Raw genomic sequence first — 144,179 nt, 5'->3', positions numbered from 1 at the left:
CCGTAGACTAAGTGTGGGTTGTGTATGGGTATTGGGAATGTTAACAAGTTGTGTTGTGATTAAATCACTTATTCCACTTTGAACGCCGGTCGCGCTCCCCGAGTTTACGATGTGACACATTGGCGGGTTGACAAGATCAGGAGTCATCACCTGATGTTGTTACAGGTATATTATCAGTCTCCTCATATGATGTATATGCATTGATTGATTCAGGTTCTACCTTATCATACGCCACTCCGTTGGTTGCTAGTAAGTTTGGGATAGAACCTGAGTTGATTGAACATTTTGAGGTATCTACACATGTTGGGATCCAGTGACAGCTAGACGGGTATATAGAGATTATATAGTAGTAGTGCATAGTTGTTCAATAGCAGCAGACCTGATTGAGTTAGATATGGTAGAATTTGATGTTATGATGGGTATGGATTGGTTGGCTTCTTGTTATGCTAACGTTGATTATAGATCAAAGATGGTTCTTTTCCAGTTTCAAGGGGAGCCAGTTCTGGAGTGGAAAGGTAATATTGCATCGCCGAGAGGTAGGTTTATTTCCTATCTCAAGGCAAGGAAGATGATAAGAAAGGGCTATATTTATCACTTAGTTCGGGTACAGGATATGAAAGCAGAATCACCGACCCATCAGTCTATCCCGGTGTTTAATGAGTTCCTGATGTTTTTCCCGATAAGCTTTCGGGCCTTCCACCAGAGGGGAAGATTGAGTTTGCTATTGACATATTACCAGATACTCAGCCGATATCTATTCCTCCTTATAGAATGTCACCTGCAGAGCTGAGAGAGTTAAAAGAACAACTGAGGGATTTGCTTGATAAAGGCTTTATCAGACCCAGTACATCATAGTGGGGAGCACCTATGTTATTTGTGCGAAAGAAAGATGGTTCCTTGCAGATGTGTATTGATTACAGGCAGTTGAATAAGGCGACAATCAAGAATAAGTACCCGCTCCCGAGAATTGATGATTTATTTTATCAGTTGCAGGGTGCCAGGTGTTTCTCGAAGATAGACTTGAGGTATGGGTACCATCAGGTAAGGGTTAAAGAGAAATATATTCTGAAGACAACATTCAGGACCAGACATGGGTACTTTGAGTTTCGTGTTATGTCGTTCGGTTTGACCAATGCCCCGGCAATATTCATGGACTTGATGAACTGTGTGTTCAAAACCTTTCTAGATCTGTTTGTGATTGTATTTATAGATGATATTTTGGTTTATTCCCGTTCAGAGGCTGAGCATGCAGATCATTTGCGTATTGTGCTCAGAGTTCTATAAGAAAGGAAGTTGTACACAAAATTCTCTAAATGTGAATTCTGGTTGAATTTTGTAGCTTTCCTAGGGCATATTATTTCAGGTGAGGGTATCCGGGTTGATACATAGAAGATTGAGGCAGTGAAGACTTGGCCTAGACCTACGACACTGATGGAGGTTCATAGCTTCTTAGGTTTGGCAAGTTATTACAGGAGATTTGTAGAGGGACTTTCTTCTCTTTCAGCACCATTGACAAAGTTGACTCAGAAGGCAACTAAGTTTCAGTGGACTGATCAAGTGCAATTTCTAGGCATTGAATGACAGATTGACTTTAGCACCGGTTCTGACACTCCCAGAGGGGACTGATGGTTATGCTATCTATTGTGATGCTTCGAGCATTGGATTGGGTTGTGTATTGATGTAGCATGGTAAGGTTGTCGCTTATGCTTCTAGAAAACTAAGAATGCATTAGAAGAATTACCCGACCCACAATTTAGAGTTAGCCGCGGTGATTCATGCACTAAAGATGTGGAGGCACTATTTGTATGGCATTCATGTTGATAGCTATACAGATCATAAGAGCCTTCAGTATATCTTTAAGCAAAAGAAATTGAATTTACGTCAGAGGCGATAGTTGGAGCTACTGAAAGACTATGATGTTGATATTTTATGCCATCCAGGGAAGGGGATTATAGTAGCTGACGCCCTCAGTCGTAGATCTATGGGTAGCCTATCCTATTTACAGCCAGAGAAGAGTGAGATAGCCCATGAGATTCATCAACTAGCTAGTCTTGGAGTCATCAATTCAGAGTCTTCTTCTTCTTCTTCAGACTCATCCCTCAACCGGTGGAGCGAATCCGATGGAAGTTCTTGGGCGCTGGTAGTTTCTTTGGATTTGCGTACCAGTCGCCTCCTCGGTTTCTTCTTTTCAGGCCTCGAGGAACTCGGAGCTTTTCTCCTTTTCTTCTTTTTATCCTGCTTCGGAGTAGGTGATTGGGGGATGATGATTTCATCTCCGAATGGGGGCCTCATTGCAACATCCTTCCCAAGGCCTACAACTAAAAAGAGATGAGTAAGCTGGGAAAGAAACCCAAGTGATGTCAGTTCTAGGAAAGAATCTTACCGTGAGAACGGGCCTCCCACCGGCCCATTGAAAGTTCACGCCACCCGCGCTAGGAATAGGGCTTCTGTGATACAATGCCCTTGACCCACTCCTTGAGTCAGGGAACTGCATCCGGCATCCGAGCAACAACTGTACCATGAAACATTGATTAGATGAGAGTAAAGGGAAAAGCAATAAACAAAATCTTAAAAGTGAGGTTATACTTATATTTCATGTTCCATTTCTCGGGAAATAGAATTTCCTCGGCCGGGATTAGATCTGAGGTCTTCACTCGAACGAACCAGCCCAACCAACCTCGGTCTCGGTCTTCGTCTATGCTTGAGAATGGGGCCTTAGTGGCCCGACGGGCAAGCTTTATCAATACCCCTCGGTAGAGTCAGGGACTGTACAGACGCATGAGATGGTCGATGGTGAAGGGGCACTTTTTGATTTTGCTTACAAAGAAGCGGAGGAGAATCACTATCCTCGAAAAAGAGGGATGGATTTAACTGAGGGTCACCTCGTACCTCTTACAAAAGGCAATAATGACCGGGTCTAGAGGGCCCACCGTGAAGGGATAAGTGTAAACACTTAGAAAAACCTCCACGTGTGTAGTGATTGACTCCTCGGGCGTAGGCACAACCACGTGTTTACCAGCCCAATTACAATCTTCCTTGACTTTGGGGAGGAGATTGTCAGTGATGGAGCATATATATCTCGAGACCAGCGAGCATCAACCTAGTATGGAAGAGGTTTTTTCAACTTTGAAGTCAGCACCGGTTGGGTACCCCGTATGAACAAACATAGTTAAGGGGCGCTCCGATGTCTTTTCCTCGACAACAGTAGACGGAACATTTTCTTCTTCAGACGGTCTCGAGGAAGAGGGAATTTCCTTTTAAGGAACAGATTTTGAAGTATTTGCCATTGCTTCTGAATAAGGGTGAAAAGATGGTACTGATGAAAAAGAGGGCATAATTGGCGGATAGTTTATGAAAGTTTTCAGAAAACTAGAAGGGAAGAAGTTTTAAACTTAAGCCAGAAAACCAAAGGATGAAGGTAATGAAATTTTCTTAAAAACACAAGAGCAAAGTTTGAATGTAAAGGTTCTAATAGATGGAAAGATGAAGTATTTATAGTTTGCAAATGACGGTTCAATACCCGTAATGGCCGACCAACAACTGACACACATTTAATGCCTTGGAGACTGGACCGACGGGACGTTTCAGTTACCTTTTGTCGCTTACGTCATGATTTATCGAAGCAAGGTTCAGAAGTTCATATCGTTTCTCATCGTCTTCTCTCCGAAAAATGAGGGGACTATCTATATATGGTCGAAATCGGGATCGTCTATTGTATGACAAGTCGGGACTGAAATGTGACAGGTTGAGGCTCGACCCCGGATTATATCGAACCAAGGCACGAAGTTAAATCATCAAGCTCATGACTCCAGGATCGAACAAGATCGAGGAAACTTTATCTAGCCAAATAACAGAAGGCCAAAATATCCACAATCGGTTGGATATAACGGCGGAAATCTCGACACGTATCAAGGAGAGGCCGATTAATTAGCAAATTATGAGATTCTTTACCATTTATAGAATTGTATCGAGAGTAGGACTCTCCTACTATATAAAGGGGGGTCTGATCATTTGTATGAGACATCAAGAAACGCATCCTAAGCAATACACTGTTATTTCTAGTTCTTATTATCTTGTCATTCTATTTCGATACCGATTGAGGCACTTCTTGACTCGAGGGTGACCAACTTTCAAGGCTAAGGTTATTCAATTTGTGTGGTTTGCATTTATTTTCTTATTATTAATTTCAATATTAATCTGTTATTTAAATTTGTATCAAGTTATATCACGTATCCTTAAAACCGCGTATAAATTCAATTGTTATCCGATTTTAGGGAAAACAAAAGTCTAAATGAATACATATAGACAAAAGCACAAGTAAAAAAAATAGCACATCGTGAAACATAATTTTTGCATTCTAATAACTTGAGTAAATGAACACTAAAAATAGTTTAAAATTGTAGGGAATCTTCTTGCACAATTTTTGAGACTTTGGAGGGCATTTGACGTAATTTATGAATTAGTCAAGGACTCAATGATGTGGAATATAAATCTTTTCTAATGGACCCAATCAGTGTATGGAAGAATCCTAGTTTTTGCCTACTTTCTGTTAGAGGAAGAAAGAATATGGGACTTAATTTAGGGAGTTTTTGGTCGCGGGAGATGGGTTAAGTAGCTATGTCGGGCAGATTATTCATAAGATAGGGTGAGTCTTTTTATCCAATGAAAACATACCATGTGGATTTTTAAGGCTTTAATGGAGGATTTAACGGATAAGGGGTAAAAATAAACCTAATGTACCGTGATTGTAACGACCCAACTGGTCGTTTTGAGCATTTGAACTTCTCTCGGTGGTTTGAGGGCATGAGTAGCTCCGTATGATTTATTAGGACTTTTGTGTATCGTCGGTTTTGATTTTTCGGGTGATTCAAAATTAGTTTGGAAGAATAAATTTCATGTTTGAAGCTTTAAGTTGGAAGAGTTGACCAAGTTTGACGCTTGAGTATTTGACCCCGGATTGGAGTTTTAATCGTATCTGAGTTTTAATGATTTTGTTAGGTTCGGATGGTGATTTTGGACTTGGGAGTATACCCGGATTTGCATTCGGATGTTTCTAGAAGGTTTCGGCACTAATTGGCGAAAGTTGACAATTTGATGGTTTGAAATGTTCATAAGTTTGACTGGAAGTTGACTTTGATTGATATCAGGGTCGGATTATGGTTTCGGGAATTGGAATAGCTTCGTTATGTCATTTGGGACTTGTGTACAAAATTTGAGGTCATTTCGAGTTGATTTGATATGGTTCGGCACGAGTTTTGGAAGTTGAAAGATTGATAGTTCATTAAGTTCGATTTGAGGTGCGATTTGTGGTTTTGATGTTGTTATGTGTCATTTGAGGCCTCGAGTAAGTCCGTGTTATGTTATGGGACTTATTGGTATGTTCGGACGAGGTCCTGAGGGGCCCGGGCATGTTTCGGATCATTTTTGGGCTAAGTAGATTTGGCTAGAGGTTCTGGAGTGTCCGCATCTGCGAAGGGCTGGTCGCAGATGCGAGCCTGCCAATGCGGCACATTGGTTGCAGAGGTGAAGTAGGCTTGTGTGGGGCTGTTGCACAGAAGCGGGATTTTTGGGCTCATCTGCGGGATCGCAAATGCGGTGACTTGGAGCGCAAGATGAAGTTGAGCGTAGAAGCGGAATGTGTCCTCGCACTTGCGACATCGCAGAAGCGGAATTTTTCCGCAGGTAAGAGAGGTTGGATTCCACTGACTTTCTGCAAAAGCGGAGGAAGTGTCGCAAAAGCGACGTGCAGAAGTGGCTAATATTTCGCAGATGCGAAAGCCTGGGCAGAAGCTATATATCGAGGGCTTGGTTATATATTTCACATTTTGAGATTTAGAGCTCGGTTGTGGGCGATTTTGGCGAGAATTTTCACCGCATGGATTGGGGTAAGTGTTTTATACTCGATATTGATTATATTTCATGAATCCATCTTCGCGTTTGGCATTTGATTGATGATTTTGAAAGAGAAATTGGGGGATTTTGTCTAAATTTTCGTAAAGTAAATTTTTGAGTTTTGAACATCGATTCGGAGTCGGATTTGAGTGAAACTAGTATGATTGGACTCGTAATTGAATAGGTTGTCGGATTCTATGAGTTTTGTCAGGTTTCGAGGTGCAAGCCTGGGTTTGACCTTTTGGTTGACTTTGGGCTTTTGATTAAAGATTCGACCTTTATCATTTGGCATTGTTTCCTTAGGCATTATTTGATGTATTTGAGTTGCTTTTGGCTAGTTTTGAGTTGTTCGGAGGTTCATATGCGTAGGATGGCGTTTCTAGAGTATGATTTGGCTTGCTCGGTATTGGATTCGGCTTGTTCAAGGTAAGTAACACTTCTAAACTTGGTGCTAAGGGTATGAATCCCTGAATATACATGTTATGTGTTAGAGTTGAGGTGACACACATGCTAGGTGATGGGCGTGTGGGCGTGCACCATATGAATTATGACTCAGTTGATTCTGTGGTATTGTGTAGTTACCTAATCTTATTTCTATCACAAGGAACTCGTAGTGACCATGCTGAGTCCTGAAAGCTGTCTTCGGGATATTTGGCTCACGAATCGTCAACTGATGATAGCCTGAACGTAATTCATCTTCAGGACGGAATTTCTAGAGTATTGTTTGGCTTGCTCAGTATTGGATTCGACTTGTTCAAGTTAAGTAACACTTCTAAACTTGGTGTTTAGGGTATGAATCCCTGAATATACGTGTTATTTGTTAAAGTTTAGGTGACTCACATGCTAGGTGATGGGCGTGTGGGCGTGCACCGTGTGAATTATGACTCGATTGATTCTGTTGAGTGATTGGGAGGTGCTGAGTGATTGAGTGTGCTGAGTGAGGTTGACTACTCCGAGAGAATGAGCACATGAGTTTATCGTTGTGGTGCATTACATCTGACAAGCATACTTGGCATGTAGGCATAGAGAAGCATTTCCTCATGTTGTACGGTATTGTGACATTCATGACTTTACATGCACCTTGACATGTAGGCATAGAGATGTACTTTCCTCATGCTATCTGATAAAGAAACATCTTATCTGTTGTTGAAAGTTTTTTTTTGGGAAAAATCACAGTTTTTTTAGATACTCATATTTTGATGATTTTGGTGAAAGATTTGGATTTTACTATTATACCTGAAAAGCATGCCTATTTTCCGTAACTATGAACGAGTTGAGCATCATCTCTTTGAGTATTACTTGTACTCTTTTCGTTATATTGTTACGATTTGTTCTTGGTTGTTGGTGTTGGACTCTCACCATTGTTCAAGCTCGTCATTGCTTTCAACCTAAGGTTAGGTTTGTTACTTATTGAGTACATGGGGTCGGTTATACTCATACTACACTTCTGCACCTTGTGTGTAGATTTTGGGGATGATGTTGCTGTGTATGGCGGGAGCTGGCATTGAAGATGAACCTGCATTCCGGTTGTAGCTGCTTCTTATTCATGGTAGCTTTAGATTTATAAAAAAATCTGTTTATGTACATTTCGAACAGATGATTTATTTATTTCATACTAGCTTTGTAAACTCTAAATTTTAGAAGCTCATGATTTGTACTACCAGTCCTTGGAGATTCTTTGTATAAAGGTTAAGTTATATTATCATTATTTTTCTCAGTAGATCTCCTTTGAGTTGGATTATTGTTACATTGGCTTACCTAGCGGGTTGGGTTAGGTGCCATCACGACTAGTTGGATTTTGGGTCGTGACAAGTTAGTATCAGGGCTCTAGGTTCATAGGTTCTACAAGTTATGAGCAACTGTCTAGTAGAATCTTGTGGATCGGTATAATGACGTCCATACCTATCTTCAAGAGGCTACATGGCATTTAGGATAAACTTCCCATCTTTCTTTCTTTATCGTGTGGCATTGATTTAGCTTGAAGCATATCCCTTTGAAATTCCTTCTACTCACTCATATGTTATGTGAGCGTGTGGTATTAGCGATGCATCGACGGCTTGCGATTCCATGGATGAGGTGCGAGATGCGTCTTTTGTGTTTTGGTGATGGGCTAGTCTGGAGGACTTGAGACCAGGTTTAGACCACAGCTTAGGCTCGGTAGTTTCAGTTGTGTAAGCATGTGTTTTTGGACTTATATGTTCGGTAGCGTCCCTATGAGTTGAATTTATGGCTTGGTGCGTGGTTGGATGGCTATATGATGAGTGTGATGTGATTACAGGATGTGTTCAGATGGATTAGATGTGACGAGAAGGTGTCACAACCCAAACTCCCTCCGTATAATGTCGTGACGGCACCTAGTCTCTACGACTAGGTAAGCCTAACAAATTGTGGAAAATACAAAACGAAAATAAAACTTGGCAACTAACAGCAGTGGATAACTGAGTAACTAGTAACAATGTCGTTCGGCATGTACAATAACCAATACTCTATAAATACACAATCTTCACAAAACCCGGAACATCATAAGTCACAAGCTACAGAAGGAAAGTAGTATCTCTATACACCAGAGTCTAACAAAAGAAGTATGGAAGGTAAATGACATAGGAGAGAATAGAGGGGGACTCCAAGGTCTGCGGACGCGGCAGATGCACCTTGAAGCCTCCATACAACAGCAAGCACTCTCATCTAATAGCGGGGCTGATAAGAAGTACCTCGATCTGCACACAAAAACATATGCAGAAGAGTAGCATGAGTACACCACAACGGTACCCAGTAAGTGCCAAGCCTAACCTCGGTCGAGTAGTGACGAGGTCAGGTCAGGCCCACTGTTAAATAATAAATAAGGCAGGAGAATATGCAGTATAATAAGAGACTGGAATTTAACAAAAGGAAACACAGCAAGGCAACAGTACAACACACAGGGGTAAACAGCAGGGGATCTCCCGAGATACCGTCTCGTAGTCCCAAAATAAATATGCAGGTAGAACTCCCGAGATACCGCCTCGTAGTCTCAAAAGTAAATATACAGGGAGAACTCCCGCTGAACCGTCTCGTAGTCTCAAAAGTAAATGTGCAAGGAGAACTCCCGAGGAACCGCCTCATAGTCTCAAAAGTAAATGCGCAGGGAGAACTCCCGAGGAACCGCCTCGTAGTCTCAAAAGTAAATGTGCAAGGAGAACTCCCGAGGAACCACCTTGTAGTCTCAAAGGTAAATGTGCAGGGAGAACTCCCGAGGAACTGCCTCGTAGTCTCAAAAGTAAACACACAGCTCAAACCGATAAATATAACAGTTAACAACAAGATTTCTACAGTTATACTGATAAAGAATAAGGAAAAGCAGGGAATCAACTAGGCATCCTTCACAGAGTTCAAATGAGCAGTTAAAGCACGTAGACATGCGATATTAGACTAAACAAGATAACTACACATATTGGAATAGCTCAAATAAGAATGAACACAGACTAATGTTCATTTAAACGGTATAACTCAAATTAAAGGGAAAAAACAGATTGCTACTCAGTAAAATAAATCAGGTTTTACAACAAATAGCCCGTGTACGTACTCGTCACCTCATGTACACGGAGCTCACATATCACAATAGTACCAAATCCTAGGGGGATTTCCCCCACACAAGGTTAGGCAAGCCACTTACCTCGAATCAAGCTCAATCAATTGGTAATAATGCCTTTTCCATGAATATCCGACTCTGAATGGCCCAAATCTAGCCAAAATCAATTACATGCCATAAATACAACTATAAGAAATTAATCTAATTAATTAAATCAAAGCAAAAGTAAGAAATTAGAAAATCGTCCCAAAATGTCTCTGCGGGCTCACGTCTCGAAATCCGGTAAAAGTCACAAATTATGAACACTCATTCCCTCATGAGTTCACTCGTACCAAAACTATCCAAATCCGACGTCAAAATCTCAATCAACACCCAAAATTTTAGTTGAAGAACTTCTTCCCATTTTTCCCAAAATTTCAACCCAAATCCGAAATTAAATGATGGAATCAACCATAGATTAGTGGAATATAACCATAAACGAGTTAAGAATCGTTACCTAAAAGATTTCTCTAAAAATCCCTCAAATAATTGCCCCATCCGAGCTCTCAAAGTCCCAAAATTGGAAATGAGACCAAACCCTCAAAATTTCCTCTTTTCTGCCCAGTGATCTCGCACCTGCGGACCACCAGTCGCACTTGCGACGCTGCACTTGTGGAATTTCCATCGCAGGTGCAGAAATGGCTCAAGGTGACTGGGACCGCTTCTGCGATCAGGTGGTCGCACCTGCGTGTGCGCAACTGCGGACAGTGGTCCGCTTCTGCGGTCTCCTCTTCCAGCTCACTCTCCGCATCTTCGGAACTTCAAGCGCATCTGCGGGCTCGCAGATGCGGGAATTCCCTCGCACTTGCGACCCCTGTCCATCTCCTCAATCCCGCTTCTGCACTTGGCCTCTAGCATGTGCGTGTCCGCACCTACGGCCACCCTACCGCAGGTGCGATTACAACAGAAGCTTGAAAGCTTCAGCAATTACACAAGTCTAAACTTCGATCCGTTAAGCATCTGAAATTCACCCGAGGCCCCCGGGACCTCAACCAAACATACCAACAAGTCCTAAAATACCATACGAACTTAGTCGAGCCCTCAAATCACATCAAACAACGCTAAAAACACGAATTACACCTCGATTCAAGCCAATGAACTTCAAAGTTTCAAACTTCCACAACTGATGCCGAAACCTATCAAACTACGTCCGATTGACCTTAATCTTTGCACACAAGTCATATTCGACATTGCGGACCTACTCCAACTTCTGGATTTGGAATCCGACTCCGATATCAAAAAGTCCACTACCGGTCAAACTTCCTAAAAATTCAACTTTCACCATTTCAAGCCTAATTTAGCTACAGACCTCCAATTCACATTCCGGACATGCCCCTAAGTCCAAAATCACCCAACGGAGCTAACAAAACCGACAAAACTCCATTCTAGAGTCGTCTTCACACAGTTCTAACTACGGTCAAAATCCTAAGACTTAAGCTTCCGCTTTAGGGACTAAGTATCCCAATTCACTCCGAAACTACAACAACAACATCCCGGCAAGTCACATGAGCAGAAAAAGTACGGGGAAAGCAGTAAACAGGGGATCGGGGCTAATTCACTCAAAACGACCGGCCGGGTCGTTACATCCTCTCCCTCTTAAAACAATCGTTTGTCCTCGAACGAGTATAGAGACATACCTGGAGTGGTGAAAAGATAAGGATAGCGGCTGCGCATATCATGCTCGGTCTCCCAAGTCGCCTCCTCGACCGGCTGACCCCTCCACTGAACCTTCACGGAAGCAATCTTCTTCTACCTCAACTTTTGAACCTGCCTGTCCAAAATAGCCACCGGCTCCTCAACATAAGATAAATCCTTGTCCAACTAGACTGAGCTGAAATCCAACACATGGGACGGATCGTCGTGATACTTCCGGAGCATCGTGATATGGAATACTGGATGAACTCCTACTAGACTGGGAGGCAAGGCAAGCTCATAAGCAATCTCCTCAACACGCCGCAACACCTCGAATGGGCCAATAAACCTTGGGCTCAGCTTGCCCTTCTTTTTGAACCTCATAACACCCTTCATAGGTGACACCCAGAGCAGGAACCGCACTCCCACCATGAATGCAACATCGTGAACCTTTCGATCCGCATAACTCTTCTGTTTGGACTGGACTGTACGAAGTCGATCCTGAATCAATTTAACTTTCATCAAGGCATCCTGAACCAAGTCTGTACCCAATAGCCTAGCCTCACTCGGCTCAAACCAGCCCACTAGATACCGGCACCGCTTCCCATATAAGGCCTCATACGGTGCCATCTGAATGCTCGACTGATAACTATTATTGTAAGCAAACTGGGCAAGTGGCAAGAACTAGTCCCAAGCAACCCCAAAATCTATCACACAAGCACGGAGCATATTCTCCAGTATCTGAATAGTGCGCTCGGACTGTTCATCCGTCTGAGGGTGAAATGATATGCTAACTCAACCCGAGTACCCAACTCCTATTGTACAGCCCTCCAGAACCGTGATATAAACTGTGTACCCCGGTCAGAGATGATAGATACCGGTATGCCATGAAGCCTAACAATCTCACGGATATAAATTCGAGCCAACTGCTCGGAAGAATAGGTGGTCATCACAGGAATTAAATGAGCTGACTTGGTCAGCCTATCCACAATCACCCAAACTGCATCAAACCTCTGCTGAGTCCGTGGGAGTCCAACAATGAAATCCATAGTGATTCGCTCTCATTTCCACTCCGAAATCTCTAACTTCTGAAGCAACCCACCTGATCACTGATGCTCATACTTCACCTGCTGGCAATTTAGACACCGAGCTACATACTCAACTATGTCCTTCTTCATTCTCTTCCACCAGTAATGCTATCTCAAGTCCTGATAAATCTTCGCGGCACCGGATGAATAGAGTACCGCAAACTGTGAGCCTCCTGGAGAATCAACTCACGCAACCCATCTACATTGGGCACACATAGCCTGTCCTGCATCCTCAATGCACCATCATCCCCAATGGTGACCTCCTTAGCGCCACCGTGCTGGACCGTGTCCTTAAGGACAAGCAGATGGGGGTCATCATACTGACGCTCCCTGATACCATCATAAAGAGAAGACCGAGAGACCACACAAGCCAATACTCGACTCGGCTCAGAAATATCCAATCTCACAAACTGGCTGGCTAAGGACTGAACATCCAATGCCAATGGCCTCTCTGCTGCTGGTAGATATGCTAAACTTCCCAAACTCTCTACCCGGCGACTCAAAGCATCAGCCACCACATTGGCCCTCCCCGGATGGTACAAATGGTGATATCATAATCCTTAAGCAGCTCCAACCATCTCCGCTAACGCAAGTTAAAATCCATATGTTTGAAAAGATGCTGCAAACTCCGGTGATCGGTGTAGATCTCACAAGGGACACCGTACAAATAGTGCCGCCAAATCTTCAAGGCATGAACAATAGCTGCTAGCTCAAGGTCGTGGACAAGATAGTTCTTTTCATGCACCTTCAGTTGTCTGGACGCGTAGGCAATCACCCTACCGTCCTGCATCAACACCACGACGAGACCAATCCGTAACGCATCACAGTATACTGTATAAGACCCCAAACCTGAAGGCAATATAAATATCGGGGCTGTAGTCAAAGCTATCTTGAGCTTCTGAAAGCTCTCCTCACACTCATCTGTCCACCTGAACGGAGCACCCATCTGGGTCAGCCTGGTCATAGGTGTTGCTCATGATCCTCCCGAGTACGGGAGTACACCAAAATGTCATCAATAAACACAATGACGAAATAGTCAATATACGGTCAGAACACATTGTGCATCAAGTACATAAAAGTTGTTGGGGCATTGATCATCCCAAAAGACATCACAAGAAAACCATATCGAGTCCTGAAATCAGTCTTCGGGATATCTGGCTCTCGAATATTCAACTGATGATAGCCTGAACGTAAGTCAATCTTGGAAAACACTCTGTCACCCTGTAACTGATCAAACAAGTCATCAATACGAGGCAATGGATACTTGTTCTTCATTGTAACTTTGTTCAGCTGGCGATAATCAATGCACATACATATAGAACCATCCTTTTTCTTCACAAATAAGATAGGAGCACCCTAAGGTGACACACTGGGCCGAATGAAGACCTTATCAAGCAACTCCTATAACTTCTCCTTCAACTCCTTCAACTCAGGAGGAGCATACGATACGGAAGAATAGAGATGGGCTGAGTGCCCGGCAACAAATCAATGCCAAAATCAATATCTCTATCGGGCGGCATGCCCATAAGATCAGCTGGAAACATATCTGGAAAGTCCCTCACTACTGGAACTGACTCAACTATAGGGGTATCAATACTGACATCTCTCACATAAGCTAGATACGCGTCACACCCCTTCTCAACCATTCGTTGAGCTTTAAGAAATAAAATAGCTCTGCTGGGAGTATACTCTAAGGTACCTCTCCACTCTAATCGTGGTAATCCTGGCATAGCCAATGTCATGGTTTTAGCTTAACAATCAAGAATAGCATAATGGGGTGACAACTAGTCCATGGCTAAGATAACATAAAAGTCTACCATATTGAGCAATAATAAATCGGCTCTGTTCTCGAAACCACTAAGAGCAATCAAACACGACCGATACACGCGGTCCACAACAAGAGAATCTCCCACAGGAGTAGACACATAAATAGGGGAACTCAAAGAATCCCAAGATACGCCCAAATACGGGGCAAAATAAGAGGACACATAGGAATATATAGAGCCTGGGTCAAATAATACCGACGCATCTATATGATAGACCAGAACAATACCTGTAATGACAAAGTTGGAAGAAACTGCCTTTTTACGAGCCGAAAGAGCATAATATCTGGCATGGCCTCCCCCTCTAGGGCGACCTCGACCTCCCCGACCTTCACCTCGAGCTGGCTGAGCAGGTGGGGTGGTAGCTGGTGCTGGAATCATAGCTTGAGGACCCGGTGGAGCACGCGGTATCTGAGAAGTCTGTGGAGGTGCACCCCTCCTAAATCTGGGTAATCCCTCACCATATGGTGGGTGTCGCCACACTCAAAACAAGCCCTCGGTGAGCGTGGCTGATTTGACTGGCTCGGGCCAGGTCTGCTGGACTGACCGCTAAAAGCACCCCGTGCAGGAGGTGCACTAGATACTGGTGGTGCAAAATAAGGCTCCTGGGGCCTAGAAGGGACCGGAATACCACTGGCGGCTGGAAAAGCTGAATTAACAGGGCGACTCCTATAGCCCCTACCATGGCGAACTGCAGCTGGGGCACGAGTACCATTATAAGTGCCACACTCTTGAGACCTCTTGGCCTCCCTCTCCTCTCTCTCCCGAGCAAGCATATCTTTCAATATCCTAGCAATACTCATAACCTACTGGTAAGAAATATCCATCTCCAACTCCCGGGCCAAGCTAATCCTGATACTAGGGTGGAGTCCCTCAATAAACCGACGAACCCTCTCTCGAACTGTGGCAACCAAGGCCGGTGCATGTCGGTCCAAATCACTGAAGCAAACTGCATACTCTGACACAGTCATAGCACCCTGGCGCAACTGCTCAAACTCCGTGCGCCATGCGTCCCTGAGGCTCTGAGGGACATACTCACTCAAAAACATATCTGAGAATTGAGTCCATGTAAGTGAAGCTACCTTAGCCGGACTACCCAGCTCATAAGCATGCCACCACTGATAGGCTACTCCTCTAAGCTGGAATGTAGTAAAAGAAACCCCACTCGACTCTACTACACCCATAGTACGGAGAATACGGTGACACTCCTCCAGAAAACCCTCGGCATCCTCAGACGCCAATCCACTGAAGGTAGAAGGGTGGTACTTCTTATACCTCTCAAGTCTGAGATGCTCCGTCTCAAAAGCGGTTGTCCTAGTCTCGTGCTAAACCAGAGCTACCGGATGCATCGATATAATCTCTGAAAACTGATCGGCCTGAACCCATTGCTCTGGAGTATTGGAGATAGGAGTATGTGCTCCTCCCCCGGCCTGAGATGTGGCAGGAGTAAGTGGAATCAATCCAGCCTGAGCTAAGGTGCTGAACTTGCTCAGAAACTGGGGTAGAATCTCCTTGAGGGCTGGTGCAGCAACAGGTATCTCAGGTGTCTACCCTCCAGTTTGAGCTACTGGGGGCTCCTCTGTAGCATCTCGTACGGGTGCTCTGTTTGCACCGTGTGGACATCCTCGGCCTCTACCCCGGCCCCGGCCTCTCGCAGCTCTATCAGGGGGCGCGGGTGCCTGGTCATCAGATCCGCTTGTACGTGTCCTCACCATATGTGAGAGAATAGAATATAGAAGTTTAGAATTATGAAGTCAATAATTTTTCGCACGATAAGGAATCAAGGAGTGTAATTTTTCCTAATAGTTCCATAGCCTCCCGAAGATAAGTACAGATGTCTCCGTACCGATCCGCGAGACTCTAATAAACCGGCTTGTGACTCACGACACCTATGAACTTAGAGTTCTGATACCAACTTGTCGCAACCCAAACTCCCTCCGTATAATGTCGTGATGGCACCTAGTCTCTACGACTAGGTAAGCCTAACAAATTGCGGAAAATACAAAACAAAAATAAAACTTGGCAACTAACAGCAGTGGATAACTGAGTAACTAGTAACAATGTCGCTCGGCATGTACAATAACCAATACTCTATAAATACACAATCTTCACAAAACCCAAAACATCATAAGTCACAAGCTACAGAAGGAAAGTAGTATCTCTATACACCAGAGTCTAACAAAAGAAGTACGAAAGGTAAATGACTTAGGAGAGAATAGAGGGGGACTCCGAGGTCTGCGGACGCGGCATATGTACCTTGAAGTCTTCGTACAACATCAAGCACTCTCAGCTAATAGCGGGGCTGATAAGAAGTACCTGGATCTGCACACAAAAACATGTTCAGAAGAGTAGCATGAGTACACCACAATGGTACCCAGTAAGTGCCAAGTCTAACCTCGGTCGAGTAGTGACGAGGTCAGGTCAGGCCCACTGGTAAATAATATATAAGGTAGGAGAATATACAGTATAATAACGGTAATAATGCCTTTTTCACGAATATCCGACTTCGAATGGCCCAAATCTAGCCAAAATCAATTACATGCCATCAATATAACTATAATAAATTAATCTAATTAATGAAATCAAAGCTAAAGCAAGAATTAGAAAATCGCCCCAAAATATCTCTTCGGGCCCACGTCTCGGAATCGGGTAAAAGTCACAAAATATGATACTCATTCCCTCATGAGTTCACTCGTACCAAAATTATCCAAATCCGATGTCAAAATCTCAATCAAAACCCAATATTTTAGTTGAAGAACTTCTTCTCATTTTTTCCAAAATTTCAACCCAAATCCGAAATTAAATGATGAAATCAACAATAGATTAGTGGAATATAACCATAAATAAGTTAAGAATCGTTTCCTAAAAGCTTTCTCTGAAAATCCCTCAAATAATCGCCCAATCCGAGCTCTCAAAGTCCCAAAATTGGAAATGAGACCAAACCCTCGAAATTTTCTCTTTTCTGCCCAGCGATCTCGCACCTGCGGACCACCAGTCGCACCTGCGATGCCGCACCTGTGGAATTTCCATCGCAGGTGCGGAAATGGCTCAAGGTGACTGGGACCGCTTCTGCGATCAGGTGGTCGCACCTGCGGACAGTGGTCCACTTCTGCGGTCTCCCCTTCCAGCTCACTCTCCGCATCTGTGGAACTTCAAGCGCATCTGTGGGCTCGCAAATGCGGGATTTTCCTCGCACCTGCGACCCCTGGCCATCTCCTCAATCCTGCTTCTGCGATTGGCCTCTCGCACGTGCGTATACGCACCTGCAGCCACCCCACCGCAGGTGCGATAACACCAGAAGCTTGAAAGTTTCAGCAATTACACAACTCCAAATTTCGATCTGTTAAGCATCCGAAACTCTCCCGAGGACCCCGGGACCTCAACCAAACATACGAACAAGTCCTAAAACACCATACGAACCTAGTCGAACCTTTGAATCACATCAAAGAGCGCTAAAAACATGAATTACACCTCGATTCAAGCCTAATAAACTTCAAAGTTTCAAACTTCCACAACCGATGCTGAAACCTATCAAACCACGTCCGATTGACCTTAAAATTTGCACACAAGTCATATTCGACATTACGGACCTACTCCAACTTCTGGAATTGGAATCCTACCCCAATATCAAAAAGTCCACTACCGGTCAAACTTCCCAAAAATTCAACTTTCGCCATTTCAAGCCTAATTTAGCTACAGACCTCCAATTCACATTCCGGACACGCCCCTAAGTCCAAAATCACCCAACGGAGCTAACAGAACCGACAAAACTCCATTCCGGAGTTATCTTCACACAATTCCAACTACGGTCAAAATTCTAAGACTTAAACTTCTATTTTAGGGATTAAGTGTCCCAATTCACTCTGAAACCACAACAACAACCTTCCGGCAAGTCACATAAGCAGAAAGGGTACGGGGAAGGCAGTAAAAAGGGGATCGGGACTAATACACTCAAAATGACCGGCCGGGTCATTACAGAAGGGTTGCTTGGGATTTAAAAAGGACTATTGGATGCTCGATTTCTATGGATGTTTTATACAGTCTGGAGTTATGAGGGTTTTGAGGGATTCTTTCATATCATTTATTTGTGGAACGAAGTAGATTCGCATGTCTTATGGATGAGTTCAGACTCAGGAACATTAACTGATTGCGTAGTAATGGTGGCTGTGAAAGGGTCTAGAGAGATATCAGTTTGAGGCTAAGCAGATGGGTTATCACCTGCGGGGTAATCTACGGATGTGTGATCCTTATGATTGTGTGGAGAGTTTCTTTCTACCGGTGGGTTGTATGTGTTATGATTTGAGTATGGAATGGTTGCGAAAGTTGACTTGACTATCATGAAGATGAATGCGAGCTTCGCAAATGATTTGAGGTATTTTATTATTTGTGTTGCATGAGCTTATGAAGGATTTTGTTGGATTTCAGTGCGGGATTATGGCAATAATAGAGTATGGATATTGTGTGTTACCGGATGTTTTGTTCTGTGGCTTTTGAGACAAGTGAGGGAGTCTACTATCGGTGACTTGACTGCATGGTTATGTGTTATATTGGTTTCGGTCTGAGGCATACTTGTGAATCAGTTATTACTTGCAGAAGTTGAGATCGAGGATGACTCGAGTGAGGAGATTTATGTATATGGGATATATTACACTTTATGGGTATATGGAAATCACGGGATGATTTGAGTCTGTTATTTGTGGTAGATGTAGTGTTCATGGAGTAGGGATTCACTCGGTTGGTTAGAGGTGTAGATTACTTCTTTGGGTGTCGGTTTGCTAATGGAGCTCAGGTCGTTTATCTCGGTGGGGCGGCGCATTTGAGATTAGACAGGGTGGAGGGCCCGCGAGAAGGTTCTAATGGGTTCAAGATTCATATGTGGCATTTGATAATTTTTCGGATTTGTATATTGCTAAGATCTGACATTTGCATTGGGTGGTGTTGGAACTTGTGGTACTTTTGTATCATTATGGATTCTACATTTCTGTATTAGGAAGGTAAAGGAAACAATTTTAGATTCACATAAGGTTTCTTCATAGTAGGCATCTCGGATGCGGTATTTTGAGTGTTTAAATGGGAATACGGTAGCTTATGGGCTTTAGCACGACGTGGTTTCATACTAGGGTCTCATGTGGTTAGCTTTGGTTGAGGATCGTCGTATTATGGTGAGGAGAAGTGTCAACTTGAAGGTAATTCAAAAGAAACTCAGAGAAAATAAGACAACTTGGTAGTAGGTTGGATCAGTATGGTAATGGCATGCTCGGTTCTTTTGGTTCTTATGATGAGGTGAGGTTTTACGGGTGTTTTGTGGCAATACTCTTGGGTTTGGCAACCTGAGTGTCTTGGTTGATGTGAGAGGGATTCAATTCTAATGGCTTGGTTATATGCAAATGGTTTCGAAGTGTTCTCAATGATTTCTGACACAACTTGAGATGGGTATTATCTATATGTATGAGGGGTATGTGGTGTGTTGCAATTTTCTCCTGGATGGGATCAAGTGTAAGGTTTCTGACTGATCAGGTATGTAATCTGCTTGTGACTCAGAGTTGATAATGGGATTCTCGTGCTTTTCATATGATGGCATGATAGATGCAGTGCGTCCTATAGGATTGAGAATTGCATGTACAAGGTGACGGTTCAGTTTTGGAGGGAAGGTCATGAATTTTGAAAAGCATGGACGGCTTCAGATGTTTAGATGAATGTTATTACTACTTGGTATTGCATGAAGGGTGTGCATTTCAAAAGGCGCACTGTGTTCTGACTTCAGATGCTTCATTGGTATTGTGGCACTCGCCTGGTTGAGTGACAGCTGATGTTCACATTTTTCTATGTGCCACGAAAGAATTATGGAAGTATTCCTCGTAGTATGATCGTGTATGAGATATGTGTTAGATGTTCAGGTGGTGGAGTTGGGATCAGCTATAGTGATTCGTGTATTCTATAGATGTGGAGACTGTGAGTTCTCAGAAGCAGATTGTTTCGTGGTTATGGATTGTGAAAATGTGGCCAAAGTTAGCAAGATGGTAGTATGTGTTAGGTTTAGGTTAGTGTTGACTTTTGGGGGGTTATTTATCCATTTGGGGATGACCGAAGTTGATTTGGGGGCCCATTGGTAGGCCCGAAAAGGATGTGTATTCCACACCGTGTCGGATTTGTTGCCTCAAAACTGTTAGTGTTGATGGGTGTAGCATTCGCTTAGAGTTGAGCTTGTTCGTGTTCTGTTATATTCTATGTATTACTCTTCTATGCTACAATGAGCTGTGATTTATTGTTTATATGCACACATGATGCGGTTATATTTGGGCCTTGTAACGGAATTCAAGCGAGATGGTGATTAGGGTGTGTAATGGTCGATTGCACCTTGGTTATGGTTTTATCGGGTTGTGGTATATTGTGTTATTTTCTTCTCCATGGTAATGGTCATGCACTTCATGTACTTGATGTCTAATTGCGTGTGGTTGTTGATTTTAAGCATTGTGGCTTGGGGTATTTCATATGGACTAGTGTTTGGATTGGTCACGTATTGCAGCGGGGTTATGTTGGGATATGTTCCTTTGTGTTAGATTCGTGTGTCTTGGTCCTACTATGTGTGATGGGTTCATATCATTGTGTTGTGGTGGTACTTGTTGAGTCTGCGGGACGATTATCTCATTTGAGTCATTTTCCATGTTTGAGTACACTTGAGTTATTGTTTGTTGGTGCACAGATTGCACGGTTTGTGGATTTAGGTTGTATTGGTGTGTCATGTCAATAGAATAATTGTGTTTGATGAGATGAGTTCATTGGACCTAGAAAGGATACGATCGGATTTGATTACGGTATGTTTGAAAGAATAATATCGAAAGTCGGCTTAGGATTTGGCTTTGGTTCTGATCGGGCGAGAGAGAGAGAGAGAGAGTTCCATGACTTGTTGATCTGATGAGTGGTTACGAGTTTCTGCATGTTTCATTCACTGTTGGTAGTGTACGAAGGGTTGGGACAAGGTTTTAGTTGATATGAGGTTTGTTACTGGTGTCGGGCTTGTTTTTGCGAAGCTATTGTGGTCAGAAGTTATTGTTGTGGGTATGCGAATTATGTGGTATATCATGTGATTACATCTTAGGTTATGGTTATGACTTAATACACCTTGTTCAGACTTATACAGTGTGTAGACGCGAGATTCGGGTCTTGTAAGGAACCCCGTATGTTGGAAATTGGGTACCAAGGTTTATGGGCTAAGGTTGAACTAAGGATCTTCAGTTATGTTGTGTTGTCAAGATTATATGGATTGGGGTGACGTGGGATCACCCCCGGGTACGGGCATGGTAAGGTTACGCGGCGATTTGATGGCTTGGGAACGACTCTGGGCACTTTCGAGTACAAACGTATGTTTAAGTGGGAGAGAATGTAACAACTCGAACGGTCGTTTTGAGCATTTGCACTTCTCTCGGTGATTTGAGGGCATGAGTAGCTCCGTATGGTGTATTAGGACTTGTGTGTATCGTCGGTTTTGGTTTTTTGGGTGATTCGGAATTAGTTTGGAAGAATAAATTTCATGTTTGAAGCTTTAAGTTGGAAGAATTAACCAAGTTTGACTCTTGAATATTTGACCCCATATCGGAGTTTTAATGATTCTGTTAGGTCCGGATGGTGATTTTGGACTTGAGCGTATGCCGCGATTTGCATTCAGGTGTTTCTAGAAGGTTTCGGCACTAATTGGCTAAAGTTGGCAATTTGAAGGTTTGGAATGTTTATAAGTTTAATCGGAAGTTGACTTTGATTATATCAAGTTCGATTTGTGGTTCCGAGAATTGGAATAACTTTGTTATGTCATTTGGGACTTGTGTACAAAATTTGAGGTCATTTCGAGTTGATTTGATATGGTTTGGCACGAGTTTTGGAAGTTGAAAGATCGATAGTTCATTAAGTTTGATTTGAGGTGCAATTTGTGGTTTTGATGTTGTTATGTGTGATTTGAGGCCTCGAGTAAGTCCGTGTTATGTTATGGGACTTATTCGTATGTTCGGACGGGGTCCTGAGGGACCCGGGCATGTTTCGGATCATTTTTGGGCTAAGTTGATCTGGAGGTTCTGGTGTGTCCGCATCTGCGAAGGGCTGGTCGCATATGCAAGCGTGCAAATGCGGCACATTGGTCGCAGAGGCGAAGTTGGCTGGTATGGGTCTGTTACGCAGAAGCGGGATTTTTGGACGCATCTGCGGGATTGCAGATGCAGTGACTTGGAGCGCAGGAGCGAAGTTGAGCGCAGAAGAGGAACGTGTCCTCGCACCTGCGACGTCGCAGAAGCAGAATTTCTTCGCAGGTGCGAGAGGTCGGATTCCACTGACTTTAGAAGTGGAGGAAGTGTCGCAAAAGCGACGCCGCAGAAGCGGCTAATATTTTGGAGATGCGGAAAGCCTGGGCAGAAGCTATATATCGAGGGCTAGGTTATATATTTTACATTTTGAGATTTAGAGCTCGGTTTTTGGGCAATTTTGGCGAGGATTTTCACCACATGAATTGGGGTAAGTGTTTTATACTCGGTATTGATTATATTTCATGAATCCATCTTCGATTTTGGCATTTGATTGATGATTTTGAAAGAGAAATTGGGGGATTTTGTCTAAACTTTCGTAAAGTGACTTTTTGAGTTTTGAACATCGATACGGAGTCGGATTTGAGTGAAACTAGTATGGTTGGACTCGTAATTGAATGGGTTGTCAGTTTGTGAGTTTTGTCGGGTTCCGAGGTACGGGCCCGGATTTGACTTTTTGGTTGACTTTGGGCTTTTGACTAAAGATTCGACCTTTATCATTTGGCATTGTTTCCTTAGGCATTATTTGATGTATTTGAGTTGCTTTTGGCTAGTTTTGAGTTGTTCGGAGGTTCATACGCGTAGGATGGCGTTTCTAGAGTATTGTTTGGCTTGCTCGGTATTGGATTCGGCTTGTTCAAGGTAAGTAATACTTCTAAACTTGGTGTTGAGGGTATAAATCCCTTAATATACGTGTTATGTGTTAGAGTTGAGGTGACACACATGCTAGGTGACGGGCGTGTGGGCGTGCACCGTATGAATTTTGACTCGGTTGATTCTGTGGTACTGTGTAGTTACCTAATCTTATTTCTATCCATGAAATTCCTACGTACTAGAGTAATTGAGTTGTGATCCATGTTAGAAATCATGTTTATGCTATATACTTATTCCGTTGGGACCTACTGAGGTCATTTTTGCTCTTGAGTTATTTGCTTAAATTAAAATTACATACTCAGTCATATTCATTCATTTGCATATCATATCTCAGTCTCTGTTATCATTATTGTCACATCATGTTATTATTGTTTGGGCTGATTAGCATGAGATTTGTGAGCCCGAGAGACTGGAGAGATTGATGACTGAGTTGTGGCCGAGGGTCTGATTGTGAGTGATATTGATGGGATCGGACTATGCGTCGCAACAAGTTTTGTTGATTTATGATGGGATCGGGCTACACGCCGCAGCAGATTTTATTGATTCATGATGGGATCAGATTGCACACCGCAGCAGGTATTATTGATTCATGATGGGATCGGGCTGCGCGCCGCAGTAGGTTTTATTAGTGCTTGGGCAAGATCCGCCTCTCCGAAATCTGACATACTAGCAGTGAGCGCAGGTACCGTTGAGTGTTGATTGCGAGTATCGAGTGATGGAGAGTGTTGAGTGGTTGGGAGGTGCTGACTGATTGAGCGTGTTGAGTGAGGTTGACTACTCTAAGATCATAAGCACATGATTTTATCACTGTGGTGCATTATATTTGACATGCATACTTGGCATGTAGGTATAGAGATGTATTTCCTCATGTTGTACGGTATTGTGACATTCATGACTTCACATGCACCTTGACATGTAGGCATAGAGATGTAATTTCCTCAAGCTACCATGAACAAGAGGCAGCTACAACCGGAACGCGGGTTCATTTTCAATGCCAGCTTCCGCCATACACATCAATATCAGCCCCAAAATCTACACACAAGGTGCAAAAGTAGTATGAGTACAACCGACCCCATGTACTCAATAAGCAACAAACTTAACCCTAGGTTGAAAGTAGTGACGAGCTTGGACAAGGGTCGGAGTCCAACACCAATAGCCAACAACAATTCATAACAACATAATAATATGATAAAAGAAGTAACTCAGAGATATAATGCTCAGCTCGTTCATAGTTCCAAAAAATAGGCATGCTTTTCAAGTATATTAATGAAAACCTAAATCTTTTACCGAAATCACCAAAATATGAGTAAATTTGTAAAACTGTGATTTTTCCCAAAACTTTCAACAGGTAAATGTTTCATTTTCAAATGACATGAGGAAAAATACATCTCTATGCCTACATGCGTGTATGTGAAGTCATGAATGATGCAATACCGTACAGCATAAAGAAAATGCATCTCTATGCATGTATGTCAAGTGTGCATGTCAAATGCAATGCAACTCAGTGGTAAAACCATATGCATACTCTCAGAGTATCAATTCACTCAGTCATCCGAGTCACTCAGTCCTCACAGTCACTCATTCCTCACAGTCGCTCATTCCTCACAGTCACTCATTCCTCATAGTCACTCAGCACTTGCTCTCGGCACTCGCTCTCGCACTCGCACTCAGTACAGTACAAGGCAGATCCATCCCAGGGCAGATCCAGCCCAAAATCAATAGTAAATGCACTCACTGTGGGTGTGCAGACTCCGGAGGGGCAGATCCAGTCCAAGCGCTATAATAAGCCAATCATGGCATGAATCAATAATACTTGTTACGGCGTGCAGCCCAGTCCCATCATGAATCAATAATACATATTGCGGCGTGCAGCCCGATCCCATCAATATCCTCACAATCAGGCCCTGGGCCTCACTCAGTCATCAATCTCTCAAGTCTCTCGGGCTCACAATGTCATGAAAATCAACCCAAAAAGATAATGTGATGTATCAATAAATGGTAACAAAGACTGAGATATGATTTGCAAATGAATGCGTATGATTGAGTATGTAATTGCAATGTAAGCAAATAACTCAACAACAGAAATGACCTCAATGGGTCCCAACATGATAAGCATATAGCCTAGACATGGTTTCTAATATGGATCACAGACCAATTACTCTAGCACGTAGAGATTTCATAGATACAAATAAGATTAGGTAACTACACAGTACCACAGAAATAACTGAGTCACAATTCACACGGTGCACGCCCACATGCTCGCCACCTAGCACGTGCGTCATCTAAATACAAAACCCATATCACGTATATTCAGGGGTTTATACCCTTAGCACCAAGTTTAGAAGTGTTATTTACCTCGAACAAGACAAATCCAATACCGATCAAGCCAAGCGATGCTCCAAAAATTCCACCTCGCACGTACCAACCTCCGAACGGCTCGAAACTAGCCAAAAGTAACTCAAATACATCAAATAATGCCGAAGGAAACAAACCCGATCGTTAAAGGTCGAATCTTTAATCAAAATCCCAAAATCACCCAAAAGTCAAACTAGGGCCCGCACCTCGGAACCCGGCAAAACATACAAAATACGATAACCCATTCGATTACGAGTCCAACCATACTAGTTTCACTCAAATCCAACTCTGAATTGATGTTCAAAACTCAAAAATTCACTCTATGAAACTTTAGACAATAACCCCCACCCCCCCCCCAAATTCTCTCTTGAAGTCCTCAATCAAATGCCAAAAACGAAGATAGATTCGTGAAATAAAATCAAAATTGAGTTAAGAATGCTTACCCCAATTCATGTGGTGAAATTCCTCTCCAAAGTTGCCCAAAATTGAGCTCCGAGCCTCAAACATGTTATAAGAAAACGACCAAGTCTCGAAATATAGTTCTGCCCAGGCTTCATCACATATACGATCATATCGTTGCATCTGCGACCCCCGCTTCTACGGTATAAATTTTTCTTCTGCGAAGAATCTATGAACCCAACAGCCATCGCTTCTGCGATCTACTTCCCGTTTTTGTGGTCGCGCTTCTGCACATATAGAACCGCATCTGCGGTCGCGCAGATGACCCATGCACCCGCACCTACGACCTTCACGCCCAGCTGCTCCTTTTCGCTTCTGCGAAGATAACCCCGCATCTGCGAAGGCGCTTCTGTGACCAATATTCCGCAGATGCGGCTACACCAGACCCAGCAGCCTCAGCCAATTGCAACATGTGACAAAATGATCTGAACCTCGTACGAAACGCATCCGGGCCACTCGTGACCCCGCCCGAATATACCAACAAGTTCTATAACATAGCGCGAACCTACTCAAGGCCTCAAAATCACACCTAACAACATCGAAACGACGAATCGCACCTCAATTCAAACTTTAATGAACTTTAAACTTTCAACTTCCAAAACTCGCGCCGAAACATATCAAATCAACCTGGAATGAACTCAAATTTTGCACACAAGTCCCAAATGACATAACGAAGCTATTCCAATTTCCGGAACCACAATCCGAACCCGATATCAAAGTCAACTCTCGATCAAACTTATAAAGTTTTCAAACCTTCAAATTTTCAACTTTCGCCAAATAGGGCCGAAACCTTCTAGAAATATCCAAATGCGAATCCGGGCATACGCCCGAGTCCAAAATCACCATCCGGACCTAACGGAACCATCACAACTTCGAATCGAGGTCAAATACTAAAAAGTCAAACTTGGTCAATTCTTCCAACTTTAAAGCATCAATCATGAAATTTATTCTTCCAAATCAATTCCGAATAACCTGAAAACCAAAACCGATGATTCACACAAGTTATAATACATCATACGATATTGCTCAAGACTTCAAATAGCTAAACGGAATGCATATGCTCAAAACGACCGACTGCTACCGTCACGGCTCTTCCCGATGATGGCAAGGTAATTAAATTTTCACCAACTGCTTCTCATAGAGGATAATTGTAATTTATAAACTTGTACTAAATTACTTCAGATTCTAGCCATGGATATCAACCAAGATATATGAGATTGGCATTCCAGTAATTGAAAATGTTGGAATAGCTCACAAAATTGAATTCAAAGAAGGCCCTGAACCTCCTGTTCTTGACCAAATAATTGAAGATGTGACTACCTAAACTTCAGATGTGGTGGTGCAAAAGTGGTGGAGAGGTGGTGTTTCCGGCTGGAGAAAAGGATGAAGGGTGGAAGGGTTCTGGTGGAAAATATTGCAGTGGAATTTCAATTGGATTACTTACATTTAGGGACATTACTAGATATGGATGGCCCGTGCGGATACGGGCCCAACAGTGCAGCTAAAATATTTCAATTCATGCGAATTGAGATCAAATTAAACCACTAGTAATTTAAGCATGGCTATAAAAAGCAAAAAGAAACAGAACCTACTTGGTTTAGTGACATCAAAATAAGCACTAAGGTTGAAAAACATACTTGGTCAGGTCAGTGCATGCTAAACTCTCAGAGACTTTAATGCCAAGTCATTTTCCATCAGTAACATATTGTACAAGTGATTTGATATTAATATGTAATGTTATTTTTCATCTGTAACATATTGTACAAGTGAAATTACGTAATCACGAACATTTCAAAATATAGAGAGCCTCGCACGAATTTGATGCCGATTTAATTACTTTAGCTTCATGTCTAGCTCTTTTAATAAGGAAATTTTATCTATTTATGATATTTTTTCTTGCTCTCATAAATATTAAATACCATATTTCTTTCACATTTTGGTATTAAAAGATAGGGGAGGTTGCTACAGCCTTTTCACGTAGCAGAAACTTCTCATAAACTCATTTAACCGTGATATTTTCATATACCTTTTAAATATTTTGGCTTTTTAATTATTATAACTTATAGTATTTTTTTATGTAGTTTCAAAATATATATATTTTTCTTTAAAAACTTAAGAAATTTAAAACCCAATTCATGGTCATATTTAAGAAGTTTGGGACTCGATTCCAAATTTCATCACATAAATTAGGACGGAGGGGTGGAGGGAGTACTTCAAACCAGCAATCCAACCCCTGAATTCTAGTGCTTACAAAAGATATAAATCATAATGGGATGTCAATTTTGTATTTCTCCTATAACGTATATGTAGAAACTATCATTTCACCCAGCAATGTGTTTCAAGAACTTCTGGTCAAATAATGGTATAATGCAATAATGTATTTTGCTCAATGAGCCTTATTTATCAACAAAATCCAGTACGGACTAATTCCAGCAAAGCTAATATTCCCTCTATCAACCCTCTATTCCACAAAATAAGAAGTTTGTATATTTTAAGAGAAAGTGCATATATAATGGATATCCTCCAAACTAGAAGAAATAGCTAATATTGTTTCCAGTACCTTTGTATGTCAGTTGATTATGCTTTTCTTTTTCTTGTAAATGAATTTCTTTTTCTTTTCATTAGAATCTAAATATCTTAGTTTTCTAAAAACTGAATCTATAAAATGCACTACTCGTCGAGAAAAACATATAGTAAAGAACATCATCTTCTCAACTCCTATATGCGACTTACAGAATGAGTTTTCAATCATACATTGCAGTGATATCAATCACATGAGATGTTGCAAGAGTTACCAATTACCTCGGTTCAATAGCATCAACCACTGGCAGCAAAGAACATGAAAGTATGTACATTAATTCATTCAAAAGCATCAATCACTAACATTATCTACAGAGATAATGAGAAAACCAAGTATACCACAAACATAGCATGCCCTAACTAATAAACATTAACATGAAATAAAAGAGACTTGAAGCCTCTTAGAGCATATACTGAGAGAGTCGTTGTTGCTTCTTCGATTGAGATTTAGGTACTCAATCCATAGTGTGTAAGTATGTAGGTAATTATGTTCCAAAAACTTGTAAATTTGTTAAATTATTTATAAATTAATACTTTGTTGTTGACGAAAGTTAAATAAATAGTACCAATATTTTAATAGCTAGAGATATATTGGAAGCAAATGGAAGAATAATTTCTTTAACGTGACCGACAAACAACACATAACACATACTATATTATTTACTAATTTTATAAAAGTAAATAATGTATTTTTCGCTTAATGGATGATGAATATGTATGTTGCGGACTACCTATGGAATCAGAAAAGATAAAAGTTATTCAGTTGTTTCAGTCATCTCATCAAACGCCTTGACTGCATCAAAATTCTTCTATGTTTCATTACCACATTTGAACAACGTAACAATCACATTCACACAAAACAAATATGAAGAAAAGACATGAAAAAATCATAAATGCATGGATCAAATGTCAAATATCATATCCACTGAATGGGGACCAAAAATACATAACACAAACAAATTCATAAGCAGAATAAAGATTCCAAGATCAATAATCATGGAGAAAATAGAATCACAGTTTTACTGCTAATTTCATCCTTGAAGAACCCATTTACTCCCAAAACAATCTTACCCAACCAAAACCAGAACAGTAATATATCAAAAATATACATCTATGTATCTATTTTCAAATCAAATGAGATACAAATATTGGAAGCATGTACAAAATAGAGCAAAAAACAAAAACTAATACCTACCAAAGTCCCATTACCTAGCAGAGACAGTCCACCAATCCAAGAAAAAACCAAGCAACAAATATGTCACAGAGAAGTTGGAATCAATATAGAGAAATTGGAATAAGAAATCAGAAGCGAAAGCATAAAAAATTAGGAGGAAATTTTGGAAGAGAATCCGTGTCACCAAAAGGGAGCGACAAATATTAGGAGGAAAAATTGGAAGAGGCTACATGTCATCAGAAGAGAGCAAACAACTCACAAGGGTAAGCAAAATGACAAAACTGCCCTCACTTTTGATTTAAATAACGTGAAGCAGGCCGTCGAAACTTGAGCTCTTCTAATATATAGAAAACTAGTGAGTATAGCGCGGTTATATTTCTCATTCTTTGTTATTTTTTCGTCCAAAATTTTTTCCCTTTTCAGTGAACTTTTTACTATTAAATATATTATAATTATTACACTTAATATTATTTCTGTTATAACTCCAAAATATACGTTACTCATTATTTTTGCAATTACTAAATGTTTGCCATCCTCTTTGGTACCTATCATATTATAATCTTTAAGATCATGATCTTTATTTTAGTAAAAAAAATATAGAAATTTCAGTAACCAAGAGGGAGGAACTGACGGCTACTCCATCTACATAGAAGGACTGGCAGTGAGCACGTTTCCTTGAAGACACATAAAAACAAAGAAAAGAGTTGTAGAAATTGTAAAATAAAATTTGTCATCTCGATGTCAAAATTTGTGTTGGTTTTTGTTTTTACACTTTTTTTTGTTTTTGACTTTCTTGTTCTTTTTTTGTTTTGTTTTTCTTTTTCCCTTTCATCTCTCCTCCTTTAATTTTAATATTAAAGGGAATCAATAAAAAGAGCTTACAATAGCATATATTCCATGAGGATCATTCCAAAAAAAAAAAAATTATATATATATCATTCCCAAATATATATATATATATATATATATATTCAGATTATAGAACATAAGTTATTGTCTTTACTTGACTATACTTCGGCATAGCATCTCCAACAATGTTTCGTCATTAAACTATTCACTTTCTGTTTTTCAATTAGATTAAATATATACACATGCAAAGAAATTATGAATACAAAATTCTAGTGTCTCCCATTACCATGTATAATAATTAATTTCTTGAAAACTCTATTTCTAGTAATCTGAAAGGGTCGCAATTGATTGATTCACAACAGAATATTGGCAGTTGTAAAGCGTACTCAACATGATATATAAGCTTCTTATTTCTTATTTGGCTCGTGAATAATAGTATTTATATCATCAACTATTAAGCCAATGGTCTATCAGAAACAGTCTCTCTACTCTCTAGGATGAGGGTAAGGTCTGCATACCCACCACTCTTCTCATACCCCACTTGTGAGATTATACTTGATTGTTGTTGTTGTATATCATCAACGGTTGAATTCATCACAACAATGCCCCTGTGATACCATGAAAGAAAAGAATAGCTAAGGTACATGGGCTTGCTCATTTGCTTGTGAAGCTAATCTTATTTATGCCCATAGAATCAAAGAATTTCTGAATTTAAAGGGAATTCATTTTCCAATAATAGCAATTTCATCTTTTAGAAAAAGTTGAAAAAGAGTGGACATCAGACATGTATTCACATTTGCTTTTTTGCCGACTGACATTCTAAATTGCTATCTCAAACAACCAAATCAGGAGTCACTGCAGGGAGCAAATAGTTGCAAATTATAAGTAAAGGATCTTCATTAAAGCAACAGATGAAAATATGTGTATTTCTTTGATAATATAGATAAAATAACATAAATTATCTGCAATTCATAGCCACAAATTGAACTTGAAATATTGACTGAGAGAAGTATTTCATAATTTCAGTAGTATCGTTTTTCCGGACTATAAAACTTATTGTATTCTTGAAAAAATCACGTATATAAATGATAGAACATGCTAACACTTTCTTACATGAAAGAAAATATCCTAAATTCAGAATATGTAGTACTGCATTGAGGTCATAAAAGCAGTCTAGTACTCTAGTCTTCCCTTGTTAAGATCCTGAACCAACAAATGTGAAGACTTATTATGAACAACTAATAATACCAAGAAACTGCTCAAATAACTCAGACCCTGCCAATCCAAAAAAGAAGAAAGATGATGCAATGCTCCTAAGGTTTTATGGGTATTGTTAATCGAAGAACTCATTTTCACTGGTTATGCCTCCGAAAGACTTGATAATGCCATCCGAAGAATTTTATACAGCAATCAATAGGTTATCACCCATGATCTTTTATTTAGCACCAGCAGAATTGATTTGGTGGCCGGAGTAATTTTGTACAGCAGTGGATCTTTATAATGAATGAAAGCTTAAAATTATTATGGAATTTAGAATTGGTAAAGAAATTAATTATAAAAGTAATGAAAAAAGATTACCATGGCGATCAAATGATGAAGTAAATGATTTTCATAAGTTTTACAAACTGCTTATTAAACCAATTTTGTCGCTACTTATTATCTCGTTTTCTTGCTACTTTATCTCTTCTATTCCCTCGTACTGCATGTCCTGGTTAAGAATCAAATGAAATTATTGCGAATAAGTTCTATTGTCCACGTGCTATCTACCTTGTTAATGGACGTTTACATAATTTATACAACCATAATTAGAGATCTATAAAGAAGGAAAATTTTAAATTGCTTGTAAAGGTTCAGACAAAAAAAAGAATAAAGAAATTTTCTCTGACCTTTTTGGCAATTACAAGCACAACTGGGATAATTCATAATTTAATTGTAAAATTTTGAGAAATTGCAAGATAGGCCGTTCGTATAGGATGTATAAGGGACGGTTCTACATCTGCAATATCCTTAGTAGACTTGCAAGCAGCATTAATTAAGACTCACGATCAGGATTTCCATGCTCTTCGGCAAAACAATTGCTCAATAGCTTCGTGAATATTGCCTCACTTTTGCTAGAGGAGTTTCTGTAAAATATATTTTATCGAAGAGTTGCTGTAAAATGCAATCGTAGTTTTGTGCCTTTTTACCTAGGGAGACTCTTGGACTTTTAATATATTGATGATTCTTTGGAAACGGTCGTGACTTTTGAATGGCAAACGGTTATTGTTTTAAATCAATTTTTTGGTCTCTTTAATATATATAAGTAATAAGTAATAATTGAAGGGAAGAGAAGAATGAGGAAAAATCCAAAAAAAGAGAAATGTGTTTATTGGCCAAAGAGAGGTGCCAAGTCATCACTCTTTGTCCCTCCTTTATATATATATATATATATATAGATTGGTTTACGGGTAAACAGGTCTATTAGTTGGTTTGTGGGACCAGTTAATTTAGTGACGTGGCAATTTATTTGAGGGACATGAGTTTTTTATTTATGTCACGACCCAAAATCTACTATAGGTCGTGATGGCGCCTAACGTCACCGTCAGGCAAGCTAACAGTGATTGATTAATTTAATTACTCATTTTTATTACTTAAAATCATAATTTTTATTAATTAAATAGTATAAAATGAAGATTTCTAGGGTGAAATGATAATAACTACGTGAACTACCATACTAAACATTCATTAGGAACCCCCAAAACCCGGTGTCACAAGTGCATGAGTATCGTTGATGAAGACTCTATATGATGCGGATCGTAATATAGAATGCAGCTCACTATAAAATCCCTGCAATAGATGCGCCTTCGCGCCCATAAGACCACCAGACATATATGTACCTGCACAATAAATGCAGCAAGTGCAGCATGAGTACGTAAATCAATGCGTACCCAGTAAGTATCTAGCCTAACCCCCGAAGAAGTAGTGACGAGGGGTCGACATCGACACCTACTAGTGGTCCAATAAATCAAATACAGTAGGAAGTAAACAGATGTGAGGTAGAGTACAATCCTCCTCTCAACAATAAACTCAAACTCTCATTTAGCAGTTACCTCTTCAAGCGAAGTATATGTATATAATGGACCTCACCAGATAGGTCGTCACAGTTCTAATCAGGAAAACTCACAGATACACTGGCTTTTTGTCAAATATTACGCACGATTCCATAAGAGTATTTTATAGGAATGCTGAGGCGTACGGCCCGATCCCATTATAATGTTTGTACTGCCGAGGGTCGAACGACACGAACCATAGATACATCTATTATATTGTCGAGGCGAACGGCCAGCTCCCATAAGAGTGTGATACATAATAATACCGAGGCGAACGGCCTGATCCCATCATAATGTGCGCACTGCCGAGGGTCGAACGACACGAACCATAGATGTATCTATTATACTGCCGAAGTGAACGGCTCGATCTCATTAGAATAAGAAGCTTTAACGGGTCCTTGCCCCCATTCACGAATAAACGTATGAGTTATGAACTTTAAGGAAGCTTTTCGATGAAAACGCACAACGCGGGAGAAAATCGTAAGGGGAGCACAATTATTTTGCGACTAAATCAAGTAGCTCGTCACATCTCTACAATAGCGAGTCTATAACACTATGCAAGTCTAGTCTCAAGTCGTAACACGAAATAAAGGAATTTAAACAAGCAAAGATAACTCAAATAGTTTAATTATAGCATGTCGTGAACCTAAGTCTACTCGGACATAATCAGGAATTCTAGCATACTCACGGACACTCGTCACCTCGTATGTGCGTAGCTCCCACAACATGTATCACATAAGAATATAACACCTACGGGATAATTTCTCCCTCACAAGGTTAGACAGGAGACTTACCTCGCTCTGAAGTTCCATAACCGGCTCCAATGTCTCTCTAACATCTTGAACCGATGGCCATCATTCCAAAACTAGTCAAACAATGTGCAAACCAATCAAAATATACTCTAATAACCATAATTAATCAATTTAAACAAATTTCCAACTCCGGTCGAAAAGTCGATAAAGTCAACCCTCGGGCCCACGTGCCCGGATTCCAAAATATTTTGAAGATAAACTTTACCCATAACACTACGAACTCAAATATATGATTTATTCTCAATTTCATGTCCAATTTAGTGGTAAAAATCCAAAAATACCAAATTTTAGGTTTTTCTCTTAAAATCCCATAATTTTCATAAATATTCATGTTTTAATCTACATATAAACCATATATTTAACTCACAAGGTATATAAATCACTTACCTAAAGTTTGATGATGAAAATTGCACTCCAAAATCACCCCAAAGTCGGCTTCCATGGAAGGAATGAGTTAAAAATGAGCCAAACCCCCGAATTTTAGCTTTTGTCCAGGTATTAACCCTTTGCGATCGTAGAAAATGCTTTGCGATCGCGAAGCACGGCTTTTCTCAGCTCAAAATTGCCCTTCGCGATCGCGAAGAGCAAGCTGCCCAACTCCTCCAGATAGCCTCTAATATAATGGTCATAACCTTTTGTACAAAACTTCAAATGACAGATGGTTTAACTTTCTGAAAACTAGACACCAAGGGCTACAACTTTCATTTTTAGCTCATCTCCAAATTCCTTATAGATTGCAAGATATAAGCTTCCAAAGTTAGTCCTGTGCAACAGAAATTTCTTCTTCGCGAAGGCGAATCTGCCTCCGCGAACGCGATTCACAAACCCCTTTCTCCCATTTTTCTCTTCGCGAACGCTACCCTTTCCTTGCGAACGCGAAAAAGGGCGCACCAGACCTTAGAAAACAGCAGCTAAACATGGCAAAATGACCCGTAGACCCTCTGAAACACACCTGAGGCCCCCGGGACCCCATCCAATCACACCAACAAGTCCCAATACATGACACCAACTTGCTCGAGGCCTCAAATCACACCAAACAACATCAAAACTACGAATCGACGATCGAAATCTTTCTTTAAGCTTTCAAACTTTCAAACTTCGACGAACGCGTCCGATTCATACTTAAACATTTTGGAATGATGCCAAACTTTACGTACAAGTCATAAATCACGATGCGAACCTATTCCAAGGCTCGGAACCCTAAACAGACATCGATAACACCAAAGTCCACCTCAAACCAAACTTTAGAAATTCTAAAACCTTCAAAATGCCAACTTTCCATAATAAGCGCCAAAATGCTTCCGGGCGACCCAATACTCAACCCGAACATACGCCCAAGTCCAAAATCATCATACAAACCTATGGAACCTTCAAATTCCGATTCCTAGGTTGTTTACTCAAAAGTCAAACCTTAGTCAACTCTTCCAACTTAAAGCTTCCAAATTTAGAATTTTTCATCCGAATCAACTCCAAACTTTCCGAAATTCAATTCCAATAACGTGTACAAGTCATAATACATGAAGTGAAGCTACTCAAGGCCTCAAACCACTGAACGACGCACTAGAGCTCAAAATGACTGGTCGGGTCGTTACATTCTCCTCCACTTAAACATACGTTCGTCCTCGAACGTGCTAAGGACTGCTCCGGAGTTATCCAAAATCACTGTTTAACACCTCGTGCACCTACCCGTGCCACCACAACCCAGTTGAGCACATTAGCTCGAGCCAGACTGAAGATCCTCCCTTTTATTTAGTCAATAAGCCTTAGAACCAAATTCTAACCTCCGAATTTCTCTACAAGACCTGATTCTAACATACGAACACCATATCAATCACTACACACTGTACCAAACATGATCATGCACCTATGTTGAAGTCACACCATGCACCACATAAGTCGATTGCCCATAATAACATCCTCCGACCACAATAGCTGGAATTTCACGAATCTGATGCCCGCAATACACCTCATGACGCATATAAGTCCTGTTCCAACTCTCGTAATACTGCCACGACGGAAAAGATGTGTAGAAACTAGAAACCACCTGCCGAATCAACAAATCATGGAGTGTCTCCTCCTGACAATGACCATTACCTCACTGTGAACTGAATAACGATATTTGCTTGTTAATATACCATACATAACTCTGATCGCACTGATCCCAGGTCCAATAACCTCATCTCACCCAGTACAAGCTGCTCAAGCAATAAGCCATCTCAAACACTGCCAAAAATCTCATATGACGCCAATAATGCGCCAACAAGCTACAAAGTCAAATGTGATATATAAGGAAAAACGAACTCTGGAAAAGAACTACCTAGCCCGCATATCAAATAAAACGGTCGAACAGATGCTATGAACCCTTCCAGAGAATGAGAAACAAAATACACAGAAGTAGATATAGAGAACCGTACTCAATATCTCACCGTTGCGGCGTGCAACCCGATCCACACATGATACTGTTGCGGCGTGCAACCCGATCCAAACAACATACCCGTAGCGGCGTGCCACCCGATCCACACATAACAATAAATAAGGAAATACCCATCAAGCCAAAATGCTTATACCTACGAAATACCCGAATATCGACCACAAACACGCGAAGTGCGAAAATATAACCCTGGGGAGACGGATAGCGTCATACGCTACAAAACCCAAGCACAGCTAAGGTGCAATAAATGACCTGCATCTCGAGACCCATCCTGCTCATATAATACTACAAGCTACACGGGACCACAACACTTGTGCAAATAATCAAGTCGTCTCACAACCCACATGGCACAATAGAGTATTACATGGAATAGCTGACGACGGAAATAACATGCAACTCCCGAAGACTCCTCTGTAAGCAATGATATGACGAATGAACACATCCGATCTGATGTAAATCTACTAGCGAACCTCAAGTCGATTCCGCTTATCCCATACTGAGCTAATAACCTTCCAATAATCCACAATAACCCTATTCATGACACACACGAACAACCGTCCAATCCGTAACAAACTCCCACAGTCCATAACCAAAGGAATAGAGCGCCTTTCAGGCATAAATTCTCACATTAGTGACAGTACCAGAATCTCCATACTTGGTTTCAATCTTTAACAATCAAGTGACTAATATGTCACACTTATACAATTTTCCTATGGGATACGCTCCCACGACCTTCCGCACCAGGTAGCAAAGTCTGCACCTCCATACCACCAACTGTATTAATTCTGTAAAGAAAATCACGAATCCGCAAATCAACACACAATGCCTCTTCCACAGGACACCATTCTCAAGCGACACTAAGTTAATGCCAGCTTACTCTAAACATATGAATTCTTCCCTACCCCATCCGACCTCGTGACATTCTTATCAACACCGAGCCGTAACCTTGATCCTCAACCTCTAATTCCCATGCTGCTCACTGCACCTATCATGCCTCTACGCGAGAGTACAAGAATTCCTCATAACCCCTGAACTACTAGTAGAATAAATACTTCATTGGCTAGAAACCTTTCCCTTAACTCCTTTCAAAAGAACCATTGCAACACGCAACTGGATTCTCACGACCGCAGAACATACAAACCTCAAGTCGTGGTTTAAACTACCATAACTCTTTCGGGATCCATTTACACAACAAGGCCATAGGAATCGAATACCTCCCAAATCAAATAAATTACGGTGGTCGTTAAGCCTGTACGTACAACCAAAAACCACTTGTATAACTTAACACGCCGAAGGAACTGATCATTGCCACAATCATGCTGATTCAAACCATTACTAACCGACCCCACTTCTTCAAATTTACTCTGTACTTGCCTTAGAAATAATAATAGCTCCATTCAAAACATAACGAAATCCAACAACACTAATCCCGAGTGACCCAATCTATGACACCACATCGTCTCAATACCCATGAACCATCTCCTACCCTTTTTATGCGCACAATAATATTTCCAACCGGTACACCCATTCTGAAAGATCCTCTATGAATCTAAAGTTGTTTTCTCCCATTTCTCCAATACTGAACCCGTAGACCCGATGATAACATAGAACACTCCAAATCCCTTTCATAATCCACTACAAAAACTCTATCTTTAACCACACAATGGACCCGAAATCCTTAGGCAATGCACTTCAATTCTTGAACCCACTAGAACCATTGTTGAGAGTCACCCACTCTGACCTGGTCCCGAATATAATCAAACTCCTACGCTCTGTTAGTACATGAACACTCCCAAAGAAGCAACCAGATGAATTCTTTTCCTTGCACATCACATCCACAAGAAGCATAAACTCTGAGTCCTCCCAAAACCTGCACATGAATCGATAAGGCCAAATATAGCACACATTCATCAAGTTCTTTGCTCGAATTAACCTTGATGTTTTCTTTTCTTAGTCATAAATAATCCACCTATGCACCGATAACCAGAAACCTCACAAGCAGATAACCACGCGATCAATTCATAGATGGTGGGGCTCCCCCACTTAGCTTTAAGCTACAATTACACAAACCTAGAATTCACAAAGACTCATCATTCTCAATTACCATGATCTCGCACCTTTAACCCGCCAAATTCCTAGAAATATCTTGTTACACTTCTCATGAACATTTCGAATTATCAGCTACGATCGTATATTTGACCTTCTACCGGGTATTAAGTAGAACTCCTCGTAGAAACTTTATCAATATCACGCAACCGCTAGCCTGCTCAAAGGAGATAACCCACCTGTGGAAATTCCACGCCGATATCTTCCAACGATGCTCATAGATATCAAAATTCTATCAAGTTTTGATAGAATTTAAGGGTCCACCAAACTATATAGAGAACCGGGTTCTCTATAAGGTCCCACAGAAACCACGCACACTGCAGTAAGTAAATGACAGGAGAAATTTTACGTGGAAAATTCCCAGTGCAACGGGATTAAAAACCATGACTTACCCTTGTAGGATTTCAACTTTACTACTGAGCAACTTTCAGATTACAACCTATGCAACCTAGGAATTAACCTCTTAATCCCTCACTAACTTGTAAAACTCTATTACAAGCCACTTTGTAATAACTTTATTACAAAGACTTTACAACTCGACTAACTCTAGCCATGACACAAACACATGGGTTTATGATTAACAAAGGGTTTCCTACGCAATGCTTCTAGACAAGCTAAGTAGGAATTACAATTGAGAGCTTTAACAAAGTTACAACTCAACTAAGGACATACAATCACTTGATGTGGGAACTGGTCCATAGTCGTGTTGTTCTTTGTTCTTGATGCACTTGAGAATTGTTCACTGAAGACTTAATCACGGATGGAGTGCTTGAGTAAATTCTCTAAGTGTTCAAGTGATTTGCTTTACATTTCTTGATATTAGTCATGCATTTGTGACATCACTAGGATGATTTAAGCAAAGTAGGTAAAAGACACTCCCCATAAAGTTGACTGCTGCAGTGTTTCTGCACTGCAGCGTGTGCAGGCAACAACTTTACAGCTGGGTAGTTGACTTGCGCAGTTTTCTTGGGAAACGGTAGCTATTTGTTCCCTCTATTGTTCTTTTGACTCTGAAGAGTTGAACCATATCCCAAGCCGAAACCTTTTGATCTTACGGTCTTGAGAATGTGTAACAGGTTCCTTATCTGGTTCTTGACAGTAAGTTTGTTAGATCATCAAAACTTAAAACAAAAATACTTATAACTTATCAATTTTTCCATTTTTGATGATGACAAACTTATAATGAAAATCCTACGAAGAACCACAAAAACCAGAAACAGGACGGCCATTTAGTCCCCCCCTGAATCTGTATTCCCCCTTAATCAGTGCACACATCATTATTCAATTATGCAAAAATCTTCCCCCTTTTGGCATCATAAAAAGAAGAGTACTAAGTAAGTAGCAAAAAGAAGTCTAGCGTGGTTAACTTATGCCACTTGTGTGCACACAAACATAATAGAAAACAGAGACAAAGAAATAATATCATACACGGCAAAAGGGGAAAAGCTTCCATAAAACAATTTGGATGTTACAAATGGGAGCAGATTCAATGTTACCATCCACAATTCAAAACAAAAACAAAAACAAGTACCAACAATAAAAAAAAAAAAAAGGCATCATCAGAGAATAAGAGACGGACACTGGAAACTGGACACTAAAGGTGACACTGCCTAGGGGCACTGGAGGAAGAGGGCTTCAAGGAGGGGGAAAGGGTTTTGAGGACAAGATCCATGCGAGAATTCGCGGACTTTTGTCACGCCCCAAACCTGGGGAGGCGTGGCTGGCATCCGGTGTCGGGCTGGCCCGAGCGAACCACTCTGTAACTCATGATCATTCTACCAAAACTAGAACATACATAGGTCGAGTTGGCTGAACGCATTCCTTTTGTAACTATCATGGGCCAACATTGCCACAACTCATAATGTACAAGTGTAAGTGGGAAAAACACTGTATCACTAAATCATTTTTTTAAAAACATGAATACATATGGGCCGTCAAGGCCTCTGACATACTGTACAAAATAAACCGATGTCTACAAAGCCTCTAAGATTATTTGACATCAAATGGGACAGGGTATCGACCTACCCATAAGTCTATAGCAAAACTCTGACACGATGACTCATAGACTCGGCTGTACTCCAAATGAGGTGGAGTCTTACCGATCCTTCGCCGAATGCCAATCTCATCTACTATGAGGGCTCGTCAAACTGATTATCTATACCTGCATGCATGAATGAAGTGTCCCCTACAAAAGGACGTCAGTATGAATAATGTACTGAGTATGTAAGGCAGAACTGAAACATAACAATAAGTCCATATTACTTTAAAGACATATAAGAATCAACCTGAATCTCTGAAGTGCCACCATATATACCTACTTATCTTACTTATATATATAATGCTTCTCTTTGAGACTGTTTCTATTATCCATATCGTATATACATGACTGCCCGACCGGCCGTAGCACGGTGGTAAATGAATATGCATGTCTGTCCAACCGATCGTAGCACTGTGGTAAATGCATTAAAATGCATGTATCACTATATTATAAACATTAACAACTTTATCATATGCTAACTAGAAACATACTTAGACATTCTTCAATATCATTTTACATGAATGAATAAAGATATATGATTTCTCACTTTATCATTCTCTGTCCAAATGAAAACCAAACTTGTATAAATGAAACCAAACTCGTATGACTTCCACGTTAGTGTCTTATTACTTTAGATAGCCACCTAAGCCAATATGACTAAGAGTCATATGTCTTAGTTGTGGCTTGCTGCCACGTGGGGGTGGGGTGGGGATTTTAAATCTTTATCCACTAATTTATTAATTAATTAGATAATATTTCGCTACCCGATAATTAATCAATTACCCATATAATTAAGAATTATCCCAAATTACTTAAAATACTACTCACTTTTAACACACTTTATACACCACACTATCATGGTCATATGGTACCATATAAAATAAATACATACACTTATTATTTTATTAAAACATCCATGTAAAAAAATACATATATTTTCTCAACTTATAATTTTTCTAATCTCATATAAAGAGTAAAAATTCTCGTACGCTTAATTCTTAAAATGATAAAAATATAACCTCCTTTTCTTGTGAAAAAAAATTAATTTCTATCTTTACAATAAAGAAAATCTCATAAACTTTCTTATATTATATGTATAATTTACCATATTCTAAAATAGTAATAATGGTAACTATCCAAAATTATACTTATAAAACTTTTACTAAAATACTTCACTTAAAAGAAAATAGCACACTAACATAATATCTAACGATATCAAGGTTGTAAACCTACAGGGTATCATAATAATAGTGTCTTAAATCCTCTATAACCTCCTAATAGACATAATCCCTTCGAACTCATGTGGATTTACTACGGCACATCCTTATGCTAAGGTACGGGATGTAACACATTTGCTCATTGAGCAGTCTTTCTTCAGATCCTCCATCTGTTTCCTCAGCTCGGCATTCTTCTGAGTCAGGCGGGCAACCTCTGAGTTGGGAGAACTACCGGAACTTGGTACCTCTTTGTAGCTGACTGAGCTAACTCTCAAGAATCGCATTCCTTGCCTTCAACTTTTGGATCTCCTCTGTGGCACTATTCTGAGCATTTATCAGTCGAGAGATGGTAGAGGTACTTCCAACTCCTCCGTCCTTGTCAATACACTCACACTCCTCAAGAGTGGCCTTGGAGAAGGTTTGCTTTTTAGTGCCCACTTTGGCCTGTCCCAGAGGCACTTTGAAGAACTTGAAGACCTTTATGAGAAGAAACCCATAAGGTAGCCCATGGTTGCCGTCCTTAAAGTCTGCCACTTTTTGCATATGCTCAATCATTATCCCAGGCAAATTGATGGTGGTAACACCATCTAAGGCTTCGATAAGGACCAGGTCATCTTTGGATGTAATAGATCTCCTCTCAGGGCGGGGAAGCAGCACTTTGTTAACCATTTCAAAAAGCAGCTGATATACTGGAAGGAGTGCTTTATTATGCACCCGTTCCCCCTGCTGGATTGCCTTGTCCTTGACAATGGCATTTCTGAAATTGGACGAGCAGGCACCCTGAACAGACGACAACCCCTCCACAGGAACACCCAGAATTGACCCTAACACGGCAGAGTCCATCACTATATCCACCCCATTTACCAACACACAGATGTGATCATCTTCAACTATGAAGAGGTCGGCATAAAAACTCTACACCTCCTCCTCATATACTTTTGGAACATCATTTGTAAACAAATGAGTCCACTGTTGGAAATCACAAATCTCCACTAACTGTCTCATCCCAGCAACCTCCACAATGTTAGGGGCAAAAGTGCGGCCCCACAGCACCTTCTGATTACTCAACTTCTTTTCCCCAGAACTCAGACACTTACCAACTTTTGGTTTCTTGGAGGAACCAGGTTCCTCATCGTCATCCACTTTTCTTTTCATTATCTTATCACCAGATTTCTCTACAAACTTTTCACTAGAAACAGCATCAGCACTCTTGGTTGGACTTTCAACACTGGTAGAAGTGTTTCTTTTGGATTGAGAGAGAGAGAGAGAGAGCTTCTGCCTCGAGGGCTTGTGACTCAAGGAACTAGGTTCCTCTTCTGCTTCCTCATCTACATTAACAACAGGAATGACCTTTTCATGTACAGCTTTTCCATCCTTTACCAACTTTCTCCTTCTTTGACTCCTTTGACTTTTCTTGATAGCAGACTCTAGAGCCACCCTTTTCTGCAACCGTGTAGTGGGTCGCTTAGGTGTTTGCTCTGGAGTTGCAACTGTCTTACTCCTAGCCCTGAAAAAACTAGTGATCACAATATCATCCAAATCTTCTTCACTATCAGACCGTATCTCAGGCACCACCATAGACAGGGGTTTAACATAGAAATGGGGAGAAGAAGCAGGATCAATACTGACCTGGGGATATGATCCCTGACCTGGATCCTCCATGGAGGGATCATGTCCATCATTAGGGACCCCAGTAGTATCATCCTATGCCAAAGTTTCAAACGGTACAAGCTCCCTCCCATCTATTATGACATGAGGCTCTTCCCCATGAGGCTCAGACCCCTCTACACCTTCCTCAACAAAAACCCCCTTCACCAACTATGGAGAGCATATTTTCTATTGCCTCATTTACTTGTGGTTCCATGGAAATCTCAATAGAAGGAGGAGTGTTACCTATAGACTCACTACCTGTCTTGGTTTTCACTTAAGTTTTCTTCCATAGCGAGATTTGATGTTTCCTGATTTCCCTCTTGGACCACGTTACCCTGTTCACTCTGTTTTATCGGCAAATTTGGAGGAGAGCTGGTAGCCACAAACTTTTTCGGAGTCGAGGTTTTGCGACTCCGATGAGAACTAGAACCTGAGTGGGTAGGTGAGGAGACTAAGTGTGGGGAAGACTCCGCTCTAGGGTTTGGACTGGTGGTGGTGTTTATTAAGAAGTATACTATTAGAGTTTCGACTGGTATGGACTCGATGGGGGTATTGTTGAGAGGATCGAAATTTTCTGGATTCTCAGTCATGATGGAGTTTACTAGAGAGATTAGTGATTTGAGAAGAGAGAAGGGAAAGTGAAGAGTTTGAAGTTTGATGTGAGGAGTTGTGACCTTGATAGATGCATTTAAGAAAAGGCGGTAGTTTTATTTTGGGAGTTGGGTCGTTCAGTAACAGGTGAGACATTTTGGTTCAAAAGACGCAAAGTAAAGAGACTGACACATTGATGATGTGGCATTGTTTTATCCGTTCTAAATTGTGCATGAGAAAACAAAGAAGCTACTAACCTGTGTCAGGAGAACCAGGTTCCCTGACATGTCTTATAAATGTAAGCTTAACCCCTTTTACTAGCATGCACTGCATCAGTTGCTCTATAATCATCATGTGTGTCTACCTGTAACGGTATAGAAATGAGTTAGGCTTTGCCAGAAAACACTTTTAGCTAATTTTACTTGTACATTTCTTTCATAACCAGTCATTGGGGAACCAGGTTCATCAGTTGGGTTTTATCAACCCTAGTTCCAGTCGATTTCTTTCAAAATATTCTCTGCTCAGGGCTTTGGTGAAGATGTCTGCAATCTGATCTTCAGTGCTGCAAAACTTCATACAGATGAGCCCTTTTATCAATATTGTCTCTGAGGAAGTGATGGCGTACATCAATGTGCTTGGTCCTCTTGTGTTGGACTGGAGTTTTGGCCATGTTGAGTGCACTTGTATTGTCACACAAGAGAGGTACACAATCTGAGTACATTAAAAAGTCCTCCAACTGCTGCTTGATCCACAACAATTGAGCACAACAAGAAGAAACTGCTACATATTCTGCTTCAGTAGTTGAGAGTGCCACTGAGTTCTGTTTCCTTGTACCCAATGAGATGAGACAAGAACCCAGAAAATGTGCCATTCCAGACGTGCTTTTCCTGTCCACCAGATATCCTGCATAATTAGCATCAGCATACCCAAAGAGATCAAAGTTGTCACCTAATAGATAGTAGAGAACCAAGTCCGGCGTTCCTTTAAGATATCTCAATATTCTTTTAGCAGCCTTCAAGTGAGACTCCTTTAGATTTGATTAGAACCTTGCACAGAGACCCACGCTGAACACAATGTCTGGTCTGCTTGCAGTGAGATACAAAAGTGATCCTATGACACCTCTATACATGGTCTGATTTATAAGGGAACCAGGTTTATCAATGTCTAGACGCGTAGCTGTGGCAATGAGAGTGTCAATAACTTTAGATGCTTCCATGTCAAACCTTTTCAGCAGTTCTTTGATGTACTTCTGCTGAATTATTAATCTTCCCCTTTTAGATTGCTTCACTTGAAGTCCCAAGAAGAAATTTAATTCTCCCCATCATACTCATCTCGAACTCGCTCCCCATGAGTTTTGCAAACTCTTCACAAAGAGAGTCAGTTGTGGCTCTAAAAATGATATCATCAACATATACTTGAACAATGAGCAGGTTCCTCCCTCGTTTCTTCAGAAAAGGGGTGTTGTCAATTTTCCCTCTTGTGAAGCCATTTTCTAGAAGGAACTTTGATAACCTTTCATACCAAGCCCGAGGAGCCTACTTTAGTCCATACAATGCCTTGTCCAGCTTGAACACATGCTCAGGGTGCTCATGATACTCAAATCCAGGAGGCTGCTTGACATAAACTTCTTCTTTCAGGTAGCCATTTAGAAATGAACTTTTGACATCCATTTGGAACAATGTGAACTCTATATGAGATGCAAAGGCAATAAGAATTCTAATAGCTTCCATTCGAGAAACTGGAGCAAATGTTTCATCATAATCAATCCCTTCTTCCTGATTGTAGCCTTGAACTACAAGCCTTGCCTTGTTTCTTGTTGTATTTCCAAACTCATCAAGTTTGTTCCTGAATACCCACATGGTCTATATGATAGTTCGATCTGTGGGTCGAGGAACCAGGTGACATACCTTGTTTCTTTCAAATTGATGAAGCTCCTCTTGCATGGGTGTGATCCAGTCTGCATCCTTCAATGCCTCCTTGATGTTTTTGGGCTCTATTTGGGAAAGAAAGGCTGAGAAGGCAAGTGAATTTTTGGCTTTTCATCTGGTTTGAACACCTGAGTCAAGAGGGATGATTATGTTGTCAAGAGGATGTGAGCTTTTGTGCTTCCAATTTGGTACCTGAATCTCATTTGTAGAGGAGCCAGGTATATCTGACTAAGGTTCTTGGCCGCTTCTTACTTCAGCAAGTGGAGTACCATGGACTGCATCAACAACTCTATTTTCAACTTCAGTTGTTGTGATCGTGGGACCAGGTTCCTCTCCACTGAATGGAGATGTATTTGCATCATCTTCATTGGATTCCTTGACATGACTCATCATGTCTGCCTTTCCATTTGCCATGTCAATAACTTCACCTGGAACAGATAAAGGTTCTCCATCTTGGTTAACGCGTCTGTCCTTCTCATAGGGGAGGTGAGATTCATCAAAGATCACATGTATACTCTCTTCAACACATTGAGTCCTTTTGTTGTATACTTTGTAAGCTTTTCTTTGGGATGAGTATCCCAGAAAGATTCCTTCATCACTTTTGGCATCGAATTTTCCAAGAGCTTCCTTTCCATTGTTGAGGACAAAACATATACACCCAAAAGTCCTTAGATGTGTCAGCTTGGGCTTCCTTCCATTCAGCAGTTCATATGGAGTCTTGTTCAGAAGGGACTTGATCATGCACTTGTTCACTAAGCAGCAAGCAGTATTGACAGCTTCTGCCCAGAAATTCTTTATGATCCCACTGTCAATCAACATTGTCCTTGCCATTGTCTTCAAGAGTTCTATTCTTCCTCTCCACAACACCATTTTGTTGAAGTGTTCTTGGAGCTGAAAAATTATGAGTGATACCATTTTCAGTACAGAACTTATCAAATTTGGCATTGTCAGACTTTGTCCCATGATCAGACTTGATGCAAGCTACATTATTACCCATCTTCACTTGAATCCTTTTGACGAATACAACAAACACTTTAAAGGTTTCATCCTTGGTTCTGAGAAACAGAGTCCAGGTGAATCTAGAGTAATCGTCAATTATAACAAAGATATATTTCTTTCCTCCCATGCTTGCCACCCTCATGGGTCCACATAGATCCATGTGAAGAAGATCAAGTGTCCTTGAGGTACTGACTTCCTTTTTTAGCGTGAATGAGGATATGACTTGCTTGCCTTTTATACATGCATCACACACTTTGTGATCCTTGAAACTTGACTTGGGCAGACTATGAACCAGGTCTTTCCTGACCAATTTGTTCAGCAACGTGAAGCTTGCATGACCCAGCCTCCTATGCCATAATTCAGCATCATCATCAACAACACTTAGACAGCTGAGATCACCATTCTGCAGAGACTCAAAATCAGCAACATAGATATTTTTGTATCTTTTTGCTACTAGCACCACCTCACCAGTCACTAGGTTTGTGACTGTACATATTTTTGACACAAATTCCACCTTGTTTCCCTTGTCACAGATCTGGGAAACACTTAGCAAGTTGTACTTCAACTCGTTCACGTAGTACACATTTTCGATTGAGTGTGAGAGAGACTTCCCAATACTTTCAACTCCCAGAATGTATCCTTTCTTGCCATTTCCAAAGGATACACTCCCTCCTTGCAGGGCTTTTAGTGAAAGAAAATCATTTGTACTTCCAGTCATATGCTTTGAGCAGCTGCTATCCATGTACTATTGTAGGCTGCTCCTTTTCATTGTTCCCTGCACAAGAAAATCAGGAGTTAGACTTAGGAACCTAAATGAGTTTGGGTCCCTTGTAATGAGGAAAGGGGTGAATGAGGGATCTTCTGGTCCAAGAAGGAATCATGCATTTTATATATGAGGGACCAGGTTCTCTTCCAGAAGTTACTTTTTCATCGAAAACTTTGTTTCTTTGCTGTGATTGAAATCTAGCCTTGTAGTTTTCTTTAAAGTGCCCAGTGTTGCCACAGTGAGTGCAAAGCCAATTATCAGGTACAATAACGTACTTGCTATGAGGGTTGTAGGGAATCTTTTCCCTTTGGAATCCAATCCCCTGCCTGTTTCCCCCATTGTTGGTGTACATGGCAGTGATAGCATCAGAGGACCAGGTCCACTTGAGTGATTTTTCAAGGTCACTCTTCACTCTTCCTAGTTCTTCATGAAGTTGTTTGTTTCTCTCAAGCTCAGCACACAAACTGGACTTCACTGAATTTAACTCACTTTCAAGCTTAATGTGTGCCTCACTTGCAACTTCCTTTCCCTTTTGAGAATTTTCAGGCCTACTCTCCATTTCAAGTTCCCTAATTATTTCCTTCAAGTCCACTACCACCTCTAATAGGTCATCTCTCTCATGTTCTATATTTGCAATTTTTTCATCTAAGGCATCCTTCTCTTTCTTCAGTTTCTCAATTGTTTCCTTTAAATCAACAACAACGATTACTAAGTCATCTCTGGTTTGTTATGCTTCTCCTAACTCCACAGTTAGAGCAACTTTATCATTTATAAGACTATGATAAGCATCAATTAACACATTTTCCAAAGACATGAGTTTTTTAGGAGAATAAGATTTTAGATTTCTCTGAACATCCAGAAAATTTACCTCATCATCGTCGCCATCTTCATCATCATCAGACTGAGTCATCAAGGCAAAGATTGAGTCATACTCAGTTGCTTCACTTTCCACTACCATCATTGAACTATCACCATGATCATTTTCTTTTTTAGATTCGCTGGAGGAGTCTCCCCATGCAGCAAGAGCTTGCTTTATAACATTGCCAGCGACATTCTTTCTCTTGAAGCATTTATCAGGAACCGAGTTCCTCTTGGCTGCTTTATCAAGGTTATTTTTGTACTGATCTTGATTTAGGAGAGGGCACTCCTTGATGAAGTGTCCGGGCTTGCCACATTTATGACAGAGGTCATAATGTTTTGGCTTACTAGAACTTCCCCTTTTTGGAATGCCTCCATTCCTGCGAACCATCTTCTGGAATCTTCTTGTCAAGTAAGCCATATCACCGTCCTCACCACTTGAATCATTGTTGTCTGTCTTGAGGACCAGGTTATTCTCTCTATTGGGTTCTCTTCTTTCATTGTCCTTCTTCTTCTTCATTTCATATGTTTTTAGATTGCCAACAAGTTCATCTATGGTCAGGGTCTGCAAGTCCTTCGCCTCTGTAATGGCGTTCACTTTGCTTTCCCAAGAACTGGGCAGTACACTAAGGATTTTCCTTGAAAGCTTGTTTCTTGGAATAGTTTCACCAAGAGAGTGAAGCTCATTAATGATGGAGGTGAAGCGAGTACGCATATCTTGGATGGATTCATCATCTTTCATCCTGAAGAGCTCGTATTCAGTTGTGAGAAAGTCGATCTTGGATTGCTTAACCTGTGTTGTTCTTTCGTGAGCTGTCTGAAGAGCCTCCCAGATTTCTTTTGCTGATTGGCATGCCGATATCCTGTTATATTCATCAGGACCAATACACCTTTAAATCATGCACCGAGAAATCCTCCTTTAAAGTCATTCACAGCCTCGACACATAAATAAGCACCCTATTATTACACCAATATTGTGCGATAACAACGCATGAACATCATAGCAATCTGTGCATAGCCTCAAAACCATAGGAAATACAGATACTGAGCAGAATGATAGAACACCATTCCACAAGGCGACGATGATAGCCTGCCCGAATCTCCAGCCATGATGAAGTCGTGCATCCTAGTCTTCCACCATCCATAGTATTGGCCATTGAACCTTGGTGGCCTGTAGGTAGACTGACCTTCTTCAAAGTTTGGTGGAGCAGACATGAAGATCCTTTCTAGGTGTTAGCCTGATAGAAAGAACCTACTCTGATACCAATAGATAGAATTTAAGGGACCACCGAACTATATAGAGAACCAGGTTCTCTATAAGGTCCCACAGAAACCACGCACATTGCAGTAAGTAAATGACAGGAGGAATTTTACGTGGAAAATTTCCAGCTCAACGGGAATAAAAACCACGACCTACCCTTGTAGGATTTAAACTTCACTACTGAGCAACTTTCGGATTACAACCTATGTAATCTAGGAATTAACCTCTTAATCCCTCACTAACTTGTAACACTCTATTACAAGCCACTTTGTAATAAATTTATTACAAAGACTTTACAACTCGACTAACTCTAGCCAAGACACAAACACAAGGGTTTATGATTTACAAAGGGTTTCCTATGCAATGCTTCTAGACAAGCTAAGTAGGAATTAAAATTGAGAGCTTTAACAAAGTTACAACTCAACTAAGGACATACAATCACTTGATGTAGGAACTGGTCCGTAGCCATGTTATTCTTTGCTCTTGATGCACTTGAGAATTGTTCACTGAAGACTTAATCACCGATGGAGTGCTTGAGTAAATTCTCTAAGTGTTCAAGTGATTTGTTTTACCTTTCTTCACGTTAGTCATGCATTTGTGACATCACTAGGATGATGTAAGCAAAGTAGATAAAAGACACTCCCCATAAAGTTGACTGCTGCTCTGTTTCTGCAATGTAGCGTGTGCAGGCAACAACTTTACAACTGGGGCAGTTGACTTGCGCAGTTTCCTCGGGAAATGGTAGCTATCTATTCCCTCTATTATTCTTTTGACTCTGAAGAGTAGAACCATATCCCAAGCTGGAACCTTTTGATCTTAAGGTCTTGAGAATATGTAACAGGTTCCTTATCTGGTTCTTGACAGTAAGTTTGTTAGATCATCAAAACGTAAAACAAAAGTACTTATAACTTATCAAGTTTTCACACCCCTCTTCATTTCAAGACAACTCCTCTTTGCCATACTCAAGCTTCCTCAGTGCAGTAGCTTCCATCTCAAATAAAATCGATAGACCTAGTCGTTTCCCACCACGATTCCCAAATCGCTCTAAAAGTTTCTCAAGGCATGTGGCTATCCTACCACAGAATTCATATGCTACTCTGCCGCTCCCACTTCGATTAAACCATCTCCTTTAAGAAACTCCTCGACCTCTGCTTTTCATACTTGTTCTGCTAGCAATTCAACCATTGCGAGACACCTCTCACCATGTCCTTCCTCATCCTTCGCTACCCAAATGTTTCATCAAATCAAAATCCATCTCTGTAGCACCTGGACTAATAAATTGCTACCAACTCTAAGCCTCCTCGAAGATCATCTCTCTCGAGCCATCGGCATTCTAAACACCGATTCGATTCTGAAACCGCTACACACCGCCATCTCTGACAACTGCTTCTTAGACACTATTTCACCACACCCTGCCCCGAAGACAAATCAAAGAAGTCCATAACACCGGCGAACCTTAATGCGTTCAAACAAGGACGACGACACCGCATCATAATGAAAATTCCACCACGCTCGAAAATCTCAAGTCTTGTTACTCCATCAACCAAAGTATGAACATCCATAGTCCGATTGCCTTTCCTCTGCTGGAATTAAATGTTGAACCTCTAAATCGTGCACTGAGAAATCCTCCTTTCAAGTCATTCACTGCCTCGACACATAAATAAGCACCCTACCATTACACCAATATTGTGCGATAACAACGCATGAACATCACTGCAATCTATGCATAGCCTCAAAACCATAGGAAATATAGATACTGAGCTGAATGATAGAACACCATTCCACAAGGCGATGATGATAGCCTGCCCGAATTTCCAGCCATGATGAAGTCGTGCATCCTAGTCTTCCACCATCCATAGTATTGGCCATTGAACCTTGGTGGCCTGTAGGTAGACTGACCTACTTTAAAGTTTGGTAGAGCAGGCATGAAGATCCTTTGTAGGTGTTAGCCTGATAGAAAGAACCTGCTCTGATACTGATTGATAGAATTTAAGGGTCCACCGAACTATATAGAGAACCAGGTTCTCTATAAGGTCCCACAGAAACCACGCACACTGCAGTAAGTAAATGACAGGAGGAATTTTACGTGGAAAATTTCCAGCTCAACGGGATTAAAAACCACGACCTACCCTTGTAGGATTTCAACTTCACTACTCAGCAACTTTCGGATTACAACCTATGTTATCTAGGAATTAACCTCTTAATCCCTCACTAACTTGTAACACTCTATTACAAGCCACTTTGTAATAACTTTATTACAAAGACTTTACAACTCGACTAACTCTAGCCAAGACACAAACACAAGGGTTTATGATTTACAAAGGATTTCCTACGCAATGCTTCTAGACAAGCTAAGTAGGAATTACAATTGAGAGCTTTAACAAAGTTACAACTCAACTAAGTACATACAATCACTTGATGTAGGAACTGGTCCGTAGCCGTGTTGTTCTTTGTTCTTGATGCACTTGAGAATTGTTCACTGAAGACTTAATCACCGATGGAGTGCTTGAGTAAATTCTCTAAGTGTTCAAGTGAATTGTTTTACCTTTCTTGATGTTATTCATGCATTTGTGACATCACTAAGATGATGTAAGCAAAGTAGGTAAAAGACACTCCCCATAAAGTTGACTGCTGCACTGTTTCTGCAATGTAGCATGTGCAGGCAACAACTTTACAACTGGGGCAGTTGACTTGCGCAGTTTCCTCGGGAAATGGTAGCTATATGTTCCCTCTGTTGTTCTTTTGACTCTGAAGAGTAGAACCATATCCCAAGCAAGAACCTTTTGATCTTAAGGTCTTGAGAATATGTAACAGGTTCCTTATCTGGTTCTTGACAGTAAGTTTGTTAGATCATCAAAACTTAAAACAAAAGTACTTATAACTTATCAAGTTTTCACACCCCTCTTCATTTCAAGCCAACTCCTCTTTGCCATACTCAAGCTTCCTCAGTGCAGTAGCTTCCATCTCAAATAAAATCGATAGACCTAGTCGTTTCCCACCACAATTCCCAAATCGCTCTAAATGTTTCTCAAGGCATGTGGCTATCCTACCACAGAATCCATATGCTACTATGCCGCTCCCACTTCGGTTAAACCATCTCCTTTAAGCAACTCCTCGACCTCTGCTTTTCATACTTGTTCTGCTAGCAATTCAACCATTGCGAGACACCTCTCACCATGTCCTTCCTCATCCTTCGCTACCCAAATGTTTCATCAAATCAAAATCCATCTCTGTAGCACCTGGACTAATAAATTGCTACCAACTCTAAGCCTCCTCGAAGATCATCTCTCTCGAGCCATCGGCATTCGAAACACCGATTCGATTCTGAAACCGCTACACACCGCCATCTCTGACAACTGCTTCTTAGACACTATTTCACCACACCCTGCCCCGAAGACAAATCAAAGAAGTCCATAACACCGGCGAACCTTAATGCGTTCAAACAAGGACGACGACACCGCATCACAATGAAAATTCCACCACGCTCGAAAATCTCAAGTCTTGTTACTCCATCAACCAAAGTATGAACATCCATAGTCCGATTGCCTTTCCTCTGCTGGAATTAAATGCTGAACCTCTAAATCGTGCACTGAGAAATCCTCCTTTCAAGTCATTCACTGCCTCGACACATAAATAAGCACCCTACCATTACACCAATATTGTGCGATAACAATGCATGAACATCATAGCAATCTGTGCATAGCCTCAAAACCATAGGAAATACAGATACTGAGCTGAATGATAGAACACCGTTCCACAAGGCGACGATGATAGCCTGCCCGAATTCCCAGCCATGATGAAGTCGTGCATCCTAGTCTTCCACCATCCATAGTATTGGCCATTGAACCTTGGTGGCCTGTAGGTAGACTGACCTTCTTTAAAGTTTGGTGGAGCAGGCATGAAGATCCTTTCTAGGTGTTAGCCTGATAGAAAGAACCTGCTCTGATACCAATTGATAGAATTTAAGGGTCCACCGAACTATATAGAGAACCAGGTTCTCTATAAGGTCCCACAGAAACCACGCACACTGCAGTAAGTAAATGACAGGAGGAATTTTACGTGGAAAATTTCCAGCTCAACGGGATTAAAAACCATGACCTACCCTTGTAGGATTTCAACTTCACTACTGAGCAACTTTCGGATTACAACCTATGTAATCTAGGAATTAACCTCTTAATCCCTCACTAACTTGTAACACTCTATTACAAGCCACTTTGTAATAACTTTATTACAAAGACTTTACAACTCGACTAACTCTAGCCAAGACACAAACACAAGGGTTTATGATTTACAAAGGGTTTCCTACGCAATGCTTCTAGACAAGCTAAGTAGGAATTACAATTGAGAGCTTTAACAAAGTTACAACTCAACTAAGGACATACAATCACTTGATGTAGGAACTGGTCCGTAGCCGTGTTGTTCTTTGTTCTTGATGCACTTGAGAATTGTTCACTGAAGACTTAATCACCGATGGAGTGCTTGAGTAAATTCTCTAAGTGTTCAAGTGATTTGTTTTACCTTTCTTGATGTTAGTCATGCATTTGTGACATCACTAAGATGATGTAAGAAAAGTAGGTAAAAGACACTCCCCATAAAGTTGACTGCTGCACTGTTTCTGCAATGTAGCGTGTGCAGGCAACAACTTTACAACTGGGGCAGTTGACTTGCGCAGTTTCCTCGGGAAATGGTAGCTATTTGTTCCCTCTGTTGTTCTTTTGACTCTGAAGAGTAGAACCATATCCCAAGCTAGAACCTTTTGATCTTAAGGTCTTGAGAATATGTAACAGGTTCCTTATCTAGTTCTTGACAGTAAGTTTGTTAGATCATCAAAACTTAAAACAAAAGTACTTATAACTTATCAAGTTTTCACATCCCTCTTCATTTCAAGCCAACTCCTCTTTGCCATACTCAAGCTTCCTCAGTGCAGTAGCTTCCATCTCAAATAAAATCGATAGACCTAGTCGTTTCCCACCACGATTCCCAAATCGCTCTAAAAGTTTCTCAAGGCATGTGGCTATCCTACCACAGAATTCATATGCTACTATGCCGCTCCCACTTCGGTTAAACCATCTCCTTTAAGCAACTCCTCGACCTTTGCTTTTCATACTTGTTCTGCTAGCAATTCAACCATTGCGAGACACCTCTCACCATGTCCTTCCTCATCCTTCGCTACCCAAATGTTTCATCAAATCAAAATTCATCTCTGTAGCACCTGGACTAATAAATTGCTACCAACTCTAAGCCTCCTCGAAGATCATATCTCTCGAGCCATCGGCATTCGAAACACCGATTCGATTCTGAAACCGCTACACACCGCCATCTCTGAGAACCGCTTCTTAGACACTATTTCACCACACCCTGCCCCGAAGATAAATCAAAGAAGTCCATAACACCGGCGAACCTTAATGCGTTCAAACAAGGACGACGACACCGTATCACAATGAAAATTCTACCACGCTCGAAAATCTCAAGTCTTGTTACTCCATCAACCAAAGTATGAACATCCATAGTCCGATTGCCTTTCCTTTGCTGGAATTAAATGCTGAACCTCTAAATCGTGCACTGAGAAATCCTCCTTTCAAGTCATTCACTGCCTCGACACATAAATAAGCACCCTACCATTACACCAATATTGTGCGATAACAACGCATGAACATCATAGCAATCTGTGCATAGCCTCAAAACCATAGAAAATACAGATACTGAGCTGAATGATAGAACACCATTCCGCAAGGCGACGATGATAGCCTGCCCGAATACGCAGGAAAAAAACATCTTGCACGTACGTCTGCAGTACCACTACAATTTCTCGATGCCCAATTGATAACAAGCGATTCATGTCGCATAAGATTGAATAGGAAGGAAATAAAAGCATAAGCCTCAAAGGAATCAAGTCGCACGATTAGGAATCAAGAGGGGAAGTGCTCCTAACAGACTTGTAGCCTCTCGAAGATAAGTACAAACGTCTTTGTACCGATCCGCAAGACTCTACTAGACTTTCTCATGACTCGTGAGACCCAAGTGAACCTAACGCTCTGATACCAAGCTGTCACGACCCAAAATCCACTATAAGTCGTGATGGCGCCTAACGCTGCCGTCAGGCAAGCCAACAATGATTGATCAACTTAATTACTCATTTTTATTACTTGAAATCATAATTCTCATTAATTAAATAGTATAAAATGAAAATTTTCAGGGTGAAATGATAATGATTACGTGAACTACCATACTAAACATCCAGTAGGAACCATCAAAATCCGGTGTCACAAGTGCATGAGTATCAACTAGGAAATATAATAAAATACAATATTTGTCTGGAATACAAGTTAGACAGGAGAATATAAATAACGCTGATGGAGACTCTGTATGATGCGGATCGTAATATAGAATGCAGCTCACCGTAAAATCCCCAAAATAGCTGCGTCTTCGCGCCCATAAGACCACCAGATATATATGTACCTGCACAATAAATGCAGCAAGTGTAGCATGAGTACGTAAATCAACGCGTACCCAGTAAGTATCTAGCCTAACCCCGAAGAAGTAGTGACGAGGGGTCGACATCGACACCTACTAGTGGTCCAATAAATCAAATACAGTAGGAAGTAAACAAATGTGAGGCAGAGTAAACAAACGAAACAAACAAGTATAAATACGTGGTACAATCTTCCTCTCAACAATAAACTCAAGCTCTCATTTAGCAGTTACCTCTTCAAGCGGAGTATATGTATATAATGGACCTCACCAGATAGTCCGTCATAGTTCTAATCAGGAAAACTTACAGATACACTGGCTTTTTGTCAAATATTACGCACGATTCCATAAGAGTATTTTATAGGAATGCCGAGGCGTACTGTCCAATCCCATTATAATGTGTGCATTGCCGAGGCTCAAACGACATGAACCATAGATACATCTATTATATTGCCGAGGCAAACGGCCCGCTCTCATGAGAGTGTGATACATAATCCTGTCGAGGCGAATGACCCGATGCAACCATAATGTGCGCATTGCTGAGGGTCGAATGGCACGAACCATAGATGTATCTATTATACTGCCGAGGTGAACGACCTGATCCTATTAGAATAAGAAGCTTTAACGGGTCCTTGACCCCATTCACGAATAAACGTGAGAGTTATGAACTTTAAGAAAGCTTTTCGATGAAAACGCACAACGCGGGAGAAATTCGTAAAGGGAGCATAATTATTCCGCGGCTAAATCAAGTAGCTGATCACATCTCTACAATAGCGAGTCTATCACCCTATCCAAGTCTAGTCTGAAGTCATAACGCGAAATAAAGGAATTTAAACGAGCAAAGATAACTCAAATAGTATAATTATAGCATGGCGTGAACCTAAATCTACCCGGACATAATCAGGAATTCTAGCATACACACGGACACTTGTCACCTCGTACGTGTGTAGCTCCCACAACATGTAGCACATAAGAATATAACACATACGTGGTAATTTCCCCCTCACAATGTTAGATAGGAGATTTATCTCGCTCCAGAGTTTCATAACCGGCTCCAACGTCTCTCTAACACCTCGAACCGATGGCCATCATTCCAAAACTAGTCAAACAATGTTCAAACCAATCAAAATATACTCTAATACCCGTAATTAATCAATTTAAACAAATTCCCAACTCCGCTCAAAAAGTCGATAAAGTCAACCCTCGGGCCCACATGCCCGGATTCCGAAATTGTTTGAAGATAAACTTTACCCATAACACTACGAACTCAAATATATGATTTATTCCCAATTCTATGTCCAATTTCGTAGTAAAAATCCAAAAATACAAAATTCTAGGTTTTTCTCTTAAAATCCCACAATTTCCATAAATATTCATGTTTTAATCCACATATAAACCATATATTTAACTCACGAGGTATATAATTCACTTACCTAAAGTTTGATGATGAAAATGGTACTCCAAAATCGCCCTAAAGTCGGCTCCCATGGAAGGAATGAGGTGAAAATGAGCCAAATTCCTTATAGATTGCAAGATATAAGCTTCCAACGTCAGCCTGTGCAGTAGAAATTTCTTCTTCGCGAACGCGATTAACATACCCATTTCTCCCATTTTTCTCTTCGTGAACGCGACCCTTTCCTTGCGAACACGAAGAAGGGCGCACCAGACCTTAGAAAACAACAACTCAACATGGCGAAAAGACCCGTAGACCCTCCGAAACACTCCCGAGGCCCCCGGGACCCCGTCCAATCACACCAACAAGTCCCAATACATGACACAAACCTGCTCGAGGCCTCAAATCACACCAAACAATATCAAAACTACGAATCGATGATCAAAATCTTTCTTTAAACTTTCAAACTTCGACGAACACGTCTGATTCATACTTAAACATTCCGGAATAACGCCAAACTTTACGCACAAGTCATAAATCACGATACGAACCTATTCAAAGGCTCGGAACCCCAAACGGACATCGATAACACCAAAGTACACCTCAAACCAAACTTAGAAAATTCTAAAACTTTCAAAATGCCAACTTTTCATAATAAGTGCCGAAATGCTCTCGGGTGACCCGATACTCAACCCGAACATACGCCCAAGTCCGAAATCATCATACGAACCTATTGGAACATTCAAATCTCGATTCCGAGGTCGTTTACTCAAAATCAAATCATAGTCAACTCTTCCAACTTAAAACTTCCGAATTTAGAATTTTTTATCCGAATCAACTCCAAACTTCCCGAAATTCAATTCCGACAATGCGTACAAGTCGTAATATATGAAGTGAAACTATTCAAGGTCTCAAAACGCTGAACGACACGCTGAAAATCAAAATGACCAATTGGGTGTTACAGTTTACTTTGTTAAAGGTAGGGATGTATTTAGATGAAAAATATAAGGAGCATAAATGTAAACTATTTAGCAAAGTATAAGGTAAATTCGGACCGTTTCCCTAAATTAATTCCCAGCAAATTTCTCGAGTACGCTTCAATTCGAACGGTTCGAAATTGGCACCCAAACCCCCCAAGAAAATGGCGACTTCCGCCGTAGATGGTGGTGGTAGTAGTATTGGCGGAGAAGACATAAAGTTCAGCGTAATGGTTAGCCTATTCCAGTGGATACAGAAGAGCAAATCATCAGCGCAGAAGCGGTCCAAGTTCCGGAAGTTTCTAGACGCCTTCTGCAGGAAGCCTCAGGACAATTTCGCTGCTATGCGGCTCATTCTTCCTGGTCTCGACCGAGAGCGTGGCTCTTATGGACTCAAAGAGCACGTGCTTGCCACGTGCCTCATTGATGCCCTTGCCATGTCCCGTGACTCCGATGATGCCCGGCGTCTCCTCAACTGGCGTAAAGGCGGCCCCAAAACTGGCTCCAATGCCGGAAACTTCTCTCTTGTCGCCGCCGAGGTAAATTCTTCTTCGCTATTTGGAGGTAAACTTACAGATTGATTCTTGATGGTTTTAAATGCAGGCTTGCACTAATTTTGTAGTAGCGCTAGAAAAGGTTTTACTCTTTAAGTACTCGAGTGTAAAATGATCAAAGCTGTCCTTTCATTCATTGCACGTGACCCAAAACTACCTTGGTCACTCAGCCTCACACACTTGACTCTTATATTCCTATAAACATAACAGATTTTCCCTGTTTTTATTTCTCTGCATTTATTTTTGCTGCTAGTTCAGTCATCACATTCCCTTCTTGTTAGAGATTGACCTTGTCCTTAAGATCTTTGCTGGTCTTGAAACTCAAGGAACTGCTGTTTGATGTAGCTCCAATCTTCCCAAATTGTTTATTTTTGGAGCTAAATTTTCCCAACAAATCAGCTCCTTTATAGCTAGACCATTATTTTCCATAACCATTTATATCCTTAAAATGATCTAGTGTTGAATGAGAACCTGACCTTCTGGACGGGAGGTGGTAGTTGATACTGAGGGCTCACATCAGAGGTCTAATATGTTTGATAGCTGTGTTGTTATTGTTTTTGTTTATTATTGTAGTCATAACATTATTACTGCAGTGATAATACAACATTATTATGTTTTCCCCTGAGTTTGTCATGTTGTTGATGTTTCTGGTTAACCTTTTCTCTTCTTAAGAAAACTGAAAGATGTAATATACGCATAGATAACTACTCCCTCCGTTACAATTTATGTAAACCTGTTTGACTGGGAACGTAGTTTAAGAAAAAAATGAAGACTTTTGGAATTTGTGGTCCTAAACAAGTCAGAATATTTGTATGGCTATAATTCTTTTGAAACTTGTGGTGTTAAACATGCTAGAGTATTTGTGTGGTTATAAAAGTTTCTCATTATGGGTAGAATTGGAATTTTAAGTTAAATTGTTTCCAAATTTAGAAATGGATCATTTTTTTTGGAACGGACCAAAAGGAAATAGGTTCATATAAACTGGAACAGAGGAAGTAACATTTATAATTGCCACTTGTGAATAGGCCCTCAAGCGCAAACATGGAATGACCTCTGCCGGGCTAGCAAATAAGGAACTAAGACCCCATTATTTTTATTAAGATTAAGACAATTGAATCTGAATACACATTTGAATATTTAGATGTTTATTATTATTTAGACGTCTGAATCTAAATACAAATTTGAATATTAAGATGTTATATTAAAGTCTGAATATTAAACAATTAAGACTGCATCTGAATGTCTGAAGTTTGTCTTTCTTGAAAATTAATAAATGTAAAATTCAAATAAAATTCTAATTAATCTAATTATATATCAACTAAATATTACAAAAATTAAAATTTATATGGTGGTCAGTGGCGATGGTGGTTATGAGTAGTAGCTAGTGGTGATGGTAGCTGACAGTAGTGGTTGGTGGTGGTAGTTGGTGAGGGCAATTGATAATTATGGTAGATGATGGTGATAGATAATTGGTGACGAATAATAGCGGTGATTGATGGTGGTTGTGATATTGATGGTTGGTTGTGATGATTATAAACGGTGGCGATTGGTGGGGGTAGTGATTATGGTTGAGATTGGTGGTGGTAGTTGATAGTGATGGGCGACAATAGCGGTGAGTAGCGGTGTAAATGGATAGAATAGTGGTGAAATGCCTTATTTGCAAAACTTCGAACCAATAGCATCTTAATAATATTAAGACTTTGTTATAGGTGTTAATCATTAAAATTTATTTAGATGCACTAAGTAGTTGCAAGAGGAAAAAACATATGCACTTAATGATTGAGATCCGAATGATTAAAATTTCGACCTAAAAAACAAACACTTAATGACTGAATGATTAAGTGCAAACAAATGAGGCCTAAATGACTTCTGAAGCATCCTAGTAATACTCAAGAACAATAACAGGAAACAGACACTAATTAACACATTATAAGCACTTACATTTTCATGAGTTTTTTTATTGTTATTACGACTTCTTTTTGTAAGATCCATTAGCAACCGTGTTGTTATTGTTATTTTTTTTATCGAAATTATTGTTGCACTTGTTATTACATTATCACTATGGTGATAATACAACTTTATTATTTTTTCCCCTCAGATCGTTATGTTGCAAATGTTCTTGGTTTACTTTTTCTTCTTCAGAATACTAAAAGTTGTAACATATATATGGATAAGTAGCTACATTAAAATGCCACTTGTGAATAGGTCCTCCAGCGCAGACAGGGAATGGCCTCTGCTGGGCTAACAATTAAGGAACTAAATGAATTCCTTGATCACTTGGCGTCCAGTGAAAACAGGTGATGAAGTTTCCATATTTGTTTATATCTTTATCATTGTGATTTCCATAGTTATAGACTACCAGTTTCTGTATATCTTTGTCCTCCTGATTTCTGTAGTTATACATTAAGAAGCTGTCTTTACATCAAATATATTCTTCCCTGAGGAATGTATGGTTTTAACTAGCAGTTTTAGTATGAATCTTTGGCCTCAAAATAGGTAGTTATGTCTAATCCTAGTTGAGCTATGGTAGAAGTTCTTCAAATTTATCGGATTTGCTTCCTAACATGAACCTAAGTATGTCCTTAAAAAAAAAGAATTGATCTACTACTTGGATTTGACCACGGTTGTCATAGTGATAAGAAGATAACTGAGGTGTTATTAGAAGTTAGAACTTAGAAGGGATGTCTATATTATGTCCTTATCTTTTGCAACCCAATTTTAAGGTCTCTTAATGTAAATTATGCGTTCTTATGTCAATTTCTTTTGTCGGGGGAGGGGAAAATGGGAGGAGGAGCTGTAGATATTGCTCTGATAACATTCTGCTTTTGCTGTACTGCTTGTTGTATTTATCTTTCATTGTCTTTGAAAATTGCTACCGGAAATTTTTGCTCTCTGATTGTTACAATTTGATGCTACTCTTTCCCCCTTTACTGGAAATTGTTGCTCCCTGATTGTTACTATCTGATGCTACTTTTTCTCCTCTTTTTCCTTATCGTCTTTTGTCTCCCTCGTCTTTCTTTCTCCCCCTATTTCTTGAGCCGAGGGTCTATCGGAAATAGTCTCTCTACCTCTCCAGGTAGGGGTAAGGTCTGCGTACACACTACCCTCCCCAGACCCCACTTGTGGGATTATACTGGGTATGTTGTTGTTGTTGTATTTATCTTACAAGTTGCTATTTCTTTGTAGTACCATCTGGTTACATCTCACCCATGTTATTGTTGCAAGTGTCCATATTCTTCTTGTTTTCCTTTAATTGGATTTGGATGTCCCGCTAGCCTTTTGGTGTACGAAAGCAAAAGAAAATGATACTTTTAAATCTGAATATTAACCTTAATATATAGTATAGTGATAAATGGATTGCATAATACCATTGCTTCTGTTTTCACTTCTCATTTTGTTTCTATTCTATTATGTTGTGCAGCAAAATCAGAGTAAACTTTAGGATCTTTTAGTTGACAGATGGCAATTAGGTAGTATTTTACTATTTTTAGTAGTGAGATACTATGCTTTTTTTGTTGATAAATAGTAGCGAGATACTATACTAATGGGCTGATTATATTCTCGGTGAAGGAATTGTTGGATATTTATCTTTTTTTCTTGTCGGTAAAGTTGTTGGATATCTTATCTTAGGTTTGGCTCATTGGACTCAAGGTGGGACTGGGGTATGGTCTTGTTTTTCTTTAGATGATAAGTCAATATAGAACTGGGTAAAATGGAGTGACAAAAGAAAAAGAACGGTAAGAGCAATCTCTGTCCCAGAAGTAAAGGGACTCTAATAAAATATTGAGGTTGCTTTGGTGGGATTTTACATTCCCACTTAGCACCAAGTTGTTTGTGGGGGGGGGGGGGGGGTAAACAAGTCCCAGGCCATAATTTTAAAATGGGGACAGTCCTCAGGATTCAAATTTCAGAACAAGATTTTCAGGATAGTTCTTCGCACAAGAAGTTGCTAGGCTAAAGTTTCTGAAAACTACACGCACTTTTAATGAGAGAGTGATCTATAGACCGCTAAAAGCCAGCAGTCATGTATTTCTTATTTTCAGTTTTATTATTATTATTTTACTCTTATGATTTTTGTTTTATCATAACTGGCAAGTGCTGAAGATCGAGAATTTTTCGCAAATTATCTTTAAACTTAAAGAGGTAAAACACAACTTTCCTGAAACCGCTCTCTGTTACTTGACATATAGGTTGTTGCAACATCTTATACGTGAATTACAGCATGTGTTTTTGAGTAACAGTGCAAGATAAGATATGCTGGGGTTTGGTAGGTTTGGTTATCATAGATTTTTGTATATATTGTAGAGGAACTTCCTCCCTGGCAGATTTACCAATAAAACTTCATTTTACGTATATGAGAAGAAATACTTTTACCTTTTTCAAAAAAAAAAAAACCGGTATGAAAAGAAATAAAAAGGCAAGAAGCTGCAAGTTAAGTAGTAACAAAGAAAAATATTCCTGCCATTGTTATTTATGTAAGGTATATAGTTTGACTCGCCACAGAGTTTAAGAAAGAAAGAAGACTTTTGAAACATGTGGTTTTAAAACATGCTATAACATTTGTGTAGCTATAAGATTTTTGAAACTTGTGATGCTATACATGCCATAACATTTGTGTGGCTATAAAAACTTCTTAGTAAAGATAAACTGGAAAGTTTAAGGTTAAATTGTTTCAAATATAGAAATATGTCATTTTTCTTGGAATGTTTTCAAATATAGAAATATGTCATTTTTCTTGGAATGGACTAATAAGGAAATAGCGACACAAACTGGAATAGAGGGAGTAGCATCTTTTTTATAAGTCAGCAAAGAGAGATTACGAGACAGACAATTCTTGAAGCATGGAAGTTAGGAAATCCACAGCTGCATATCTTGACTATCATGTACTTGTACTATACATTGGACTTGTGGCTATAGTGATTTTGGAGGGTTTGGTATGGTTTCAGGGGTAGGGTTTTGTGGGAGGGAGTTTTCGGGAACAAGTGTAGCGCAGAAATGGATTGCATGCAGGTTGCACTCAGTGGGATGTAAAGGTTTTGTTTAATTTGGTAATTATCGATTAGAGGACTTAAATTAGCTTGCTTTAGACTAATAGAAGGTCTGATTTGTGTGTAAACTGAAGGTAAGGATAGTGCAGTCAGTGATGCTGTTTAGTTTTTGACTAATTTGATAATTTTAAGAATAAAAATTAACTTGTAGTCAAACTGAAGGTTAAACACTAAGATGATACATATTGCTCACTGATGAAATTAAAGCACAATAGGTCTTGGTTAAGAGACTTGTAAGTCATCCAATTGTTGCTTGTAGCTAATCAGTGGTGTTAAGTCTACTCCATATCAATGGTCTCTTAAATTGCTTAAACTTGAGAATCATGCAACTACTTTAGACGGCCTCAATTCCAAACTAGTTGTGGTCAATTGTATAGTTATATTAATCCTTTGATCCAATCTACTGTGTTTAGGACTTTAGGTCCATTTCATTTCGATACTAGATTATCTTTTAAGGAAATTAAGGTTTCTCTCAATCAAAAAGGGGACAACAACAACAACAACAAACCCAGTGAAATCCCATACATGGGGTCTGGGGAGGGTAATGTGTACGCAGACGTTACCCCTACCTTATGAAGGAAAAGAGACTGTTTCCAATAGATCCTCGGCTCAAGAACAATGAAAAGGACACAATAAACAAACAATAACAATGGCAAGGAAATAAGATAACGAAAACAAATAGCACAACATGTAATAGCAAAGATTTAGGAATATGAAGCTATAAGAGAAGTGCAAAAACTACCAGCAATAATGCCACATCGTCTAACAACAAGGAACTCGGAATAGGAGAATACAAGGCTAGTACTAATACTACTAGTACGACTAGAAGAGACTCTCGACTACCTGTCAACCCATAACCCTAATTCTCGACCTCCACACCTTCCTATCGAGGGTCATGTCCTCGGTAAGCTGAAGTAGTGCCATGTCCTGCCTAATCACCTCTCCCCAGTACTTCCCAGGCCTCCCTCTACCTCTTCTCTGATCCGCCATGTTCAACTTCTCACATCTTCTCACCGGGGCATCGGTGTCTCTCCTCTTCACATGTCCGAACCATCTCAGCCTCGATTCCCTCAACTTGTCTTCCACATAGTCAATCAAAAAGGGGAAAAAATGGAAATTAGGGTTTCTCTAAATATCACACTTATCTCTACACAAACATAAAAGTGAATAACTAGAAAAAACGACCCCTGTCAAGCAGCAAACCTAATGTAACTACAATTAAGCCTCGATGCCAACTCTTGTTTTTTGTTTTTTTTGGTTTAGTTCGGTGGTTATGCATTTACTTTGACATTTTGAATTATTTAACGTTCATGTTTTTTAATCTTCTAATATTTTGTGTCTTTTCAATTTATTTGTCATGTGGCATGGCAAGCTCCGCCAAAGCAAAATTGCCATGCTTTGAGACTTGTCTTAGATTCATCCATATTGACCAATAGTCTTTACCATCAATCATGGCACATCGGTTGAATTATTGATCAACATTCTTTTTCAATAATAGCCAGTTCTCAAACAGGCTGATCTTGTCAACTGCATAGGCCAACTTGTTGTATGGAAGAGCGTGAAACTCGGTCTTGTGATCTGAAGTAGAAATGCAAAAATTGTAGACATAGAGATGAAGAGTTGAAATTCATTTTTATCTCTAGCTTTCAAGTTTCTAATATTGTCAAAGCGATTGCTTTTTTATACCAATATTTTAGTTATAGGAATGCATATTACCAAATTGTTGATGCATCTTATCCTTTTATGAACAAATGAGGAAGAAGCAGATTTTGTAAAGGCATCATGCTCCGGCATATCAAAAACTTAGACATGTTGTATTCTTGTTTTTGATAGGTAAACTTAGACTTGTTGTATTGTTAAACCTTAGGGGGTCATTTGGTTTGAGTGATAAGAGATTATTGTTCCGGGATTAAATTCGGGATTAGTTATCCCACGTTTGGTAGGATTTTCAATTCCAGGGTTAACAATCTCGGGATTAGTTATACCAAAATTGTGGCATTATTTTTATCCCACATTGAGGGTGGGTGGGTTAACAGTCCGGGGATCATTAATCCTGGGATAAGAGAATAAAATGGCACATTTGCCCTTCTCCAAAGTTTTTTTCCAAATTAATTTTAAGAAAGGCAAGGTTAAAATAGAAAATAAAAGTTTATCCCAATCTCTCTAGTTTAAACCTAACACAAGTTTTATTTATACCCCGTATATCTCATTTTTAGTCCAATGAACCAAACATCTACCAATAAAAGTATATCCACTAAATAATCCCCTCATTATTAATCCCGGGATAATTTGTTTTCCAACCAAACAACCCCTAGATCTGTTGCATTGTTAACTTTAAAAGCTAGATCTCCTGCAGGAAGCCTGTGAAATGCATACTTAAGTTATAGACTTTGGTTGCTTCTTTGGAGTTTATTTTGGAAAGAACTTGATCAGATACTTTGTTGCTCCAGTATTCACTATTCACTTAGCTTGTTATATTATGCTTCATGAAGGTGTATTTCTATTGTTTTAACAGAGCAGAGAAGACTTCAATTCTGTCTGATCTCATCAGGAAAACAAATGCGCAAGAAATGAAATGGATTATAATGATAATTCTGAAAGGTGTGGTGATTTTTTGTCAATGCTTAAACTGTAGGATCTCCTTTCACGCCCAATGATGCCAATTTTCCATTGACTTACGTCTTCATCTTTCAGATCTTAAGTTGGGAATTAGTGAAAAGAGCATCTTCCATGAATTCCATCCTGATGCAGAGGACTTATTCAATGTCACATGCGATTTAAAACTAGTTTGTGAAAAGTTAAGGGACAGAAGTCAACGGCATAAACGCCAGGTTTGCTTCAAGTTCTCATATTGAACCTTATGACATACTTCTTTTCCTGACTCAGTACTTTTGTTGGATATGTTATTCCGCCAGATTTTTTTAAAAGATAAATTTAACTGTAAAATTTCTTTTTTTTTTTTTTTCACTTTAGTGACTAAGTGTATATTCCTGACCTATAGTTTGGTAGATATTTGTTCACCGCTTGCAGTTGGTAAAGATCCTAAAGTCACTTCTTGTCCTAGAGATGAGCAAATGTGTTATTTCCTCAACTAGAGTGCTTATGTTAATGGTCAGGTCCTACTAAATTCGTCTCTCATTGCCTTCCGTGGTTGAGCAATCTACTCTTTTATCAAAGCTTGATTTAGAAAGTCACTGATAAATGATTGGGCGTTTTGGGAAGAAAGGATAAGATGACAAGTTTTGTGAAGTGTTGGAAGCAATGGCTGAAGCAGTGATTAATTGATTTTCCTATGCTACATATTTAGATTTAGATTTCATCAGCAACTTTACTCTTGGTTGAAGGACTTTGAATTCTGAAGTAGGTGATTTTTATATGCCTCCATTTCAATTTATGTGACACACTTTCCTTATTATTTCTTTCCGAAAAGAATGACATATTTCTATACTTGGAAACAATTTAACTTTAAACTTTTCATTTAACCTATTTTACCATAATGAAAAGCTTTTATAGCCACATAGATGCTATGGCCCCACAAAGCTTTTACCCTTCAAACTTGTAAGTACACAAGTTTTAACAATCTTCTTTTTTCTTCTTAAACTCCGTGCCTAGTCAAACTACGTCACATAAATTGAAACAGAGGGAGTATCTTTGTACTTTGTTCAATGTTTAAAATTAAAGAATTTGCAGTCGTGATTGACGTTTTCAAGTGTGTTCCTTTACCTAGTGATGTAGATTGTTTAGGCTATGCATTTACCATTCTTTAGTATATTGAGTTTATTCATGCCTTAAAACAGAGCAATTTGGGAATGAGTTAGCTCTTTCAAATGGGCAAAGAAACTTGCTGCGTTGACCATAAATTAGTGCCCAAATTGTTGCATTATAAGTCATCCGGTTGTTTTAAACTTGCAATTACATGTGCGATGTACCCTAAGTAGTATTGACATGGTCGTGACACTTCTTTGATTTATAAATAAAAAGGATATGATGACAACATCATTTCAAACATGATACAATTTATGAGGGAAAAAAGGAACTAAAACTAAGTGTACACGGTATGTCTAGGACACAATACTATATAGAATACGTATGTCATTAAGTTATTATTGTTATATGAGATTGTGTATATGAAATCTCTTGTATTGCATATGTTGAAGTTATTAGAAGTAGGTATTATTTTTATGAGATGTTCTTACATAAGTGGTTAATGGAAAGTGCAATGGAGTTCGACTATGGGTTGTTCTTTCTTTTTGAAGCTGAAGGGATGGCAGCTCTGCATAGTCTACTGAGTTGAATCATGAATGGATCCACTAATTAGTTTTTTTCAATCAACCATGTTTGTCTGAGACTATAGCAAAGTAAAGAAGTTGCAACAAAGTACGACTGATGAGGCAATTTGTTTCGCTTAAATCACCGGTACATAAATTTAGTAGAAGAAAAAATTTCAGGAAAAAATAGTTTTCTCAGTCTCAAGTAACTTATGCATTTATAGTCAATAGAACCATTAGCAACCCAGTGAAAATATGTGATGTTCCTTAAATAATAATAATTGTAGGCAATTTAGGGTTGGCTAACTCCTAAGCAATCTTCAACATCAATCCTGCTAGGAAATTCCTGAGTGTAGAAATCCAGATAAGGGTTATTTTCTCACAGTGAAGTAACTTGTGCAGTTACAGTAATGAGAAGGGTAAGGTATCCCCTCTCAAGGTCGTGTCCTACCTTTTGGAGATGAAAGAAATGAGAAAAGTCTCAATTTCGGTCCTTTTATAGGCTGAAGATATTGGGAAGTGCTTGTAAGAGAGCCCATTTTTTCACCCACACATAAGAAACAATGAAAGCAGAATTGTCATTTTTCTGCTATCACGTGCAGCCCGGACAGGCCTCCGATGCATGCACATGATTGCCCGGATAGACGGCTTTCAGTAAAATGCCCAAAACTTTTTGTAGGAACATCCAAATATTACGAACCATTTGATGCATTGTAAACTAGACTCCAAGTTCTACAATTTTGCTTCAGAAACTATAGTCAAATTCCTGTTATATCAATAGTTGTGCATCCCTGAAGTTATGCTATGTTTCGCATTTCCCCGATCACTCTTTCAAAACCACTCTAAACTACCTCTACCCTTTGTCAGACATCCTTATCACCTTTCACAAGATTTCAGTGTTCTACACCTTCTCAACATGTCAAACACCTCTTTGCACAACTAAGAGCGAAAATCTTACAGTGTGCAACAGGAAAGGAGTGGGAAGGTAAAGAATTTGTATCATATGCAGGACAGAGTTGTAGAGAAGGCAGTAAAAGAGTGCCAAAGTAGAGAATTAGTATTTTATTGCTGTAAACAAAGTGACATAGAAATAATTGTGACATTTGTATCATTGTTCAAGTCGAAAATGAAAATAATTTCTCAATCAATCAACTATGCTTCAAACCCACAATGACAATATTTAATTTTTATGTTAGCCGTCATAACTTGTGCAAGTTATATTCTTTACTTAATTAAAATTATATATATATATATATATATATATATATATATATATATATATATACAACCATCCTCCTTTGTTCGAACTTGGGACTGACTATGCGAAGCTCCCGTAAGCGGAGTTTGAATGTGACAAGCATATACAAACATATTTCATATCAAGAAACAGTGTTGAAAAGGTCTTTCCGTGCAAGGAACTTATTCCGCAGCTCGTGGCAAAATTACAACAGTTAGTATGATCCTTTTAGTTTTTGAGGTGGTATGTCATTGATAACATCATGATGTTAATATCATTTAAGTTCTCCCGTCTCTAGTTTTGCATTCTTATACATGTCCAGCTGAGTGATTGCACCTGGTGTTGTTTTTCTCAGGACATTGAAGTTGGAAAAGCGGTCCGCCCTCAGCTGGCTCTTAGGGTCAGTAATGCATCTGCTGCGTGGAAAAAGGTTTTCTCAGATTTGCTATTTTATCTCCTTGTTTATCCCCCCGCTCCCCCCTCCCTTTCACACACCAAGTCTTTCTAGCGATGGTAGATTTACTATTAATTAACTTTGTCTCATCTAAAGTAGTTAATATGTCAACAGCTTCATGGGAAGGAAGTAGTTGTTGAGTGCAAATTTGACGGGGATCGTATCCAGATTCATAAAAATAATTCTGACCTAAACTTCTTCTCAAGGTACCATTTTCATAGCTTTATATCTAATTCCTTCCTTTTGTTGCATTTCCTTGGCATTATTTAATCCTTGCTATTTTGGGTCACAGATATTTGCTCAATTTATCTAAATGAGTAAGGGGCATTTTCATATATACCCACTTTTGGGGCCACCATTGAAGTTATACCCGTATTGCACAAAATTTTGCAAAGTGTACCCGCTCGGATCTGAAGTAGTTCAATCTCTTCAATGCAACTTCAGAAATCAAATCTGAAGTTCTTCTATCTTTCAAATGCTACTTCAGAAATTCGAATGTAAAGTAGTTCAATTTCTTCAATGCAACTTCACAAATCAAATATGAAGTTCTTTCTATCTTTCAAATGCAAATTCAGAAATTCAAATCTTAAGTGGTTCAATCTATTGAATACAACTTCAGATTTCGAATCTTAAGTTCTGAAACATAAACTTGTTCTTCGAATTTCAACCATCCAATACACGATTCAATGCCCAAATTTACTCCAAATGAGCTCAAATTTGAAACATAACTTTTAAATATCATAAAGACAAATGTCAAATATCAAATTGTCAAAACAACAACAAATTTAACAAACCCATTTTGCAACTAAGAAGAAGAAGAAGAAGAAACTCTAAGCACAAAGAAGAAGAAAACAACAGTAAAGAAGAAGAGAAAAGTGTATGTATCTGAAGTTATCCAAAAATTGGGTATCAGTTAAACTTTTTTAAAAAGTGGGTACAAATTCAATGGATGGCGCAAAACTAGGCGCCAGAAGAAAATTTTACAATGAGTAAATGAATTTTTATTGTTGTGTCCTACTGAATTTTAATTTTTGTACTTTCCGAGTAAATCTTGATATGCATACGCTATGGTTCTCATAATGAATTATTATAGACTTATATTGCTTTTCTGAGCGTGATTATTTACTCAATTTTCATGCAGAAACTTTCTTGATCATCAAGAGTATGCTCATGGAATGTTAGATGTTATTACACAGAATATTCTTGTTGACAAGTAAGCGAACAGATATCTCAATCGCAAAACTTCCGTTCTTCTCTCTTTACCCATTGTTTTTCAATGTCACCCTGTGATTTGTTTATTGTTGTTCCATGTCTAGATTTGCTACCAAATCCACCACATGCCTATCAATCGTACCCTAGACTCATATATACTTTGTTTGTCCGTTTATGAACTTGGTTTCAACTCTTGACTGCGAAAATGTTGTGGGGCTTGGTTTTATGATCACGTCATGTCTCTCATTTCCCTGTCGGTCTCTCTCTCTCTAGTGGTCAATTTGGGATGGGATGCAAGGTTGTAGAATGAGAAATTTTGGCGATTGGCCCAGATTGATAATGTAGCGTAAGTTCTGTTTCAGAAGAGAAGAAGAATTAACTTACTTTGTGGAGGAGCTCCGAACAGCCATGAGCAGCATGGTGATAGAAGTCTTTCTTTTAGCTTTTGGACGCTGTACATCCCTAATATCTGGTGTGACATGAAGTGAAATTTTTGGTTTATCTTTTATAGATGGCATCAAGTATCTCTAATAACTTGTTATTTTCTGAAATTAAAAGAATATGCATTGTTATTTTCTGAACTGGGCAGAGCTTGGATAGCTATATCTATTGCCTTTATCTTGCTTGGAATGAAGGGCACTTACCTTTTTGCAACTATGGTTCGCCTTGCCTCTTTTCTTTTGATCAGGTGCATACTTGATGGTGAGATGCTGGTTTGGGATGCATCAATGAACCGCTTTGCAGAGTTTGGTTCCAATCAAGAAATAGGTACTTATGATCTTTGATTGACATTTATTTGAAATCTATTTGTTTTGTCTACAGATGCATTTTCCATTTTTGCTGATGATCTGCTAATCCATTGTGAACCTATCTTTGCGTAATTAATTGCCTGACTTCTCATTGTGAATTTCTTACCTTTGTCATAGCAAAGGCTGCAAGAGAGGGTCTTGATAGTGATAGGCAGGTTTGTCACGAGAACATTACTATGTTATTGATTCATTCCTATAAAAACTTAGCATAATGACTTATGTTTTGGTTGTGATGCAGTTGTGCTGTATCCTTTTCTCTCGACAACTGTGTTCAAGTTTGGCAGTGTTCTCAACAGGAGATGAGTGAGTGTGTTGATGTCAGCGATTCTTGTCTTTAGAGTTCCATACAGTTGGTTGACTTCTATCTCCTTAACATTAAATGTCAATAGACATTGCATTCGACATTCTTTATGTTGGGGATACCAGTGTTATTCACCGAAGCTTGAAGGAACGTCAGGAGATTCTCCAGGAAGTTGTGAAGCCCATAAAAGGCCGTTTAGAAATTTTAGTCCCTAATGGCGGTCTTAATGCTCATCGTCCTTCTGGTAATGGTGCTCTTCGATTCAATAGGTTGTTAGTTATAGTCTTTTTTTGCATGCTTCACATTCTATTCAACAATAATGGTTGTTTCAATCTCCTGAAGTTTCTGGTGATATTAAGATCTGTATGTGGTTTTGTTTCAATGAGATGCTCGTGCCAAGAACCAAAGCTTCTCCATTTGTCCTCATCCCAGCCGGGGAATATGTGAGCATCCACCATGGTCTCATGCTGTGAACTTTGTTATATTGTTCAGACTCAAGAGTATGTGCCTAGAAATGTGACTAGTATAGTCCACCCCATAATTAAGTTAATTGCAGAAATCTGAAATCTATATAACTCTAGAAAGCACCTAAGGAGTTCCCTAGTTCTCGACGTTCATGTCCCACCAATTTCAAAAAATTATACATCTTTGTTGTCCTTTCTTTGGTAATATTACATCAATAAAAACAAAATTAGTAAAAGCTTCTGGATGATTATTTTTTTAAATTTTTATATGAACTGTTCTGGTCACGCTCCCCGTGACTCTTCTCTCTCTTCTTCTTCCTAAGATACCACCGCCCCATCAAGAGCCAAGCTTCCCGCGTCCAAACCCCAGTGAAGTTCTCCGGCAACCGAGCCCCCACGCGCGGCCAACTCGCCTGTTTTTGCGGCGAGATCTCAGCCACGCGCCGGCGCGTGCGGCTTTTTCCGGCGACTTTTTCAAACTTTTTTCTTCAGACAGCCTCTTCTCGAGGCATTTCCGAGCCTTCCCGTTTCGGTTTCACCAAAATCCGACAACTTTTCTTTTTCCGGCCATTAAACCCCAGATTCCGGCGACTGTTTCCTTTGTTCAGTACCAGAAAACTTTCTTCCCTTACTATATACTGTTTTCATCCACTGTGACTACTGATATTCTAGCCTTTGAGGTTTTTTCCGGCCAGAACTCACTTCTTTTTTGGGACAGCCGCATTTAGAATATGATGGATTCTACAGAGAGAAGCTCTTTCTTCTCTCTAGAATCTAGAAAACTGGAGAACATGTCTTTCATCAAAGCTGCCTCTTGGCCAACCCTAAAACTTGGGAGAAGATGCCATCGGAAGCTTGACGTAGGGCAGGAGCCGCACTTCTCGCTGTCTGAGGAGCACACTCTCAGGCACAAGGGTTTCTTGAATCTAGTCTCATTGGGTCTTTCTCCAAATGGGTTGGTTCTCCAGAGGCTGTTAGGAACTGGGCAGCAGAGGCATGGAATGTCAAGGACGGGTTGAAAATATCGCAACTGGGGGACACTCAATATTTCTTTCATTTTGTCGACAAGTCTCAAGCTTCAGAAATTCTTGTCAAAGGAAACAGGTGGTTCGATGGGAACTTCTTAAAGCTAGACTGATGGGTGGAGCACGATGAGTGTCTCGACCCTCGTTTCACCGGTGAATCATTGGTGGTCAACATGGTGGATCTCCCGGTGCATCTTTGGTGTCTTGACCTGTTCAAGAAGATTGGGGAAATCTGTGGGGGTTTTATTGATGTCACTTGCAGCTTACACGATCTCTCGCGAGTGGGGATTGTGGTGAGGAAAGGGGGCAGAATCCCTGTCTCCACTGTGGTGGAAGATGGCTACTTGAGTTATAGGGTTTGGTTGAGCCCTGAATTTCGCCCCATCTTTATGCCTGTGATAGTGGCGGAAGAAAAAGGAAGGTCAAATAGAAGGGAGGGGAGGGGAAATCAGTCTCTGAGGGGAGGGGAGGGCTCACCGGATCAGTGAACTAAGCCGGAATCAGACGTTAGATCGAGAAGTGATGGGAGGTTTGAATTTGGGAGAAGAAGACAAAATTTTAATAGGAGGAAAAAATGCGAATGAGTTAGTGATGCGGGTTGGAAAGGCAGAATGGGCCGATCCTCTTTTAACTATCATAGGGCCGAGCAAGATTTCAGCAAGTATAGGTTTGGGACATATGGGCCCAACAACTTTTTTCAATTCTATTAGAATTGATCCTAAGGGGCCCAGATTATATCAAGCCGCGTCTGATAAGGCTCCTAAGCATATGGGAACAGTCGCTCCTTCTTCTTCTGCCAATGATGCCTCACACAGTGGTATTTCTTCACCAAGCTCTAGTGACCTGTGCCCCTCTTCGGCCACTGCTCCTGGGGCAGCACCGGCTAAAGTTGGTGGTGTTATTCCACGCCCCCCACCTCTGATGGACCCTCTTCCTTCACCATTCCATAGTTACTAGAACCACTTAATTCCGACTTAATGCCACATCACCCATATTCCCCCCTTTAGGGGAGTACTAAGAGTTGGAGCCACGAGGATCTACCTATAGATGTTTTACCTTTTCATCTTTGGCGTCTTTTCACATCATTGATGACCCTTGATTGCCTCGCGGTAATCCTTCTCTACCAAGGATAACAAATTTCCTTACTCGCGAGGGTGACACTTAGTATAACTAGCACATACAATCCCTTAAGCTTAACTTTGCTCACATTTCTTGCTTTTAGGGAAGCGCCTTCCTGAATGGCCATTCTCTGAATTTCTCATGAATCTTCTCCATCGCCCCCTCATCTCCCCCTGTGCTTAGCTGTGCTGAGGTTACAATACAATCTTCTTCCTCTTCTGGAGAGATTGATGCGCTGGCCCCAATTGATGTCAGTGGCGGGACAGTAATACCAACTAATATGACGCCAAGGGCTCCATCACGATACCCTGCCAAAGAGGCATTAATTTCAGAGGTTGGTGCCTATCAAGGAAACAACGAGATCCACCAGGCACCTAAAGTTCCTATTGCTAGCAATGCTATGGTCTTGCATTCCTCCGGTAGGGGCAAGGAAAAGGTACTTACAGAAGACGCATGGCCAATTTCATCACGGATTGGAGAAGGGGATATGTCCTTCTGGATGGAGGATAAACTATTAAACTTTGAAAAGTTCTTAGGTGTTTCTTTTGAAGGGAAGGAAGATAGGGTGCTAGAACTGTTGAGGGAGATTGAGCAACGGTATTTTTACGAATGTGTAGGAAGGGAGTTGGGTAAAGGTGTTGAGCAAAATAACTTAGGGGATGTAGTGGTGTATCAAAGAAGGGGCCGGGAATGTGACAGGGAGAAAGGGACCTCGGCTATGGGGGGTGGGGAAATAGGGGCTATTGTTACTTATGAAAGTTAAGATTCTTTCATGGAATGTGAGGGGATGAATGACCCAAACAAAAGGGCCATCATCAAAGTGGTAGTTAGGGAGTGGGGTGCCAACCTAGTTTGTTTTGAGGAGATCAAAATGAAAGTTTTGTCGAATGCGATCATGAGAAGTGTCTGGGGAGGTAGTTGGGTGAAATATGACTGGGTCCCAGCAACGGGAAGTGCCGGGGGCATTCTACTTATGTGGGATGATAGAAGCTTGGAGGTAAAGGAGATTAGGAAGGTAGTTTTTTCTTTAGCAGCTCTCGTCAAAGAAAGAGTGAGGGGTGGAGTGGGGATTTGGGGGAGTGTACGGACCGGTAGGGGAAGGGTCCAAGGTGTCTTTCTGGGAGGAACTGGCCAATATTATGGGGGAATGTGACATTCCATGGGTTATAGGAGGAGACTTTAACACTATTAGATTCCCGGAGGAGAGATTAGGGTGTACTCTGATTTCGGGGGCTATGCAGGAGTTTTTTGATTTCATCAATGATCACTTTCTCATTGATCTTCCTCTATCAGGGGAAAGGTTTACTTGGGCCAGGGCGGAGGATTCCAACTCAAGGTCTAGACTTGATAGATTTCTGATATCGCCCTCCTGGGATGAGCTGGTGCCGAATATGCTGCAGATTCCCTTACCTAGGCCGACTTCGGATGATTTGCCTATCTTGCTAGATGGATGCAGAGGGAGGGGGGTGCGTGCTCCCTTCCGATTCGAGAACATGTGGTTGAAAGTGCCAGGATTTGGTGACAAAGTGAAAGAATGGTGGACAAGTTACAGGGTATCAGAGTCACCTTCATTCCGTCTGTCGAAGAAACTCAAATTGCTCAAGAGAGATATTATTAGGTGGAATAAGGAGGTCTTCGGGAGGGTAGAGGTCAAAATGAGGGAGCTTATGCATGAATTGGGGGAATTAGAGAGACGCGAAGGGGCGAGGGAGCTAGATGAATCTGAGAAAGCGAGATTGAGGGAGGTTAAGAGGGAAATAGTCGAGTTAGCAATAGCTCAGGAGACTAGTTGGCGGCAAAAATCAAGGGCGCTCTGGTTAAAGGAGGGGGATTCGAATACCAAGTTTTTCCACAGGGTTGCGGTTGCAAATCGAAGGAGAAACTTCATAGAGTCCTTAGTTGTGGATGAGGTGAGGATTGAGGGAGGAGGGGTAAAAAGGGCGATAGTGGGGTTTTATGAGAACTTATACAAAAAGGAAGTTAGTTGGAGGCATACTTTGGGGGAATAGAGTTCAACCACATAGGGGAGGGAGACAATGAGTGGCTAGAAAGAGCTTTCGAGGAGGAGGAGGTGCACGATGCTGTTTCGAGTTGTGCTGGTGATATGGCCCCCGGGCCTGATGGTTTCTTCTTGGCCTTCTTCCAGCTCTGTTGGGACACCATTAAGTGGGAGTTGATGGAAGCCATTGAATATTTCCACGTGAATGGTGCTTTCGAGAGAAGTATCAATGCTTCTTTTATTACTATTGTGCCTAAGAAAGAAGGCGCATCTTGTATCAGAGACTACAGGCCTGTCAGTCTCGTGGGGAGCATTTACAAGATTATTTCTAAAGTGCTCTCCAACAGACTCAAAAAGGTTCTTGACGTGTCTGTTTCGTCCTCCTAGAATGCGTTTGTGGAAGTTAGGCAGATCCTGGATGCTGCTCTGGTGGCAAATGAACTTGTAGACTCCATAAGGAAAAATAGAGAACCCGGCTTACTGTGCAAGTTGGACCTTGAGAAGGCTTTCGACCATGTCAATTGGGAGTTCCTGGACTTCATTATGAAGCGGATGGGGTTTGGGGAAAGATGGATGGGATGGATCAAGTTCTGCATTTCCTCAGTCAGATTCTCTGTCCTGGTTAATGGTAGCCCGTGTGGTTTCTTTGGCAGCTCCAGGGGTCTCAGGCAAGGTGACCCCTTATCCCCCATACTATTCATTTTAGTGATGGATGCTCTGAGTAAAATGATGGATCGTGCGGCGGGTGGAGGCTTCTTGGGAGGATTCTCAGCTCCGATCGGGGTGCTCAGTGCCCGAAGAGTTTCTCATTTGCCTTTTGCGGATGACACCCTGATTTTCTGTGATGCCGTTATAGATCAGTTGACCTGCCTGAAGCAGGTACTGCAGTGGTTTCAGATAGTACTCAAAATCAACCTCGACAAGTGTGAGATTTTCCCGGCGGGTGAGGTTGCTAACATTGATGCTTTGTCTCATGTTCTCGGATGCAAGTTGGGCTCTCTTCCCACTACTTAACTGGGTCTACCATTAGGCGCTTCGCATAATGATACTACGGTTTGGAATCCAGTCATTGAAAGGGTTGAGAAAAGATTAGCAGGCTGGCAGAAACGGTACTTGTCAAAAGGCGGTAAGGAAGTGCTTATAAAAAGCACTTTGTCGAGTATCCCTACCTATTACTTGTCCCTGTTGCAAGCTCCTGCGAGCATCACAGAAAAACTGGAGCGGCTTCTAAGGAATTTTATTTGGGATGCGGCGGATGGAACTAGAAAGTTTCATCTAGTGAATTGGCAGACAGTCACTTCCCCAAAGAAGTGGGGTGGACTTGGAATAAAAGATCCTTATGGTATTCAACAGAGCTTTGCTGGGGAAGTGGCTGTGGAGATTCGGGGTAGAAGAGCATGCTCTATGGAGGGAGGTCATAGTAGAAAAGTACGATTATACGGGAGGGGTTGGAGGACCAAGGCAATCACAACACCGTTCGGGTGTGACATGTGGAGGAACATCATGAAGAACTAGGAAGCTTTCTATGGCAACATCACTTACAGGGTGGGAGATGGAAGGAGAATCAGCTTTTGGACTCACAGGTGGTGTGGAGAGGATACTCTGAGGGTATCTTTCCCCCACGTCTTCAGAGTTTCAAACCAGAAGGAATTGATGGTCCAATAGATTCGCAAGGAGCATGAAGGGGTAGTATGGGACCTCTCTTTTAGAAGGAACATGCAAGATTGGGAGATTTCGGAGCTCCAAAATTTGTTGGCACTGCTATACGGGCAAGACAAGCCCCATCCATCTTGCGATTCTTGGAGATGGGGGTTGTGTGGCGATGGTTTGTTCACCGTAAAGTCATTTTACCAGAGTATGTTGGCGAGAGAGGAGGCCACTTTTCCATACTCATCGATCTGGATTCCTAAGGCGCCCACGAAGGTGTGCTTTTTTGCGTGGCTAGCAGCGAGGGGAGTGATCTTGACAGCTGAAAATCTGCGAAAGAGAGGAATTACACTTGTTGGTGCTACATGTGTAAAAGCTTAGGGGAAGAAGTTGATCATCTTTTGCTGCATTGTCCTGGGGTTTGTGGAGGGAAATCTTGAATCTTTTTGGTGTTCAATGGGTGATGCCAAACACTGTAAAGAAAATGCTATATAGCTGGGCCGGTTTCCGTAGAAGAAGCAAGCAAAAAGCGTGGAAGTTCGCCCCGTTAGCTCTCATGTGGATAGTATGGGAGAGAGAAATAGGAGAGTTTTTGAGGGGATTGAGTCTCCGTTTTCACACCTTAAGAATAGTCTTTTATCTTTGATCTCTTTTTGGTGCACACATATAGCCCCTACGTGTGTAGAAGATTAGGCGTCTTTTGTAGAGAATCATGTTCTGATGCAAATTCTCTACTTTTTGGTATACTTCTTATATGCGGGAGTTTTTTCTCCCTTTTGATTAATACAATTTACCTTATAAAAAAAAAATCATCAGCAATTACTATCCACCATGGGACGTCATTTTATATTGTGTTGGTTAGCTTATCCATAACTACAGTGAACAAGTAGGGGTTGATGCCGATCGCCGGAACAAACCCCAGGCTACGAGGATCTCCTTTGTATCTCCTACTACTGTTCTCACGCTAATGACGACTCCTTCATACATGTTCTTTTTGGCATTTATATATATTTAAAATATGAATTCCTTTGTTCTCCAACACCCACTAAGAGCATTTCTTAGTACTATTATCATGTGATTTTTCCAGATCAATGAACACCATGTACAAAACTGCAGATCTTCCTTCCTCTCGCGATAAACTTCCATCAATCTCCTTAGCAAAATATAGCCTTCATTTTAGATCTACCGGGCATAAATCCAAATTGATTCTCTGTCATTCTTGTAATATCTACGCTTTATCACTCTTCGCTAGAGTTTCTTTGTATGTCTCATAACTTTAATGTCCTGATAGTTTGCACAACTTTGAATGTCTCCTTTGTTTTTATAAATTGGAATTAGGATGCTCTTTCTCCACTCGTTGGGCATCCTACTACTTCTTAGTATAACATTAAATAGCTTGCTAAGCCTTCTATTCCAACCTCTCCAAGACACTGCCAAACCTCAATGGAGATACCAACTGGAACACGAGCTTTTCTAATTCCCATATGTTTCATGGCATCCCTTACCTCGTATCCTTTACCTATGCTGGCCTAATTCTATGTGTGTAGCTAAAGTTTCTATTGTGCACATATGTTTGGAGACCTAGAATGTTATTATCATGGTTCAAGTTGAACAATTGATCAGTGTAGCCTTTGTTATCTCTCCTTGATCTCATTATCTCCTATCAACACTCGTTGAGAATCGTCTTTAATACGCTTCACCTGATTTAAGTCCTTCTCTTCTCTATCAATCGTGTTAGTTTAAACATCTCTTTTTTCCCTTCATGTGTTCCTAGCTTTTTGCACAAGCTATCTCGGGCTTCCTCTCGTGCTTTACTAATAGCTTTCTTAGCTTTTCTCTTAGCTCTCTTGTACTCTGCAAAGGTTCTCCACCTTCTGCTTTTGATAACTTCCTATAGCACTGTTTTTTAGCTCTAATAACTCTTTGCACCTCCTAATTCCGCCACAAATATTCATGATGCCGAGGTCCTACACCTTTAGAATTACCTAACACTTTGCTTGTTACTCTTTTAATGCAACCTGACATTTCCTCCATGGGATGTTCTGTCACCCTCCAAGTCCCTCCTCCCTCCTCCCTAGTTTTTCTTGAAAAGCTAACTGGTTAGCGTCCTTTAATGCCGACCACTGAGTTCTCGGTTGCTTGCAAGTTGTCTCCTTCCTCACTCTCCCCTTACACTTTATAGTTTACATCCAAGACCACCAACCTATGCTGTGTGGTCATCGCTTCTCCTGATATAACCTTATAGTCCTTACATGTGGTCCTATCACGCCTTTTAGTAAGAATAAGTTCCTGTTTTTTTTGTAGAGTCAGCTAAGTTTTCTACTTTCACATCACAAATGTGTAGTACTCGCAGCATGATTGTACTGAAATTCCCAAATTGCTCATATGTCAGCAGGTAGGACGATGGGAAACTCCTCAAAACAAACTGCCTCTTTTATAATAGTATTAACTTCTAACCATAGTAAGTGGAAGTTGCATATATTGCTTGCTTTAGTTGTGTTCTTATTTGTTTATTGTTTGACTGCTTAACAGGGGAGCCATGTTGGTCGATCATTGCTCATAGTGTTGACGATGTTGATAAATTCTTTAAAGAAACTGTTGAGAACAGGTTCGCATTGTGTTTCTGTTCTAACTTTCTCGAATCAACAAGACTCTTGTATTACATATAGTGGCATAAGTAATAGATTTGAAGTTGATATTTTGAGCATGTTTCCATTTTGCTCTTTATATATATATATATGTATATGTGTGTGTGTGTGTATATATATGTAGTGTGTGTGTGTGTTTGTGTGTGTATATATTATTTTTATTTTCCCTGGACACACATGTAGCTGCTGGTGTTCAAAGGTAAAAATGAGATCTTGCTTCTTGATGTTCAAATGCATGGAAGAATTACTTGAAACTTTTAAAGAACTGATTGGAGAATAGTTTCTATGTCAAAAATTATTTTGGCTAGTAGCATTGCAATTTGAGGGATTAAGGAAAATATGTGCGTCATAAAATGCAGAAAGTATGATTGTGGATATATATTCTGGCTTCATGGCTGTGCAACAGCCAGATTAACATCGTGTATTTTCAAAAATGGTCCTTGCAAATACATTTCAAACTAATTTTGAAGCTAAAATCTTGGAAGTGTAACATCTTGCGAATGAGGAAAGAAAAGAATGACTTTATACTCTCATGTGTTCACTGCTTTTTAGAACTAGCTTTTACTGGAAAGTCAAATGGACAGACATCATATTTTCTGGCTGTATTTGTTTTGAATCTGATTTCCCTTCTTCGAGAGCCTAATATATGTGATAAATTTGGTTCATTTCAGAACAAGTTTGTGAAATTACCTGACAATTATCTGATGATCTATTAGCAGCTATGCTTTTAGAGATCTTATGTGCTACCTGCAGTAGCATCGCTACTGTTCAACTACTGGGTGACTGGGGAAAGGAAGATGTCACAAAAGGCGAAGATGCAGAGACAAATGCTTTTGCGTCTAACTTCTGCTCTTCGTTTTTTGTGGTTAAGAATTGGTTCTTACTGGAGTACTTGGAATTTCTTTTACCTGTAACATAGAAGTAATCAAAGTTTGCCTTGGCGTAACTGGTAAAGTTGCTGCCATGTGATTAGGAGGTCACGGGTTCGAGTCGTGGAAATAGCCTCTTGCAGAAATGCATGGTAAGGTTTTGTACAATAGACTCTTGTGGTCCGGCCCTTCCCCGGACCCCGCGCATAGCGGGAGCTTAGTGCACCGGGCTGCCCTTTATAGGAGTAATCAAAGTTCGGTAACTGACTGGTGATTCTAGCTACTTTTTCTTGGCAAATGAGGAGACATATAACAGAGTGCATTTGATTTTCAATCCCTTTCGAGTTTTTTCTTTAAGCTTTGTCTTTTGGTGAAATGTTCTTCGTTGCTGAACTCCTATTCATGCTTTTAGGATTTCTACTTACAATGTATCATCTTTTTTTTTTTTTTTTGAGAAGGTAACATTTGTATATATTAAAGAGGTTTGTACATAGGTTGTACTGAAAACCATATTTACAAGTGAGCAAAAGAGAGAAGAAACTGTTCTGCAGTCCTAGCAAGATTCTAGAATTTGTAGGATTGATATAGTATCTTCTATGTAAAGTTGTAAACCAGTTTACACCAAAAACAAAAAAGCAGAACACAATTTAGTTTGATCTTCTGCACTGAGTTGCAATGTATCATCTACTTTTAATCAATGATATATCATGTTACCTTCCAAAAGAACCTACAAATTATAGTTTTAAGAGTATATGCAGATATATATGCTTTCCCTTAAGTGTCCCACATTGGTGGAAGAAATGAATTGTTGTCTCCCTATATGGTCATGGACAATTCTCACCTCATGAATTAGCTTTTGGGATTAAGTTAAGCCCAAGGTCCATGTCTTGTCATGGTATAAGAGCCAGATCCATTCTTATTCTTGATTTACCCAATGTTGAGTCCCCATGTTATGTTATCCATGCTCCAGTGGCGTGCGGGGGAATGTTAAGTATCCTAAATAGGGATGGAAATGGGCTGTTCTCTCCTTACATGCTCTTGGCAATCCTCAATTTATGAGCTAGCTTTTGGAGTTGAGTTAGGCCCAAGGTCCATTGTTTATTGGGTACAAAACAGTCAATGTTGTTGGTGGTGAAGCGTCCTTTTCCCTTTTCTTTTAGTTGTTTTGGTCCAGCAGGTGGCCTAAAAGGACTGAGGGGGTGACCACCCGACTCTTTGAACTCCAATTAACAGTCAGTTCCTGACCATCCATTGGAACCTCAATTATTTGTCATGCTGTCTATCCTTTGATTTTAAACAGCATGAAATAATATCTACCTTAATATATTTGTACTGATTATATGCTTAATATATTTGTACTGATAATCAAAGTAACATGCTTTTCTCCAAAGATGAGTTAATTTCCTTAAGAGGTGACCTCTTGGACACCTTGAAATACACATTAGGAGGTAAGGGCAACAAGTTATAGTAATAAATGAACTTATCAAAAAAAACGTTATAGTAATATATGTATATTACTACTTACTAGCGTATAATCTATATATTTATGCTATCTCATTGTCCAAACCTGTTAAAGTGTAGTGGTTATCTGTCTGGTTTATTCCAGCAAAGAGTTCTGCAATGTAATTAGCTCCAAGTATCGTGGATCTATTTAGATTTTTCTTGATATGATTACCGGAGATTCTCGGTGGTGCTGTGCTTCTACACGAGGTTTTTAAGGGAATGTTCACTTCCACGAATAAGAGGTTTTGGGTTTAGGCCTCGACCTTTTTTCTTCTTTCGTTCCCCCCTCTCTCTCTCTCTATATATATATAATCTTTGTGATCGGATATCTAGGGCTTAAGCTTGTGGGTGAGTAAACCAGAGATCTGGCCATTGGTCAAGAGTTTCGTATTATTCAGTTTCAACTACAGATATTCCCGTCAGGCATGGGGATATAGTTTAACGAATAATGACTAAGTTTGCTAATGATTATTAGTGTATGAGTTTCTTATTTGATTTAATGTGAGCTGTTATTCCCAGTAGTTATGTAAATTCTTATACGTATAATTGGTGGTCTCTTCAGAGATGAAGGAATTGTTTTGAAAGACCTAACTTCAAAATGGGAACCCAGTGATCGGAGTGGAAAATGGCTAAAGTTGAAGCCTGAATATGTTCGAGCTGGCTCTGATTTGGATGTTCTTATTATTGGTTTGTACTGCTTATGGAAGGTTTCTGTTTCTGCTTTTTGTGCCAAGTATTCTCTCCAGGCTAACTTTACATTGTCAACAGGAGGCTACTATGGTTCTGGGCGCCATGGAGGAGAGGTGGAAGATTCCACCTTCTACATTACTTATTTGTTTGTCCATTTATTTGTTTATATTTTTATGAGTTAAACTCTAAATTTGCCATTGGATATTAGGTAGCTCAATTTCTGGTTGGCCTTGCAGAGCGTCCGGCTCCAAATACATATCCCAGAAGGTATATATATATGTTTTTGAAAAGAAAGAGTCGCCTTATCTTGTCAAATATTTATCTCTCTTTTGAAAAATAAGTTTGTTGAAGTTGAATGCGTGTGAAAATTTTGTCATTTCTTTTATGATTTTGCGAGTGGAACAAGAATTTTAGAAAATTCTTTGAAAAGCACCTGGAAATGACAGCTTCAAAAAACAGTTTTTGCAAATAAAGTTTCAAAAAACTTAAACAAATACCAACTTGAAGATCTATTTCACAAGTTCTGGAAAAAGAGTTCATGAACGGATGTCAGATGTTACAAAGTAACTATGTCATACAAGTTTTAGTGAGGAGAGTAGTGTTTTGGTCAATTTGTGTATGCACCAATATGTACTCTAGTTGAGATGCCTATTCTTCCAATCTCTACTTTGAAATGTTTGCTATTCTTAAGTATAGCAAGTCTTTAAATTGAAAGGTTGCAAAGACTTTAAGCAAATGTTAACTTGACAATAATCTTTTGCTAATTTTTATTAGAGGGTGATATGCATTTAAAAGAAACAAAATGTGTCTAAAAGAAACATAAGGATTGTTTCCTTTTTCTTAGTTTTACTTTTGAAGTGTTCCACATTAGTTGAGAGAATGGGTTTCTGATTATCTGTTTTTAGCCAAACTACTAGCTTCTGGAAGGAGGGTTATAGACTCATTCAGGTTGAGATGGACTCCCTAGTTTCTATACAAAAGCTGCACAATGGCTGGGCCAGAGGATCCACATTTCAATAGCAATCGTGAGAGATTTATCGCTGTGCATAAAATCCAACGACTCCGGGAAGAGAAATCAGTCAACCAGAAGTCTTTTTTCGGCAAACACATGTTTGCCGCAAGTAAAAAACCACTATCCGTTAGTGTTTTGCAAAAACCAACACCACCAGAAAGTAGATCAGAGCTCGGCAACCAACCTATAAAAAAATCTCCGACAGAAAAGGACGCACGCGCCCTCACGTGACGTCGGAAGAATTTCTCCGGCGAAGCTCCGACGTCCACCCGCCGGCGTGTGATTGTTTCCGGCCAGATTTTGGGAAAACTTCTTCAGGACAGTGTCTTCTCCTCGCAAATCCGAGCCTACCCATCCAATTTAAATCAAATTCTGACCACATTATAATGGCATTCGTATCAGAAGCCTTTAACTCACAATCCGTTGGATCCAATTCATTGGATCCAATCCAGATGGTTTCTTTACCGGATTATATTGAGTTCCTTCAGTACAAAGCATGTAAAATAGACATCTTCAGGGATAGCTTCTGTTGTTCAAACAGATAGTAGCGTGACTTGTGTCTCTCAATCAGCAACCTCTGAGTCTTGGGTCATTGATTCAGGTGCATCTGATCATATTTCTGGTAAAAATCTCTTTTCACTACTATTTCATGTTCTCAATCTCTCCCAACAGTCACAATGGCCAACGGGTTTGAAACCATGGCAACTGGAATAGGTCAAGCAAGTCCACTTCTTTCCTTACATTTAGATTCAGTTCTTTATGTTCCCGGTAGTCCTTTTAATCTCATAGCCGTTAGTCGCTTAGCCAAATCACTTAAATGCTCTGTTTTATTTCTTGATAACCTTGTTTTTATACAGGAACGTAGTACAGGGCGGATCATTGGTACCGGGCGTCAATGATATGGGCTTTATTACCTTGTCCTTGCAAAATCACATGGACTCACATCTTGTCTTCCTTCAACAACTTGTCCGTCACTGATTCACCAGATTTATTACATAAACGGTTGAGACATTCCAGTTTGTCAAAACTTCAGAAAATGGTATCTGGTTTATCTCAGTTGCCCACCCTAGAGTGTAAGTCATGTCAGCTCGGTAAGCATACCCGCTCCATTTTCCTCGACGTCTTGATAATCGAGCAGAGTCACCTTTTACTTTGATCCATTCCGATGTTTGGGGTCCTAGTTGGGTCAGTTCTACCCTGGGATTCTGCTACTTTGTCAGTTTCATTGATGATTATTCCAGGTGCACTTGGATATTTTTGATGAAAAATCGATCCGAGTTTTCTATTTTCCAGACCTTCCACGCTTAAATTCAAAATCAATTTGGGGTTTCTATCCGCATATTTCGTAGTGATAATCCCTAGAGTATTTGTCTTCCCCATTTCAGCAGTTTATGAACTCTTATGGGATTATTCATCAAACATCTTGTTCGTACACATCCCAACAAAATGGGGTAGCTGAAAGAAAGAATAGACATCTTATTGAAACTCCTCGTACCCTCCTCATACAATCTCATGTTCCGTTGCGTTTGCGGGGGATGCAGTTGTTACATCTTGCTATCTTATTAATCATATGCCATTTTCAGCTATCCAGAATCAAGTTCCATTCTCTGTTCTGTTTTCCCACTTACCTTTGTTCTCTCTTCCACCCGTGTCTTTGGGAGCACGTGTTTTGTTCATAGCCTTACTCCAGGAAAAGATAAGTTAGCTCCTCGTGCACTTAAATGCGTATTTTTGGATTACTCGAGAACGCAAAAGGGATATCGATGCTATTCTCCTGATCTCCAGCGGTACCTTATGTTTGCTGATGTTACCTTCTTTGAAACCCAATCATACTTCACAGGTCTAGGTAATCACTTAGATATTTCTGAGGTGCTACCAGTTCCATTTTTTTGGAGATACAGTCACTATCTCCCATTCATCTTCCTCTGTAACTCCAGCTTCACCACCTACAGCTCCAGCTCCAGTTCCATTACCTATAGCTCAAGTTCCACCACCTATAGCTCCAGTTCCACCGCCTAGTCAAGTTCAACCTTCTACAGCTCCACTACTCCTGACTTATCATCGTCGTCCACGCCCAGCATCAGGCCCAACTGATTCACGTCCTGTACCTGACCCTGCTAATACTGCGGACTTGTCTCCTCTTAGTCAACCGATTGCACTCCGGAAAGGTATACAGACCACACTTAATCCTAATCCCCATTATGTCGGTTTAAGTTACCATCGTCTGTCATCACCCCATTGTGCATTTGTAACATCTTTGTCCTCTGTTTCCATCCCTAAGTCTATAGGTGAAACACTGTATCATCCAGGGTGGCGACATGTTGTGATTGACGAGATGTCTGCTTTACATACGAGTGGTACTTGGGAGCTTGTTCCTCTTCCTTCGGGTAAATCGATTGTTGGTTGTCGTTGGGTGTATGCAGTCGAAGTTGGTCCTGATGGCCAGGTTGATCGACTTAAGGCTCATCTTGTTGCCAAAGGGTATACTCAGATATTTGGACTCGATTACAGTGATACTTTCTCTCCCGTGGCTAAAATAGCTTCAGTCTGCCTTTTTCTATCCATGGCTGCTGTTCGCCATTGGCCTCTCTATCAGTTGGACATTAAGAATGCTTTTCTTCACGTTGACCTTGAGGATAAGGTTTATATGGAGCAACCACCTGGTTTTGTTGCTCAGGGGGAGTCTAGTGGCCTTGTATGTCGGTTGCAGTTGTCCGCATTCTTCGATATATAAAATCAGCTCCAGGTAAAGGATTATTGTTTGAAGATCGAGGTCATGAGCAAATTGTTGGGTACTCAGATGCTGACTGGGCATGATCACCTTCTGATAGACGTTCTATGTCTGGATATTGTATTTTAGTAGGAGGTAATTTGGTGTTTTGGAAGAGCAAGAAACAGAATGTGGTTGCTCGGTCTAGTGCAGAAGCAGAATATCGAGCAATGGCTGTAACATGTGAGCTAGTTTGGATCAAACATTTGCTTAATGAGTTGAAATATGGTGAGGTCAGCAAGATGAAACTTGTGTGTGATAACCAAGCTGCCCTTCATATTGCATCAAATCCGGTGTTCCATGAGAGAACTAAACACCTTGAGGTTGACTGTCACTTCGTCAGAGAAAAGATACTCTTAGGAGATATTGCTACAAAGTTTGTGAAGTCAAATGATCAGCTTGCAGATATTTTCACCAAGTCCCTTACTGGTCCTCGTATTAGTTACATATGTAACTAGCTCGGTACATATGATTTGTATGCACCGGCTTGAGGGGGAGTGTTAGATAGTTATGTACATAATATGAATTAGTCCTAGTCTCACATAGAATAGGATTATGATATGTATTGTATAAATAGGGTTCATTGTATTATAATTAAACAGAATATCAATAATAGATTTTTCTCCCGTGCATTCTCACTGGGTTGTTGTCTCCTTATATAATTGGCAGTCCTCATCTTATGAACTAGCTTTTGAGGTTTCTTAACATGGTATCTGAGCTAGACCCATCCATATTCTTGGTTTACCAATTTTTGGGCCCCTATGTTATATAATCCACACACTAGACGTCCATTGCTGACCGTACAACAGAGTGTTAAGTGTTCCACATTGTTTAAGAGAATGGTTGTTGTCTTCTTATATGGTCTTGGAAAATTCTCACGTTATACTAGCTTTTGTCTTTTGAGACTGAGTTAGGTCTAAGATCCATTTCATTAGCAATACATATATAGTCTGTTATCTGTTAGACTTAATTCTTCTTTCCGTTATATAACTTCTCTAAAGAAATTTTTTGCTGTATATATTGGCTATTATAGTAACTGTAGTCCTATCAATAGAGTCATTTGTTGCATCATTGTGTTAATATCATGACTTACACCAGAGAGGAGACATAACCTATCATCTTGATCCTATTAATAAGTTTGTTTTCTTTGAACATCATTCCTTGGCTGTTAATAAGCATTCTTGGCAAAGTCAGGAGTAATTGTTGATTTAATGATTGGTAATGGAATTGTATGTTGCTTGAGATTTGACTTTTGACTGCTTCCGTAGATAAGTTGAGCTTGACTTCACCACTGATGTATAGTCGGTCTTGAGTAAGTGTTATACTCGATACTGCATCAGCTAGTTTAATTAGCCTTAGATTTCAGGAAAAGGAACATTTTTTTGAGCATTACAGTGTTATATCTTTGAACATTGAGTTTGAGATTATATCTAGCATGGAAAGCATCATATCTATATCTGACTTTCATTCTGTGAAGTAATTCAGTGGGATTATGAGCCTTTTCAGTTTTCTGAAAGGTTTTCAACGTCTTTTAATAGTGAAAAGAGTTTAAATCATTTGGATTAGGATGACTGATGTGTATTTCCCTATACTGCAATACTCTGTGGATTCTGAATTTAGCATAATTTTGCAGGTTCATTTCTTTTTGCAGAGTGGGCACTGGAGTTTCTGATGAGGAACGTAATACCATAGTAACTCGATTAAAGCCCTATTTCAGGCAAGAATTCCGTCGATGTAGCTTGAGTTGGATATTGTTTTCTGTTGTACCTTTTGTTCTTGCACTATCCAAGAATGCTTTTCTTGCTTGTTGCACCTTATCTAGTGAAAAGAATTATAGTGTTTTACTTTTGGTGACTGTCAGAGTTGCAGAGGATACCAATTTCGGTAAAAGTGCTTTTGTTATCAGTGGACTTCTGGTTGGCCACCGACATTATTATCCACATTAATATTCTTTCAGATAAATGTTTGAAGATTTGGAAAATAAAAAAGAGAATTTTAAATGTCTATATAACATAGTCCATACGAAGCTGCATGGATCTTTGATTAGGCAGATTACTTTAGACAGAATACTCAGTTTGTTGCATATCGTGCTAATACTGGCGCATTCCTTTTGGCAGGAAGTATGAGTACCCGAAGCAGGCACCACCAGCGTTTTATCAAGTAACAAATAATGCAAAAGAGCGACCAGACGTGTGGGTTGAAAGTCCAGAGAAGTAGGCCACTTTGACGAATCTCACAATTGGTGTTAATCATGCAATTATGTATCTGACTCCTGTGTATCATTGCAGATCCATCATTGTTTCGATTACAAGTGACATTAGAACAATAAGAACTGAGGTACAGCTGGAGTAGAAGTCTTTCCTTCTCCATTTGTTAGCAATATATGCTTATTGCTCATATGATAGCAGTGAGAGTTGAAAGCCTGGGGAATTTGTTTTCTGTAATTTATTCTATTCAATTATTTACTCAATAGGTGCGTGAATTGATCAATTTATGAGACGCTTGAAATCCGCATCACTCTTATCTATTCCAGTATGCCTATTTCTCCAACGTGATGATGAAAGTTTGATCAGTAAAATTCATTTTCTGTTCTTTCCAGGTATTTGCTGCTCCATACAGCTTGAGATTTCCACGTATTGATCGAGTGAGATATGACAAGCCTTGGCATGAGTGTCTTGATGTGCAATGTTAGTGTCTTGTTACATTGGTTTTTGATGTCTATTTTTGCAACTTTGTCTGGTTTATTATGTTCCTTGATTCTATTCTCGTGTTCTACTTATAGCAGAATGTTTTGTTATTCCTGTCCCAGCATTTGTTGACCTGGTACATTCGAGCAATGGTACCACACAGAGGGAGGCAGATTATGGAATTGGGCAGGATCATGAACCAAAGGCCACCATTAGGTCGTCAAGAAAACGAGGGAAAAAGAATGTTTCTGCAGTTCCTTCTCATTTTGTTCAGACTGACGTGTCTCACATCAAGGGTGAAACCTCAATGTTCTCTAGCATGGTGTTCTGTATCCTCATCTATGATGTCAAAGCAAAAATATACTCTGGTTACTAAGCTGTCTTGTAGTTTTAACTGTAAGATGTACTTTGTAATTTTGGTCCTTTTTTTTGCTTTAGTCTGGTCAATGGGTCATATCATACGTGATGTTTGTATCATAGAACAGAGAATTTTGTCAGTTGTTTCTTAAGTTTATTCTGCCTTAAGAATGGATGGGAGAATTAGCTTTTGTGGCTCAACTTTTAGCTCTATGTGCTTATTGCATGTTCTGTCAGTCGTATTACATGCTAACATATATTTAAATTATTTTAAGAAATATTTGTCACCTAAGTATAACAGATATCCTTGACGATACCAGATTTTGCTAATGTGCCTTCATCGCATACACTCGATTCCATGCACAAAATGGTGGTCGAGCATGGGGGTTCTTTCTCCATGAATTTGAATAACGCAGTTACTCATTGTATAGCAGCTGAAAATAGAGGTTTCTCTTCTCTCTCCCTACCCCCTCCCCCCCCCCCCCCCAGCTGCATGCATTGTTATTTAAAGCCACTGCGTTGTTGCTTGAAGCGATGAAGCGAGCGGTTATCCCTTCATTGGTGAAGCCATGCTCTTTAGAGAAGTTTGTGCTTCAACAATAGAGCATAAACTGATTCCAACGAGAATCAGTCACCTCTTTGAATCTCAACTTTCAGGAGTTAGATTAGTCATTAGTATCAACATTTAGTATATTTGATGTTGAAATAAGTTATTTTAGTTGCAATTTAACTTTTATTGTACTTAATTGATTGATATTTTTGATATTTTATCAAATTTCATGTAAATTGTGCACTTCACTCAACAGAAGCGTGCACTTCACTTCTCTCTTTCGCTCAAGCCTCATGTAGCTTGTTGCTTTTTTTTTGTGCTTTTCGCTTTAGAAAACACATGGTGTGTGGAGATAGAAAAGTTCATGTGAAAACCCATATCAGCTTTGGTCCACTATACATTACTAGGATTTGTTTTTGTTGTAAAAGCAGGTATCAAGTTTCAAGCTGCAAAACTTCATGGAGATGTTATTCACTGCTCTTGGCTCTTTGATTGCTGTCTGCAAAAGAGGCTCCTTCCTTTACAGCCAAAGTTAGTTTGCATTTCAGTTTTTCTCGTCTTGTTCTCTCTTCCTGTATTTGGATTTCCATGTGATCTGCGATTCCTTTGACTTTTCTTTCTTGACTCTTGCTGAAGGTATTTTCTTTTCCTTTCTGATTCAACAAAGAGAAAGTTGGAAGCAGAAGTGGATGAATATTCTGATTCTTTCTACTCTGACCTCAGCGTCAAAGACATTAGAAAGGTATACTTTGGTATAATTATCTGCTACAAAATATTATACGTATAGCTTCAGCATTAGGAGCAGTTACTATAAACTGTTTAGCAAGCAGCTGACTGCCTATCTTCTTTGATTATGTCCGTTTTATGTCTTTCTTATTTCAGCTTTTGAGCGACATAGAACACTCCGAATACTCCAAAACTGTTGAGTACTACAAGAAAAAGTACTGTCCCAAGGATAAATGGGCTCGATTTCATGGTTGCTGCATTTACTTTTTCATTCCAGAGCAGTGTTTGTGAGAATTTCTATCTTTTCTGTTTAATTGTGGAATTAGATTCTCTATTTGGGTATCAGTATGTCGATGTGGTTGTTATTTGGTAGAGGTTTAATGGCTCTGCTATGTGTTTCAGGAAATATTCAGATTGCAAGGCTTTAGTGGAACTCGCTACGAGAAGGATGAAAGTTGAAATTTCTGTGGGTGGTGGGAAAGTTGGTGGCAATCTTTGTCATGCTACCCATGTGGTGGTCATGTCTCTACCAGACTTTGATGTAAATTTCAATGAAGTTTTAAATAGGTAATTTACCTATCTACTTTATTTTGCAGAAAGTAAGATGATCACCTTTTATATTGAAACTTCAAAATCGGCATCCTAGTGGTTACCAACCTCTTTCATTTTGTAGACTTTGTGACTTGTAATTTTATCTCAAGTTGCAAAATAGATTTTATATCTAATAATTCTCTTGGGAAATTATGATAGTGAATGTTGGGCTGCTAAAGTCCGACATATCCACAAGATGAGTGTTGCATAGGTGCAGATGATGAGATAGATGTGCAGTGGTGCAAGACTAGATAAATTAAAATAACCACATCTGAGAGAAGGTGCAAGTAGCACACATTGAGGATAAAATGAGAGAAAATCGCTTGAGATGGTTTGATCATGTCATACATCGGCCTACAGATGACTGGTCTGTTGGTGTGAACTATGATGAGTGTAGGTGTTAAAAGGGGATGGGGTAGACCTAAAATCACATCGAAAGACCAAAAATTCTTGGAATCAATGTAGACTTGGTGAAAGATAGGACACAATGGAAGGAAAACAATTTCTTATCAAAAAAAAAATGGAAAGGAAAACAATTCCATATAGGTGATTTCTACTAGTTGGGAATAGGTTTTAGTTAGAGAAATTCTAGTATTATTATTATTATTACTATTATTTATATATGTTGACTTGTTGTTTGTTTTTATTTTATTAAGTATGATGATGACATGATTTGAGTTTAAATAGAGGAGGATTTATATAGCCGATCTCAACTTGTTTGGAACTGAGGCATAGTAGTTGTTGTTGAATAAAGGTAGTAAAACCCACCTGCAACATTAGTTAAATATGGTCCATCTACAACAACCGTTAGAATGTGTTGGTTAATATTCTTGTCTATGAAGATTGAAGATCATTGTTTTTATTATCGAGTAGCTTTGTCATGTCCCAAAAGATATATTGATTGTGAAGGTATAACACAATGTTCAGCTGGAAATCTTTCATGTAAACTTCTCCATTATTAGGCATATTTCTGTTGACTGTCTATTGATATTCCCATAGGTTAACTGGTGCAAAGTGGTTAAGTTATTATCCTCTTTGTGTATGTGCTAGTCAGATCAGTAGTAAGACTTGTTGAGACTTGAACCTCCATATCATTTTGTTCAGGTTATAGGTTATATGATACGTTTAAGATTATCACGAAATTTTAGAGATCTGATGCGCTATATTAGTTCTTTTCACCAGATGCCAATAACTGCAAACAGTAGCTTGCCTGCATTACAGGGAGAACAAAGGAATGAGATCTAATTTTGTGTCCTTCCCTAGTCCATTTGGGCAACCCCATATCCTCTTCTGAACACAAGTCTGTCTATTTATATTTTTTTATGTCGAATGTCTGTATTTATATTACACTAATTTATGGCATTAATTTCATAGATCTATTTTTACTCCAATTTCGCTAAAGTGTAAATTATTTCACTTTCTTTTTTGGTGTTTTCACATGTTTTTGCTAAAGAGTAAATTGTTTCACTTTCTTTTTTGGTGTTTTCAAATGTTCTCCACTTTCTTTACCAACCTTTTTGTAACCGTTCTTTGCTTTTTGGATAGTTTCCCCTCTCCAAAGTAAGTGCGATCAACCTTCAAAATAAAATAAAAAAAAGGAAATGAATGTAATCCCTAGCTAAATCAGTACTTATTTCATTTCAATGAAATAAGTACTTTCTTTTCATGATGTAGAAAAAATATTTTCTTTTTCATAAAATGAGTACTTTCTTTTCATGTTGTAGAAAAAGTATTTTCTTTTGTTTCAACAAAGAGAGTACTTTCTTTTATGATGTAGAAAAAATATTTTCTCTTTTTACAAAATGAGTACTTTCTTTTTCTGTTGTAGAAAAAGTATTTTCTTTTATTTCAATAAAAAGAATATTTAAACAAAGAAGTAACTCCTGGCTCGTGAGTTAAAAATTATATTCATCCTTTCTTAAACATGTGTCAGACGTAAAATTTTCTTTTCCTTACTAATAAGAAAGTAAAAAACAAAAACATATGATCACCGCAACTGTTTCTCAAATACCCACCAATCTGTCTTTGTGCAAAAGATACAAAAGAGTTCTACAAAAGCGGATGGAAGAAATTATTCACGGGTCAGGTTTGAGCTAAATTATGGGTTGAGTTTGGGCTAGAAAAATAAATGGGTTTAGTTGGGTATCATTAATATATCTCATGCCCAACCCATTAAAACTTGGGCGGGTCAAATGGGTTTGGGCTGATTTTGACACCCCTAATCTTATGGAGTATATGGTGGGAAAGGAATAGGAGGTGTTTTGATGGAGAGAGGAAACAGATAGCAGTTGTAAAGTATAATTGTTTAGAAAATCTATTTCAATGGTGTAAGGAGAGGATAATAGAAGACTTCTATGATGTTTTAGACTTTTTAGATTCACTGAGATGAGTGTGCTATATGGTGGTTTATGTACTGTTGTAAATTTGTTTGTTTGCAGTACCATCTTGGTACTTGCCTTAACAATATTTATTACTTATCTTATCAAAAAATAAAATAAAAAATAACTGCAACTTGTGGTATTTCTCATATAGTTTCAAAGTATCCAAATCTCATATGAAAAATGAATTACTCTCAAGTCCGATTCAATGATGAAATGAAGAAGTTGACGCTTGATAAACTAAATGTAGAGTATCATGCAATATTTAATTTACTCAAAACCATGTAATTTTGTGTCTGCCAGCATACATTTTGATGACAGATGATGTTTTTCTTTTACTGAATGAGGATAAGAAATATGCTCTCGTTTTTTATTCTTGATAATTTCCTAATCTTTCATAGTTCAGTTTCTCAGAGGCAGAGAAGCATGTTTTGTACAATACAAAGCTGCACGTTGTCAGGGCAAGGTGGTTGGAGGATTCCTTTAAAGAGGACCAGAAGTTGCACGAGGATAGTTACAGCCTAAAGCCTAGCAATTTTCAAATGTCAATCTCAGAGAAGAGGTCAGTCATGTATTACTTATAGATCATGGTAAGGAGTTAGTGTATTTAATATTGGAGTTATTTCTCTTCATTTTTGTCTTCCATAATCGTGTGTGTGTTTTGTTGTTTGGGGGGGATGGTAGGTATGCCAACAGCCATACTTGAGGGAAGCTCCTTAGGTTGTTTTTTTTTCTTTTTTGATAAGGGAAGCTCCTTTGCTTGCTATGCAGATATGCTACCTTTTACCTACTAAATAACATGTAGGAAGATACTTCTTTCCAAAATATTTGTAGCTTCTCCCATTTTAAAATATGTTCTGTCGTCTTTCTTATGCGAGTAAAATTCCGATGTATAGTATGTGTCCTGCAGTTTTTGGATATGTATATTTTAGTTTTTGGAAAATGAATTAATCTTAATCCAATTTAGCTCCAAAATTGGTCAAAAAGGCAGCCGATAAGCGAAAAATATGGACAGATGAGTATAAAGGTAAGAATGAGACCCTCACATTTTATATGATAGAGTTTGACTATATACGGAGTAGAGTATAATTATAATGATAATAGTATAATGAAAATAAAGATTATATTAGTATAATAGGCAGTCGATACGTGAAAAATATGGATAGGAATGAGACTTTATATTATAGTGTTTGACTGTATGTGGAATAGAGGATTATAATATACGGAGTAGAGTATAATAATAATGATAATAGTATAATGCTGGTAAAGATTAATAAGAGATAATATACATGCAGCTGCTAGTGATGTTGATAAGAAACTACAGTAATTGCATCTGCCAATAGGAAGAAGTAATTGTATGGCGATAGAAAAATCCACGTTGGGTCTTACCAGCACTTGGGCGAGAATTGAAAAATACTTATAATTGGTATGCTTCTGTGGAAAGTTGCCTAAAGAACCAACTATTGGGAAGTAATATTGAGCTGTGGATAGTACGAGCCCTGAAATAAATTTTTGTTAGACGAAGGAATTTCTAGAGGATACTTTTTCCAATATAGGTAGATTTTGTGCCTGGAAATTGTGTGTCAAAAGTGAAAAAGGATGTAGGATATTTATCTCCATAACAAAGAGTCAATTAATTGAGAAATGCAGTCCTAGCAACGAGATTCCTGCTGCCAACTTACCTATCTTTTGTCCTATAATTTGTACATATTCATCTTCTCATACTTGAACTTACTAGCTTTGCTATAAAAAATATTTTCCCAGGAAAGCTAGAAATGCAGAACCTTCTGCTAGTAAATTCAAGCATGCATGAACTTCTTCTTTGCTGGCATTTGGTTGTGTTTAGCCAATTTACTCGGTGCCGATGTTTTCTCTGATTTAATAGACATGATAAGCTAAGAGGAAAAACCGTAAAGTGCAAAAGAGCATCTTCCCCTGATAATCACGGAGTACAAATCAAAGCAGAAGGAATTTCAGACCAGTGCCAAGCCATCACGCTACCTAAGGGGGATAGAAAGAGAAATAGATTAAGACCTACTGGTACTGCTACAGCAAAAGCAAAACCAGCAATCAACATGCCACGGAGAGTTAGACGCAAGGCCACAAATAGACGTGCTAAGATTCATGAAAATGAATCCGATGAAAGTGCCACTTCAGGTGAACACCTTCATAATGGTGAGAGTGACGGGGCTGCTGGGACTCGTGGAAGCCATGAAAATGTTGCAGAGCATGGCTCAGGAATTCAGAATAAGGATGTTGCAGATGATTTGGAATTGTCACCACATGGTGAAACATTTCTACAAGGCACTTCTGAATGCAGTAGGAGCCGTGAAAGATTGGACGAAGCTCACGAAACTTCATACGGAAGTGGAAATATTGCCAGTGGTAAGCTGGAAGACCCTGTTGATCCAGTCCAAGCTATGTTATTGCATATGATACCCCACCTGGATAGTAAGCCAAGCCAGAGTGTGGACAGTCTTGTAAAAGACGACAAACCAGAGGCAGATGCTAATCCTAGTCCTAAAAAGAAAAAGAAAGTTAGCTATAAAGACGTAGCTGGTGAATTGCTCAAAGATTGGTGAAACACTTTATATCATGTATATGATTTACGGCCACACAAATATCTAAGACTTTTTTTAGGTCACAAGTGTCAAAAGTTTAACTTTCTTTCTTAAACTTCATGCCTAGTCAAACAATGTTTCATAAGTTGGAACCATGGGAGTTTTTTTTTTTTTTTTAAACTGAGAGCAGCTAATGGGCTGCGGTCACATGATATTTTTGTCTATGCATCTTCTCTTCCGATCCGAGAGACCTAGCTCTGGTGTCTTTGTATATAATCATTTATGCAAAGAAACTCTCTCATTTGCACAGACTTGATGCTGTAAAACAAAATAAATAAAAACCAAATCCCAGAAACTAGAGGTCGAAATCATGCTTTAATTAGCGAGGTACTTGTACCTCGATCGCTGAGCATCAACTATTGCGGCATAGTAAAGAATATTTCTAAAAAATAGTAAAGAATAAAAAGATCTGTTATTCAAGGTGAATAGAATGAATCACATACAGATTGTCTTAATGAAGCATAATGGAGTATCCTGTAACTGCTACCAAGAGTATGATGCTTGTTGAGACTAATGAATAGTTCCAGAAGCAATATACAGTAAACCTCACTATAGCAGTCATATCTATTCCGAAACTTTTTAGCTACTATAGTGAAGTATTATTTTAAAGAATATATATTATAATATAATATGAAAAATTTGTTTCAAAGAAAATTTGACCGTTATAGTTAAGTGAAATTAAAGAGGATGGCTGTTATTAGTAGCGGAGCCACATTGAACCAAGGGGTGTCAAGTGACACCCCTTCACCGAAAAATTATACTATATTGCTAGATAATTTTTTATATTTTATGTATATTTACTATACGTCGACTCCCCTTGACTTTCGATATAACTAATTATTTATTTTTTAATACTCCTTGATAAAAATTCTAGCTCCGCCACTGACTGTTATATAAAGGTACGACCGTAATATCAATTATGATGTACAGAAATAACTTTCCCACTTTAAAGAAACAATCAGAATAGATATATGGGGTTTAGTGGGGAAAAACATCACGACCAGCACCTCTCTCCGGCTAAAAAGTTACTGCCCTTTGGAAAGAGAAAAAAAATGCACTGCTTTGGCAAACAATGAGGACTATTTGTGCTCCAAATCAAAAAATAGGAATACTTTTACATCTTGATCAAAGATAAGGGTCTATTTTGGACTTTTCTCACTTTTATGCGGTCTTTTAAACATCTCAATATCTTTTAAAAATATATATATGAGTTTTAATAATTTTATAGATAAATGGAAAGACATAAATTGAGATATGAGGAACACATTAAAAATGACAAATTGAGACTTAAGGAATACGTAAAACAAGCATAAAAACAAGGGTTGGTTGCGCAGGTTATCACTTGGTCATTCAGATGGAGCTTCTTTTTACATAAAAGCGCAAAAAAAAGAGAAGGAAAAACTAAAATTATTGTAAACTTTGCTGAAATCAAAGAACCAATAATACTATATTAGAAGACTTTATACGTATATAAATACATAAGCGCCGCTAAACGTGTCAATTATTTTATTTTAACATAACTAGAACAAGTATCCATTGATCGCTTTACACTATTTAAGAAGTGCGCTAATTAGACACGAGACCCTGAGACAAGTCAAATAATGAGATAAGTGCAATTCACACGTGGTTAACTTGAAAAAAGACACATGGATTTAGTAGCCAAATAGTCCGGAAAAAAAAATTTGAGCGAAAAATAAAGAAAAGAAAAGAAATTTGTCTTCTTCTATGATATTTTTTTCGTTCCTATACAATATTTGGAACTTATTTACCAAAATTATCTTAATTTTATATATTACCTACCTAAACAAGGTTTGCTTACAATTTATATCCATTATTAGTGACTTAAATTATTGGATTTAGTTACACCTTTTTTTTCCCTCCTCTCCTCTTTCCTTATTTTTCTGCCGCTTTAGTTTCTTGTAAAATTAAGATGGAATCTTTTCAGAGCGATAACGAAATGTAAAAAAAAATTTGCCGCCTTAATTGCTTTTAACAAAACTTGGCTCTATAAATTTTACAAGAATTTGCTTCCTTAATTGTCATCGTCATACACTGTTTGGTTTAAATTTGCTATTGTTTTGTTTTTCCGACATTTATTTAGTAAAATAGAATGTTATTTTTATTTTATTCTACCACTTACTAATGAAATTAAAAAAAACTTCTCGCGATAAATGATATTTTAAGTGACAGCAGCAACATATAAAATTGTATGGTACAATATCATACAAATTAAAAATAAATTTAGTACAAATTTGATATATTTATAACAACATATAAACTAAAAATAAATTTTATATAACTAATTATATAGTATAAAACTTATTTATAATTTATCTACAACTTTCATGCATTATTTTTACCCAGTTAAATATAACTATAACATCATACAACTTAAATATAATTTTCATACAAATTTTATATAATATGACTTTTATATGTATTTTGTATATGATTTGTATGTATTTTGTATGTGGTGTGTTCTTCTTCCTCTCTGAAATTTCAATCAAAACTTCCCCTCTTAATACAATTTTGATACATATCAATAACTTTATGTAAAAAGATAGTATTTGTAACTTAAATACAAATTTCATACAATAATTTATACATTATACAATTATTTTTCAACTTTATACAACATTCAAATAAAAAATATATATAACTACAATAGAATACAACTTAAATACAATTTACATACAATTATAATACAACTTTAATATAATTCTGTAAGTATATTGTATGTCATGTGTTCTTCTTCTTCTTCTTCTTCTTCTTCTTCGAGTTTCAATCTTAAATTTAGCCAAAATCAAGTCTAATCTTCACCAAATATCCTCAAAATTGAGATATAAGTTTCAACTAATATTTTTAATTATTTGCAACAACACCCAATCTAAACAAATAAAAAATTTTGAAAACCCAAATTCGAATTCAAAGTTTCGAAACTATGTAATGGCTGTCAATGGTGGAGAGTCAAACACCTTCAAAATTTATTGATTGACAATTTTAATTCGAACACCAATGGTGCAACATGAAAAAAAATTGCTAAGTTAAAATTCTATAGTAAAACGATTGAAGTCTATTGATGAATTCATTAAAACTATATACAACATGAAAGGATAAAAAGCAGAGAACAACAAAGGAAGAAAAATTGGGGAAAGAATAGAGAAGGAGAGATAGAGAGACGGAAAGAGGGAGAGATAGAGAGACGGAAAGAGAGAGAGACAGAGAGAAAGAGCGCGCGCAAGTATAAATGGATGGGAAAATAACTGATATTCCTTATTCAATTCCTTATATAAATGGATACTCATTTAAAATTAATTTGTATATAATTGATAAATTGTATATAACCATATAATTAAGTTAAAACTTGATTGGGGAGAATAAATAAGTTTCCTATGTAATATAGATAGGTAAAAATCCCTTTCTTCTATCCAGCAATGAATCTAGACCCACAATATAGATATTTACTCTTCATCTCTTTCCACTACTAAAATCAGAACTAGCTACACTCATAAGTTATATACTCATTATTTTTCTTCCTCCCATCTTTTTTATTTTTATTTTTTTACACCACTTCTTTCTCCAGCCAGTCAAAGACTCCTAGACCACACGAGATTAATAACTTCTAGATTAAAACTAGCATAATATTTTAAGAAAAATTTATTTTTTATTTCTAGTTCCTTACACAAGAGAATAACCTTCTTTGTCCAAATATTACCCAAGTGCAGCGGCGGAGCCACCTTACACGAAGGGGTGTCAAATGATATCTCTTCACCGGAAAAATACACTGTGTAGGTAGGTAAATTTTTTTTATCTGTATATATATACTATGTGTTGACTCTCCTTTCTAGTTAGCAAAAATGGGTTGAGCAACATTTTTTGTTTTTACATTTTGAGTTACACCAGCATAGCTCGCAAAATGTCAAGAGCCATCGCACTTTGCCATGGCATTTAGTAATGTTCATGCAATGCCCAAATTTTCTCTCTCTAAGCACCAACAGTGGTAATGATTTTTCCAACCATGGCTAATTTCAGCTAGGGGCATAGAGGGATGGCCTGAATTTCCAACCCAACTGCGTTAAATAGTTTCCCCAACCGTGGCCTCTAAAAGGCTCAAAAATGTAATTTTTCTTTTCTTAACTTCCCAAAGAGTAAGAGTTTCTTTCTTTCAAGGAGATATTAAGTCAAGATCATTCTACTGTCACGAACCTAGTTCCTCTCCGTAGAATGTCGTGATGGATATATATGCAGAATAAATATCGCTGCTCAACATATACAGTTTTTTTCAAAACCTGGTGATATCGAGTCACAAGCTCTACAACGGTATCATAGTCAACCCTATATAACTGTATCTAGTAGAAGAAGAAAAATATAAAAGTAGATAAAGGGTGACTCTGAGGCCTGCAGAAGCTGGCAGGTGTACCTTGAAGTTTCCACGCACGGACTCAACTCACCGATGCCTGGACTGATAGGAGGTGTCTGGATCTGCACAAAATGATGTGCAGAAGCATATCATAAGTCCACAATGGTACCCAGTAAGTGCCAAGCCTAACCTCGGTAGAGTAGTGACGAGGTCAGATCAAGGCCCTACTGGAATAAATAAAAGACTGAACAAGTATAAGGCAGTGTAATAATAACAGTAATAAAATTGAAACAACGATTAGCATATCAAGGTTAGCTATACGGAACTAAATCAATTAGTGCAACACGGAGAAAATAATTAATAATATGCTAAGGAAATAATAATCAAAGACAAGTGCAACAATAAAAAAATGCCAACAAGAGTTACTACCGAGGTACCGCCTCGTAGTCTCAAATCACAAGAATAAATCACACTCTTTCCTTATATCATTGCGGGAGCCTTGCATTTTAGTTTTGAAAATTATTTTTCCGAAATAGCATCCCGCGTTTTAGCCCACCTTATCACACCACATGACTTCTAGCAGTTCCCCTACTAGCCACATATATCAAGCCCCACCTTATCTCACCTCATGCTTTTCAACCCCAAAACCTTATACCACTGCATGCGTATTAACATCACCACGTATCACAAATCGCACCTTAAGTGCCCAATATCACAACTTTTCAGATAAACCAAACAATAACAGGATTTTCACAGTAAAGAGCCCATGACCCAACCACAATGTACACAAGAGTCTCAACAATAACAACCAGAAATGAACACTCAATAGAATGGTATTTCACAACTTAACACTTTGTCTCAATATAAATCACGACCTTTATATCTCAATACCAATTTCAACAACCAGATATTCCACGATTTAACAATTTTATGTAAAGAGTTCAACGATTAGATAATGAATAGGGAATAAAGGAAATAAGAACTTCAACTAAACATGTAGGGCAATTAGCATGTAAGAGGATAAGACAAGTAGACATGTAAAAATAGACTAATAATGATGAATACAACATATTAAGACAACTCAATTAAGGCATGAAAGGAATCAACATAGCTAAATCGGTAATTTCCATATTTAGCCCATTTACGCACTCATCACCTTGCGTACATGGCTTTCACATATCAAAATTATCATAACCAACACAAATTCTAAGGAAAAATTCTCCCACACAATGTTAGGCAAGTCACTAACCTCAAATCACGCTAACTCAATCCACTAGTAGGTCTTTCCCTCGATTAACCAACTCCGAACGTCTCGAATCTAGCCAAAATAATTTCATACTATAAATATAAACTATTGGAAACTAATTCGAATAATAAAGTTACGATCTTTGCAAAGAAATAAAAAGTCAACCCAAAAGGTCAACCAGGGCCTGCGTCTCGAATCTAGCCAAAAAAATTTCATACTATAAATATAAACTATTGGAAACTAATTCGAATAATAAAGTTACGATCTTTGCAAAGAAATAAAAAGTCAATCCAAAAGGTCAACCAGGGCCTGCGTTTTGGAACCTAACCAAAATTATAAAATCTGAATACCCATTCGATATCGAGTCCAACCATACAAGAATTACTCAAATCCGACCTCAAATCGCCTTTCAAATCCCCAAATTTTAGCCTAAGTAGTTTTACAAATTTTCCCTAAATTTCCAACTCCAAAATACTAATTTAGTGATGAAAACAATAATAGATTCGTATAATTTAACAAAAATCGAGTTAGGAATTCTTACCTTAATGTTTTCCTTGAAAAGCTCACAAAAATGCACCTCACACCGAGCTCTCTAGGTCTAAAAATGGATTATGAAATCAATCCCTCGACTTAGGCCTTTTTTCTAACCAAGGAATTCGCATCTGCGAACCCACAACCGTATCTGTGGTTCCGCACCTGCGAAAATTCCATCGCAGGTGCGGCCATGACTTAACCCAGCAACCTCCGCTTCTACGGACAAGAATGCACATCTGCGCTCTCGCTCCTACGGAAAAGGCTCCGCTTCTACGACCCCAGGCTTGGCTAGCCTTTCCGCTTCTGCGCCTCCTCAATCGCTTCTGCGAGTCCACTTCTGTGGGACTCTGACCGCATCTGTGGTCCCAGATGAGCAGGCCTCCCTTCTCTTATGCGATCAATCCCTCGCATTTGCGAGTCCGCACCTGCGACCAATAGTGCGCAGGTGCGATTGCACTAGACACAACCCAACTTCAGCAATGAGATTAAGTCCAAATTGTTCCGGATTCGATCCGAATCACACCCGGGACCCCTGGGACCCTGTACGAATATACCAACAAGTCCCAAAATATATAAAGGACCTACTCGAGGACAAAAATCAAGTAAAATAACATCGATTCTACGAATTGCAACCCCAGTTCAAGCCTATAAAACTATGAATTTCCGAATTCCGAAACCAATACCGATTCGTACCAAAACAATTCCGATTGACTTCAAATTTTGTACACAAGTCATAAATAATATGAAAGACCTATTCCAATTTTCAAAATTGGAATCCGATCCCGATATCAATAAAGTCAAGTCCCGATCAAACTTGCCAACCTTCCAAACCTTTAACTTTTCAACTTTCGCCAATTCATGTCGAAATGACCTACGGACCTCCAAAGCAACATCCGGACACGCTCCTAAGTCTAAAATCACCATACGGAGCTATTGGAACCATTGGAAATCCATTCCGGAGTTGTCTACACTAAAGTCAAACTACGGTCAACTCTTTCAACTTAAAGCTCCAACTTAGGGACTATGTGTTCCATTTCACTCCGAAACCAAAACCAAATACCCCCGCCAAGTCACATAACCATAATACAACATAGAGAAGGCAATAAATAGGGGATCGGGGCTAAAATACTCAAAACAGCCGGCCGAGTTGTTACATCCCCCCCTCTTAAAACAAACGTTCGTCCTCGAACGAGCATAGAGACATACCTGAAGTGGTGAAAGATAAGGATAATGGCTACGCATATCATGCTCGGTCTCCCAAGTCGCCTTCTTGACTGGCTGACCCCTCCACTGAACCTTCACTGAAGCAATGTTCTTTGACCTCAACTTTCGAACCTGCCTATCCAGAATGGCCACTGGCTCCTTGACATAAGACAAATCCTTGTCCAACTGGATTGAGCTGAAATCCAACACATGAGACGGATCACCGTGATACTTTCGGAACATAGAAACATGTAATACTGGATGAACTACATCTAGGCTAGGTGGCAGTGCAAGCTTGTAAGCCACCTCTCCAATCCTCTCAAGAATCTCAAAAGGTCCGATATACCTAGGGCTCAACTTGCCCTTATTCCCAAACCTCATAACACCCTTCATGGGCGAAACCCAGAGCATGACCCGCTCCCCAACCATAAATGTCACGTCGCGAACCTTCCGATCCGCATAACTCTTTTGTCTAGATTGGGCTGTATGAAGTCGATCTTGAATCAATTTAACCTTCTCCATAGCATACTGAACCAAGTCTGTACCCAATAGCCTAGCCTCACCCGACTCAAACCATCCCACCGGAGACCGACATTGTCTCCCATACAAGGCCTCATACGGAGCCATCTAAATGATCAACTGGTAGTTGTTATTGTAGGCAAACTCCGCAAGCAACAAGAGCTAATCCCAAGAACCCCCAAACTCCATCACACACGCACGAAGCATATCCTCCAGTATCTAAATAGTGCGCTCGGACTGTCCGTTCATTTGAGGGTAAAATGTTATACTCAACTCAACCCGCGTTTCTAACTCATGCTGTATGGCCCTCCAGAACCGTGATGTAAACTACGTACCCCGATTAGAGATGATGGATACCGGCACGCCATAAAGTGTGATGATCTCGCGAATATAGACCTGAGCCAGCTGCTTTGAAGAATAAATAGTCACCATTAGAATGAAATGAGCCGACTTGGTCAACCTATCCACAACCACCCATACTGCATCGAACTTTCTCTGAGTCCGTGGGAGCCTAACAACAAAATCCATAGTAACCCGCTCCCATTTCCACTCTGGAATCTCTAGCCACTAAAGCAATCCACCTGGCCATTGATGCTCATATTTTACCTGCTGACAGTTAAGGCACCGAGATACATATCCCGCTATGTCCTTCTTCATTCTCTTCCACCAATAGTGCTGCCTCAAGTCCTGATACATCTTGGCGGCACCGGGATGAAGGGAGTACCGCAAAATGTGGGCCTCTTGAATAATCAGCTCACTCAAACCATCTACATTGGGCACACACAACCTTCCCTGCATCCGTAACACATTGTCATCCCCAATAGTGACCTCCTTGGCATCGCCGCACTGAACCGTATCCTTGAGGACAAGCAGATTAGGGTCGTCATACTGACGCTCTCTGATACGATCATATAGAGAAGACCGAGAAACCACACAAGCCAAAACTCGACTCGGCTTCGAAACATCCAATCTAACAAACTGGTTGGCCAAGGCCTGAACATCCAATGCTAATGGCCTCTTCGCTGCCGGTAGATATGCTAAACTGCCCAAACTCTCCACCTTTCGACTCAAGGCATTGACCACTACATTAGCCTTCCCAGGATGATATAGAATGGTGATATCATAATTCTTAAGCAAATCCAACCACCTCCGCTGCCGCAAGTTAAGATCCTTCTATTTGAACATATGTTGTAGAGTCCGGTGGTCGGTATAGTCCTCACAAGGGACACCGTAAAAATAGTGCCGCCAAATCTTCAAGGCATGAACAATAGCTGCTAACTCAAGGCCGTGGATGGGATATTTCTTCTCATGCACCTTCATCTATCTAGACACGTAGGCAATTAGCCTACCGTATTGCATCAACACCGCACCGAGACCAATACGCGACGCATCATAGTACACAATATATGACCCCGAACCCGTAGGCAACACCAACACTGGGGCTGTAGTCAAAGCAGTCTTGAGCTTTTGAAAGCTCTCCTCACACTCCTCAGCCCACCTGAATGGAGCACCCTTCTGGGTCAATCAAGTTATATGTGCAGTAATAGATGAGAAACCCTCTACGAACCGATGGTAATACCCTGCCAAACCAAGAAAACGCAGGATCTCCGTAGCTAAAGATGGTCTGGGCCAACTCTGCACTACTTCAATCTTCTTCGGATCTCCGTAGCTAAAGATGGTCTGGGCCAACTCTGCACTACTTTAATCTTTTTCGGATCTACCTTGATCCCCTCACTCGACACTACATAACCCAAAAATGCCACCGAATCAAGCCAGAATTCACACTTTGAAAATTTTGCATACAACTTCATTTCTCTCAAGGTCCTGAGCACGGTCCTCAGGTGTTGCTCATGATTCTCCCAACTCCGGGAGTACACCAAGATGTCATCAATAAATACAATTTTGAATGAGTCGAGATAGGGCTAGAATACACCATTCATCAATTGCATGAATATTGCTGGGGCGTTGGTCAGCCCAAATGACATCACAAGGAACTCGTAATGACTATACCAAGTCCTGAAGGTAGTCTTCGAAATATACAACTCCCGAATCTTCAACTGATGATAGACTTAACATAAATCAATCTTTGAGAACACTCTAGCACCCTGTAGCTGATCAAAAATATCATCAATGCGTGGCAATGGATACCTGTTTTTCACCGTAACCTTGTTCAACTGGCGATAATCAATACACATGCGCATAGAACCATCCTTCTTCTTTACAAACAAGTCCGGAGCATCCCAAGGTGATACACTGGGCTGAATGAAACCCTTATCAAGCAACTCATGCAACTTCTCCTTTAAATCTTTCAACTCTGCTGGGACCATACCATGCGATGGAATAGAAATAGGCTGAGCGCCCGGTAACAAATCAATACCAAAATCGATATCTCTGTCGGGCGGCATGCCGGGAAGATCCATCGGAAATACATCTGGATAATCCCTCACTATCGGAACTAACTCAACGGTCTGAGTATCAACACTGACATCTCTCACATATGCTAGATACGCATCACATCCCTTTCCAACCATCCGCTGTGCCTTAAGGAAAGATATCACCCTGATAGGAACATAATCTAAAGTACCTCTCCACTCCAACCGCGGCAGACCTAGCATAACCAGCGTCACCATCTTGGCGTGACAATCAAGAATAGCATGATAGGGCGACAACCAGTCCATGCCCAAAATAACATCAAAATCTACCATAATGAGCAACAATAGGTCAGCTCTGGTCTTAAAACCACCAAGAACAACTAAACACGACCAATACACACAGTCAACAAAAATGGAATCTCCCATATGTGTGGACACATAGATAGGAGAAATCAAAGAATCATGGGATATACCCAAATGTGGAGCAAAATAAGATGATACATAGGAATAAGTGTAGCCTGGATCAAATAAGACTGATGCATCTCTATGAAAAATCGGAACAATACCCGTGATAACTGAGTCAAATGCAACTACCTCTGTCCTAGCAAGAAAAACATAATATCTGGCTTGGCCTTCCCCTCCAGGGCGACCTCTACCTGCCCGACCTCCACCCCTGGCTGGCTGTGTAGGTGGAGTGATAATTGGTGTGGTAACCATGGTTTGTGAAGCCTGAGGACCTGGTGAAATACGTGGAGCCTGAGTAGTCTGTAGAGGTGCAACCCTCATAAGTCTAGGGCAATCCCTCACCATATGACGAGTGTGAACACGCTCAAAACAAGCTCTTGGAGGACGTGGCTACTAGAACTAGCTCGGGTCTGATCATTGAAAGCACCTCGTGCAGGAGGTGCACTAGACAGTGGCAGTGCATAATGGGCAACCTGGGGCCTGGGAGTGGCTGGAACACCGCTGGAAGTTGGACGTGCTGAATAAGCAAGACAACTCTCATAGCCCCTACCATGACGGGTTGCAACTGGGGCGCGGGCACCACTATATCTGCGAGAATCTTGAGGCCTCTTGTCCTCCCTCTCCTCTCTCTTCCGGGCCCACATACCCTCCAATATCTTAGCGATCTCCACTACCTACTGGTATGGAATGTCCATCAACAACTCTCGAGCCATGATGAACCTAATACCAGGGTTTAGCCCCTCGATAAATCGAAGAACTCGCTCTCTGACAGTATTAACCAAGGCTGGTACATGCCTAAACAAATCACTGAACCAGATTGCATCCTCCGATATGGTCATAACACCCTGACACAACTGCTCAAACTCCACGCGCCATGCATCCCTAAGACTCTGGGGAACAAACTCCCTCGTGAACATCTCTGAGAGTTCAGCCCAGGTGAGTGAAGCTGCCTCGGCCGGGCTACCCAACTCATACGCTCACCACCACTGATAAGCCGCTTCCTTAAGTTGGAACGTAGTGAAAGCAACCCCACTTGACTCCACAATACCCATAGTACGGAGGATACAGTGGCACTCCTTAATAAAACCCCGGGCATCCTCCGAAGCTAAACCGCTGAATATATGAGGGTGGTACTTCTTGTACCTCTCGAGCCTGAGCTGCTCCCCCTCAGAGGCTGTTGCCCTAACCTCGGGCTGAACTGGGATAACCGGCTATACTGGTATGACCTCTGAGACCTGGTCAACCTGGACCTGCTACTCTGGGGTACAATCGACGAGAGTCTATGCTCCTCCCCCGGCCTGAGATATAGCAGGAGCAAGTGGGATCAACCCCGTCTGAGCCAGTGTGCCAAACGTGCTCAAAAGCTGGGCGAGAGTCTCCTGAAGTGCAGGGGTAGTAGCAGGCGTGTCAGGCGCCTTCTCTCCAACTGGAGCTACTGGTGGCTCCTTTGTAGCAGCTTGAGCAAGTGCTCTGGCTGCACCACGTGCCCGTCCTCGACTTCTGCCCTCGCCCCGGCCTCTCGCAACTCTAGCAGGGGGCACGGGTGTCTGATCATCAGATCCAGCTGTGCGTGTCCTCACCATCTGTGAGAGAATAGAAAAATAGAGATTTAGATTTTCAAAGTCAACAAATTCGCACGATAAGGAATCAAAGAATTGAAACTTTTCCTAACAGTTCCATAGCCTCCCGAAGATAAGTATAGAAGTCTCCGTATCGATTCGCGAGACTCTACTAAACTTGCTTGTGACTCATAACACCTATGAACCTAGAGCTCTGATACCAACTTGTTATGACCCCAGTTCCTCTTCGTAGAATGTCGTGATAGCACCTAGTCTTTAAGACTAGGTAAGCCTAACAAAACATAGAGAAATAACTGAAATAGCAATTAAACTCTCAAATGCTCAACATATATATATAGAATAAACTTCGCTGCTCAACATACATAGTTTTCCCCAAAACCTGGTGATATCGAGTCACAAGCTCTACAACGGTATCATAGTCAACCCTATATAATTGTAGCTAGTAGAAGAAGGAAAATATAAAAGTAGATAGAGGGTGACTCCGTGGCCTGCGGATGCTAGCAGGTGTACCTTGAAGTCTCCATGCACGAACTTAACTCATTGATGCCTAGACTGGTAGGAGGTACCTGGATCTGCACAAAAATGATGTATAGAATCCTAGTATAAGTATACCATAATGGTACCCAGTAAGTGCCAAGCCTAACCTTGGTAGTATAGTGACGAGCTCAGGTCAAGGCCCTACCAGAATAAATAAAAGTCTGAACAAGTATAATGTAGTGTAATAATGACAGTAATGAAATTGAAACAACAATTAGCATATCAAGGTTAGCTACATGGAACTAAAGCAATTAGTGCAACACGGACGAAATAATTAATAATATGACAAGGAAACAACAACTAAAGAAAAGTGCAAAAATGGAGAAATGCCAACAAGAGTCACTACCGAGGTACCGCCTCGTAGTCTCAAATCACAAGAATAAATCACACTTTTTCCTTATGTCGCCGATGGAGCCTTGCATTTTAGTTTTGAAAATCATTTTACCGAAATAGCATCCCGCATTTTAGCCCACCTTATCACACTGCATGACTTCTAGTAGTTCCCCTATTAGCCACGTGTATCAAGACCATCTTATCTCACCGCATGCGTTTCAACCCCAAAACCTTATACTACCGCATGCGTATCAATATCACAATGTATCACAAATCGTACCTCAAGTGCCCAATATCACAACTTGCTAGAGAAACCAAACAATAACATGATTTTCACAGTAAAGAGCCCATGGCCCAACCACAATGTACACAAGAGTCTCAACAATAACAACTAGAAATGAACAACTCAACAGAATGGTATTTCACAACTTAACACTTTGCCTCAATATGAATCACGACCTTTATATCTCAATACCAATTTCAACAACCAGATATTCCACGATTTAACAATTTCAAGTAAAGAGTTTGTCACGCCCCAAAACCGAGGAGCGCGACCGGCGCTCAACCGAGTGAACCCGACTAAGCAAGCCTGTTAGATTCCTTCTACCCAAACTCATTCATGAATAAAGAGAATATATGTTTTCCTTAATTAAACAATAAAGTGATCATGTCTGCAATTACCAATTTCTTACCAATAGTTTCACCATTTTTAAAGTCTCAAATGGACAAGTAATACAACCACAACATAGCATAGTTTGTCTTTCCCCAGCACCAATACACAACCCACACTATGTCTACAGAGCCTCTATAGATAAAGAAGAGTACAATGATAATGCCGGCAATAAGGCCCCAACTATACCTCAAACAGAATACATAAGTACAAAAGATTCATGACCCCGGAAAGAAGCGGGGCTCACCAAGTCAGTTGGGAAGAAGGTGCACTGCTATCACTGATCAATATCTCCTGCTGTGGAACCACCTGCATCCATTGAAAGATGCAGCGCTCCCGACAAAAGGGATGTTAGTACTGTCGAATAGTACTAGTATGTATAACTAAACACCCTCTCAATAGAATGACAATTAATACAAACAAGATTATCATAATATCATTGAAAGCCTTAATCAACATCAAACCTCAATTTAGGATCAAGACAGTGTTCAAATTAATTTCCATATCTCATATTGGGAGATTTTTAGTATCGATATACCATTGTCCGCAATACCAGTGTTCACATTACCAATGCCACCGTACTTTTAGCACGGAGTCTGATCATGACCCGATCGTGTAGGCTATCTCATTAGAGAATCAACCATAATTACCATAAATACCAATACTACCGTAAATTTAGTACGGAGTTCGATCACGACCCGATCGTCTAGGCTATCTCATTAGAGACATCAACCACAATTACTATCATTACCAATACCACAGTAAGTTTAGCACGGAGTCCGATCACGACCCGATCGGCTAGGCCATCCATTAGAGACATCAACCACAATTACTCTCAATATCAATCATCGCATTTCATAATACCTTCACATCTTTTCATTTCATTGGCACTAGTGGCCATAATTGTAAGATCATTCTTGGCACGTTGGCCATATTCAGTATTTCATGCTCACCATATCAATTTCAAATATCATCCTCATCATTAAAACAAATACAATTCAAATGAAGGTGTGTAGTACACCTGTGAGCAATTTAGAGTCTAATGCACATAGAGATATTTCACAAAATTTGGCATAATAGCCTTCATTTAAACTTGACTTAAAGTCGAAACATTATTAATGCACAGTCCATATTTTAACACATCCTCAACTGGTAACATAACATGAATAAAGCATTTGGGATGCTTGTTAAACATATTTCTTTCAACCCAATCTTACTCGGAAAAGCCAGTTTCATAATGAATCACTCGGGACTTAAATAATTTACATGAATATCGTGGGATTTAATTCTAAAAGAAGAGTTTAGCCAACATACCTCACTTGAGCTTCCTTACACTCTAAATGTTCCGGAATCTTTAGCAACTTCAATCTATTTTAGAAATATAACAAATTGAACTAAAATTAGGAAGATGATCATGGTTCTAGCTCATTTGAGCATTTTATCAAACACTAGATGAGCATTAAGGTTTCAAGGTCCTTTCATGGAGAATTCCATCATCCCACAACCCAACCTTTACCATTTTATCTCAATAATCTTTCTACACCCTTTGATAATACATGCATGTAAAATAACCAACCCTCTTGCCCAGAAATTATCTTGCTTATTATTCATTTCTACACAAAATTCAAAATTGAGAGTTAGGGTGTAGAATCTTACTTCTAGGATGAAGACCTAGTGAGTTTCCTTTCTCAATCTTCCAAAACTTGGGCAAGAATTGAAGAACAATTATTGGAGAACACCTTCTCACTCTAGGGCACCATCTCTCACTCTAAAATGTCAGATTATAGCTCAAAAATGACCCAAAGAGTGTATTTAATGAAATAGGGTCGGGTTTTAAAAACCCAAAAATGGAGCTCCGGAACAGGTTCTACGGTCGTATATGTGACCGCATAATGGTTATGCGGACTGCATATCGGTCGCATAATTAGTTACAAAATAGCCAAAAGAACTACCTGTGTATGCGGTCACTATGCGGTCCGTATAACTGTTATGCGGTCGCATAATGCACCGCATAACAGTTATGCGATCGCATAGTCGACCGCATAGCTGCTTCCAGAATAGCTCTCACCTGCTCACTTCTGCGGCCATTATGCGGTCACATAATGGACCGCATAAATGCATATTTCCGGCAAAAAATTTTCTTTACTTTTCCATGCATTGTTCAACCCAAAAAGTCCGAGCCGTGGCTCGCAAGCTCGCCGCGAAGAATTTCTATAATCCTCAAACACGTAAGCCTAGTCCGGTACCATGAAATATTATTTTCTTTGTAAATTTTACCAGGCCTTACACTTAGGTACTCGAAATTTTCCGGGGTGTTACAGAGTTCAACGATTAAATAATGAATACAGAATAAAGGAAACATAGACTTCAACTAAACATGTAGGGCAATTAGCATGTAAGAGGATAAGACAAGTAGACATGTAAAAATATACTAATAATAATTAATACAACATGTTAAAATAATTCAATTAAGGCATGAAAGGAATATGCATACCTAAACTGATAATTTCTATAGTTAGCCCATGTACGCACTCGTCACTTTGCGTACACGGCTTTCACATATCAAAATTATCATAACCAACACAAATCCTAAGGGGAAATTCCCCCTCCCCCCCTCCCCCCACAAGGTTAGGCAAGTCACTTACCTCAAATCATGCTAACTCAATCTACTAGTAGTCCTTTTCCTCGATTAACCAACTCCGAACGGCTCGAATCTAACCAAAACAACTTCATACTATAAATATAAACTATAGGAAACTAATTCGAACAATAAAGTTACGATTTTTGTAAAGTAATAAAAAGTCAACCCAAAAAGTCAACCCATGCCCGCGTCTCGAAACCCGACCAAAATTATAAAAACTGAATACCCATTCGATAAAGAGACCAACCATATAAGAATTACTCAAATTTGACCTCAAATTGCCTTTCAAATCCCCAAATTTTAGTCTAAGAAGTTTCACAATTATTTCCCAAATTTTCAACTCCAAAACACTAATTTAATGATGAAAACAACAATAGATTCGTGTAATTTAACCAAAATCGAGTTAGGAATTCTTACCCCAATATTTTCCTTGAACATTTCCCGAAACGTCGCCTCACACCGAGCCCTCTAGGTCCAAAAATGAATTATAAAATCAAACCATCGACTTAAGCCTTTTATGTGCAGGGCATTTGCACCTGCGAACCCACAGCCGCATTTGCGGCTCCGCACCTGCGTAAATTCCATCACAGGTGCGGCCATGACTTAACCTAGCAACCTCTGCTTCTACGGACAAGAATGCGCATTTTCTCTCTCGCTCCTACGGAAGGGACTCCGCTTCTGCGACCCTATGCTTGACTAGCCTTTCTGCTTCTACGCCTCCTCAATCGCTTATGCGAGTGCGCTTCTGCGGGACTCTGACTGTATCTGCGGTCCCAGCTAGGCAGGCCTCCCTTTGCTTCTGCAATTAATCCCTCGCATTTTCGAGTTCGTACCTGCGACCAATAGTGCGCAGCTGCGATTGCACCAAACACAACCCAACTTCAGCAAGTCCAAATATATTAACAAGTCCCAAAATACATAACGGACCTACTCGAGGACAAAAATCATGTAAAATAATATCGATTCTACGAATCGCAACACCAATTCAAGCCTATGAAACTATGAACTTCCGTATTCCAAAACCAATGCCGATTCATACCAAAACAACTCCGATTGACTTCAAATTTTGCACACAAGTTATAAATGACATGACAGACCTATTCCAACTTTCGGAATCGGGATCCGACCCTGATATCAATAAAGTCAACTCCCGGTCAAACTTGCCAACCTTCCAACCCTTTAATTTTTCAACTTTCTCTAATTCACGCCGAAACGACCTACGAACCTCCAAATCAACATCCGGACATGCTCCTAAGTCTAAAATTATCATACGGAGCTATTGAAACCGTCAAAACTCCATTTCGTAGTCAGCTACATAAAAGTCAAACTACGGTCAACTCTTTCAATTTAAAGATCCAACTTAGGGACTATGTGTTCCATTTCACTCCGAAATCAAAACCAAACACTCCCGCCAAGTCACATAACCATAATACAATATAATGGAGGCAATAAATAGGGGATCAGGGCTAAAATATTCAAAACGACCGGCTAGTTCGTTATACCTACACCATCGAAGGTGAGTTTTCAACAAGATTGAGGTTAAGAAACAAAATATTGGCATCGTCTAAGACCTAAAAATTCAAAATTGTTAGGTTTTCACTAAAGATTGAATGAGTTCTTCAAGACCCAAGACCTAGGATTTTTGAGAACAACGTTCAAGGTAATTATTTTGCTCTCTAATATTAAATCTAAAATGTTTATAGCGTATAACGATGCTTGGATTTATGTCTAAGTAAAACTTGAATTTGGATGTGATTCTAGTTGTGTTAACGATTTTAGCTGTTTATTGTAAATTTTCAAGAGGAATGAGTATATGGGTTTGTTGACAGAAGTCTTGACAATTGATTCAGGTAAGTTGAATTTAAAATTTCCCTAACTCAAGTGCCTAAGAAGAAAATGTTAAATAAAAAAAGTATTTAACAATAAAGTGTGTGAGCACCTAATTTTTGACTATATTTGAATTTTTATCACCTTCTACTATGTAAATATTTTCAGAAATTTAATATATATATATATATATATATATATATATATATATATATATATATATATATATATATATATATATATTAGCTTTGTTATATTTTTTTTATATAGGGTAAAAATTAATAATAATTTAAAAGGTCAATTATTACTATTAGTATTATTTTTATTTTTATTTTTATTTTTATCTTTATTTTTAATAAAATGAATTAAAAAACCAAAAATAAATAAATTTATTATTATTATTATTATTATTTTTAAAATTTCGGATGAGAATTAAAATAATAGTAAAAGTAGAAATATAAAATTAAAAAGTAAAAGTAAAAGTAGGTGAAAATTGTTTAATAAAAAAAGTAAAAGAAAGTAAAAATTTTAAAAAATAAAAGTAAAAGAATGTGGAAATTTAAAAAATGAAAAGAAAAAGAAATTTAAAATTAAAAAATAAAAGTAAGGGTAGCTGAAATTTTTTAAAAAGAAAAGTAAAATTAAGTGAAAATTAAAAAAAAAGAAAAGTAAAATAAGTGGTAAATAAAAAAAAAGTACAAAAGTGAGAATTTAAATATAATAAAAGTAAAATAAGTGGGGAATTATTTTTTATTTTTTTTAAAAAAATGAGAAGTGAGAATTCTTTTTAATTAAAAAATAATTAAAAAAATAAAAAAATAAAAAAGAATCTGAAAAAATTCAAAATGTTTTTTCTATAAATAGAAGAGAAATGTGAGGAGAGAAGGAGAAAAAAAATACGGAGGAAAGAATTGAGAGAAATTTATTTTCTTCTTCTAGGATAAGGAAATTTATACTAATGTCATTATTTCTTCGTCTTGCTTTCGAAAAATTCAGCAAAAATCACCCCCCCAAAAAATAGCTTTAAACCCAGCAAAAACAAGCCACTAAATCACCGGTTTTGCAAGGTCGATCGGGGTTATAAGTCGCGATTTTTTGTTTGAGGTTTTGTGGATGGTTAAAGCTCTAGTCAACACTCGTCGAATTGTTTGGCGCTCTTGTAATTTCAACTATGTTAATTTATATCAAAGGTCCATTATTTCCCTTTCTTCACTGATTATAATTGTCCATTTACCTACTTGTCTATTGGTGTGATTATTGGGTAGCATGAAGTAGTAGTTCACTTTATTGATATTTGGATCATTTGAATCTGATTGTTTCCTTGTTCATATGTTTATTGGACCATGATGTTAATTTTAGAGTTGCAAAATTTTATTTTGAGTTGATTTAACCAGATAAAGGGTCTATTGAATCACTGTAATTTGGTTTGTTTACTAATTTTGTTCATGAGATTGTGGTGTCATTAGTTTTGTTTGAGAAATGTACAGAATATGGGATATTGGGTTGGATAATTTACTTAGGCCACGATTTGTTTTGGGCTGTTGGAGAAGAAAAGATTTTGGGCTAAAAGATTTAGTCTTATCAGGCCCAAAGTAATAAATAATATATCTGGCCCATCTTTCTCTAAACTAGCCCACTTTTCTATAAATAATAAATTCAATTCTTCCACAAATAATTCCATACCTCATGACCTTACAATAATCTCAAAAATTAGTAATTGAATAATATTCGAACATCGTAACTTGCTTTAGGCGCGATTAATAATAAATCACCGTGACTGTGGGTATGGTTCCCGTGGCATGGTCACGATACGTAATCCTCAATTCGAGTGTGCATTTCACGTGACTCGACCACAATTTCAAACAATAATAAATAAAATTAAATAAGTTATAGATTGCGGGTGAGTTTCACGTGACACGATTTGCGATTTGTATAAACAATGAGTGTACGACAACGTAACTCGTCTTATATTAATTCCATAAAAGTTTAAAATGCAGTAATGTAATAAAAGCGGTAAAAAAAATAAAAATGCATATAGGTTTAAAACATGTATTAAATCAGATAACTGGGCCAATTATTAATAGTTAAGCGACCGTGCTAAAACCACGGAACTCGGGAGTGCCTCACATCTTCTCTCGGGTTAACAAAATTCCTTTCCCGATCTTCTGTGTTCGCAGACCATAAATAAGAGTCAATTTTCCTCGATTTGGGATTCTAAAATAAATCGGTGACCTGGGACACCATAAATTATTCCAAGCGACGACTCTGAATAAATAAATAATCCCATTTTGAATAGTGTTACTTAAATTGGAAAAACTCCCTATCCCCTATCCCTCGAAAAAAAGGAGGTGTGACAATGTGATTGAATGTACTTAAGTGTAAATGTTCAAATTGTTCGTCCAGAAGCCCTTGATTGTTTAAATGCTATAAATCTATTACTGGTTTATGATACATGTTATATCTTCACACTTGCATGTGCCATTAGTTGTTTGGATTTATGTGTTTGAAAGAAATGGCCAATCCCGTGTAAAAGTCGTCAGGGCCGAGGTATGTGACAACTATTTTCATTCTAGTAGGTGCCATTATTTGTCAGACATAATTTATAGAATAATTAAATTCACCTAAATTCAGATTTAGCCATGTTAGTTTAGTTTTAGCTTTCAGTTATTAGTTTTAAATTTAGTTTTCAAAATCAAATTCAACTTTCAAATTCTTCATTATTTATTATATGAATTACCTACTCTACTTAATGTATATTTATTATATTTATATATAGCCTATGCTAGTTTTGTCCTCCGCTCATGAGGTTTGTCAACAAGACTTACTGGGCATCCTTGGAGGTACTTAGCATATTGCGGCCTACCACATCGCATGGCAGGTGTAGAGTGTGCAGCTGACAAAAGCTGTGGCTAGAGGTAGGCTTCCTAGACTCCCAACTTTTACATTTTTCAGACATTATTAGCTATTTTCGGGGATGTCCCGTAAATTTATTTATTTAGAATTTTCAGTTAGAGGCTCATGACTTTGCTAGTCTGGCTTTGACTACAGACTTGCTAATGTTGAGTTAGCACTCATTTTTAGAATTATATTTCTTCCGTTTCAATTGATGTGAACCTATTTTCTTTTTAGTCCGTGCCGTGCCAAAAAGAATGACCTTTTTCTTTATTTGGAAACAATTTACTTTTATGCAATGATTTATAGCCACACAAAATATATGTGCCTCATTTTACAACACAAGTTCAAAAGTCTTCTCTATTTTCTTAAACTCCATGCCCAGTCAAATGAGTTCACATAAATTAAAACAGAAAGAATATTATCTAATGATCTTATTATAAAATTTCTAAAATATTATATTTAATTCATACCTTGAGTTAGTTAGAACAAGGTTAACTCGACAGGGTTAGGTAAGTCGAGTTCCATCACGTCCACTCTAGTTTCAGGCGTGATAAATTTGGTATAAGAGCGACTAGATTTAGGGGTCCTAGAGAGTCGTGAGCCATGCTCTGTGGGGTCCTACGTGTGGGTGTGTAGTGCTAACACATCTAATACTCTGGAGGCTATGTTCTGTCGTGCGTTTGAGTCAAAAGTTTTATAACTGTAACATTTACCTTCTTTCTTATTCCAGTTCATGATGGTAAGGACTAGGTTATCATCTGCTTCCACTAATACTCCAAATGCACCATTAGTTATGCTGGATGCTCTGCGACCTCGAGTTCCAGGACACTAGAAACAGAGAACGCCAGAGAACTATTTAAGTATGCACTAGGGATACTCAAGCACGAGCTAAGAAAATACTCTTGGGCGTATTAGTGCCGCAGGACATAACCAAGACCAAGACCAAGAACAACTAGATCTACAAATCGAAGATATCCCACCTTTTAGCCAATCCAGAAACATTCAATCTCAGTGTGATAGATTTGGTCGAATCTTGGATATATTTGAGGTACTACTCTATAAATTAGCAGCTTGATCATGCCCGGATCAGTTCCAGAGATTTCTCCAGTTATTCCAGACATTAATGCAGCAAATATGGGCCTACAAGTTTCCCTAGTTCAAGATATGCCTAGACACTAGACAGAGCAAGGAACAGGGCTAGCAGGGGCATAGAGGCAAGAAAAGTGTATCTCATCAATGATTCCCTGCCTGTACAACGCGTGGTAAGAGACACCAGAGTCCATGTTGGGCCGGTTAGAAGGGTTGCTTTCATTGTAGGTACCTGAGTCATATAAGAAAAGATTGCCCTATTCAAAATCGTACTAAGGGAACTGCTTCTTCCACTCAGTCGGTGTTTACATACATTACTATGGTCACAACTCCTCTGACTTAGACACCTAATACTCAGAGAGGACAAGATGTGTTTAACCATGAAACTCAATAGGAGGCAGACAGATGGACTTCCTGCAACTTTAACTAGGCAAAATACAAGTATATATATTTCCAGTTTATGGACGTCTTACTTATATCTTTAAATATCCCTAATTTTATTTTTTCAATAATAAAACAATATAATGACTCGGTATAAGTCCACATTGTAATTGTGAAATAGAAAAGTAGGGCCTTGAAGGCAAGAAGCTAGAAACCTCAGCCCATTATGACAAGTTACAAGAAAGAGTGTGACTTTTAAAATCCGAAGGATATAAGATATCTTCCAGATAAGATTTCCTAACTTATGCCTCATGTTGGAAAAACCTTCTAAGAAGTTTTTTGAACCTGTGAATAAGGCATAATTATGTGAAAAGGGCTCATGCGAGTAATGCAGTTTTAGGGGCTTAGTGCTCACACATGGCAATATGGCAAGCAATGCAAAGTTTTGCAGCATTTAGATTTGAATTGGATCAGGGGAGTTATATTGATTGTGAGCACTTAATTGAACCTTCTTGAACAGAAAGTAAATTAAGCTACATAGAAGCTATCGACTTGTAGAAAGGAGAGTAGGGGAAGGGATACTAAACGTTAGAAACAACACCAGTAAAAATATGACTTAGTGGGCGTTTGGACATAAGAATTGTAAAATTCCAAAATAGGGGGAAAATTTTTTCAGGTGAAAATGACATTTGAAATTTAGAGTTGTGTTTGGATATGAATCGACAAGAGTGGGTTGCTCTAGTGGTAAGTACCCTCCACTTCCAACCAAGAGGTTGTGAGTTCGAGTCACCCCAAGAGCAAGGTGAGGAGTTCTTGGAGGGAGGAAGCCGATGGTCTAGAGTTGTGTTTGGACATGAATCGACAAGAGTGGGTTGCTCTAGTGGTAAGTACCCTCCACTTCCAACCAAGAGGTTGTGAGTTCGAGTCACCCCAAGAGCAAGGTGAGGAGTTCTTGGAGGGAGGAAGCCGAGGGTCTATCGGAAACAACATCTCTATCCCAGGGTAGGGGTAAGGTCTGCGTACACCTACCCTCCCCAGACCCCACTAGTGAGATTATACTGGGTTGTTGTTGTTTGTTTGTTTGTTGTTTGGACATGAATATAATTTTGGGTTATTTTTAAAGTTTTGTGAGTGATTTGAGTGAAAAATTTGAAAAACAGCTTTTTGGAGTTTTTTAAATTTTCGAAAAATTTCAAAATGCATCTTCGAGTGAAAATTGAAAATTTTATGAACAAACGCTGATTTCGAAAAAAAGTAAATTTTTTTTTAAAAAAAGAAAAATATTTCTTAAGTCCAAACGGGCTCTTAGTCTAGCATATTATGACCCGAAATGAGGTATAAAGAAATTAGATGATAGACTCACTCAAATTAAAGGGAGAGGTTGAAAAAATAGGAACACCGTAAGGTGATACTTCAGGAAAGAGATTTCAATCACTAGAGAAATAAAGATAGGAAGACTATTGTTCCTCCGCAAGTGCGAATGGATATGAGCAATGTAAGGTTATATAATCACAAGCTCGCCTTGAAAAAGGTTGAAATGTCATAGCTACAAGAATAAGGAGGGTAAAAACTTGCCATTATTCGAAAACCACAAACTTAAGATAACATACCTTAGCACATCTACCGGAAGGGTAGAAGATCAAGCTAACGTGAAGGTTGGATACTCAGTTTTACCGTAGAAACAACATGTTCTCTAATTACGAGAAATGAGTCCCAAATTAGTTAGGAGACCCATTGAGTAAATGGTAAACAATAGAAAAGAAAATACCTTTGTTGTAGAAAAGGAATTCATATAAGAAGTATAGGATAAAGGCCCTAGTTTAATGATAAGTTTGCAAGCTGATGATGTGAGAATGAACCCTGTCGGGGAGGTTCAAGGAAAATGACACAACTAAGTTTAAGAATGTCGTGCATGTTTCTGTGAAAATATGAAAAAGTAGAAATGATGTGACTCCATGAGTTAGCACAAGTACATTTTTAAGTATGAAGCGAAAACAAGGAGGAGTTGCACAATGAGACATTGTGAGTTTACTCCACTAGCAGTCCTTGCAGTTGAGCGATAGTTGTTAGAAGAGAGAGTGTAACCCATTATCAGAAAGTACTAAAGAATATTACCATATTTTACTTGTTGAGATTTACAGTCCCTCAATTAACAGTTTTACAGCTCTCCAGTTTATCAGTACTTAGTTATCCAGTAACGATTTTGCAATTTTTGGTATATCAGTATTCATGAGAAAATATATTGATGAATTTGGAATAGTTAGCGATAGCTACGGTTTCAATATACAAGTCAATTCATAATAGTACAAAGTTCCCTTAAATTTTCCTTCGAGGCATATATGAAGCGAAAGGATTATGCTAGTGGAAAGAGTGTAAGTAAAATCTCTTGTAGTACAATGTACTTTCAGAATCCATAAGAGGTACTAGAACTGGGAAGAATTCTATTAGAAAAGAGGTAAGAAAGAAAGGACATGACCAAGTTTGCAGCCAGGTGCCTAGTTTAATAACTGGTTTAAATCGGACCATCCAAAATAATGGGTCATCTCAAAGTGCAAAATTTCTGGAATAGAAGAGGAAACATAGTAACAGAGAATTCATAGCTAGCCCACAGATACCAAAAAATATAACTCCAGTGAGGTGAGAGTGAACAAATTCACTCAGTTGGAAAATTTCATACAAGCCAAAACTACCTATATGGTGCATTAGTAGTTCAGTCTGACGATAAGAGATACCAGAACGTACCCTCCTTAAGGGAAATACTCAGTTCACAACAGAGTCTAGGTAGGAGATTTTAGAGATGGACTTAATATTAATATTTAGTTGGACACAGTTTTCCACCCTCTGACCAATAGGCTATCAAGAAGAATCACTTAGAATTTGACAAATACGTTAGCCATGATTGTATTAAATTTAAAAGAAAATGGCATGGCCGTATTTCATTGGTCAAGTTAGTATATAGTCACAATTATCAGACCAGCTTATAAATTTCACTATTTGAAACACCTTATGGTATACAATATCGATTATCACTCTGCTGGTTCAAGGTCGTTCAGATTTAGTTGCTTGGGCAAGATTTATTACAAGAAGGATTAGAGAAATTGAAGTTGAGATAGGAACCATTAAAAACAATTCGGAGTTGTTAGAAGTGTACTCGGATACGTGATTTCAAATACATGATTGTAACGACTTGGCCAGTCGTTTTGTGTATTTGTGTTCCGTTATCCTATTTGATGCTTCACGTATATTTTTCTTATTGATTTGTGACTTGTAGGTATGGTTGGTTTGGTTTCAGGAAGGTTCGAGAGTAATTTGAAACACTTATTGTCATTTTTGGAAGCTTAAGTCGTAAGAGTTAATCAAGGTTTGACTTTAATGTAAACGACCCCTGATTGGTAATTTGAGGGTTTTAATAGGTTCATATGGTAATTTTAGACTTGGGGCGTATGTTTGGATTTAGATTTAGGTTCCTAGGATGTTTTGGTGCTATTTGCAGAAAATTGGCAAATTTGGAGGTTTGGAGAGTTCATAACTTCGCCGGGGGGGGGGGGGGGGGGAGAGGGGGGTGATGATGATATCAGAGTCGAATTAATATTTCTGACCTTCGAATAGGTTTTTTATTTTATTTCAAACTTGTGTGAAAAGTTTGGTTGGAATCCGAATTGGTTAGGCTTGAATCAGACGCTTGGTTGAAAGTTGGAAGTTCTTGAACTTAGGATGTTGTTTTTGATCGTCAATTCTTGGTTTTGATATTATTTATGGTGTTTTTATCCCTTCGACAAGTTTATATTAGGTATTGGGACTTTTTGGCATGATTGGACGGGGTCCCGGAGGGCTCGGAGATGATTCAGGATGCTTTCAGATCATTTTTCCTTTATTTGGAGTTGCTGAATTTCTGATGTTTAGCAGTGCTTCGCGATCGCGGAGCTTGTCTTGCGATCACGGAAAATGGGGGTCTGGTAGGTGGTTTTTCTTCTTCGCGTTCGTGAGGAAGATATTACGTTCACGGAGGGATTGAAGAAGAAGCTTCGCATTTGCATTCAGGGGTTGCGTTCGTGATGGGGAGGCGTTAGGCAGTAGATTCGCCTTTGCGTTCACGGAAGGGGTACCACGTTCTCTAATGGGTCTTCCCGTTCGCGAAGAATAGTTTTCAGCTAGGCAGTTTTTGGCCTTCGCGATCGTGAAGGAGGTCCGTGATCGCGATGAGTATACCTGAACAGAGTACTTAAGTTGAGATTTCGGGACTTTTACCCACTTTATCATATTTTAAGCCCTAAATTTCGAGAGTGGGAGATTTTGAAGAAAAAATTCACTATATCATCGGAGGTAAGCAATTTGTACTTGGATTTGACTTTATATCATGTTTTTCCATGGATTTCTACACCTAAAAGCTTAAATTTTAAAGTGAAATTTGAGGATTTTTTGGCAAAACTTTGGAAAGTGAATAATTGAGATTTGAACCCCGATTTGGAGTCAATTTTGGATAAAACGTATATATTTGGACTTGTATTGGAATGAGTATTCGGAATTTATGAATCTTATCGGATTCTGGGCTACATGCTCGGGTTGATTTTTTGGTTCACTTGTGTATTTGATTAAATATTTGAACTTTATTGTTTGGGATTTATTCTTATAACTTTGTTTAACGTTATTGAGTTATTTTTTGGCTAGATTCAAGCCGTTTGGAGTTTGATTTTTGATGTTTTGGTAATTTGGTGATTTTTATCTTGTTGGGCGGAGGTAAGTCTCTTAGCTAACCTTGTTAAGAGGGAAACCCCTAGGATTCGACTTTATTGCTGCATGTTTTAGGTATTGGGGTGGTGTATATATAGAGTGGTGAGCGTATATGCACTTACCAAGTTTATATCATGACTGGGGTTGTATTGTGATACTTTATTCCCTGTTTTTGATTATGTGCTCATCTTGATTTATGATTTGCTTGGCTTATATGATTACGTCACTTTCTAATTTGTGTTAGAAATCATGCCTAGATTTATGAATAATTTTGAAGGCATGAGAGCTCATTATTGATATGTTTAATTGTTTTAATCATTCGTAGTCATATAGAAATTTTATGAGCACATATCCACATGATTTTTAATAAGTCATTGTGCATCTTTTGTCTAAACATTCTGTACATACGCATACATATTATATTGGATACTTGTTTCGGACTGGAATCGTGGCATGCAAGGTAAGGTTGTGTGGAGGAAAAGCTGTAATGGCACACAGGACATGATAAATAGATATTTGATTATGAGTGATGCCATTAGGCTCATATTTATGCTTGGATTAGGATCCGTCCCTTCAGAGTCAGGTGATTACCCATGTTACTTTGGGCCCTGTGAGCGTGGTCGATACATGGATTTTGTATCGGGTAATTGTAACGACTAGGCCGATTATTTTATGTATTTGAGCCTCGTTTCCTTATTTGATGCTTTCCATATGTATATTTGTTGTTACGTGACTTATGGGGATGGATGGTTTGGTTTCAGGAAGGTTTTGGAGTGAATTGGAACACTTAGTTCCTAGGTTGGAAGCGTAAGTTGTAAGAGTTGACCGAGGTTTGACTTTTGTGTAAATAACCCTGGAATGGTGTTTTGATGGTTCCGATAGGTTCGTATATGATGATTTTGGACTTAGACGTATGTTCGAATTTGGATTCGGAGGTTCCTAGGTTGTTTAGGCTTGAATTGGCGGAAATTAAAACTCGAAGGTTTAGAAGGTTCATAGGTTTGGCCAAGAGTTGACTTTGATGATATCGGATTTCAATTTTGGTTCCGGGAGTTGGAATAGACCCATTGTGTCATTTGGAAGTTATATGCAAAATTTGAGTTCATTTCAAATTGTTTAGGTATGTTCGACGTAAGTTTTAAATTCGGGAATTTGGATTAGTCCATTAAGTTTAGATTGAGATGCGATTCGTGGTTTTGATGTTATTTTGTATGATTGGAGGCTTCGAGTAGGTCCATGTTATGCTTTGGGATTGGTTGGTATGATTGGATGGGGTCCCGACAGCCTCGGGTGTGTTTTGGATTGCTGAATTTCTGGTGTCTAGTTTTCTTTGTCGCAATCGCGATAAGGAAGTCGTGTTCGCAGAGGGTTTGTGTGAATTGGGCAGTCGCCCTTCATCGCGTTCACGTTTGGGTGCCGCATTCGTGAAGCATCTGGGAGCATTTGGACTACGTGTTTGCGAGGAACTAGCCGCGTTTGCGTAGGGTCGGGTGAGTTCTTCATCGTGTTCGCGAGTGTATGGACGCGAACACGAAGAGTATTTGGAGGCAGTCATCATTTTGTGCTTCGCGAATGCGAGGCATGTGCCGCGTTCACGAAGGGTATGCCTGGGCAGACCCTTAAGTACTCTATTTTGAGGGTTTTAGTCATTTTATCGTACTTTGAGATTGGAAGCTCAGATTTGGGCGATTTGTAAGGGGACTATTTAGATTGGGGTAAGTGCTTTTGATGGATTTTTTTATTATTCATGATTCCTACCTTGATTTTACCGTTTTATTGGTGAATCTAAGTGAAGAAATTAGGGATTTTTGTAAAAATATTTTAAATGAAATTTGAGGATTTGAACCCCGATTCGAAGTCATAATTGGATGAAACTTGTATGTTTGGACTTATATTGGAATGGGTGTTCAAAATTTGTGACTTTTATCGGGTTCCGATAGGTGAGCCCGGGTTGACATTTTGGGTTGAAGCTTTATTGTATGTGGTTGTTTCATGTGGCTTTTATGTTATTAAGTTATTTTGGCTAGATTCGAGCTGTTAGGAGGTTGATTCATACGGGAAGGGATTTATAGAGTATTGATTTGGCTTGCTTGAGATAAGTATCTTATCTAAACTTGGTTGAAGCACTAGTTTCCCGAGTTATTAGTGATAGCTACGTGCTACGGGTGGCGCACATGTGAGGGGTTGAGCCCATGTGCGTGCACCGGGGTATTATCCATACTCAGGGTGGTGCTTAGGCTATGATATGCCTTGAATCGATTGCTAAGCTTTATGTTGTTATGTTTCTTATGTTTGTAACCCTTTTGTGAGCCATTTGACATATGTTTGAGGTTACATATAGGTGAATATCCTGATTGAACATGATAATTGCTACTTTCGTGATGTAATTGCCTGATTTGAGCTATGGTAGCACACTTCGCACATGCATACACCTTAACATTTCACTTATACCAATCCATGAGTATGAAATTTGACATCCATTGTTCATGTACATGTAATCTTGTATATCTTCTTCTGTGTGATATGGATTGGACTGGTAGTACGTGAGTTGTCCGTGTGGTTGAGATATGATAGCACGTGAGTTGTCCATGCGGTTGAGTTATGATAGCACATGAGTTGTTCGTGTGGATTCGAGACATGATAGCACATGAGTTGTCCGTGAAGCGTGTGGATAAGAATCCATCCCCATAGGGTCACCCTGTCATGTTTATCTCTTGATGGTGTACACGCGGTATGAGGAAAAACTGATTAGTGGTTTGGTTCAGTTATTGCATTTCTTCTCTACTTGCAATTTTCCTTGGTTGTATACTTATTATGAGCATATCTTCTCTATATGCTGGATTGTTAACTGATACAGAGTTTAGCATATTATCTTTTGTACATAGAGGTGACTTTATCTGTGTTTTCATGATTTGATGATATCATTGTTGTGTATTTGTGTAAATTCATGAGCTGAGCAGGTAATTAGCGAGTATCATTGATAATTCTTGCATCTATTAACTCGCCGAGGTTAGTTATGATACTTGCTGAGTACATGAGATCGGTTGTACTCATACTATGCTCTGCACTAAATTATGCAGATCCAAGTGTTGTACCGAGCTGTGAGTTGCTATGATCGTTGTTCTAAATTGCCGAGAGACGACGTCGGGCTGCATTTTGATTGCAGTCTTTGGCGTATCTTTCCATTTAAGTTGCTATTGATTTATTCAAACAATATTTCAATTTTGTATTTCCAAACTTGTACTTCTATTTAAAGCTAATGACTCTGTATTCCCAGTTCTGGGGGATTTCATGTATTGGCATAGCTATTTATGTTATTGGCTTTAGACTTTTGTTAATTCCGTTATTTCTATTATCCTGTTTTGTTTTTACTATGTTCGGCTTGCCTAGCAAGTGAGTTAGGTGCCATCACGACCGATTGGTAGTTTTGGGTTGTGACAAGTTGGTATCAGATACCTAGGCTAGTAAGTTCTACAGGTCATGAGCAAGAAAGTTTAGTAGAGTCTTGCGATCGATACATCGACATTTGTACTTATCTTCGAGAGGCTACCAAACTTTTAGGAAAATTTCACTTTCTTGCATTCTTGGTGTGTGAATTTGTTAATTCTGAAGCTTGAAACCTTTACTCTTCTATTCTCTTACAGATGATGAGGACACATTCAGCCAGATCGGAGGAGCAAGAATCAGTGCCACCAGTTAGGGCCATGAGAGGCTGGGGCCCAGATAGGGGCCGAGGTGGGGCTCGCACTACAACTAGAGTAGCACTTGTGGAGCCACCAGTTGCTCTAGTAGAGGAGCATGTTCCGAATATTGTTGAGTCGGTGGGACCAGTTCAGACGCCAGCGATACCTATTTCTACACCTAGTCTTCAAGAGACTTTGGCCCAGATCTTGAGTATGTACACGAGCTTGGCCAGGCAGGTATGATACCAGTTGCACCAGCTACCTCTCTAGCTAGGGGAGGGCCCAGACTCTCGCTGCTTGTACACCAGAGCAGCTAGCTTAGGGTTATCAGACACTGGGGGGGGGGGGGGGTTTTGCCAGTACAACCTATTGTTTTGGCATAGGCCGGGGCTGGACCATCTTTGACTGATAAGGAGTAGAAGAGGTAAGAGCGATTTCAGAGACTTCGCCCTCCCCAGTTCAGTGAAGGAGAGTCAGAGGATGCTCATGGTTTTCTTGATCAACGCCATCAAATTCTTCGCTCAGCGGGTCTTGTGGACTCGAGTGGAGTTGACTTTACTATTTTCAGCTGACGGGCCAGCCTATAGGTGGTGGTAGACCTATGAATCAGGCAGACCAGCTCACGCAACACCACTTACATGGCATTAATTCTCAGTTCTCTTCTTAGAGAAGTTTGTTTCACAGACTCGTAGAGAGGAGTTGCATAGAAAGTTTGAGCATCTATGCCAGGAGGGTTTGAATGTAACCCAGTATGATATGAGATTCACGAATTTGGTGCGTCATGCCATATTTTGGTCCCTACTGAGAGGGAAAAGATCAGGAGGTTCATTGATGGCCTCAACTATGGTCAACGATACAGTTTGGCTCGAGAGCCCGAGACAAATACTAGATTTTACTAGGTGGTTGAGATTGCTAGGTGTTTGGAGCATGTCTGTAGGCTTGAGCAAGAGGAGCAGGATGTTAAGAGACCCCATGGTTTAGGTGGTTCAGGTGGTGCCTTATCTAGATGTCAGTCATATCACAGTAGAGGCCGTCCTTTTAGACCCGCTCAAGCAGCTCGTCAGATTCCTCGTTGTTTATCAGTTAGCCACATTTCATACAATGCTTGCCCAGTTCAGTCATCATTCAGTGCGCTACCGCCACAGAGTTCTTATCGTGGTCCACCTGCATAGGGTTCCAGAAGCAGTTTTTCAGGTTATCAGGGTCAACAACCTCATTTGAGGAAGGGTTGTTTCAAGTGTGAAGACTTGAGTCATCTCAAGAGGGATTGCCCCAAACTTCTGAGTTGAGTCCCACAACAGAGCATGCAACCTATGATTTCAGCACCAGTAGCTACACCACCCGCACAACTAGATAGGGCTGGTGTAGCAACCCCTTTTGGGAGGGCGCTACTTACGAAACAATTCAATTTACTACTTATAATATTCGGAAGATATTAATCTAAAAAGACATTCATAATAATTTAGTAGCGAAAATAGGCCCATAAGATGAAGGTTTCACAGTGCAATATTTTTGTTTTTTTTGAAAATACACTTCGTTAAATTTCTTAAATGAACTACAATGTCAAAATATCAAGATAATGTGATACAACCCTTTTTGAATAATCAACACGTTAAAGCAACTTCCTAACAAAATTATACTTTTCGTTCAACATCACTGTAGGTTCATATTGTACATGAATTTCAAACTAGCGAGTAAAAAGGAAAACTAGTTTTCCCCTTTGTAAATTTTTACAAGACAAAGTGTAAATTTAGCATATTATAAGATTTGTGTTATTAACACACCCTAAAACAGCAAAATAAGTCACCAAATTCAAGTTACAAGATTTTGGGCTTGAGATCCAACAAGCCTCTAAAATAACATACATAAGTGTGATATATAGATCAAAACCTATGTGCATATACAAATGTTATCTCCACAAAAGCTCCCGAAAAGTCTAATCCAAAAGGCCTTCTTCAAATCTCTTCTTGCACCTTACTTACGATAGAAAATAACTATCGCTAAGCATAAAGCTTAGTGGTGTACAAACTCTAGTCTTGGAGCCATTAGATTCTCTAATTACCCTTTTTTCAGTCATAGGTAGCTCAAATGAAATAAATATTTTAAAGCAAGTAAGAAAATATACCAAAGGTATCGAATATCAAACCTTGAAGTGTTTTCAAATAACAATATCAATGTTCAAGATTCAAGAGCGTATAACATCAATCCAAGAGAGTTTTCCAAATATCTATTTTTCCCCAATATGTACGTTATGCCATCACACTAAGCATAATCAGATATCAAGATGGGCCGAAGCCCCAAATCAAGTAGGGTAAAAACCTGTAATCACGAGAATCAAGAACCATGTTAACAATGGCTTTCTAGTTCGTACTTAACACGGACAAGTTCCATAATTTAAGACGAACCACAAATCCAAAGTCAAGATGGAAAAAGATCCGAATCAAGAGGCATTCTGAGATAAGTGACTAAGTCATTGCCACAAGAAGGACAAAGTCCCAACAAGAATGAAAAATGATCAAGCAATCCATACAAGTGGGCGATTTAGCGAATATCTTACAATACTTGATATAACACGAATACAACGATATAAATTGAAGACAAGAGAAAAAAATCTTAGGTTATTTCAAAACATTCTAGCAAGTAAAAAGAGTACAGAGTTTATGCACAAACCAAATCCGTCCACTTCCTCAAACACTTCCCCTTAGATTTTACAAGGGTATATATACCTTAAATACATAATCAAATATCTATATAGATTCAGGGATGGTGGTAGGCTAGAATCATGTGTTTTGGTCATAGTTTACACTCTAATTCACTGCACTTTATTTGAGTTTGACCTTTAATTGGTAGTGTTTTGCACTTGTTGTGTGTTTTATGCCTTGTAGGAGTAATTCCGAGCTATGTAGATGTTGTGGAGCTAATTCGAGCTATTTGGAGTTTTGAAGTCTGAGTAAAAGCCCAAGGAATTAAGTTGGGATAGTGTTCGGGGGTCGAGGACCAAGTCTGGACGTCAAAAATCAAGTTTGAAGTCGTACTGTGAGAAACGTATCTTTTTGTCGCGTGGGGCGCCGCGACTGTGCAAAATCCTGCTGCCTACAAAGTTTTAGCTCTCTGGATTTCCCCACTAATTCCCCGCATGGCGCGTCGCCCCATGCGGTGCGCCTGGGCCCGACCCTACTTGGTATAAATACATGGAAAAATATTATTTTCTGGACTTCTTTGACATACTTTGGACCTAAGGAGGCTAAGGAGGAGTTGGAAGAACACAAGCACAATGATTTCATCATTCCTTCCTCACTCAAGACCTAAGTTTGGATTGAATTTATGTTTTCCTATACTTTAATTTTATTTGTGATGAATTTCTCCATATCTATGGAGTAGTTCCATTTAGGGTTTGATAGATTTGGTGTATTGATGATTGTTTGTGGATTATAACTCTAGTTTTATTTATTAAATCGTTTTGGATGATTTAATTGTTGTATCTATATTCACTAGTTCATATAATCGAGAGAGGCATAACTTGTGATATCTTTGCATTATATTGTTGGTTGAGTTCATTAATTCTTCTTAGTAATCGAAAGAGGCTAGTTGAATCACTGATTAAACCTATTTAGGAGGATAATCTAAAGAGGTTTTCCTAAAGACCAATCCACTATGCAATCTCGCATATCTTCACAAAGTTGAAATTGGTTCATCTTGTGAGGTTAAGACTTAATCGAGAGAGGAGTTTTTACTGAACGTTTGAACTAATAATTGAGTAAATTCGAGAGACTCACTTGAACATTAGAAGTGAATTATCTAGATTTCGATGCCGAATAATTATATTGCACCTATCCTATCAAAACCGTGCCTTCTCCCATTGATAACCTTCTTTGCTTATTTCTTGTTTCGATTGTCATTACTCAATAACTTTAGATTCTTAGTTAATTTTAGTTAGACATCTTATAAATTTTAACTGTTGATCATCTTGGATAGAAACCAAGCTAAAAACTACAAGAATACTTTTTAAATCCAATCACCGTGGATACGATATTATACTATACTATATATTTAAGTGTGTGTTTTGCGCTCTTCAAATTTTGGCGCCGTGGCCGGAGATTTACAATCAATAGTGATTGAAATAGTTTGTATTGCTAATTCAGGATTTTTTTTCTTTTTATTTTATTTTTCCCTTTTTATGTTTGGTGTTCGTTGACTGTGCGTAGGTTACAAGTTAATATTGGTGCATGAATCGAGCTTCTGTGAAAGAAGTGCTAACATACGAGCCCGAGATAGAAAAACAATTGCGACAACTGAGGAAGAAAAGAAATGTCACCGAGTTGTTAGAAAAGGTTGGACAATCCTCAACCAAAGAAACTATGTTTAGAAACAGTGATGATAATGTAGATTTGGCTGCAAGAGAGGCAGCCCAAAAACGGGAAAACGCTGCACGGGATACTGAGGAAGCAGCCATTAGAGATGCACAGATTATCTATGAAAAGGAGAGGGGTCGGAGAATTGCTCAGAATCAACCCTTGGTTGCAGACCAGTTCAGGAATATAGCTCCCATGCCTGGGAGATTAGTGGGTGATTATGCTAGACCGGTCTACAATCAAGTCTGATCAAGTGTTAGAGCACCTTCAATTGCAGCTAACAATTTTTAGTTGAAGCAAAGGTTGCTTCAAACCATTCAAAATTACTGTGTTTTTAGAGGAAAGATGAACGAAGATCCAAACACACATCTAATGGACTTCGAAGAGATTATGATCACCTTTCAATACAATGGGGTGTCACAAGATGCGATGTACTTAAGGGCATTCCCCTTTTCACTTAAAGATGATGCAAAACAGTGGCTTCGAAGCTTTCCCACAGGATCAATTAGAACATGGGAGGAGATGACCAGAAAATTTCTTGATAAATATTTCTCCTCAGCTAACCTCAATAAATTGTATAAGAACCTGATGTTGAAGGAAGAACCAGAACTGAAGCTGTGGTCAAGGCAGTCTTGAGCTTCTGAAAGCTCTCCTCACACTCATTAGACCACCTGAATGGGGCACCCTTCTGAGACAATCTAGTCAAAGGAGCTGCAATGGATGATAACCCCTCCTCAAAACGGTGATAATACCAGGCCAAGCCTAGAAAGCTCTGGATCGTAGTAGCAGAAGACGGTTTGGGCCAACTCTAAACTGCCTCCATCTTCTGTGTATCCACCTTAATCCCCTCAATGGACACTACATGGCCCAAAATTGCCACTAAATCAAGCCAAAACTCACACTTGGAGAATTTAGCATATAGCTTCTCCTCCCTCAAGGTCTGGAGCATGATCCTCAACTGTTGCTCATAATCCTCCTGGCTGCAAGAATACACCAATATGTCGTCAATGAACATGATGATGAAGGAATTAATATATTACTGAAATACACTGTTCATCAAGTGCATAAAGGTTGCTGGGGCATTGGTCAGTCCAAATGACATCACCAAAAACTCATAGTGACCATAGCGAGTCCTGAAGGCCATCTTCGGAATATTTGAATCCCAGATCTTCATTTGATGGTACCCCAATATCAATTCAATCTTCGAGAATTGCCGAGCACCCTGAAGGTGATCGAACAAATCATTAATACGCAGTAGTGGGTATTTTTTATTGATTGTAACGTTGTTCAGCTCCCATTATTCAATACACATCCTCATAGAGTCGTCCTTCTTCTTCACAAATAAACTGGAGCACCCCCAAGCCAAGACACTCGATCGGATGAAACCCTTATCAAGCAACTCCTGAAGATGTTCCTTTAATTCCTTTAACTCGGGCAGAAAAGCCCTCGCGATCGCGAAGGCCAAACTTACCCAGCAGCCAAATCATTCTTTGTGAACGCAACATACTAGTCACGAATGTGGTGACCAACTACACAGTCCCTACACGAATGTGACTCCTCACTCACGAACGCGAAGGATATATGCTTGATGCCCCTTACCTCGATCGCGGCACCTAGCTCATGAAAACGAAAGCAACAGTCTCACAAGCTTTGCAAATGCAAATCCTTAGTCGCGATCACGATGAAGAAAACCAGATATCAGCTAACAGCGATCCAAAGTAAGGGGAAATGGCCCATAGCCCATCCGAAATACACCCGAGGCACCTAGGACCCTGTTCAAACATATCAACCAATCCTAAAATATAACACAAACCTACTCGAGGCCTTAAATTATCATGACCCAACCTAGGGCCGCGACGGATAACCGACACTAAGTGCCAATCATCACTAAACTTGTTGATAATCTACTAATCATGAATATAAACTGATAAACTAAATAGGAATAAGCATAGCAGATAAGAACTGTACAATCTTGAAAGTTGACAAGGCTAACATAAGCTGACATATGAAAATATACTAACCGCACAAATGCACCTCTACAGGCCTCTAAGAGTGCTGAACTGAACAAGTACTGGATGGGACAGGACCCTGCCATACCTAAACTAGCTGACCGTACACATACCAAAATGTAAGTAACTTCGGGAGTAAGCGAAGTGACTCCAACAGCTGATAGATGGCCTTCTAATGTGGCTCAAGCGTTGATCTATCTGTACCTGCGCGGCATGAAACATAGCACCCCGAAAGGGACGTGAGTACGATATATACAAAGTATGTAGGGTTGAAAGCATATGTAAAGCATACTAAAGTATGACTGTAATCTAGAAATCTAAATATAAGTTGAAAGCTAAACAAGAGTCTGAACTAGCAATTGATCTGGAATTGAACCGAAGTTTAAGCTAAAAATGTGCTTAAACTGAACTACTATCCAAATTGGTACCTGTCTGGCTTTATGGGCTATATCCCCCCCCCATCAGGTAACTGTACATCTGATTTAGCCTCATGTATAGTCATGCAATGCAAATTGTATCTATATACGTGTATATAACATGCCTGACTGGAATTATAGACTATATCCCCCCAGCAGGTAAATATATAATCAATAGGCTCGGCTGGTGTTATGGGCTATTTTCCCCCCAGCATATAATCAATAGGCTTCGATGGTGTTATGGGCTATATTCCCCTAGCATAATTAATGTAAGTATGTATGAGGCATAACATATGTGGCAACTTCATATGGACTCAAGAGATCATGAAGAAAACCATAAATGGAATCACAAACGTAATATGACGCTCGTCGTCCAAACCTTGGACGAAGGAGCCTATCCCCATTTTAGGGATAAACTGAGTACGTACATGAGATACTAAAGCTAATTAACTTATTATGATCCCTCTAGAATCAATTTAGAACCAAGGAACTCAAAATTTGTCCAACTCTTCGAATTTCCAAAAATTTCGATAGAGTTTCCCCTAAAACTGGATGATCCCCCCCTCCCCCACACACAAAAAAAGGACCACAATATACATGGGAATGGATACCCAGAGAAGATAATAATGATTTAGAGTTGGCAACAATTGTTCACGCGTTGAAGATTTGGAGGCACTATCTCATATTACAGGAGTCTACAACACTTGTTTAAGCAAAAGGATCTGAACTGGAGGCAGCGAAGGTGGTTAGAGCTACTAAAGGACTATGATATCACCATTATTTATCATCCCAGGAAGGCCAATGGTGGCCGATGCTTTGAGTAGGAGGGCTGAGAGCATGGGTAGTCTTGCTTTTATCCTAATTTGGAGGAGACCTTTTGCATTGGATGTTCAATCTTTGGCCAACAGGTTTGTGATGGTAGATGTTTTAGAGCCTAGCTAGGTTCTTACTTGCTTGGTTTCATAGTCTTCCTTATTTGAGAGCATCGAGGCACGTTAGTATGATGATCCCCTCTTGCTTGTCCTGAAGGACATGATGCAACACGGTAATGCTAATGAGGTTACTATTAAAGATGATGGGGTGTTGCGGATGCAGGGCCAGATTTGTATGCCCAACGTAGATGGGTTGCGTGAGGTGATTCGTGAGGAGGCCCATAGTGTGTGGTATTCCATACTTCCAGGTGCCGCGAAGATGTATCAGGATTTGAAACTGCACTATTGGTGAAGGAGAATGAAGAAAGATATTGTGGGGTATGTGGCTCGGTGTTTGAACTGTCAGCAGGTGAAGTACGAGCATCAAAGACCGGGTGGGTTGCTTGAGAGGCTTGATATTCAAGAGTGGAAGTGGGAGTGTATCACCATGGAGTTTGTAGTTGGACTTCCACGGACCTTGAGTAAATTCGATGCAGTGTGGGTCATTGTGGATAGACTGACCAAGTATGCACACTTCATTCTAGTTATGACAACCTGCTCTTCAGAGCAGCTGGTTCGAACATATATTTGAGAGATTGTTCGTCTTTATGGTGTGCCTATGTATATTATCTCCGATCACGACATGCAATTCACATCGCATTTTTGGAGGGCTGTGCAGCGTGAGTTGGGTATCTTAACTTATGTCCCACACTGGCTCCTTATCTATCAATAACATCTCAGGTAGGAACCCTTACCTCCTCTCTTTGACGTCGTGTTAGCATAATGTTCTGGAATCATAGTATATCTGTAGGATTTGAATGAGTGCAATCTCATCCCCTTCTCAATTTTATCGCATTCTTCCTTTACCATTCCATAGTTACTAGAACCACTTAATTCTAACTTAATGCCACATCACACCATATTCCCCCCGTTAGGGGAGCACTAAGATTTAGTGCTATGATGATCTACGTATAGATCTTTTACCTTTTCATCTTTGGCATCTTTTCACATCATCGATGATCATTACTCGCCTCGCGGTAATCTTTCTGTACCAAGGATAACGAAATTCCTCACTCGCGAGGGTGACACTTAGTGTAACTGGCACATATAGTCCCTTAAGCTTAACTTTGCTCACCTTGCTTGCTTTAGGGAAGCGTCTTCCTGAATGACCTTTAAAAGGTATTCTTCTGTCGTCCATTCTATTATCGCCGGGATGCAATCTCTAAAATTCTCATAATGCCGACTATTAATCAGTCCCTAGTTCATGTTTAGTTTATCTTGTTCATAAGTCCATGCTGATTTCTTATTATTCTGGGGTTTAATCTTTCCTTTTGGTAATCACATTTGAGTCACGAACGTATTTCTCGAAATGAGGATATGACTTTATGGACTATACTCTTTTGTTGTCTCAAGGCCTGTCACCTGTCATCCTTTCCTTCACTTGCCTATAGACTCTGTAATATTGTCATCTTTTTAATCTACCATTGTCATCCATGTATCACATCTTACTTATAATGCTTCATTAACTCTCTTCTTATTTCCCGTTAACATTTATGCCCATCACTTTATTTTGAAAACTCGAACAAGACATTCTTTTGCTTTTAGCTCCCCTTTACTCCATCCAGTGGCTCTTCGGGTTGCTTAACGTTCTCGCTCTACTAGGGACGGGAGTCACACTAAGATAATATTTATCCCTTCCAGGCTTCCAGTGCCTATCTTTGTAGTACTCATATCTAGTTGTACTATTTTAGAGTGCGCCATCTGGGCGTCTCACAAGGAGATCTATTAGCACATTGCAATCCTTCGGAAATGTCAGCTAACAATAATAATACATCCACCACTTTGGGTTACCCTAATCCCAGCTAGATCCTAATATCCTGCCTTCTCTTATACTACTCAAAAGGCTTATATTCCTCGGCGATAATCTTCATTAGCTGGGTAGCTCGTACCCTTTTTCATCTTGCTTCTTTTACTTGCTGAAACTTGTATCTACCTTCCGATTCTCTTATTCCTTTTCACCATATGGGTAGTTATTCTTACCTTAAGGCTCCTTATCAATAAGCTTACACACATGTTCTGCTGAAAACTTCACATTTACTCATCATAAGCATCATGAAAAATCGAGTTCCTCTGACTCAACTCTTTCACAGCTATATCTCTTACCAACCGTCTTTCCAGAAGTAGGCATTGTCGTATTATGAATAAGATAGAGTTTAGGAAATTGAATTCTTACAACTGAGCTCTACCACACGATCTAGAGTAAGAAGAAAGAGTGACAGTCCTAAATGCCCTGTAGCCTCCTGCTTATAAGTGCGGTGCACAACACACCCATAAACAAGACTCTACTAGACACGGCTTGTAGACTCCCTAGGACAGAACTGCTCTGATACCACTTTTGTCACGACCCAAACCGATGGGCCGCGAAAGGCACCCGGTACCTTACTCAACCGAGTACCAACGTAATGTATCTTTCTTATTATATCATCATATACACGTGACATACGGGCCTAATAGGCCAACATGATTATTTATTAACTCAAAACATAGGCCGACAAGGCCGTACAATCTTTCACGTACACGACATATGTATACAAACCTCTAAGAGTACATAATTGTCATAAAGGTTGGGACAGAGCCCCGCCATACCAAACCATACACATCTAAATCGTACTGACCAAACAAGCAACTTCGGAACAAATGGAGTGCACCAATATCTTCTGCTGAGCTGATCGCCTACTTAGAGGACTCTCGACCTGTATATCGAGACCTGCGGGGATGAAACGCAGTGTCCTCAGAAAAAAAGGGATGTCAGTACAAATAATGTACCGAGTACTTAAGGAATGAAAATCAGTAAATAATAGACATGAGAGAAACATGGAGTAAAAGACTCGACATGTACGTCTGCTTAGATCTGTGAATCATTTCATTTTTATAATGTCATGCATATTCGTATAAATGTCATACCATGCATATGTATATGTGTTCATAACATCATCAAGCCTCTGAGGGTATCCCATCATATCATTTCGGCCACTGTGGGCAAATCATCAACGTATACCAGCTGATCAGGTGGTGGTGCGTATATAACACCATAACCTTTTTTCATATCCCATATACATATAATATACATATATACGCGTATATAATGCCATCTGGTCATGGGTCAATGTATATGTATAAATGCATGAAATGCATAAGAAATACGTTAATAATATTTTCTCGGAATGTCATAAAAATAATATTCCTTAAGATATACGTTAATAAGATTTTCTCGGAATGTCATAAAAATAATATGCCTGTCAGATAAATTTATCAAATACGTATTTTTCTGAGATCCATGAACAGAAAATATAATAATAATTCACACGGGGAATCAAGAATATAGACACCCCTAATATTTCTATGAAAAGAGTCATTTATAGAAACTGTGTGTTTGCTCGTTTCTTTCAGTATCATTTGGGTCATGCCAAAAACAAAGAAGGGATAGCCTTAACATACATTTAAAAGCAAGCACGGAATATATCCTGAAATCAAGTTTTTGCAACCAGCTAAAACTTCCCACCAGAAACCCATATAGATCGTCACTGAAGCAATCTCCACCAGAAAAATAACTCCAGCACAACATTTTTTTAAAAACTGTTACCCAAAAGAAAGTAAAAAGCTACGAAGCAATTTTCACCTAAGCTATTAACATACAACATTTACAGAAAGCAAAGCATATTGGATAGTGAAGTAAAGAGATTGTTGGAATTGAGAGCTTCCTCCGTAAGCTTAAGCAACTATAATATTTTGAAGAACGTTAGACTTTAGCCACCCAAAATCATGCGACTAGGTGGTGCAGTATTGTTACTTGCATAGCCTTATTGGGAAGATACGCATATAATTTTAGGAACTACCTGGAAAAGTTTTTTGAATACAAATGACTAATGACTTAATGTTTTTAATCTAAAAATGCCACCTTACCAAAGTGATTCAATAGTCACTTGATATATTTTCCATGTGGCTGCCACGTTGCCTTAGTCTTTATCCAAAGTTTTGCCATTCAAGAGTCTTGATATATCTCCTTAGCCATTCAAGAGTCTCGATATATTTCCTTAGTCACTTGATATATTTCTATCCCATTATCCAATAATTCACAATAAAGGATTATCTCTAATTACTTAAAATACTACTTACTTTTAACACACTTTGTACACCTTACTATCATGGTCATGTGGTATCTTGTATTGTATTAGTCCATAAATACAAGGAATTTTAGCTCGGGCCGTATTTTATTCCAAAATGGCAAACTTCGACGAAAATCATTTTCTTCGATTTGCTTACCCTCTCACCTTCACGAATTTACTCATCACTTGTTTCAAATAGCATAATGCTTATAATCTTAAACTAATCTCATTCCCGAACTTACGTCGATTATCTTACGACAAATTCAACGTACAATACTACAGGGCGTAACACCGTCGTAATAAATTACTGCGGAGCGTAACATCAACGTAATAATGTGATGCGTAACAACCGCTTTGTGTAGAGATTGTGGTATTGTGATACACCTCCACCCATATATTGGGGTGAGGCGACATGGCATCTTTGTGTAGAGATTATGGTATTATGATACACCTCCACCCGCATATATTGGGGTGAGGCGGCAGTGTCGTTTTGTGTAGATATTGTGGTATTGTGACACACCTCCGCCCGCATATATTGGGGTGAGGCGGCAGGGCCGCTTTGTGTATAGATTGTGGTATCGTGATACACCTACACCCACATATATTGGGGTGAGGTGGCAGGACCGCTTTGTGTGAAGGTGGTTATAGAGGATCCCCCACTTAATATCTATAAATTTGAATGGAAGCTCTTAATAAATTTGCTTGACGTTAATGGCTATCTAAGACCTTTTACTGTTACCATGATTCATCATATTCATGTTGTATTTCCAAGCGTTTGAATAAGTGTATTTGTATTGTGTAAGTGAACATTGTGAACGGTCTATGAAACACACAGGTATATTGTATAGGTAATACTGTGAACGATCTATGAGACGCATAGGTGTATAATATGATATGTGCACACTAAGGATGGTCTATGAAATCTATATGTTCAAATAAGGGAGGAAGGTGTCACTTTTATTGGCCTTGTTTGTACATGTTGTTACAATTACATTATATTATGTATTCCACGTATAGTTCATATGGCTCAGTTGATCCTAAAAGAAGTTAAGAATGATACAAGTATAATAAAACTTGAAATGTGATTCTATGGTATGTTTCGTAGTTTCTTGATGTACTTTATTTGCCTCTTATTTGTGTTACCGTATTTTCATATGTTATTTTGACTGCCTGACATACGAGTACTATTCCATATGTACTCATGTCCTTTTTGCCGAGGACGCTGCATCTTTTAATAGATGCAGGTATACTTCTACAGGATGATATGGATCTTTGATAGGGATCTTCTTCACTACTTAGCTTATGGTGAGCCCGCTACAGTCTAGTGGGTGTTTGGGTTTAGTTCATTTTATGTATTTAGGTATATATTGTCATAGAAGCTCCATGTACACTGTGGGTCATGTAATTAAAGATTTTAATTTTGTCATGTATTTATGTTCACAGTATTTACAACTATTTATTAAGTTGTGTAACCATCACGAGAAAGAATTTATGGTCCATTGAGCAAAATGTATTCAATATGAAAGTCAAGATCTAACTATGTTATGGTAAATCATGCATGAGTAGTGATGAGCGGTTAATGTAAATTCGGCTTGCTCGACTGGGTTTACTCGGTTGAGCACTGGTCGCGCTCCCTGAGTTCGGAGCGTGACATCAGTTGATTCCTTCAGTTGGGATTATATGTGTTCCCATATTGTGCTTTTTGGTTCATTGGACCTCTACCATGTTGGCCGACATAATAAATAGATTCAAGATTTACCGGACATTGGTCACTCGTGTGACCACCTCCAAAAATTTCACAAACTACATTCATTTGTTGCACATGCTGCATCTGACGTTCTTGTTGCATCTTCATATTATTCACATGATTGGCTAACTTTGCTATATCTTCCCTCATGGTTGAGAAATCATCAAACTTAATTGTACCTGCTACTATCTCTTTTATCATTCTTCTTTGTTCACCCTCACCTATCCATTTATGATCAATTGCGGTGAAGTTGTTCAGTAGAGTCCGAATATTACTGTATGACTTTTGCATGCAACTACTTCCACAAGTTGAGTCTAGATTCAATTTGGAAGTCTCGTCCAACCCATCCAAAAAAGTATGACCCAACATTTCATCAGTTTGACAGTGATGCAGACAATCTCTGAGTAACTTTTTATATCTCTCCCAAGCTTGACGTAGACTCTCTCAATCTTTTTGTGGAAATCCAAAATGTGGATTCCAGTGACTTTGTTTTCTTTGTGGGAAAGAATTTGACCAGGAAAGAATGTACCTCACCTAGAGCCAGGCGTTGCCTGGCTTGGCGCATGGTTCCTAGCCTTGTCCAATTTTTGCCTTGTCATGCTCTTTTTGTGTATTTTTGACATCCTTGTGTGCAACCTTCACTTGTTTTCATCCTCTAACAATACTACACATAAAAATGACACAATTAAGCCCAAACATCTCACATATAATATTTAAAACACCGAAATGTACGTCAAGTAATGCACTAAAAATATACAATTATAGACAATTTTCACCTTTACAAGGATAGATAAGAGGCTTACCTCCATCCGGTAAACTTCAATCTTCCAATTTTGCCTTTCCTTTCAATCAACCTCCAAAAGACTCATCTAGTAAGAAACAACTCAATAATGTCAAACAAATCCTTAGGAATCAACTTCAAACAATAAAGCTTCAATCTTAAATACAATACCAAAATGTCAACCCAATCCCACATGGTCAAAAC

At 39.3% G+C, this 144,179-nt stretch overlaps 3 protein-coding genes and 1 pseudogene across 7 annotated transcripts; 1 reads left to right on the top strand and 3 right to left on the bottom strand.

The window, feature by feature from the left end:
* Window positions 1–44,639: 44,639 nt before the first annotated feature.
* On the bottom strand, window positions 44,640–45,551 carry LOC138901299 (uncharacterized mitochondrial protein AtMg00810-like). Its single transcript, XM_070189053.1, has 3 exons — window positions 45,395–45,551; window positions 45,042–45,238; window positions 44,640–44,699 (listed from the first exon to the last, which is right to left on the bottom strand). The coding sequence occupies exons 1-3, from the start codon at window positions 45,549–45,551 to the stop codon at window positions 44,640–44,642; spliced, it is 414 nt and encodes a 137-aa protein (XP_070045154.1).
* Window positions 45,552–45,609: 58 nt separating this feature from the next.
* Window positions 45,610–47,980, bottom strand: LOC138901298 (uncharacterized; annotated as a pseudogene).
* A 16-nt stretch (window positions 47,981–47,996) lies between these two features.
* Window positions 47,997–50,101, bottom strand: LOC138901297 (uncharacterized). The gene is made up of 4 exons (XM_070189051.1): window positions 49,926–50,101; window positions 48,897–49,749; window positions 48,164–48,713; window positions 47,997–48,037 (listed from the first exon to the last, which is right to left on the bottom strand). Exons 1-4 carry the CDS (start codon window positions 50,099–50,101, stop codon window positions 47,997–47,999), a joined length of 1,620 nt encoding a protein of 539 aa, XP_070045152.1.
* An 8,956-nt stretch (window positions 50,102–59,057) lies between these two features.
* LOC104106827 (DNA ligase 4) lies at window positions 59,058–98,717 on the top strand. Of its 5 annotated transcripts, none has more exons than XM_009615463.4 (27): window positions 59,058–59,527; window positions 61,748–61,839; window positions 67,106–67,191; window positions 67,285–67,421; window positions 70,451–70,525; window positions 70,664–70,755; window positions 71,691–71,762; window positions 72,450–72,529; window positions 72,688–72,725; window positions 72,809–72,815; window positions 72,960–73,115; window positions 81,655–81,733; window positions 84,708–84,832; window positions 84,914–84,948; window positions 85,044–85,102; window positions 90,251–90,334; window positions 90,735–90,830; window positions 90,906–90,954; window positions 91,217–91,304; window positions 91,427–91,633; window positions 91,982–92,107; window positions 92,643–92,742; window positions 92,848–92,953; window positions 93,094–93,224; window positions 93,340–93,504; window positions 96,313–96,468; window positions 97,671–97,929. In XM_009615463.4, the coding sequence occupies exons 1-27, from the start codon at window positions 59,153–59,155 to the stop codon at window positions 97,717–97,719; spliced, it is 2,865 nt and encodes a 954-aa protein (XP_009613758.1). In that variant the 5' UTR covers window positions 59,058–59,152; the 3' UTR covers window positions 97,720–97,929. The 5 variants fall into 5 exon arrangements, with proteins under 5 accessions (XP_009613758.1, XP_009613759.1, XP_009613756.1 ...); XM_009615464.4 differs by having other exon boundaries at window positions 96,313–96,496; window positions 97,792–97,929; XM_009615461.4 differs by having other exon boundaries at window positions 59,059–59,527; window positions 81,658–81,733; window positions 97,792–98,717.
* Window positions 98,718–144,179: the final 45,462 nt, after the last annotated feature.

Source organism: Nicotiana tomentosiformis, chromosome 11 (genome assembly GCF_000390325.3).
Source record: "Nicotiana tomentosiformis chromosome 11, ASM39032v3, whole genome shotgun sequence".
Lineage (NCBI taxonomy): Eukaryota > Viridiplantae > Streptophyta > Magnoliopsida > Solanales > Solanaceae > Nicotiana > Nicotiana tomentosiformis.
This window is presented reverse-complemented; position numbering and strand designations above follow the sequence as displayed.

Excerpts from the sequence above, each read along its gene's own strand:
- LOC138901297 (XM_070189051.1), bottom strand. The coding sequence starts at position 50,101 with ATGTCTGCTCCACCAAACTTTGAAGAAGGTCAGTCTACCTACAGGCCA. Across the intron at positions 48,714-48,896 it reads AAGATGGCGACGATGATGAG|GAAACAATTGAGAAACTGAA; the intron begins GTAAATTTTCTG and ends GTTGATTTAAAG. Across the intron at positions 48,038-48,163 it reads AACTTCTGGAAGAGAACCTG|GGAACAATGAAAAGGAGCAG; the intron begins GTCCCTCATATA and ends TTTCTTGTGCAG.
- LOC104106827 (XM_009615460.4), top strand. The coding sequence starts at position 59,153 with ATGGCGACTTCCGCCGTAGATGGTGGTGGTAGTAGTATTGGCGGAGAA. Across the intron at positions 71,763-72,449 it reads CAGAATATTCTTGTTGACAA|GTGCATACTTGATGGTGAGA; the intron begins GTAAGCGAACAG and ends TCTTTTGATCAG. Across the intron at positions 92,108-92,642 it reads TATAGCAGCTGAAAATAGAG|GTATCAAGTTTCAAGCTGCA; the intron begins GTTTCTCTTCTC and ends TTGTAAAAGCAG.
- LOC138901299 (XM_070189053.1), bottom strand. The coding sequence starts at position 45,551 with ATGGAAGCATCTAAAGTTATTGACACTCTCATTGCCACAGCTACGCGT. Across the intron at positions 45,239-45,394 it reads AGACATTGTGTTCAGCGTGG|GATATCTGGTGGACAGGAAA; the intron begins GTCTCTGTGCAA and ends CTAATTATGCAG. Across the intron at positions 44,700-45,041 it reads TTTTAATGTACTCAGATTGT|GTAGACACACATGATGATTA; the intron begins GTACCTCTCTTG and ends ATACCGTTACAG.